Source organism: Alligator mississippiensis, chromosome 8 (assembly GCF_030867095.1).
Source record: "Alligator mississippiensis isolate rAllMis1 chromosome 8, rAllMis1, whole genome shotgun sequence".
Classification (NCBI taxonomy): domain Eukaryota; kingdom Metazoa; phylum Chordata; order Crocodylia; family Alligatoridae; genus Alligator; species Alligator mississippiensis.
The window spans coordinates 3,418,043-3,562,221 of NC_081831.1; the positions used below are offsets into that span (position 1 = coordinate 3,418,043).

The following is a 144,179-nucleotide window of genomic DNA, read 5'->3' on the forward strand; positions in this document are numbered from 1 at the left end:
TAGTAGTGATTTTCCACTACCACTATGGCATTAATAAAGGAAGAAAGAAATCCACATTTTCTGTGAGCCACAAAACAAATTGAAGCTTACAGTTTTTGTCTCATAAAGTTTCTGGGCACTGCTGAGCCTGTATCTATTTCTACCTATTTAACACTAGCCTAAAATAAATATATGTCATGAGGAAAAGACCTGAGGAAAGTGGTTATAAATCACTATGTTTCAGCTGAATTGCATCCATTTGCACCCACCCTGAGTACAGTCCAAAAGATCTACATGTGAAAATGCCTCCATAAAACTCACGCTGGTAAAAATTTTATGGGAACTCATCAGACCTCCTTTATTGTTACTGTACTCCTTTCAAAAATAGATTGTTTTTAAGCTCTGAGAGACTTGTTCTATATGATGAAAATAAATTGCCAAAAATAATAGGAGAGGAACTGTTAATAGATTTTAAATACTGGTGGTCTTGAATGGTGCCAACTTGAATGATAATGATAATTTATTTATGTAACACCTTTCAGACCAGCACCTATTACAAAGTGACATGCAAATTATTTCAAGAGCAAAGCAGCCAGCTTGTAGGTGAAATATAGCAATTATTTAAGAGCATACAGCAATTCCATATAGCATTTCAGGATGGGTTTCCAGTTGAAACTGCTGGAGGAGTTTCTGGAGGCAGAATGTATTTGCTGAAATTGGAATTTGGCCAGGTTCCTAGGATTTATTCATCTACTCTTATGCAGCCTACTGTGAACCTTTAAAGATCATAAATGGCTGGGGTAACCCAGTGTACTGCTTTTCTAGTGCTTCTAGTATAATCCAAGTTGAGTGTCAAAAATAGCACACTAAAGATGATACTTTTAGTAACCAAAACTAGCAGAATATTAATAGACAGCAAAAGTCACTACAGTCATGAAACCACTAAAAGCATGTTTTCAATTGCAAGGTTTTTTTAAGTGGTTTTACACTCGATGGCTTGTTTATACAATGGGAACTTTTTAGATGGTCCTGCAAGGCAGTCTGGAGCTACTGGTCATCTCTTCCATTTCGTTAAAAAGGAGGAGAAGATGCCAACATGGGTATTTGCATCCAGGTTTCTCATGTTTTCCTTTCAAAGCTTTACACGGAAATGCAAGCTTCCTGACCGCGTTGCATATGCATCGGCTTCAAGGGGAACAATGACACGAAACATCCTCAACTGTCACTCTTTAACTATTCCCGTATTGGCCATCTTCCAGATAAAGACTAGCAACCATTGCACGTGTTTCACTGGCTCCGGTCCACTAACGTTGAGGCTGAGATCACGAGCCTTGAACTTCTTTCTCCTGAAGTAGCTAAGTAAAGGCCTGCTTGTTCATCTCCTCTGCTGGGAGTGACACAACTCACCCTTCAGGCCCTTCGTTTTTTAGACGTCTTTACAGCACTTACCCGTTGTGTGCTGAAATCAGAGAGAGGAGAGTAAGATATGAAGCAAACAGACTTGTTTTCACTCCTATCTACCTTGGCCATTGTGGTTATCTCAGGTTAAAAACTTAAGCCGTGTGATCTCAGTCCCTGATCAAATACACTCAAAAGCATTCTGTTTACCCCTGTTTAATTTACCATATGATTGGAAGAGGAAAGAATACATGGGAGTAGGTTGCATTCTTGTAAGGACAGTGCTATTTCTTCTTTTCCACCCAGTGGGACCATTGATGCATGACGCCTTGGCCCTGGTTCTGGATGCTTTACCCTTGGTTTGTTTCCATTTAAAAATGGGTTAGCATTTATTTTTCCTGAAAAAAGCAACACATTCGAGACCCAAATGCATTGCTTTTTACGTCTTTTGGAAGCAATGAAAATTGAGTAAGCTGATAGGGTGACTTCTTGAGGAAGGGGAGTACATTTGAGAGAGAGGCACTCAGAGCAACAGCAATGTATTGGTCTTTCCCCAATTCTTCCCTTGAATCCATGTGTCAGCCTATGCAAGTCATTCAATCTATGCCACCATATATTCACCTTTTAAGTATGTAGCTAAAACCAAAATAGGTATTCCACACATATTCCACAGTAAGAGGGCTTTTATACTTCAGATTCACAGCCTAGTTTCTTTTTTCAGTAGATGGGATTTTAAGGTACATGAAACAATACTATTAATAGTGGAGGCATTGGGGGGGGCTTTATATTTCAAGGGAGATTTCAATTTGAATTTCTTCTGCTCTAGAACAGCAGATGCATACAAACCTCAAAAAATAAAATGAAAATTTCCAAAAGAAACAAAATTCAGAAAAGAGACATTGCCTTGAGTCAGCTAAAATATTTTGCTTTGACAACACCATGTTTTGCTCCCATTTCAAATGTGTCTTTCACTCCATGCATCTTTGATAAACTCAACTAAAAAATTGTGACACGAAAAGTTGTTTTTTCCTAAATGGAATATGAAAACATTCCAGTCTGAAAAGGTCAAACTTGAGCATTTAATCCTTATCCAAGTGCTTTCTTCCCATTTTTGTTTCAAAATGAACTGCTGCCAAAGGGAACAGGACCCGTTTCCATGAAACATTTTCTTTTTGACCAAACCGCCTGTTCTTGCAGAATAGTGTGTCATCCAAAAAAAAAAAAAATGCCCACCAATACTGTAGCATCTCATGGGGCATCTCATAGGGCACACGTGAGATTTGGTGAACAAGTGCTTATAAAGAGCTCAGAGACTGCAAGAAGAAAGGTGCAATAAGTATTACTTTATTAAATTAAGAACCTCACTGAAAGGACTAAAATGTTATATTTTTAAGTCAAAGTAAAGCTTTCTACATAACGGCTATTAGGTTACAAATGGGCCTGAGGGGTTGAAGAATAGGGATGGTATTAGCTCTTAGCTGAAGTCAATCAACATATTTCCAAGTCCGGTTTATCCCCCCGTTCCTGGCTTGAACTATACAGCTCCATCCTGCTCTTCTTAAAGAAGGGATGAAAAAGTGACACAAAGTGTAACACAGAGACAGGACCTTCCTAGGACTCTAATCCTCCTCCGGCAGCATTGGGTAGTGATGTGGCATTCCTGTTTATTTTTACAGGCTCTTATCTCCATGAACAACTCAGTTAATGACCTCACTCTCCCAAAGGACGGCAGTGACATCACCAAGTGGCCGAAGCGCTTCCTGATCATTTTAACCCCTGCCATAACCAGTTATAAATACTCCATAAAGCGCTTGTGGATTTCTCTCGAGCCTTCTGAGACGCTTTCACTTTTCTGTGACTGCCAGCCCGGGTTGGACATCGGGCCGTTGTTTTAAATGCAGCTGTTTCTCTCGAGTTGTGGAGCTTGCAGTTACAGAGCAAAATTATTCTCCCTTTTACGGTCTGGGGATGCAGCCCAGTTTGAAACCATCCCGCCGGACCGTTTGTTGTGTTTGTATTAATACCTGATCACTTTCTCGCCATGTGCACATCTGTGATATTACCATCGTAGCCTTCATTTATTGCTGCTAACCCTGTTGTCCTGGTTAAATTCCAACTTGTGCAATAATATTTTGCCTGCCAAAATTCTCCCTGTAGCTCCAAATGGATGCAATAACCTTTATTCCCCATTCTAAACTTTGTATAGTGTTACTATACACTGCTAAACCACTGTTACGCCAGACCCTGGGCTGTTACAAATTGTCAGAGTCCCATCAAACTCAGTGAAGCTAGCTTTTTTACATCTGCTGAAAAGTTGCCTTGTTTTGTTTCACCTTAAAAGTGCCTTTATGTCAGGGGTGCCTGATGTGAGCTGTAAAATGCATTGGGATAAATGATGCTGTGTATAAATATTTGTCTGTTCTGTCTAGTTACATTACGTTCTTTGGATCAGAGACCATCTTTCATTCTGCTTTTGCTCAGAAGTAGCCCATCAGGGCCCTGATCTCTGGGTGCTCTGTACTTAGTAAAGAAATAGCCCTGTTTCAAGTTTTTCTGCTATTTTTAAGCCTTTTTGGAAGAGATGTCCAAACGGCACACCAGACACTCATTATAAATGTCAAATTATACTTCTTCCCTTCTGGGAGGAGGGTTTCAGATTTAAAAATCCAAAGGGCCTTGAACAAAATGAGTTAGTGTCAGCTTGGAGAAGGCTTTTCGGATCTTTTTTGGTTTTCGTTATACCACTAACTTACCAACGTAAAATATACAGAATACTGGCAAATGAAAAACATGCTGAGGATTTCACTGGCTAAATGCATTTGAAAAGTCTGGCACCTTGGAAAGACTGAAATGCATAGACCCACCTTGATACTGAATGTATTTAGAGACTGATGTTGATCCAGTAACACTAGTATATTGCTGCTATAGACCTACCACTGTTTGAGAACTAGGGATCATGACTTGGAAATCTTCCAGTTTCTGGATACACCACTCCCAGCCCCAATAGCTTGGCAGGAGTTTCAGTGTTGAAGAGATGCCTGCAAGTTTTGATGGAACAGCAATCATATCTAGTAGACATAATATGGGCCCTTCATTCCCAGGTTGGCTATGGGGTACTGGCGCAGACTGTTTGATAATATTTTGCATAATTCATGTCTTATCCTTGTTAAACTCGTGCTGTAGAATGAGATCATGGGACTTAATGTGCAAAAAAAGACACGCTAGTTTTGCGCGATTAGATTCATTTTAGAAATTCCAGGCCTGTGTTGTTGTGCCAGTTTTTCTCTTCGCATCATCTTCAGAGGCCCCCCAAAATATAAGCGATGGATTTTCCCCCTTCTCACAAGAGAGTTCCCAACTAATTTTTCCAAATGTAAGCTTTGCTCTACATGTATTCTACTTAAGGAATAATAATTGGAGTCTGTGATACCGGGTGGCTGCCAGGCAGAAAAAGAATAATGATAAAATTGAATGTATAGAGCCAATGAACCCGACGACATCAAGCCCATATTCTATATAATCTCGTTTTGCTTTGTTACTCTTGTGGTAATTGCATCCCTCCTGGTACAATTTCATTATCTCAGTGCAATTAAGCCAGAGATAGATTTGTTCCTTTGTAATTCAAATGGATTATCTTTACCATGAATGGTAAGACTCAATAAGGTACTGACATCACCAGAGACTGATTTGCACTCATCAATCACCCACCACTCCTGAATTTGCTAATTTGCAGGTATACCAACTTGTACCTTCCCTCGCCTGGTGCAAACTCCTATGCATACCCTACCATTTGCAGACCCCTTCTAAATAACCTATTCAGAAGCAATGGTTAACATTTGCCACCAGTAAATTCAATGCAACTCATGCATTTCCAGGTCCACATGCTGACACCTGCGTGCACAAACATGTGAAAAAATTGCAAGGGGCTTAAAACACTTATAGTTGTGGCCAGTGTCTGCAGGCATAAATCACAGAAATACGTGGATGCATGAGCATTTTTGCCAACATGTAAATGGAAGCAGCAAAAGGCCTCATTTAGAGAAGTCTACATACATACTTTTGCTCTTACAGATGTCTGAAAATCTCTACCTTTGCCTTCTTAAAAATATAACAAACTGTCAAATTCAACTATATGGTAAAAAAACCGAAAAACCTAATATGAAGAAGGTACAAACTGAATCTGGACTGGATTAATACCTACCGCCTTCTGTGACTGCAACCCACGTTCTGTAATGACACATGGGAAGGGGATCAGCCACAGAAGTGGGACATCCAAGGATAATATAAGTTTCTCAGTTCTTACAAACATATGGCCTGAGTTTCTGAGTTAAATGTTTATTACTCACCAAGGAAAACTTTTCATAGGATTTGCAGATAAAACTTATTCAGAAATGCCATGATCAAAAATACTGGCTTGTGGTTAGAAACTATGACCAGGGGTCCAGCAGAGTGTATGGTGTTAGTCATTCATAAGTGTGCAACAGTGACACAAGTTCATTGCAAAGAGCACTTGGCACAGGAATATCAAGTGTTAGCACAACTGACTGCAGCTGAGAGTCATTATTTCCAGTGGCAGTGGAAAACCATTGAGAGATCTCATGGGAAATTGTGCAAAATGTTGTGGCAGGTTTAATATTAACCCTTGCCACTGCTCTATCTGAAATTTCCGGTAAAGGACAACCTTTACTGGGGAATGCCTGTAAGTCTTGGAAAGTGGACTTTTGGTTGTTGTTTTTTTTTTTCACCAGAAGTATGTATTGCACAGAAAAGAAAGAAGAAAATCCTATACAAGTCTATTCCCCTCTCAGCCCATATGCCTCTGATTTCTAGGTAATATAAATGTCAGCGTCCATGCTCCTGCAGTGGAGGAAAAATAGTGGCTGCCCAGCTGGAAAGGCAGGACACAGGCTGGAAAGCATTTTAACCACAAAAAAAATAAAATAAAATAAAATAAAATAAAAAAAATGGTGGGGGGGGTTTGGGTAGTAAGATGCCCATTCTCAGAAGGATTTTATCACATGCTCTGTACACCATCATATAACAGTTTGAGTTCCCTGTAACTAAAGCACAGCAGAGATGCTATCAGGTTTTTCAAAGCAGCTGGCCATGTGAATCAGGTGTTGTGTTGACCCCATCTCCGTCCCTTCCCCAAAGGACATCTCTGTTGGCCTTTCTTTCCTATTTCTGCCACCGCAGGGGGCTAGAAACCGACTTGTTTTATGCAAACCTCTGCTGCTCATGAGGCATTTGCTAATGGGGGGAAAGGAGAGGGTGAAAACAGACGTGTATGGAAATGAATCCCAGGAAGACTGGGACAAAGTGGTAAAAAACAAGGAGAAAAAAAGTCAGGATGCTAATATATCACTTAGGTGGTCTAAAAGGATGAACCTTGTGCTCCTTTCCAGAAAACTAAAAAGGGACTGGAAGGTCTTTCGTACATGACAGATCAGACCACTTCTTTGGGTGCCTGTATATGAAGCTTAAATTACAGATTTGGATCTCAGCCTTGCACAAACTTCACCCCCTGGGGCACCTGTGCAAAGATGTGGAGGCCTTTGTGACATGGTTAAAATTCAGAGGAGGGAACGTCACCCTGAGATTCAGACAAGCCTGTCTATACAACTGATTCATTGCCCGGTCTATGCAGATAATCCCCCATCCTGTAGAAGCATAAACAGAACAAAATTTAATAAACAGTCCCTTTGAAAATTCATTCAATAGACATTTCATTGACAGAATCTGTAAAGAAATGTTATGAAAACCTCTCCAACTATTAAAATGTTGGCATTGAGAATCACCTAGAAAACATTTCACTCTTTGCAAAATCAACTCGGGGGTAGAAATGTTCATTTCTAAAAAGAAAAAAAACCCAAAACAACCCATGAATTTAGGTCTGCAAACTGACCTTCTTTTATTCCTTTTTTAAATGCGATTACTGCATTAATAGATTTCAAGGCAAGCTACAGTTACTGTATAGAAATAAAAAACCTTTATAAGCCTTCAATTTTGCTATCACTAATCAAGCCAAAAGGGAGAGGTGGGGCCACATATGGTGTCAATACACTTTAATTAAGTGTAATAATTCCCCTCTTCCTGAGGTAGACGTGCTAAGACAGATTTCTCTTTGGAGATTTATGTCTCCCTACTCTGCTTCTCAGCTCCCGAGTCTGGTTCATCTATGAAACACCAGTGCCCTCTTTGGGCGGACAAGGATGCCGCAACGGTAGCCAAAGATGCAGGTCATGTGTTTCTATTTGTCTGTTCCTTTTTAAATCATTTATGCAGGATGCCGTTCCCATACGAGCAAGTGCATTCAGGATTACAAACTATATTCAAGTCTTCTATGGAGCTGGTACGATTCCAGTTGAAGTCAGTTTTCATAACAGGGGACAGATTTCTCCTGTTCTTTGATATCGTCCATACTTGTGTATGCATAGCTGTGACCAGAACATCCCAAGGGCAAATGGATGCTTGTAAATAGTCAGTTTGACCTCTAGCCTTTTTCAGGCTTCTTGGCCTTCAGCAACACACATTCTTCAGGATGTGACAATCCCATGCTGCAATGATGCATTTTAGTCCTAACTCGTCCTGCCTATTGCCAGCCCACGTGGCACAAGAGAGGGAACATGTTATCCCAGGAAAACACATCTCAGAAATTCCTGAATGCATTTAAGATGGGATTTTCCAGAAGGGGCCTTAGGTGCCCAACTCCCCTGATGGGTACAAGCATTTTACATCTTCATGCTCTTCAGAAAATCCCAGTCCAATGACACAACTGGGGGTTTCAAGGATATCCGGCAGATTTCAGAAAAGGATCATTAAAAAGTACTGGATGGCTAGTTTAGGTTGCAACACAAAGCTCACTGCATCGGTGGGTTGTGATTTTCAAGCATGCAGCTTGGCTGCATCGGATGCTGGGATGCAATGGTGCAGGGGTTTAGGTTGTAGGGATGCAATGGTGACAGCCAACCTGGATTTGACCGTGTTTGCTTCTGCAGCTGAATTGATTGTTCCCACAATGTGCAGGCCCAAGTCCTCCAGCTTTGAAAATCAAGGTGGGATCAAACAGTGGGCAATGACAGTGTGACTTTATCTGATTTGGGGTTAGACCCGAGAAAGGGAGAGAGAGAACTGGAGAGGGTGCATGCATACATGAGTCTGATTGCCTCAAGACACGCACAGGGAAAGGAAGAGATCCACAAGTACACAGCGTCTTCCTGGAGGTTGTAAAAAGTGATCAGAAAGGGAGAGAGAAGCACAAAGCTCTCGGTTAAAAAGACTATCGGTTTCTGGGGCCACTTTGCATCCTGATACAAAATACTTGCCTGCTTTCAGCTCCAACAAAAAACCCCGAGCTCCCATTGACCATCTGTTTTAGCAATCTCTTCAAAAACAAAACAATATTCCCCCAGTGATGGTGGTATATCAACACAACCCCCTCCCCTCCCGCCTGATACTGGGAAATGCCCCGCTGTGCTGTAAACCTTGCCCTGTGTTCATTCGATGTATTGCTCCCATACAAGTCAGGGGGCTCTCTCACTTACATATTAAAAGCTCTGAAAAGATTCGCTTGGGACTCTTGACTGAGCAATTTTGCTGAAGTGAGGAAGCCTACAGGAAGGTACTAAGCCGAGAAGCCCGGAAGAAACGGACCTTAGAAGACTTTTTGTTTTCTAAGGCACTAGATGCATCATATAAGGAGAGAACTATTTAGCCTGCTTTAGTGACAGACTGGGATTGACCCAGCTGGGCAAATTTTAAACCAAATTATTGCATATTGTTTATGTAATTCTTTGGGAGTCCCATGCCTTGGAGGAATCCCTCCATGGTGCCATGCACAGCAGAACAACCAATTAACATGGCTCCTTAATTGACAGTCCATCCTATGTGGAGATGAGTCGCACTAACAAAATATCATACTCATCTATGCAGGCCGAATGATTACAATGGCCATGAGAAGGAAGGGGTGAACATGGTAAAATCTCAGTTGTACCCTCTGTGCAATGTGTCTATTGAATGCTGACATACTTTGCATGGCAGTAATAGCTGTGTGTCCATTCATGCAGGAAGCAGGCCCACATTTCGAAGGCTGGTATCACCGAAACCTTGCTGCGTAACAATGCAATGGCATAAGATTAAACAAAAAAGCAGCCCCGATATTGTTTCTGTAAGGTCATCATGATGGGAAAGAATGCAGCCCAGTATCCCTGCGTCGCTCCAGATGAATGCTGTCAAATCTCTGACCAGGGAGCCTCTTGTGGAAGTACAAATTTGTATGGAGTCAGTGGGTTGGAAAGACTACACAGAGCCTTCCTCGGCTACATCGTTCAATCTATTGAGCAACACAACCAACTAATTTGAGCGGGAATCCAAATAAAAATTAGAACAAGATGCCCCTAATGAATGCAAACCACTGACCCCAGGGGGCTGTGGATCAGTTGTAGACTGTAGGTCTGAGATGCAATTAAAAAAAAAAAGAAGTATGCAAGTATGCATATATTATATTACTTTTTCCATTTAGAGCAATAAACAGCACCCAGACATGGACAGTGAATGCCCCGATAGTTATGTAAAATGATAACAGCAAATACAATTCAACTAGGTCATTCCTTCAACCAAGCAACAATCAAAACCAAAGGCCATAAAAGACCCTTGTCAGCCCATATCTCGATTCCCCCACACCTGTCCCAAAGGCTACATGAAAAAAAATATATTTAGCAAAAACATTTAAGCACAAGACCAATAGGTTATTTTGGAATTGAACCCCCGCAAGCGGCTGTCTGTTATATCTAGAGATACCTGGTTTATTTTTATGATGTTACCCTTGCTGTGCTTAGCAAGACACATTTTTATTCTTGATTGCCTCTGTTAGGAAGTAGCAGGTGGTTACTCGGATCTATATTGGCTGCTACATGTGATCTGCTACAGCTGTTGCCATTGGGAAACTGGTCAATATTTAAATCTTTGTCTGAAGTTTTCATGCAATGTTCGACTAAGCAAACAGAAATTGCCAGTGCTTAGGTCCTCCCGAAACCATTTTGTTCCCATTTAGATACCCAAACCTACAGATAGGAGGCTAATTTTAGTTACTTGGATACTGAATATTCTTTGGTCTGATAGCATAAAATTAAATAATGAGACATGGTAATTATTGTGGTCGGTATACATCTGGTACTTCCTGCATCAGGAAAATCTTGTCTATCAGACGTGGTCTGCACCACCATCATAGAACGGCATTTTCCAAAATACCTTGGGGATTAAGGAATAAAATACTTCATTTGACTTTCAAAAGGATGTGGGCTCCTAAATCATTTAGGACCTTTGGATTTTTTTGTCCCATTATCAGTGTTGGACTACAAATATGTGTCTTTAATTTGTCCCAGGATTTAGATTATTACTCCTGTCCTCTGGCTCATTGAAAGGTAGATACAGACACACACACACTTATATATTACATATGTATTACATACATATATACACCCACACACACACATATCTGTGTGAACTGTAGTTGAATTGTATATATGTGTGTGTATGTATGTATGTAATACATATGTAATATATAAGTAGATGTATGGATATGTATATATAGATATATAATATATATTATGATATATAATATGTAATATATATATACACACATAGCCTATGCATTATTCAGACAAAAAAGATTCATATTTCAAAAGCCCCTTGCAAATGTCCAGTACATTTCTTACACCATTATACCAATGTGAGTGTCATATAAGATGAAAAATGTTCTGTCACCTAGTAAAAACATGAAGTAATTCAAGAACTAGTAGCTTGATACAACCAGATATGCTGTAGTGTGACAGATGTGACAAATGCTTTAGCTAGTTAGGTTACCTGTCCCCTCGGGCGAACCGATGCCCGAGCACAACTGATATCGGGCATTTGTGGAAACCTTAACTACAAAAAGAGGATTAATTCTCAAGGCGGATCCCACCCAACACCCACAAATCCAAACGTCCTGGTTTTAGGGGAAGTTCATCTTTGAGTTAGTGCCTAGATATAAGAGTGACGGGCGCTACATAAATGTTTAAGATACCTTTGCCTTTTGCATGTCTGCCATTTTCAAGTCTGAGCCATGCAGGGTTATGTTTCAGTCCACAAAATATTGAGCATTACAAGTCTTTGTATCCTTTCCTTTCACTATAGGGAGGGCCCATCTCCCTGAACTGAAGAATGCCCTCAGGTTTGACAGCATTGAACATGCTCATGCTGCAAAGGCCCTGCGAAGCTGGGCTGAGGTTGAGGTTGAGTCTGGGATGATCCTCTATGGCACATTATACATCTCATTTCACTATCCCATGCTTTTCTTTCCCTTGCCTTGTCTTTTTTCTCTACTTCATTGCAGCCTCTCTGCACCAACGACTGCACTAGGAGTCCGTGCATACCTGACACCTGTAACAAAGGAGGCTCTGACCTCACTCGGACCTGCTAGTACGACTGGGATGGACATAATAAATCATAACACCTCTGTGACATTTTGAGCATGGCTCTCTTCACAGCAAGACAAGATCATTGGAGGATTACCTGGCATTTTTGTTTCATGAAAGCGGAGGGAGCGAGTAGAAGAAGACTATACCTGCAAAGAGCTAGGGTTAAAATGGCCTTTGAGAAATCACCCTGAACTACCCAGACTTCTATCCTTGAAAAAGAAGGCAACAATAATCAAGAACCTAGACAAGTATGATTCAGATTGTAATATTTTCCTGCTGTTAATCTCACCACAAACCCATTTTACACCCACCTACATACACACTTTTTTCTCCCCTGAAGCTGTATTTCAAGGTCACATCTGTTCAGGGCACATAATGGTTTGTATGACAATTTTCCAGAGGACTGGAAAATGAGTGTGCAAGGGGAACTGTGGGTAGACAGATCCTTGGATGGTGATTTCCTCCACCTTGAAAAAGAGTAGAGAATTTGGCCCCCAACTAAAACCACATGAGCTGCTCACAAGCAATCAAGAACTGACCTGTCATCTAACGGACCCCCAAAACTGGAGGCCAGACCTCCACTGTGAGTGTAGAAAAGCAGAGAATATGCAATAATAGATTAAACTTCAGAGCTGCATAGATTAATCTTTTGTTCCCAAATCTGACCAAGTACCTTAAACGTATAAAAGGAGAAGAACATAATAAATGCATTTTTTTGAAGATAGCATTATTTTTTTAAGCCAAAAGAAACCACTCTCATTGCAAAGTATTACTTCTGGAATGACACTTGCTATGGAATAGCGCCCGCTGACTCCTGCAGTATTTTGGGGAGAGATCGGTTCTTCTGCTTGCCTCCAATATGGTTTTGCTGTCAGGAGTTTTGTCTGTATTATCAAGATATTCAGGGAATAAATCGAAATGCTTCCAGCCCCTCTTCAGCTGAACGTCCTCCCGAACCCACAGAATGACATTCCAGTGACTTCATGCAATTCATCATCACACAGCTGTGAGGTCATAGGGTTGGCCAGGGCGTCATTTAATGAGTCCAGCACCAGCAGTGGAAACCAAAACCAGCAAGAAGAGGCGGGTTACATATAGAGTTGCTGTTTATGCAATTGGCAGGGCAATCCATCAAGAGTGGTGATAATGCGGGGAGAGAGAAAAAAGAAAAACGGAAAGAGAAACAGCGAGCGGTGCGCTTGAGAGCCCTATTCACGAGATTGGGATCCAAAAGCGCCTGGCTCATACTGTATCTTTGGTTCAGACGCTCACAGAAGTTAAATGAGTCGGCTGACTTCTCCGTAGTTTCTTCCTTAATGACCTCACATCATGGAGGGTTTGAGTGTTAGTAAGTTCATGGGCTTGATCCCTGATCTCATCTAGAGAAGTGGTGGAGTCTCCATCCTTGGAAGTTTTTAAAGGCCAGCTCGATATAACCCTGGCTGGGATGATGTAGTTGAGGCTGGTCCTGCTTTGATCAGGGGGTTGGACTAGATGTGACCTCCTGAAGTCCTGTCTAACCCTATTCTATTTCTACGATCCAATCTGACCGATGCAAATGATGTTTTTTGGTGCCAATGGCAGTTGGCCTGTTCAGGGATATTTCCACTGTGGGAGAAGGCAAGTACTTGCATTGGGGATGCTACTGGTGGAGGACTCTCTTATTACAGAGGCTGATGAGGGGAGGCACCCAGCTAATTATACCCCACATCTGTAGTGTGCTGTATGCTACCAAGACTCATACGCTGGGCACTGGGCACTTTTTTCAGTCCCTTTGACCACCAAGTTCCATGCATGGCTTGTAATTCCCATAGCTGATAATGGTTTACAAGGATAAATTAAGAATATTTTTTAAAGACATACAATAAAAATATGAAGTAATCAGCCCAGAATTCTCCGTTCTGGTATGCCGATCCAGCCCCATTCATATCCAGTTGAACTGGAGCTATACACATTATAACGGGACCTGTGGGGTTTTCATTTGAAATTTGCTTTCTTTGGGTTAGATTATTGCTTTTCTATTTTTTTACACCTTAAAAATAGTGATTATTCTGTTTTCAGTGTTTCCTATATTATTCTAGAAGCTGTCATAGTCCACTGTTTGTGGAAACTGAGGCAAAGAGAAGTTAAGTAACTCTCTCAAGGCCATGCAAAGAAGTCAGTGACAGGCACAGGATCTCCCTTTCCTATACTAACACTTAATAAACTGCACCATGCTTCCTCCCTGAATTATAAAATGCCTATGGTATTAACAGTTGCAGCAAATATTTATGACAAGAAGGTTTTAAGAAACTGATATAGTAATTTTCTCCCCCTTCGTGCTTGGGGAAAGCAAACATCCTATTTTCTTTTTTAGCAAATAGATCTTAAAGTTATTTAGAGGCTTTGCTACAAATATAACCTCCACTGTCACAAATGCTTCAAACTAGACACAGATTTTGGAAGTCACAATAATATGAGTGCCTTTCCCTAAACATAATTGGTACGTCGGTCATGTATTGCATGTTCACACTGTAGTGTAGTGAACATATTTTAACAGATCCATGCTAATCTAGACTGTTGAACTCAGGGGGTGCATCTACATGTAACATTAATGCAACACAATAAACTTAAGCATAGTTTATGCTAGAGTTTATTGCTCCTGGGTGCAGCATTTACACATGCACCCAGGACCGTGCCAGCCCCACACTGTAACACCCTCGTGCTTGAGCCAGCCCTTGTCACCATTTACATGTGCATTGTGGCAGAGTAAATAACTCCACTGTAGGCTAGTACTTGTGTTGGGCAGTACTATCCTATGGCAGAGTTAATTAGTTTACCCTGGCCTAATAGCACTACTCATGTAGACAGTGACACTTTACTGTGGCGCTAATTAGGCAACTCCGCAAGTAAGTGTCTCGTGCAGAGGCACCCAGTGTTTCTAATAATGCAGGACTTTTTTAATTATCCAGGAACCCAACTAAATCAATGATTTAAATCATAAATGCAAAATTATGTGTTTAATCCACAATATGCATTAAGGAAACATGGTAATATTATAAGATATTTAAAGAAACTGTGCTTTTTAAGGAACAGTTGAAAACTCTGTTGGAAAAGTTTTGCATATACACACTTATCTGTCCTTTTCCTTCAGGGCACTTGACATTTGCAGATATACCGGTATCTTAGACATTATGGGCAGCATCTGAGCCCAGCTGAAGGTGAGGGAAGTGTTACTGATGACTTCAAAAGAGTCAGGATGTTATCCAACCTGCTTCTTCTTCCCAGTCATCACCACCCCTACATTGGAAGGAGTGTGGTCTCGTAGATAAGACACGGGATCCATTCCTGATTCACTTGTGAGTGGCTATGTGGTTCGGGGAGAATAGAGACAAGAATCCAAGTCTTTCCTCTCTTAGCACCAGGCTGAAAGCCAGGATCCCCCTTGCATGTTCTCCTTCCGTCCCCAAGACATTTGTAGTCATTTCTTTGCAGTGGCGTAGCTTTAAGAAGGCAAGTGGAAGGTTTAGTTTGTAGCCTGTTTTAAGGAGGGCATGCTCCTGGGATGTGGAAAGTTGTTGGCTTGAACTGGAAGATGTAGGTGGTCTTTTTCAGTTAATGCTTCAAAATTTGCTACAACTGTTGTTAGGGATGGTCAGAATATCATGAAACAGTGGAAGAAAATTGTGGTTAAGAAGTTAGCGTTAGAGACACAGTTGCTGTGCTGCTGAAAAATCCTTAATAACATGCAGAAAAACTTAGACCTCTTTCTGCATCGCCTGGTGCCCTTTCCAGTCGTTTACTAGAATAAATCACCTTCATTTGAGAATGGTAACATTTTAATCTTACTTTTCAGCGGTAGAAGTGACGGCACAAAGTGCAAAGCACTGAATATTCAGGTTATCTTTGTCTCAGATGAGGAAGGAAAGGGTCAAATTGTAGGAGAGCTGATTCAAATTAAGGCAGCTGACTTCTGGCAGTTATACTAGTAGCTGCACCATTCATTTTCAGCGTCCTGCGGGTGCATTTTTCAATTGATATCCCTTAAATAACCTTAATTTTGTGTATGTTAAAATGCCTAGTATAGTAGGGAAAATTGAGGAAGACACTTATTAAAAAGAGGCACCAGCACATGTGGTATTATTTTTACAGTCATTCTGTGTGTTGATATAAAGTATTACATTTGAGTCAAACCTCATTTGCCTGAGTAGTTAAAGTGAAAGCCGATCTGTCTTTGCATTGTGGCTCAAATGACTGTCCAATTAGCAGAATGATTAGCCAGGCTAATATCAACAGACCCACTCCTGTGTCACTTTGACAGTTACATCACTGCACAGGTTTGAGCCCTTCCCGAGGGCTTCTGAATCAGACCCAAGCAGACGGCAGCCCCGCAAAAATACCCCGATGGAAAAGGTGGATTTCGCAAGCTTCGTTTCAGAAAAGCCAAAAAGCGATTTCTCACGGAGGCCAAATATTTGTGTTGACATTTTTTCACCGTTTTCCAATGTTTGTCCTAAACATATGAGCTGTTGTTTTCAGGCTCCCCTTCTGGAAACGTGGCTGAAAATGTGTTTGTTTTTGCCGGGAATGTATTTGACCCTGAATGTAGAGTATTGCTCGGACTACCGACTAGTGAGTGGTCTGCCCTGCTGATATACTTGCAGAAAATCACCAAAGGGTAGTTTTAAAGCTACACAGAACGATTGATTTGCTTGATTTAAAAAGTGGCTAAAATCTCAGCTCGTTAGCAGAAGATGCTGTCTACTCAGGCAAAAAAAATCACAAACAAATGCAATTAAAGAAATACAATCGCACCTTCCCTTCTTTACTTACTGTGTTTGGAATTGTTTCTCTTTTTCTCTCCTTTTCTTCATCTTCACTTCTTTGGCTTCTGACACACTTCTATCTATCTAAATACTTCGGGTCAAATTAAATTACTGCTTCTTTTTTTGCCTTTGCTGAAGATATTAAGGTTGCTTCTGGGTTCCTGACATCATCTACAAACAGTTTAAGCCCACGCCTAAATTTAACAGTTTAAGCCCACGCCTGATTGTTGAAATCAATGGGAAAAAAACCCCCTTCAATCAGTCTTTAAGTCTCTAAAAGACCCATCTAATCCATTTGGACAAGGTTTGCAAAATCAGAAATACTTAGGAGCTGTTAAGTGAGTCTCGTTTTCAGGAAGTGCTGAGAACCATGCTCTGAAAATCATATGACTTTGGTTTTCAAATGCCTGAACTGAGACACTTTAAAATGCATGAAGTCGCTAGTTCTTTTGACGATGTTGGCCCCAGTTGGATCCTTCTGAGCTCTTATGATATTATATATATGTTTACTGTGTTTATAATAAAATATATATATTATTATAATATATATAATATATAGTATGTCATATTATATATATGTTTATTGTGTTTATATATGTAGTTTATGGTATGTGTAGACATGGAAAGAAGTTGTAACCATCTCTGAAATTAAAATGCACTACGTACAGAACCATATTCTCTAACATGGATTTTGCGCTCTCATCACTAACAAATGATTAAATAACCTAGGCCTGTGAGTTCTAGAAAAAGTCCATAACGAAGATTCAGGATCTACTCAGTTTGTATTCAAGAACAGGTTTGTAATCATCTAAAGATCGCATCTCATGCCATTATGTCCTAAGATCTGAAACCCATCTGGGGGTGTTATTTATATGTTCTTCACTTTGTCTCTCAAGATTAAACGCAGTCAGAACAGCGGTGGCATGTGGAAGATGAAGCTCGCCAAAGTAAACCGGTGCAGATGTATCATTACGAATTTTAGAAATTCCACCCGTTCCTGGGAATTCAGCGTGGAAGGAAATTGTAGCCTTTGAAAATGACTGAGCAATGTCATGTGGTAACTGCTCTCTCCAAAGTGGACAGGTTGCAGATAGCTTTCTGTTTGCCTAGACAGATTGTAGACTATTCTGTTTCAGGGAAAGCCAATGTGTGAATTAAAGTATATCTCCTGTGATTTCAACCCAGCTTCTAGAGAACCCACAGAACTGATGCCAGTTGAAGTATATTCTGCTGAGACCTGGAGAGGCCAATCAGAAAGCGCAGAACAGCAAACTTACAGTGTTTTATTAATTTCAAAATTACTCTCAGTCAGCTTGAATTCTCCCCAGATGCCTTAAAAAACACCACGTCCTTCAGGAACCGAATCGCAAACAAACCAGATGCAACACACAACTCTCCGCAGTAGCTTCTTGACAGTCTCTCCAAGGAGGCAGACAACTCCCGGTGGGAATGGTGACTGGGAGAAAAGAAATCAATGAGAGATTAATTGTGTTCTGTAATTGTTTCTAATGGATACTGTTGGGAAATGTTAAAGACATCCTTGGGTAGTTGAGCTTATTTTGTCCGCTAAAAAATGGTTAACCATCTAAAGGGCGGAAAGAAATTTCTTTACCGAAGCCCACTACATTGTCCATTTTTGAACAAGCTCACCTGTGTGGACCCTACAAATCCCTTGACGGCGGGTACACAGTTCATGAGCTGAGATTGCAGCTTGAGAGGATGTCTTCCCTGCTCATCCTGTTATCCCATTTCATGCATTTGTCCTATTCAACTACTAGACCTTGTTAGAGCTTGCTGTTCTTCTTCAATGTCAAGCTTTCAGTTGAAATTCCTCATTAAACATTAAATTCTGGCAGAAAAAGACCAAAATATGTTAACAAAAATTCTTGAGAACTTTTTAGGGGTTCTTAATATACCAACGGGTGCAGCTTCAAGAAGAAAGATTGAGGGAAATTCGCTGAAGAATACCCAATAAAAGGGAAGGATGGGATTTCAGCTCCTGCTCCAAATTCAACTGAATGCAATGTGAGAAATCACCTTCCACCTCCCTAATGATTCTCCTAAGAACAGACTAAGTTATTGGTGCTACTGGCCACAGGACTGGCCTTCCTTGCTATCTTTGGCATGAAACCTGGCTATTCTCTGAGATTACTTTGAGAGGAGGTAGACAGGGAAGCACCTAGTTTGAGAATCCAGAGCAAGACTTCAGTTTTGAACGGCTCAGTGGTGGAAAGACTTAGACAATTTTACATGTGTTCACCAGCAGAAACGTAGGTCTTTATGGATCTAAGGCAGCAGCTGAAAAGCAGGGAAAAGGGCAATGCCTACATAGATTAGGAACCAAAGTCCCATCAAAAACAAAGACAATCAGGTATCTAACTTGCTTAGATACTCAGTCGCAGTACCTGCATGCATCTTCAATCATGCACCCTAAAAGAAGGTATACGTATTTATCCCAAATAATGGAAGAGGATAAATGGTGCCAGGAAAATGGATATGATGTTATAGGCACTGGCTTATAATAAACTTTTCCACAGTACCCTGAAAGATTTTCAATAAATGATTGCTGCTCTAGAAAGAGATGTCACTTCTATGATTTTTTTTTAGAGCAGACTTTAGGAATGTCTAGACTCACATGAGTATCAGTAAGGATGTCTGGAATTCGTTCCATGATAATTTCCTTCCAGTCTTCCTGTCAGGGCCCATTTTGACTTTTATAATGTTAGATTTGGAAAGGTCTGCTTGACAATATTATACTGTCATTTCATTTTTTCCTTGGCCACGATCTGGGGCCAGTAGCCTTGTTGTGGTGGTAGTTACATCATTTCCATTCACCTTGAATGTGCAAAGTAAAGCCAAGGAGGCATTTCTGACCTCCTCTTCCACAGTGTAAAAGGAGAGGATGAGTTCCTATTCAAAACCAAACCAGTATAATTTGACGATCGGCATTCTGGACATAGGTTGCTCCATTAGTCGAGTCCCTTTTCATATGGCTTCATCTATTTCTACATGCAATAGATCCAAAAAAAAAAAATTAAATACATGCAAATTGCCTTTGAACCATATTTTTCACCATAATATTCTTAACTGCAACCGCTCCAACAGGATGACTTCATATTTGTGGCCTTTCCTTTGATAGGAAGCTGAGAGCACACACTGAGGTCGGAACATGGAACAGAAAATGGCTCATAAGTCACGAGCTGAGTCTTGTTTAGAAAGTCGCTAAATGTGTTTTGTTGTCAGGCAACAAGCTCCATTATGCTAGAAATGCCTATAAGCCATGTTCTTTCTCGTTCCCCCTCCTCCCTCCAAACTGACATGGACTAAAATCTTTCCATTAGGGGAGTTTATAACAAGCAGAATTAGGCTGTTGCTTTTAGTTCAAACACATACCCCTTCATTTCCTCTAATTTTATACAATGTAAATAAATACTCGGAGGGACTGGGGAGGCTACTGGAAAGCAATGAATGCTGATCATGTGTTCTAAATAAGGCACTCCCAAAAAAAGCAATGCCTTTGGGCTGAGGAAGGTAATTGTCAGTTGTCAAGCCAAAAGGTCGAGGGGAGCAAGTGGGCTTTTTTCCTTTATTTGTCCGAAAGAATAAACACAAGGGGAGAAAATGCTCTGCGAGAATAAAACAAAGCTTCCAACAAAGCTAAAATATGAGGGAAATGGATGACTCTGCTGTTAGGATTTGAAAGGTCTATTTAAACTTAACTTCTCTGTGAAATGAACATTTTTCAGGCAGTAACACAGTGTATGGGCTTCTCACCAACAGCACTTTTAGATCTTTCTGGGCTGATAATGGATGCCTAAATATGCAGTTGCTGCTCATGGCACCTTTTAATAGCCTAAAAATTGAAGTACAAGCTAGCAGCATTTCCACTCTTCACATATTCAAGCCCATTTTGTTCCTTTACAGGACTGAACAATATTGAGATCTATGTCTTACAGAGGTTGTCCCTAAAAATCTTCAGCCCCCTTCAGACTGAGTAGATTTAGGCTCGGTGCAGACATTCAAAAAGCCCAAGGTAAAGCTGATCTAAATGATGTAGTTTTCTGCGAGTGGCGTAGTTTAGATCGGCAGTGAACAGAAACCACGTTCACCCATGAGGGGTACAAATCTTACACCGTCTTCCTCCATTTTTAAACCAGTCTGTGTGTGCCAAACTTTTGTCCTGTTATGGATATAGACCAGTTTTCAATCTCTTATACTGCTAAAGGTGCCATGTCTGTGCTTGGCCTTAGGGTTTTATGGCACAACTAGTATTTGATGGAAAAGCTGGTCCCAAGCAGTTGGTTCAGTTATAAAACTTAAAGCCAAGGAGAGGAGGGTGATTTCATATATATATATATATATATATATATATATATATATATGCGTGTGTGTGTGTGTGTGTGTGTGTGTGTGTGTGTGTGTGTACCTGCACATGCACATACATATATACATACACACAAAATAGGCAATTTTAATAGTTCTTTTTGAGATTGCCTCTTTGGAGAGCAAAACACCCAGTCACCCTTCAGCCATGGTGCAGGATGGGTCCATTGGTGGATATGATATAGATAATTAAGGGTGCTGCCTATAAATTAGGACTTCCCAGGCCTTTGGCTGCTGGACAGTAAGGAAAGTGGAGCAAGGACAGATCAGCCTGTATTGGCCCTGTTTATATCCTCATCCCCTTAGCACCCATTGTTTGGCACTGTGACATACTGTGTGACATGGATGTGTGTTCTTAACTAATGTGGTACTTCATATGTTCTTAACTGCAGGAAATCCAGGTGTTGCAAGGCTGGGGTTTAGACCTGGAAGTCCTCTCTTCCCTTTGTGATGAGTTTGAAAATGCAGACTAGAGGTAGTTTGGATACCCAGAGTGTCATGTGGCCATGTGGTTGCTAATTCAATCTTATCACTAATTACTTAGATATAACAATTGTTTTGGCACACATGTTTTGGATGCTTTATAAACTCCTGTGATTAGGATCTCCTGTTTATCCACAGAAATAAAACATACACTGTGGCAATGAAACCTTGAGTTTGCTATTTTAATGAGCTGGAATTCTTCATAGGGGGACTGGTTTTAAGAAAGAGGGAAGCGCTCGCTTTCCATTTAATCTTAGATCTATGACCAGAAGCTCTTGACAAAGTTGCATATTGGGAGGTGACAACCCTGCGAGCTTACACATGCTTAACCTTACAACTCTAAGTACTCACATTTGTTCCATTTTGCAGGGGGGGAAAGTTATTATAAAGCTAGACTCTTAGGTAATAAGTCCTACATGCACACTTTAGCTAAGATCTGTTATATGGAAGTGCTAGGCAGTCATCATGTCACCCCAAGTTCATGGGACCTACAGGGACCTACAGATCAAGTCATAGCTCTTGTACTTATCTATATATAGTGCATATACCACTATATTAATAAAAGCAATGCTGGCTCATGAAAAGCTTGCCAGTTGCAAATAAAGTCCCATAAGTTGGAAAAAAACAAAATTTAAAATCATTAAAGAAATTCATAAGCGTCGAGCTAAAGCAGCAGCTTAAACCCAACAGTGTTATGTCTGTATTCTATTCCCATTTGTTTTCTGAATTATATAATGCTAGGCACAGTCTTCTTTTAATTTTAGTTTTTTTGGCCCAGTCTAAGAATTTTAAAGAGATCATAATGATCCTTAAATCACAGATAACTGAACCCATAAAACGCAAACTCTGGTCTCCTCATAATGTCATCCCTTGCCAGCTCTCTGTCGGGAATGATTTTCAGTCAATTTGATCTTCAATAAATAATAGCCTAGGTAAACAGGTGAACTCACAGTAGGCAAACTAATCCTCTTAACCATTCCCTAATGCAGATATCTCAGAGGGCCAGCAGAAGGGACAGTTATGAGATTGGCAGGACATACAGTTGCATCTACTATACTTTTTCAAGGACTTAAATAGCCCTCAAGTGTGATTTTATACTCTAAAACATCCTAAAATATGACCACATCCTAAATGCATTAAAGATTGTTCCAAGGCCCCTGCAGTTAAATGGAAGAACCAATATCCTTTAGCAGGACTAAAGGTAGAAAAGAGAAAACTACTTTGAATGTATTATGGAGTCGCACCACAGAATTGTTTCACCTACTGGAAGTCCCAAGTGCAGTTTGGACCTGATTACAGCATCTCTATTAGCTCTTCTAAGTGTCCTCTAAGTGTCTATTAGCTCCTCTAAGTGTCCTCATTGGGAGACATCTACACATCTCTGGAGTGCAATCCTGTTCCTATAATGGAGGTACTTACGTGCCCAGAGGGCATAACAGAAGTGACTCCCAGGCTTTAGATGGGCAACAGACTAAGTCTGAAATGGGACTTTGGTCATCCACCAGGTGAAAAAGAAACTTCCCTGAGAATACGTATGTTTTACTGCGGGCTGGAGAAAGAATGATGAACCATGTATTTGGCCGTGGTTTGGGACTGAAGATGCTTAATTAAGTCTGGATCGAACAGGATCAGAAACAAAATAAATTTGGGGTCACTCCAAAAAGAGAAGGTTGCGAAACGGGAAATGTCAAACTAGCTTTTCAAATAGACCCTGAAAGTACATCACATTAGACTTTCTCTTGTCTCAGAAACTGATTCCACTGTGACATGAACGATCTGTGATTTCCTGAGAGTAACACATTTATTTTATCCTAGTAGCTGACACCTTCTTAAAATTGACCTCTGCTTCAAGATCAGCCCTCAACTTACCAGCATAGGGGGTTTCTTCCTCAGATGGTGGAGGCTGATCCATAGAGCAGCTGCATCCAGATGAAAGCCTGACAAATACAGGAGCTGGTTCTACATCCACATTTTTCTTATTGCATTTTTGCCTTTTTCCCCTCAAATGAGGGCATGTAACTGAGACTTAAGTTGTTTGAGCAGCAGTAAAGGAAACTCATGAGGTATGTCAAAACCCATACACAAGCTATGGCCTCCAGGCACGATGGTTAGCATTCCTTTGGAATAAACCAGGGGTAAAACCTCGGGACCATTTTGCAAAAGTTTACTTCTAACAGAAAAGAAGAGAAAAGATGTTGTTTCTCTCGGTGGAATCTATCCATACAGTTGATGTTTAAGATATATAAAACTACTTATAAGTTTCTCCTAGACTTCTGCCCTGTAGAGTATTAATTGATATGACTGGGTATTTTAAAACACATTTGACCGTACAAATCAGGAAAACCAGGGAAAGCCTACAAGGTGGCAAACCAGTCCACTCTCCATCTAGATGTGGCCAACGTCAGATTATCAAGCCTTTTAGTCTATTGAACTCTGATGAAGAGCTGACTGAAAACAGCTGTGTTCATAACTCATTCAGCGTTTCGTGAGTGCAGCAGGTAGGTGCCCATTATCAGCTAACCTGAAAAGCCTATGCTGACTTTTCTTTATCATAAAATTGCAAGGAATGGGTTTGATGAATAAAGTTACACTGCTTTGTTCTTGGCATTTGTGAGATTTAAGCCATGATCCACTTGGCTTTCCACCTCGTAGTCTTTGATGACTTTTCCCTTTCAAGTTTATGGCACAGAAATTTGCCTAGAGAGCCCAAAAGTAAGGATACAACTGTTCTACATTATGATTGGCATAGAAACAGATAGGGTAACAGAATTGTGTGTCCAGATGAGCGCAGATGTTTGGTCCCCCGGGGACAAAGAGCTGCTGCGCACCTTGCACAGCAGCTTCTTGTGCCCTGGGAACGCCCATGCCAGGCGCACTTTGGCGTCCAGCAAGTTTCCCCAGGGCAAGTAGGGGAGGCTGGGGCCAGCTCTCGGGGGGGGTCTCACTCTGGCTCTGGAAACATAGTTTTCACCTTTGCAGCTCTTGTTACAAAGGTCTTCCAAATGTACCCAAACACAGATAAGCAACAGGTCATTTGAGTGAGGCAGTCCCAGCCAAGCTCACAAATATGATATTAACTGTGACAGTCCCATGGACGACAGCAAACTGAATCAGTACAAATGAGGTAAAGTTAATTAAGCTGATCAAACAAGATTGGACTTTGGGGAGGGGGGGGGCATTTTGTTTCTTTTTCTGCCCCAAACTTGTGCAATTTGCCATTATTTGCCCACTTCTAAGATGTGAATTTACTGCTGTCACTCTTGATACTGTTAATTTAGCTTCCCTGACATGTAACATGAATTTTCACCTGTCACTGGGCTTCCTACTCCTGCTCTCAACAGTGTGGCCATGTCCTTGTATGTTTTGCTTGTCCAATGGGAAAGCAGAAAGTCCAGCCAACATTTGAAAGCATTTCCCACCTTAGTAAATATATCAGGAAAACCCCGGTAAGAGGGACCACAAGCTTAATTTAGCAAAACACTACATTAAAATCCTCCCCTAAATGAAGTAAAACTTCAGTCAAAGTTAATTGACTTCAGTGGTCTTTGCATCAGGGTGGTAATACCTGTGCTTAATATTTAACAAGTGGTTAGAAAGTCTTGGCATGTATAATGTTATGCCTCAGACCTAGAGAAACACAGTGTTTAGCAGGCAAGCTGTTATGGGAAAATCCTAGGAAATTTAAAATCCTACTGAATTTAATTGGGATTAGATGAGCCATAGGTTCTCTAGAAATTACTCTAGTGGGCTATAGAATATAATGACTTAGAGTTGTAAATGGTTTGAAAACCTATAGCAAAGAGGAAGAGATACTTATCTTGAAATATTTAATAGGCTTTCCTATTATAAATTAGGAAACCCTTTAATAGGCTTTCCTACTCATCCTTATGAGTAGGAAAGCCTATTAAAAGGTCTCTATTTCCTCTCAAATAGCATTTTTCCAAAAGGAAACACAGTCCTCATTTCCTCAAGGCTTTTTATTACTGAATGTCAATGATTGCTGCTGTTCAGGCTAAAAAGAGGAAATCTTGGCAGTAGACAGAAAATGGAAATGCGTGGGGCGGGGGCAGATTCTGGCCAACTGCAATCGAGAGCGAGTCCCTTGGAACCAATGGAGTTGCGTCGGTGGTACAGAAGAATCAATTGTAGCAAGCTCCTGCCATGTACACACTGGGGCCCATACCTATTTAGCTGATTAATAGAGAAAATGAAAGAAAGATTATGTCCCCTGGAGTAAATTTTTCCCTGTAGTTCACAATAAAGCATCTTCTCCATCTGCTTTCCCTTTTGTTCACATATTAGTTACACTATTTCCTGGATCCTGCCTCCTTCCTTTGCCACTATGTGGCCAGTATAATGTATTATAATGAAGTATAGGTAGAAAGGGACATAAACTTGAGCTGGGGTGAAGCTTGCCAAAAGTTATCTCCTGGAAAAGCTGATGAGATACCAGGGAGGTCTAGCATATTGGTAGGTGGCACGATACATATAACACCATGTTGGCCACTGTAAATAGAATAAATGCAAATGATTGAATAATCTGGTGTTATTCTTATTCATACCTCCTATGCAGTCTAAAAGAAAGTCATTGTTAGGACCAAGGCAGGATTGTAACAGATAAGGAATATAATAATTTGCTAACAGATACTTTATCAAGTTAAAAAATAATTGTATTTTTTATATTATTATTCCAGTAATGTCTTTGCTCCCTGTTGCTCCACAGCCTGGCTCCTTCCAATGAAGAGAAATATTATCACCAAATGTTTCTTAGTTGCTTGCCATAGCTATGAGCCTTGAGCCAAACTCCTACTGAGGTTTGCTGAGTATTTCAACAGCACGGTGACACTAAGTAATGTCAGCTTTCGTTTTTAAGTAATTGCAGCTAGAAAGTCCAGACGAAGGACAGATGAAGATTATTTACCAGTAAATGGCAGAGTGACAAAAAACAGAACTTTATTAAATCCTCCTGTCTTGCTTAGTCTTTTATAAAGGGTCTCACCTCCATACCTTCTACAACTCCCTTGGTGTCAACGTCCACAACGAACTGCAGTTCATGTCACGCGCATTTGTCATGGGCACAAAACTTGTGTGAGATTGAGAGGTGCTTTTCTTTTCTTTTCTTTTTTTCCTTCTGATTGAATTTAAATAGTCAGATGAGTAGGCTGATTTCATATTCTGTTCAACACCACATAGTCCTGGCCTCCGGGAAATGTATATGGCCAAACTGCAGCAGACTGGCAATGTATGACCAGTGTAGATCTGTTTAGGAACCATAAAGTTAGACCCATTAAGGAACTGCAGCCTAAGGCCTGCTTTAAAGCTGTAATATGGCACAACATCCCTAGTTGCACCTCTACCCTCTAGGTAGATCAAGCCAAGTTTTGGTGCATAGGAGACTCGAACCCTCGTTGTGCACCTCTCTGGACAGAGAGCAAAGCAGGGATCTTGTGAATCATTCAGTGCCCCCCCATGACAGTTACATTATTCTTTATGAGTTCCATCTGGAATAAATAGAAAGAAATAGAATAGAAAGAAAGAAAAGTATTTCTTCATATTGAAAAAGCACAGCCTTTTCTTGACACATGTATCACCATGTTGGCTTCACTTTTTGATTGGAGGTAAAGGAATTGTCTTTCCATAATTAGAAAATAGCTCAACTAGCTTGCCTCAGTTAATTTTAAGCAACCTCTCCTCCTTCTTGCATTATTATCCTCAGGAGATCAGGACTGGATTATTTCAGTCCAATAAATAAAAGTTGTGCAAAATTGTGAGCCCAGGGAACCATTTGCATGATTTTGCCACATTCATTGACTTCTCTAAGGTGTGAATATGATGTGAGCTAAGGAATGAACTAGTATACCAACTGGCCCATTTCCTCATCTGCATTTGCTGGTATACCTCTTGTCCCTCTTCTAACAGCTTGTGTGTTGCTCTGGCCTCACCTGTACAGCTGTCCTTTCCAGCCTTGCTTTGGCTCTAGCATCTGCTTTCCCAATGCATTGCTTCATCTGTCATTGATTGCTTGGGCTTCTCCCAACTGATGTGAAGTTTCAGGGAGCTTCACCCCTGCTCTTTCTTCCTTCCACCCTAAAAGGACTCCATCACCTCCTCATTACCACTTGCATTGTCCAGCAGAGCTCACGTCCTTTCTCTGCATCTCTCTCCTGATTTGTTATGTCACCATGAGTCCTGCTCCACTGTTCAACATCTGGGGAGGGAGATTAGTGGGTATAATGGTTCTAACGCATAGTAAAAAGAACAAATTATTTTATTATCATTACTACTTCCTATAGAATCATAGAAAATTTAGGTTGGAAGGAACCTCAGGAGGTCACATCTAGTCCAACCTCCTGCTCCAAGCAGCTCATACTTCTCTTGTCTCCCTTTTGTCATTATATGTAGTAGAAAGATACCCGAGAGAAGCCCTCAAACTAACTAGCAGCAGAAAGCAGTTGGAGGTGAGTCCTCAAATAAATCAATGACGTAGAGATCCACAATGTTTTTGGGGCATAGAGTGAAAAGAGGCAGCACTTTGTGTTTGAGCCTGTAAAACCAGTACATAATGAATTCTTACTGGTGCAATGGGGCCTTTCAGGATTTGGCATCTTCCTCTTTCCTTTCTCACAATAAGCAACCCTAGAATATGAAATGCTCAGCACACCTAGGGACGAGGCTACACATGCATAATGCACTTTAGTTCATGCTCGTGAAATCTTATACCTCCGTTATTATCTCTCTTACACACATGTGGGGAGCCTGCTCGAACATGCTGGAAATCCATTAATCGAGTCTGGTGGAGCATGTAAACTGACACGCTCAGGCAGCCTCGTGTGTCACGTGTCACAGGGGCGCAACACGCCTCTGCACTGAAGAAAGAGGGGCAGTGGTGCGCTTTGAACTAAAGCACGTTCGATGTGCTTTAGTTCAAAGTGCACCACCGCCATTTTCTCAGTGTGGAGGCATGCTGCGCCACTGATACAAGTCATGCTTGGGCACTTTTAATTAGCACGGCTCACTAATTAAAAACGTCTGGTGCTATTTCAAGAGCGCATGTAAAAATTTGGATACTTGCTAGGATCCTTTGACCCCAGTTGACTTCCTGCTCCTGGGGCAGGGGCCTGGACCCGATGATCTTATGAGGTCCCTTCCAGCCCTAATGTCTATGAAGTGAGGTGCTAGGAAAATGCGCTTCAGCCTCGCTTAATGCACATTAACTAAAGCACATGCTTTTAAGTGATACTTAATGTGCATTATCCTATAGTAAAAAGCGCACCGTTTTTACATGATGCTTTAATGCGCATTAAAACAGGCAAATGCACATTAAAGCACATGTGTATACACGATCTATGTGACTATTGTAGTGCTGGGGGTCACCCTGTTTGGCTATTACAGAATTGCAAAGCACTGTCTCACTTATACACATATTTTAATGCATGTGTGCACGTGTGTACTTCATTCCTTCAACTGTAAGATACTCTTAAATTTAAGGGGCACCCACAGTTTTTGACCCCCAATTTAAGAAACCCCCTCCACCCTCCCCTGGCAAATTAAGTCACATTTACAAGGATACAACCTCTACAGTGCATATAGCAGCTTTTTCCTTTTTTTTTTTTTTTTCTTGAATTGAAGAAGCGGGGCCATTTAAATATAAATAGTTTATTTTAAAAATGTGGCTTACATTATAAGGCATATGGTATGTGGGAGGGTGGATGTGTATAACAATGAAACATTACATTTTCTAACTTCCCTGGGACTTTTTTAAACAACAGTGGGACATGATACAAATTACTATGATATGTTGTTGTCTCTTTCTAGCATTCAGCAGTGGCTGAAAAAGAATCCAAATATTTTGCAAACAGATGAACCACCATTAAGACCCAGCAATAAATCAAGCCAAGAATATAAATTCTCACTGAGAGCAACCCTTAAAAGTCATTACGTTTATTAAGGGCAATATTTACCTCCATGTCTCTACAGTGCCTGAAATTTAAAATCAAAATCCTGACTTATAGGTGCTTCCATGTTACTAATATTAAATAATGCTATTAATATTTTCAGAGGTAATAGCAGGGATCCCTTTGCACCTGGATTAGACTCTCACATTAATTATTCTGGCTCTACATACAACAAACAAGAGATCTGTTCCCTGGCTCCCTGTTCTTCTGGTGAAGTGAGCTCCAGCTCACGAAAGCATATGAATCTCTGATTTGGTTAGTCTCAAGGTGCATCTGTACCCTGACTTCTCCCTAGTCTTCCTTCAGTCAATGAATGGCAGAGTCCATCCAGGACACGATGAACATAATTTCTTGTAGAATTTATTCCACATCATCTTTTTCAGGCCATTCCTGGAAGTCAAGGAAATGAATAAGTGTACACAACATGGGGATAGTTTAAAATGTCTTTTATATGAGCTGTGAAACCAGTGCCGTAGCAAGGGGGGGAGGGCAAGCGGGGTGACCACCCTGGGTGCCGAAGCAAAGGGGCGCCAATAGGCACTGCCCAGCTGGGGTGGGACATGGGGCAGAGCCATGAGTGGCTCATTTTGGGGATGCAGGGACAGGGGAAGGGTGACTGCCACTGCTGCATACACTCCCAGGCAAGCATGGGGAGGCATGTGCCCCCTGGATCTGTGCACAGGGCAAGGCGAGGGCGAGCTGCTACTGCGGGTTTTGCCCCGGGCATCAAACTTTGTTTCTATGGCACTGTGTGAGATAGACTAGGACAGCAGTACATTGCAGATTCTACCACCACTGGAGCAGATTTGGGCCCAATATAATGGACCATCATTAAGAAGGTGTTTTTACCTGGGTCAAAAGAGCCAAGCTATTGAACTACAAACAGAAGCTTAAAATAAATGGCTGTAACTTTCTCCATCCCCTCCATTATTTCTTCCTTATTTCTGCTATTTACCACAGACATTTATAGTCCAACAAGCTGTTACTCCTTCAAGCAACATCGCCTCCTCCTCCTCCCCTACTTGACTCCACTGCAGGGACAACTCATAATATTGAATTTATGACACTGAAATAATTTCCACAGGAGCCCACAGTGGTGCCATAAACACAAGTTCCAGCTGAGGGAGAAAATGATGAGTCTATAAGTGAGCACTTCTTCAGATATGCTGCTTCTACCAGGGGACGACACTAGATTGATGGCTAATGGGTGTTGTTAGCATCTGCAAATTTATTCTCTCTTGCTAGAACTTGACAAATAACAGCACAAGGAGATGTCACAATGCTTAGAGCTTGGCAGACGTATTTTAACAATCCCCAGCTGAATTTCCACTCATAAATTCTCAATGAGCAGATGGCAATTTTCTGAGATGGCGCATTTTTAGAACTGATCCACCAAACAATTTCTGCAACGAGCCCTTGGCGTTTAGCTGGTTTGTGAGCAGTTTTGGTTGAGAATCTAATATTCAATCTGAACTGTTTTGATTGGACACAGAGATCTTGCGGTATATGCTTTTGATCTGTGATTAGGCGAGCACAACTATTTAGGTTCCAGCATGAATATTTGTTGAATATGAATTCAAAATTTCAGTTAATATTAATTTAACTCGACATTTTCTGCTTAAAATGAACTGCTTGGCTTAACGTTCCTGTGAACAGACTCATCTGCTGGAATATTCATGCTTGAAAGCACCGACTCTGGGAAACCATACACATTCATTTACAAATACAAATACTCACAAGACTTTCTGCAGAGTTTTCCCATTCCTTCTGTACGTGAATGTCCCCGAGTGATTAATATCCTTGCCTTCCCTCCATGGTGTTGTATTTTTAAGCCTTCAAGAATCTGAAAATGCAGTCTAACAGGCCATGGTTTCCCCTCTTATCGGTCCTTAAGGGAAAGACCCACTGTTAAACATAGTAGCAATTATGAAAACATATGACCGTGGTTTAAGAAGAGTACTATGTGGGTTTCACTGGCCAGGGTCTTAGATTGCAATATGGCCAGGGCTGGACACAGGCATGGGCAAACCAGATGGCCATTCAGGGCTCGGACAGAAAGGGGGCCCAAAAATGGTCATTTTAAAATTATTATTATCATTATCTCTGGCAAAGAGGAGCCCGATACTAAAAGTTTGTCCAGGGCTGCCAGGAGTCTAGGTACAGTGCTGAACATGGGAGTGTTCTTCAGATATACCATAGCTTGAAGGACAGCATCGTTTTCCCCAGATCCTCTCTGTCATCTGCCCCCCGATCCATCCAGCTATTGTGACTAGATAAAGCGACTTGATTTACCGCTACCCACGGTATACATAGGGCTGTAAAATCTCCATTCCTTATGTTCCCCACTGGTCCAGCCTGATAACAATCTGGAAACATATTGTTTCTGTTTTGTTCGAGTCTCTTAATAGCCATGCAAACCTGCTCAGGATTTGAGTCCTGGAAAGTTGAATATTCAAGGGAGGAGGAACGCGGATAGAAAAGCAGACATAGAAACATAATTGTCTCTAAATTGTTTTGTATGTTATGCAAAGTTTTCCATGAGGCCTCAGCTGTTCTTTAAGAAAATACCTTTGCACTGCCAAGGAGTCAGACATAATACGTTTATTCTTGTATGAAACATAAAGGACTGATCTTCCCCTGGAACAAACTGGTGTAGTAACATTGAAGTCAATGGGACTCTACTGATTTACACCCACAGAGGATTTGGCCCGGAAACCCTAGGCTTTATAGGATGGAAATCTATTATGAACACTTGGCTTTCAATAGGCAAGGGTGACTGGCGCCTACCTCCAAGAGGAACCCCAGGGAAGACCTACTTTGTGTTTCATACTGCCTGTTGAACTGCTGAAAGATGAGGAGAGACATTGGACAAGCATGCCACTTGTAAAGACTCGGGGTGCTGACAGCTTGTATAAGCAGGAGCAGAGAGAAAGACATTTGACTTAATTCTATCTTTTGAACAATATAGTAGTCCTCAGAGTAAAAAACAGATGGACCTAATTGGGATATCCAACCAAAAAGGAGTAGAGGTTTTGAAATTAGAGGCAATTCTGTGACCTGGTTTATTTTTGAAGAGATGTGTACTGAGCTCCTGAGATAGAACGGAGCTGAATGGAACAGCTGTATAATATTGCACAAGGCCATTAGCTAGATTTATGAAAGAAATATGTTGGCAGAGAAATTTTCAACAGAGATGCAATGCTTTCCTCCAAAGTCTGCAAAATATAGGACATACATCAAATGCCATTTTTTTTTGTATGTGGATTTCCTACTATATGTAGATTTTAGTGAGACTGTAGCTGAGTTAGAGCTTAATCGAACTAAAAGGAAGTATTTCAACTTTATCCTCATATGGTTTGATTTTTGCTGATGAGATTTCTGTATCCATTTAAAAAAAAACTGATTGTTTAAGGGAATTAATGAAGTTTACACATGGGTCAGGTACAGACATTACACTTTTACCAGTATAAGAGATTGGAAACTGGTCTATACCCATAACAGAACAGAAGTTGGGAACCCTTAGACCAGGTTCTGCCCTTTTGAAAGCAATCTAAGATTTGCTCCTGCCACCACCAAAGTGCAAACATGTGTTCTGTTTGCTACCGATCTAAACTGTGCTGCTTACAGAAAACCACTTAACTTAGGTCAGTTCTGCCTCAGGCTTTTTGAATGTCTTGCCAGGATGTACAAGACAAAAATAATGCTTGAAAAATGAATATTGGTTCATTTCAAATAAAGACCAAGTGACCCCCCTCAGGTTCACACCTTCTAGGCATGTCTACACATGCATTTACGCCTGCTTAAATTTACTGTGCAGTAAGTGGGAGTACGCCAGCACTTATACATGCAGGCATTAAAGTGCATTAACACTGTGTGTGGACAGACTTGGGACAAAAGTTAGTCCTAAGTCCATCCACACACACAGTGTTACTACGCAGTAAGACGTCTATGAGTGTGTTACTGCACACTAACTAATCGGGCGTAAATTTGATACCTGCATAATGAAGGTATCAAATTTACGCTCAAGTTGGCATAAGTCACCATATTTACTGTGCAATGTGGGCATGCATGTATAGATGTATGCCCGTACTGCACAGTAATTGCAGTTACTGCGCAGTAAATGTGCATGTGTAGACACGCCGTCTGTGTCAGATAATTTACACAGCTCAGGTGTCCAGAGATGTTAGTCTCTGCAAAGACTGGTCCTGTGTGAAGGTGCTGGAGCATTCAGGCAAATGAAAAGATTCCCAGCTTATAACTAGAATTTTTTGTTCTCAACACAGCAGCCCCTCAATCAAGCGACCAGAGTTCATCAGACTGAACGTATCTTTGCTAAGAGATGTTTTGCTTGAATGTCTACAATTTTTTTCTGTCACTGCCAAACTTGTGAGAAATGCACAACTACACTGTAATGTTCTGCTAGACCCGAGTAGGCGAAACAGCAGGAATGTGAACCTGCGTTCCAGATTCAGTGGGTTTTGTCTGTTTGTTAATTAAATGGTACTCTTTCCATCCATGCTGACCCCAGGACAAACTATTTCTCACCTCTTTATTTGTTGTGCAGTTCTAGCATCTCCCCTAGCTACAGAAGGAAATTCAGTGACACTGTCATTAATCATCAGTCAAGCTTTCTAAATCAGTAGAAAAGAAAATCCACTTTTTGGATGTCAGATCAAGTTGTATCAGTAACATCAGGAGTGCCTTGAGAATGCTGTTTCCTGGCTTCCTTCCATTTCCAAGCTCAGTTAGTTTGAAAATATTAGATTCAATTTTACCCTTGGAAATACAAGGGTCTCCTGGACCTTGGCTATTCTGTTCCCCAAGTCAGAAGGAACTGCGAGCATGTATTTGAGGGCAAAATTGAGCCACTGGAATGTAACGACACTGAATATGGTTTAGTTTATACTGTCAGATCCTGGTACAAAGAAAATGATTTCTTGCTGTTGATTCAAGACAGGAGACACCAGCATGTGTTTCCATGCACTTCATGCGTTACGTTTTGTTACCTATGCACCCACCGGCTCCATGCATCTCAATAGATATTATTGCCAACTGCACTCAACCCAGAGCTGTTATTGCGAGTGGCATTCCATTAAATGCTTTTGACCTCAATGTCAAGTGAGATTAAAACAAAAGCACCATTATAAATTTCAATGCTGTAAAAAAGAAAAAAAGACACCAAATCTATTTAAACAAACTCCCACAGAATGCTCATAAACTAAACAGCTGTGTGGAAACTATGCACATCTTTAAGGTAAGCTCCAGTCCTAATTCAAGGGCGGGGGGGGAAGGGAAGAGATCTTGCCAGCTTCTCTTCTACAGGAATTTTATTGGCCACCAGACTTCCTATTAATTAGCAGAAACATCCGTGATCTTGTAGATTGCCCCTGATTTCAGAGGTGTTGCACACTCACCCCTCACTTGCAGGGTCTCCCGGTGCTAAAAAGCTGACCTCAGGCTTTGGGGATTCAATAAATCTGTTACCACATTCCTCTGATAAATATTTTCTCAGGCTGTTTAGTCGAACTGAACAGCAAAGGGAACTGCGGGTTGCCAGAGTAGCCAAATAAACATTCACATTAGTGAGTTGATTTTCCAGCAGCGTTGGTGCTACTGGAGCCGGCCACCATGGGATGCAGCCTGCTTCTAGCCACGCGTGTGCTTAGTTATGCCATTAAAGGTACATCGACATTGCCGAGATCAAAGGGGACCTAGGCAAACTCATTGGAAGTTTCTCTATGCAACAGGGGAATTGCCAGACTGGCTCAAGCTGGGGGGTCAACTAACCCAGTATCCTGCTTCCAACCGTGGCCAGCAGTAGTTGTCTCAGAGGAAGGGTCTAGAGACCTTACAGTATAGAAAAACCAGACACCAGGACTATATCCGTACAACCCTGATTCAGTCGAGTTGGTCTAATAAAAGATATCAGATTTACCCAAAGAACCTAGTCTGCCTATGTCCTTAGACCAACACGGCTACAACCTACATCCCTGATTCATTATAAAGTAAACTCAGGCATTGACAGGAGCTTATCCCTTCCAAATCTTAGTTGTATTGTTTTTCATAGATAGTCTTTAAAACTAGTGCTTTTTGATTTTCCATATAAATATCCAATACTTTCTGGTCTCCTTCTATAATCCTGGCTTCAGAGATCCCTTGTGGTGAGGAGTAACTGTGCCTCTCATGAAAAAGTCCACATCCATTGTAAACGTGTTGTCTGAATGCCCACTGGTTATCATGCAAAGAAAAAAGAGAAATAAGGTTGGATGTGCTCTTGAAGAATTAGCATTTCAATTCAACCCTTTCCCCCCTGAAAATTACCATCTGTCTCAAATTAAATTTCATTTCATAAGTTGATCCACATTCACTTAAAATGGATACCCCAAAAATCCCAGCTGAAATTGCACTTGAAAATATGGCCATATGTAAGCCAACATGCAGCTTATTTTCTGCAAAGTGCACGTAATAATGATTGCATATCTGATAAATTCCCCTGAAGCCAAATAATGAAAGAAGGTCAATAAAGTGTTCACAGCTTCCTATATTCCCATTTGAAAATGTAGCTGCAGAAGCCATTTTTATCTCTTGTGCTACATTTGCCAAAATACTATCTGGGAAATGGATGGTGCTATTCTTCTTCGCTGACTTCAAAGACACCGCTCCTCTCACAAACTGGGTTTGGATCCAGATGGTGACCCTCTTTTGGTTCAGGGAGGTTTGCTCCTGGTATTTTGGTTTGGATCAAAATGTTCAGCTACTATTTTGTGTAATGTTGTATCATGTTTTCAGGTTTGATCCTGCAAATACACACTGAAAAGCCTGTTATGTTTTGTGCCAACATCTTTCTAACCTTGACTGTGTGATGGCATGTCAGTGGAATCAGGAATGGGCTATTATCAGGGAGATAAAACTAATTTTTAAATGTTTCCTCATGCTTATACTATATTTCATCTCCTGCCATCCAAAAGTATCCATTAGAATAATATAAGAATGGAGGAAGAAAGGGAAAAGAAAATGGGTGTGGGGGGGAGGTTTAATAACCATAAATGGTAAACAACGAAAACACCAAAATATAGCTCCCAAAACAAATGAAACAACACTTAGGTTGTAGTAAAATGAATACTGTTTTTTTGTTGTGTTTTGTTTGAAACATTCCAAGGAAAGGTTAAAGATTGATGCCAAAAAAGTTGAGAACAACTCTTTCACATATTTTTATGGGATATATTTTGTATTTACAGCCAGATATATCTACAATCTTTTCATTAAATAGCACTGAAAATCCATGCATCTAAAATGCTGCTATATGGTCTCTGGTTAGTAACCACAGCTATGCTCTATAATTAGTTATTGCTATGACTGTAGTAGTTAGGCTGATTCAATCAATCAACATGCTTTTTATCTTTCTTAGCAGCGTCCCCCCCCCTGTCTCTTTTCCTTCTATAGACGTTATTTTATTTCTGCCAGTCCATTCATGACTTCTATGTGATGTGTTTCCCAGGGAAAAGTAGCAGCATAGGAGACTGGTAGAGGAGGCATGGGGGGGCACATGCCCCCCCAGACAGGGCCGTCCCCACCACCACTGGCAGTTTCTATGGGTGCTCACCAGTCCCATCCTCACCAAAGCTGGCAGCAGTTTCTGCAGGTGCCACCCAGACACAGGAGGCACCAGTTGCCCATGAGTAGCAGTGGCACACCTCCTACAACCCGCCTGCTGTACCACATACTGCTTGTCTGTGCTTGTCTGGATGCACCCTGGGCTGCTACCCTGCCCTACCTCCTGCCAATTAATTATGATTTAATTGTTAGACCTGGTAGCATGGATCTTGAGTTTTGCTTCTGGTATTGCAAGTGAGCTGCCATTCTGCTGGGAGTTATGAATAAGTATAACGAGAGCAAATACAGTCCATCTCATTGTAGTGGAGTGAGGTTTTATTACTAATCCCTGTGAAGAGTCTTGAGACTCAGCTGAGAGGCACTGACACTGCAAAGAATCATCACAAAATATATATTACAAAGGGAAAGGTTTCAAATTGTCATGGATATTGGCTTCTTCTAGTTCTGCTTTCCTTGAAAACCTTGCTAAAGAGAAGGCTGGCAAAGAAAGAAGCTGATAAATTGGACATAGATATATAGCGAGCAAAGGAGCCAAAGACCAATACCTCCAAGACATATGTCTTTATTTACTCAAATATAAATCAAACAGACCAGGAACTTGTGCAAGTAAATCGGATTCCATTTGTATGTTTTTCCTGACACATAAATCTGGCTGTGAGCAGAACGGCATGAATAATAGAGGGACCGAACTCCCACAGCGACTAATCTTTCACTGACGCTGAACTGATAACTTAGCCTGCAAAGATGGAGTTTGGCACTGCTCTGGTGAGTTTGAGGAGCACAAGAAGTAACTTCCATGTGTGTGCAAATGTATCTGGTTTTTGAAAATAGGGGGTCAAAGCTTGCTTGTATGTCTGATACTGTAATAATGACCATAATACAGGAAACCTAGAAAGGAAACTGGCTACTTGTAGTTTGAGAAGTCAAGCCCACCGCAGATGGGCATGCAGTCCCTGGAAGCAATGCTGGACCATCACTCTGGATGCATAAGCCTCATACGTTGTTTCACAAAATTTCCACTAGCATGAGAACAAGTCTTGGCAAATTTCCCAAAGGTTTCCCTTTCTGGTTTGGGTATAATAGGAGGACATCAACTCTGTTGCTCTACATCTGTTGTCAGTGTGTTGTCGTTGAATGGTCTTGTTAGCCCAGAGCTCTTTGAGGACCTAAGACAAATTAATCTGGCACTGCAGTCTGGATCTTCACCAGGTATGCAGGTGAATAGCTATTATCACGTCAATAGCTATCATCCAACTTACAACATGTCTGGCTGAGAATAGCGGTACTATCACCCAGTATATCTACTTTCAGGTGTAATGGTGATGGGTTTTCACAGCCAGGGTCATAAGGCTGTTCTAACAGAAGAAAAAAAAATCCCTCTTACTTAGTAATGTTTTGCTGTCCAAGCTGCTGAGACTGCAGATTTGACCATCTCATAATTTGAGGAGACCTTAGGTGAATCCAGTCACTCCCAGGCATGTTATCGTTTCAATTTGGCAAACAGAGATTATTTTCATAGAGATTCCTCCTGCTTGAAATAAGATGGAGAAAGATGGAACATAAGAGAGGGTTTTACCCTTTTGGCTGACACAGTCAGCTTTGAATGAAAAAAAAAGGATCATACAAAATATTATTAATGATCAAATCCACAGTTTTTACTAGCCAGAACATTACTCAAGGTCACATCCTCTGAAATCCTCCTTTGACTGATGGAGTGGTTTCTTCCAGTTTAAATGCAGTCACAATATTATCCCTAATGTAAACTGGCAACATAGATGTTTTTGCAGTTGGTGTTGGTAAAGCATTCCCAGGAGCAGAAGATTACTTTCCACCATGGAAAAACAAATTCTGCCCTCCCTGCCATCACCCCCAATTCCATTCACCTTTTCCAAACGGAACATTCGGTAGGAAATCCTGATGGTGTTACAGCTACTCACACTGAAAATCTGGCTACTTTAATTGGTCCTGCTCACTTGATATATGACATTTTCTAAGTTAAAGTTTTCCAATTTTGAGTGTTCATTAACTACGTCTCCAATGAGGCCTTCCTGGTGCTGTATTAAGTCCATTAAACCTATCTTGCAGTAACGGAAAATGAGTAAGCAGGTCCATTAAGAATAACAAAACAAGAATTTCCTCCAGGGTGTATTAAAGATTACATTAATGTAGTAGGACAGGTTGTCAGTCCTGTGGCACTAAACTGCCTTGCAGCTTTGAATGTTTGGATCTGAGAATCGACTTACAAGTAGTTCTTTTGGGAAGCAGGCTGGCGGAGTTATCAGTGGACAGTCACGTACGCTAAGTGAGAGGACGCCGAGTGTATTATAAGTGGGCCAGGCTATACTCAAGTGGCTATATGGAGTGACGAGCCTTTGCTACATTGCAGAGATGGAGAAGGGGTTCTCAGGTACCTACCTTATAAAAAAGGCTGACCTAGAGGAGGGGACCCGAACGGTGTTGTATGGAGAGTGAAGAGTGAGATGAAGGGAACTGTATTTAAATAGGGGTTTCTATTCTATCACCATTGAAGCCAATGGCAAAGATCTCGTTGACTTGAAGGACCTAGATTCAAGGGTGGTATTTTTTAAAGTAATTGTAGCTCATAAAGGAATTTAGAGAAGTATGGTGTTATGCAAATTGATAAAGCTTGCCTATCTATATGGCAGTTACATGTTGTTGCACTGTATATATGATCTTATATAGTGTCCCATGAATGCAGGACGAAGGGGAAAAATAGAGGAGTATTTCTACCAATCAATGGCTGATGGATCTTGTAGTATGATAGAAATGTAAGGTAATATAATAGCTCAGGCTTTGACTTCTGGCAGCCACAACTGATCCCTGAGAAACGCTGTTGGAAGTGAATTCATTTCAGTGGCCTGATTCTGTTTCCATTCAAATAGATTGGCCATATCATGCTACCTTTTTCTGTTTTCTTTTCTTTCTTTTTTCTTTTTTTTTTAAGGACTTGTATTTCAATTTAGTGATGAATTCTGACATAAACAGTTGAATGAAATTAGTTTATTGGTTCTTAATGGAAACCACTCACTTCCCTTGGGGTCAGGATCTGGTCTATGGATGTAAATGTGATTTTTGTTTAAATTTATCAAAGTTATTTCAAAATCTGTTTTGCTCTATTTGTACCTTTTAGGGTAGATGTGATATCTTATATTAGATCAACTAAATAGTTGGGAAAAGGTTCTTTGCAAGGTTTTGGGCACAACACCCTTCTTCAGGCATTGGGAGACTCTTCTGTTGTTCTCAGTTTCCAAGGTAGAAAAGAAGCTAAAGGTATAACAAGAAGTCTTTATGAAGTGAAGTTTGTCTTTGGTGGATTTCCAGTGTGTGTTCATTCTGGTACCTGCACCTCCAGAAATGTAATATATCTCATCCAGTGCAGCAAATGCTCTAATGGGATATATCTAGGAGAAACCAAACAACAATGAATGCATACTGAAAATCCATCAAAGATAAAAATATCCAATTACCTGTGGTCGCCCACTTCTTACTAAACAATCACCCCCTCTCTGATCTCTCAGTTCTGGTCCTCAAAGGGAACTTACAAAACACCTTTCACAGACAAGCCTATGAACTTCACTTCATAAATCTACTGGATAAAAAAAACAACCATGGACTTAATATAGGCATTGGATTTATGACACATTACAACCGGCCTGACATCTGATTCACCAGGTACCTGCCTGAAGCTTACCATTTGCATTCCTTCACACATTTCTCCCCTATCTCTCTCTCCCCTCCTATCTCTACCCATTGTCTTCCAAATGTCCACTCATTTACATTTTCACAGACTTCTTGTTATACTGTTAGCTTCTTTTCTACCTTGGAGGACTCAGAACAACAGCAGTGTCTCCCAGTGCCTCGAGTGTTTGTGCCTGAAAGCTTGTCAAGAACTTTTTTTGAACTATTTACTTGGTCTAATAAAAGACATCACATCTACCCAAAGAACCTTGCCTGCCTGTGTCCTTAGACCAACATGGCTATAACCAAGAACCCTACCACTTTGGATCAGTACTGTGTGCCTTCTCAGAATTCAACCCTAAGTCCCTTAGCTTATAGGAGTGGAGCAAGCCTACCGCTAGGCTTGTCCTTCTCCTTCGCTGTACTCAGTTTCACTTAGGTTCAGATGGCAAGTACTATTATTCATCTGTCATTATAACTGTATTCTTTATCTAAGAAATCATGTACGATGTAAGTGTAAATATTTCAAATGTCTTCAGTAGCTCCTGTTAGAAATGCTTCTACAGATATAAAAGTGATTTTTTTAAAATGATATTTATGGGGAATGATATATATTTCCAGATATCCATCTATCCATCTGTCCATCTTAGTATGTATCTAGCCATCCACCCAGCCATTAAGTGTTTGTTCTGCTCATATCTTGCAGAATCCATCTAGCACCATATACTAAACTGTTTAAAGTTAGCCAATAGTTGTGAAGGACTCTTTATATTTCACTGTCTAGTTATCTGTGTTAACTTAGATAAATTAGGTCAGTCGGGGAATACAGTCCATGTGCTAAAACCATCAGTGAATGATGTCACAGTCTAACCGAGCCCTCTTGTAAGACTTTGAAAGGTAATTGAAAGGTTATTTTTTTTTAAGTTAACTTTACTTTTTCTAATGGGAAGTAAATGAGATTCAGGACAGAAGCAGGCAAACTCAGGATGAAGTCATAGGGTGAAGAGAGGGAAGATGGAGTTGAAGATTAATTTGATTAGGATTTCTTAAGATAATATTTGATTTTATGAGGGGTTTAAAAGCAACAAGATCCTTTTGCTTCAGTCTGAATGCCTCCTTCACCATTTTTTTTCAGCCTTTATTGAAAGGGACAATTTCATTTTGGAGTCTGGTGGCCAGAAAAAGGAGACAAAATTAATTCCAGTTAGAATAAGAATCTGCAAAGTGTTAGGAGACAAAGAAGTGAATTTGATCAATTATAGAGTGGAACGTCATCTGATTCTTAAGAATCCCAATTATAAGTTTCCAACAAACACCTGATTTTTTTTTTTTAGTGGGGTGGTGGTATTCTGTTACATTTTAAGTAAATTGTTAAATTATTATTTTGATTAGCCAATGAAAAGAATATGATACAGCTGTACATTTCTGAGGATATGTCATTGGGATGCAAAACAATGGTCTACAAAAGCCAATTAAAAAGGGAAGAGAAAAGAAATTGATCGTAGCTAGTTGCCATCCATCAACAGTTGTGTTATATTGACTATAATAGGAATAAAAATGGACTCTACATGTGAGTTATGAACTATATTGAAAATGACAAGATTTTATCAGAAACAAACCTTCGCCTTTTAAAACTGTAATCTCATTAAAATAGAAATTAAATCCCTATGCCTTTAGAACTAAAGGAATGGAAGAATAGTGAAGATATCTAGATGTTAAATCACTACCAGAGAGAGAAAGAAATAGAGAGAGGGGGAGATATGTAGAGAGAAAATAGTATAGATGAGCTTACAGTTCTGTGCCTATACCCCGTTTGCTTTGTCACCTAACGATTTACGTTCATTACCATGACTGCCCATTACATACCCATACCATTTCGTGTGGGGCTGAGCAAAATGATAGCCATAAAGTTCCACTACATGAAATATTCTCCAGGTTTCAAATATTATTTCCAATCAGATTCATTCAAGTGGGTCAACTGAAATATATGAATTTTCATTTTAAAAGTGATTTTAAAAATCTTTTAAAAAATCAGATTTCCATTGTTTCCAAGCAAAATAATGTGCACATATTACTTTGATAAAGCTTTTGCCTCCTTTTTTAAAGATAATATATTCATATTTTGCAACTCCCTCTAGGAATTGTTCCAAAACTTTAAGTGTACAAGAGAAAACTTAACGCACTCATTTTTTTAAAAAAAATTAAAACAATATTAAAATACTTCCAAAAACCCAAATACTTTTCTTTTTTTTTTAAGTAAACAGCCAATCTGCCAACCTAACAAAAACCTTACCCAAAATCCCAACCTTGAGAAAATAATATAGATTTTTTGAGGGTTAGGAGAAAGAGCATGATTTTTCTGTTTGCTCAAAGTGAAAAATTAATTATTCACACAGCATTTTCGGTACCTGTCAAAATCTCAACTTCATTTAATAAGAACAAGCATTTCTCCAAAATCTTTAATCTCATTCCAACTTCAAAAAGTTACACTAACTACTCGTGACCCCAAGGAAACCTTTATTTTTTTGTATTCAATACTCTATTCTTTGACTTCTTATTTTTGTATTGATAGAAGTTGTAAATACGAGATGCTCTATTACTTAAAAGATTACAGAAGTTGGGAACTGGGAGATGGTCCTTCAGTTACAGTAGTTAGTTAGTTAGTTAGTTAGTTGTCTACAAAAGGCCTGCTGCTTCAGTTATAGTTAACTGTTTATTGTTTCTCATGTATGCCTGTATTTTATCAAACCTGATAATCACTGCAATCTCTGTGTAGTTTAATTCAAATTTACATTCAGGCAATAGTAATACCCTACTTTTCTATCTGTATTTAGTGCAGTTAGACTTCTTTTTTATGCTAGTTAATTTTAAACAAATGAATAATAAACATATGTTTAATTCTGATTAAGTAGGTAAGTCCATTTAGCTTTAAAGATGTATAAAGTCAGTAACATAGGAGCACAGGGCTGGAAGAAAAGAGTAATTTGAATCCCATCTTTCTGCTATCACAGGCAATTCAACCCCATAGTCCAGTTCCCAAATTTATCAAAATCCCTACTAAAACTGACTTTTTGCTTGTCTCTGTTCTTCCTATGGGAAGAGGGCTGATTTAAAAAAAAACAACCACCCTTCGTCTAATTTCCAGCCTTAATATTTATTCATAGCCAGTTTAAACCTATTTGTACTTAAATTCTGTTTTCTTAGATCTTTATTTGCATTCATACCTATACATTTTCATGTGCACAGTGTTAGGCACTTACATACTTTCTTCACTTGGGGCTATGTCAACATTCACATTGAGTGGCATTGAACCACGATTTGTATTTTTAAGGAAAGTTATTTTGTATTTACTGGTTTGTGCATTATAACATTCTCTGGTTCTTTTATTCAGCAGCCTAGCACATGCAAAGATGTTAACTTTACTTTGTAGAGATAATGATAATATATTTTAAGATGGCCTTATGACTATCATCTGCAGCTGCAAAGTTAAGAATGCCGTTTTAATCATTATTTTTTGGTTGATTTATGTTTGGCAGTTCAAATCTAAACGAAGCTGCAAAAATCATTTGAACAATACTATTGGGGCTGTAGAGAGAAAGGATGAATATTACAAGGTTAATAGATCTATGCAGTAGAACAGCAACACAGTGTCCATAAGCAAATACCCATACTGCTAAGCAAGCAAAACTTGAAATATCAGTGTGATTCTCAATGACATGAATATTTGTGAAGCAAGCAAAAGTCCAATATTTTGCTGTGCATAAAGCGGGGATTATTGACCCTATGTGACAATGGCAATTTGCTGGCATAAAGATAGGGAAGGGGACTAAGTGTCATTGAAATATAGCAAGACCTGAACTGGAGTAGAGGACACAGTCTAATTGTTTTGGTTTTGAGAACATTTGCAAATTTTTTGCTGGATGTCCCAGCTCTGGACAATCCATTAACATTGCCAAAATTACAAGATATGAAGAAAGAGGGGCCAAAAAAGAACCTCTTTCAATTCGCAATTTATGAATATGGCCCCAAAGGTGATAGAGTTATTAAATATCCATCAAGTTCAGTTGTGCCAGCCCATCTACCAAGTTTGTTTTTCCAGGAAGTTTGGAGGGTCCTTCATTCAACTTCTTAAATGTACACACAGGCTGACAGGATGTCTGTTTTCTCCTTAATGCTGAAGTTCATAGCTCTATGCCAAGGGAACTAATGGTAGTTTTAAGAGCCTAATAATTTCCTCTTGCAAGACATAAAGACATATCCCAACCATAGATCTAAGACCTGAGACATGCACAGCAAATTACTGTGACCCACCGCATGGTTTTTGGCAAGGAGCAAGGTCAGTAAACAATGGCAACTTTTACTGTATTAGAAGCACTCGACATTTGAGAATACAGAGCGTTAGCCTTAAGTTCAGAGGAGATCTACCAGAGCCTCTGCCCACTAGTGGCCTATTTACTTCTCACAGCAAAAGAAAGTGCTGAGACCTTTTCATTGGTCAAGATTCTTTTCTTTTCTTTCTTTTTTGAGACCATGCAAACATACGACCAGATTTTTTAAAGTATTTAGCCACCTAAAAATGATAGGCGCAGAAAGCGGGTATGATCAAAAACACATCTGAGACTAATCCCCACTAAAGAGGGATTTGTCATTGAGAGAAAGGCTCTGAACATTTGAAAAATTCCTCTAGGCTTCTGCATCTTCAGAGACTTGAGTAGCTTTGAAAATCTGGCTTTTCTGCCCAGATCTTCATGGGCGAGGCAAAAAAAGTCCCGCTAAAATTTAACAGAGTTAAACCCCTAAGCATCTTTGAAGATCTTATTCTAAGTGATTATGGACGTGTCTACACGAGATGCTTAATGAGCATTAGACTCAAACTAACTCTACTGCACATTAGTGTGTCTGGCAAACACCATGCTAATGCACAGTAGACTAAGTCTAATGCGCATTAAGTGTCACATAAAAAATGTTCATCTGTGCTAATGCACAGTAGTGCCACTTATGATGCATTAAGTTAGTACCTGTTGTTACAGGTACTAATGCACTGCACTTACGGCTCATTAATGAATGCGTAGATGTGCCCTGTAGCCCTTAGCTGTACTGCCACATTTCTCCTCAAAATCTAAGGTTCACACAGCACACAGAACTGAGGAAGTAAAAGAAGGAGGAAGGAACCCTCCATTGCCCAAATACCATTGGAGTTGTTTTGCCTGTGAAATTGTACTTCTCCGGGGTGGACGGGGCATCATGTGACACACAGGAAAATATTTGAAATTCCTGCTACCCATGCATCTCTGCCACTACTTGCCATTGCCTCTCAGGAGGTGTGGGGTAGAGAAGTACATACCACTTGGCTGCTATTCCCAATCCACAAGTCGTAGGAATCCATGCCTCCCTTCGGTGTGAACGCTAGGAGGGAATGGGCTTCCATCACCCACTCTATTCCCATTTCAGTGAATCTGTGCAAAAGGAAGCACCATCTCTTGAAGAGTTCAGCATCTCACGTCTCTAGCTATCAGGTCATTTTGAAAGAACTAGGTCACCGCGGCTGTACTGGTGACTGGGAGAAAGCACTGGATGTCTGCAGGAAGGATTTTTAGCGTGATTTATTTTACTTTAAAAGTGGTGACAACCAGTAAACAGCTAGGATGAAAACTGCATGTCACAAGAACACCAAAGAACAAAAAGATCTTTCTTCCAAGTGTAGTAATTGCCTCTTGTAACTTTTAAGTGGTTTCCTGAATCAACATGGTGAAGATGTTTCAATCAAGTCAGTGTGCAGTGCAAATTTGCAGACAACTTGCGAAGAGGAAAGAAGAAGAGTCCAAGTGAGCCTCCAGGGACCCTTTTTCCCCCCAAAAGACTAGACTGAACCAAAGTCTCAGCATCTGAGAATCTGGGGACAAATTTGAATACTAATCCAAATTTTGGGACTTCCCCTCTCCGACTGTAATGGGCCTCACATTCCTGATTGTAAACAGCCCCAGTTGCAAGGAAATTTTAATCTTGCTTTCAATTAACAACCCACCATTTCAATTTAGGGGGCACAGACGGCTAACCCTCCATTACGTGTACACGCACCCCTAGAGCTCCTTCCAATCTCTTGACATCCTGGTTGCGCATCCCACAGCCAGCCTCAGTGTTGTGAGTAGTATAGGGACCTTTATCGCATTTCAGCTAGGATCAAAGCAGAATGGCAGTGCAGAGTTTTTTGGGTTTTTTTAAACAAGATTTGGACTCCTCCTTTTGCGTGGGACATGTATGAATTGTGAACTTTCCTCTGAATGCATAATAATAATAGTTGACGTCCTTATACTATTTGTATTTCATGTGGAAGTATGGGGGCCATCACAGAGGGCATTCCGACTTTCTGCTACTCTGTCCTCTATTGATACGAAACCCCCAATGCCTTTATGTCCTCTATTTTTCTCTCCAAGAGTCTTTTGAAGTTACTGCTTGCTTAATTTTTTGTCCAAGTGTGCGCTTGAATCTGCTTATTAAGATCTATTGTGTTGCTCTCCTATTTGCGCTCCCCCCTGACTCCCATTAAGTCAGACTGATGAATTCATACAGGAAATTCTAATGGCCCTGCATAGCTACACTGCTAACATTACCTCACTGGCCAGATCGCTCATAATAGCCAGGCTATAATTACATATCAGTATTTATACACGTATTTCCGCTGTTCACATCCATCACAATTCGTATGGCTTCTTATGTATCTGAGATACTCATTCTTTTTAATGTCTTGTGCTCACAACACTTTCTGTGACAGAGAAAATAACAATTCTCCCCATTTTAAAGAAGATGGAGGCACAGTGAAGTCATAGGCCAAACAAGGAATCTTTAGCAGAGCAGGGCATGAACTTAATCCCAGGTAGACCAACAAAGGCACTATCCATCCTGTCCAACTCAGCAGGGTTTGAATTACACTCAGACTCATGGGGGGTCTGCAGCGGTGGCAGCTGGAAGAGGCTGCCGCCCCCACCTGAGCTGCTTAGAAAGGTGCAGGGTGGGTTGGGGCTCTCATCTCTTATGGGGGGAGCTCTCATCTCTTATGGAGAGGCTCAGCCCCTCGAACCCCCACTCCCACTGAATCCCACCCTCGTATTTCAAACCCTGCAACTCAGCATCAATATTAAGACACCGGACTGTACTTCTGACTTGATCCTGGGAAAGGTGAGAAGGGACTAAAGAGATTAATTTAAAGTATATTTTTCTTTAATCCATGACGGTCCAGTAGGCTTGGTCCTAATTTCATTTAGGGATGGGAGGGGAGCACAGGAAAACAAATGGTCTAATCCAAATTCAACAAGGGTGGAAGTCTGTATAATGAACTGAACTGGCCCGAGGATCATTTTGCTCATCCTTACTTTTGTGAAAATATTTGCAGTGTGACTTTCGGGCCAAGTGAGAGCTGCCTCTATTTGTTAAGAACCACAAAGAATGTTTGGAGTAGAATTCTGGAAATGGCTTTGAATAATGTGGATTAGTGGCTGCCTGTGTAACTTAAACTTTGCCATTAATACATGCCACCGGTAATTAAAAATAAAATCCAAATCATGGTTCTTAGGTAATGAGTTTTTCACTATGGCCAAATAACATACTAGAAATCTAACAACGCTAAGAAAACCAGCAATGAAGAGGCTGGCCCTTCTCTTGCAGTGCACAAGGCATAGTTGGTTAAGACGAGGCAAGTATTCCCCCCGTGGGATGGTCAGGAATGGAGAATGCAAAGATACCCGTACCACCAAATCCTTGAACCCAACCCTTAGCTTGGCCATGCCTAACTCCACTTTTGCTACGTAAGCCACTGCCTTGACCCTCCCTTCCTCTCCTTAACACAGAAGAAAAACCCCCATGAATTGTGCTTCTTGAACAGTCCTCTGTGATAGTGTAGGATAAGGTAGGATAGCTCTAAAAAATCAGGGAAGTGAACTAAATTAAAGGGTCTCCTGATGCGTGTTCGTTGCCCATGCCTTTATCTGCAAGCCAGGTAGAGTACAGGCAGCTTCCCCACTTTCCCCTATTTTCTTGCCAGAGCTTTCAGCTCATGGTTGAAGGGACCATGGGGCAGGGACCCCTGTCTACATAAAGCAATGGCAAACAGTTGTGAGCAGCAAATAGTTCATTAAGCATCCATTCCCCACCACCTCACCCTCAACCTACATGTATCCGGAAAGGACAGCAACTGAATATGGGAGGACAGTATGGAAGAGACAGGGTCTGCACTGAGAATACATAGCTATAGCCTTGGTTTATAAAGCAGCACAATGAACGGCAGGGACCAGAGCACAAGGGGATTTGAAAGGGAATCCTGGATCCTTATGGAAAGCAACATGCAAAGCTCTATGACTATAGGGACGGTGTGCCCCAAACTTTATATATTCAAATGTTCAGCATGTGGATTTGTCAAGCTTAAACAACTAGCAGCCCCTGATACCCAAGTCCTTTATCTGCAATCCAGGTAGAGTACAGGCAGCTTCCCCACTTTCCCCTATTTTCTTGCCAGAGCTTTCAGCTCACGGTTGAAGGGACCATGGGGCAGGGATACAACATGATTGGGTCTTTGTGCTGCTTTGGCTCTGTAGCAGAGGCATGCAAATGTGCCAAATGATGTATGGGGATTACTGGAAAGGACACCCTTGCTTACTTCAGACTGAGCACTGAGCAGTTCATGTTGGACCTTTTGTGGGAAACAAGCATCAAGAGGATGGCAGGGATGGATACGCATTTAGTCCACTGGGAGTGCATGCAAGTAAGGGACGCTGATTTTTGGGGCAAGACCTTCTGAGGTTAGAATAAGGAACAGACACTTGGCAATTTGTCACTCCTCCCAGTCCTAAGAAGGAAAAGGAGAAAAGGAAAAGAAAAGAAAAATCTGTGGTTACCAACAAGGAGACTAGAGATGAAAACTAAAAGAGGTGGATCAATGGACACTCTTGCACAGCAGAGTTCATGCAAAGCTTTGCGTTTCAGAAAACACCTAAGTAGGCTACACTCATGCATGTGCTCTAGGAAAAGGAAAACACCCACATGTCATGCCACCTTACTGACTAAGCCACATTTCGTGGCTATTTTACACAAAGGAGCCAGAGTACGCTAGTAGTGATTTAATAAATATCTGTAACTTTTCCCCTATTCTTTTTCTAACTTCTTCTTATTAGTTCCCATTATGAGAGTATCTGACCTCCTCATCTTCAATGTTTCTATCCTCATAACCCCTGTGAGGTGGGGAAGTCTAGTTATCTCCACCTTAAACCCAGGAAACTGAGGGGAAGGGAGCTAGCAACTTGTCAAGGTTGTGCCATAACTCTGTCATAGAGCAGAGAATCAAAACTGAGTCTCCATCATCCCAGGCTTCCAGGTGTGTGCTACTAAGTTCTCTACATTTAGTAGCAATTGAAGTTATTAAAACATCCAGCATTTAAAATTATTCAGTGATCCAGCCACCTTGAACTTCTCTTGAATTATCTCCAAAGAAACTCACCGAGTTACAGCAAACGTAGTGCTGAGATGTAAGCAGAACACCAAGTTCCTGCTCTGCTCATTATTTATTATTCACATTTAGTTCTCTCTTCCAAGTTGCACCCTCAGATACAGGATATTAAATACCCACAGTCTTTCTCAAATCCTTACTGCATTCTAGAAGTGGGTGGTCAAGAGTCATTTGCATCACTGAATACATACATCATGAATATCTTTCGTATTCCCCATGGGCACCACAGAGACCCACACTTATCTGCGAGGTAGCAGAATCGATATGCTCACCCTGAGCCAGAAGGTGTCTGTCTGAAATCTACCTTGCAGCACTTGCATATTTCCCTGATTTCCTACAGACACCAGATCCAGTTAAACGTTTGGTCTTCTCCAAGAAAAAGGAATGCCTTCAATGCTGAAATGTTCATTTTATTTATGACTTATAACACATTTTTGCAATTCCAGGCCATGCCACAAGCCTTTGACTGCAGCCATTTCCAACAACCCATCCAATTCGCCCCTGACCTCAGGACATGCTGGCTCCATCTAGCAAATACCCATTCAATTCATTTTGCAGTTTCTCGGTACCTGTTTGCTCATCCAATGCCTGTGGAAGATCGATGCCTCCCTAAACCGAATACCGTACTCTGTGGAAGCTGAAGGCCAGTAAAATCAACATGTTATTTGTGTTGCTTTCACTGCAAACTGGCACCGATTATCAATGATAAAACTGACCCATCGCACCTTACAGTTTTCCTTTTATAGACTTGTCGTCTGGCTGGACTTGTTTAGAATTATCCCAGGCTAGTTACAAACCAGGTTTTACTTATACCATGAGAAATGCTTAATAGATGGGTAGAGTTCAGTTTTTAAAAGCACCTAAGTGATCCAGGAGCACCTGTGCAACGGGAGTTGTATGTCGGTATAATTGACTTTCCCCTCCCCTGCCCTGACTACATGGCTAAGCCGCCCCCCTGGAAAGCTGTGCGAACAGTAGCAGCTGCTGTCTTCAGCCTGTCCTTATTGCGACCATAGGGAGCATGCACCATTATACAGTGGCCCAGAAACTCCCCAAAGTTAAACCAATGAAACAATAGATGAATATCTTTGAGCCATTGGCCCAAGCTTACATCAATAGGAAGCCTAGGAGAGATGGACAAGTGGGATTTTGTGCACTTATGCACACCAGGAACGCATGTCAGCCATACAGTCCCATGTTCCTCTGCTTACATTTTACACTGATGTAACTCCATCGAATTTTTCCTGGCGTGTTACATTCAATGTAGTTTCAGGACTTGCACTGTTGTGGTTTTTAGGTCTGTTGTTGCTTAAGCAGAGGTGCTGGGTTTTCCTAAATCCTTCTCTGATGGACCTAGGATCACCTTTCCATGGGGCTAGATACCTTCAACACTTGTAGATACCTTCATCACTTAAAAAATCTGACCCTCCAAGATGCTGTACTACATTAGTACATAGGACAGCGTATAGTACAAGGGGCTGTATTAATTTTACCCAAAGTGCCACCTTTTTTTGCAAAAGGTGAAGCTCCACCTTTTTACAAATGACTCTGAGGGCATATGCTAGCAGCAGTGCTGCAGCTTGTGTAGCCATACCTAACCTAGATAGCTCTCATACTGCTCAGAGTAGTATAGAGAGCTTCCAAACCCTCCCTAGAAAATGAATAAATACCTGAACATTAAATAGCTGTCCCGTCCCCCACCCCAAACCTCAATGCCTTTTCGAGCCCTGCATTTCTGCTTGTTAGCAAAAGAGGCAACACCTGGTCATTCCAGAAGCCCCCGATCAACACTGACCGTATCAACCCATTCAGTGATTTCCCCTGTACAATATGCACGTGTGACTTTGCAACTCATTCATGGGGATTTTTTATTCCTCTCAAGCTTGGTGCATGACGCTTCAGGCCATCATTGTTCCAGGGAACAAAAAGGAGGATTTTTTTAAGCAGCTGAGCAATTTACTACCAGCGAGTTGTGGTGTCATCTTAATTTTGGGAAAAACAAAAAAAAAACAAGGAAGGGGAAAAAAAGAAAGAGCGTTAGAGGGAGAGAAAGGAGGTGGAGAAAGGATAGGGAGAAACGAAGAAGAAAAAGAAAGCAATGAATCTTGCATATCGTATGTAAGCTCCAGGGGCACTGACATGCAGTGCCAGGGCCTTATTTGCATGGCTATTTCAAAAGAAAAAATAAACAGAGCAGGCCACAGCTGCCGATTAGTATGCTAAAGCTGTCCGGTTTCTGGCACTGCCTTCGGCACAGCCGACGCGCGGAGCTGCTAAGGCCGCTGATGACTAACAGCTGAATCCTCAAACAGCTGAGTTTATCAAGGAGAGGTGTCATTCATTTAAAGCTCGTTTGCTCTCAAGCGATACAGGTTGATTATAGGGGAGGAGGAAATATGAATATTTTGTTTTCTCACGAAAGGAGCTAATAAAAAGAGTTTGAGCAAATGAGACATTAAGCCCAAAACACACAATGCTTTCTTAGCAGAGTATAATTCAGCAGTGCAGACTCCATTTTTTGGTGTTTTTTTTTTCCAAGGTTTCTACAGCATTATGTCAGAACATGATTTAAATGTAATAACAATTGTTTGGCTTGTGATCCAGAAGGAACATGTGGTACCTTTTTACTGTTTTACTGTTTTTATAAGCTAAACTACATCAGTTTTGTGTTAGCTTAGAGTATCTGTGATTCCAAGGGAGAACTTGGAGTCAAGATTTAGAAGTTGTGTTTTATTTTATGTTTTGGACACATTTTTCCTTTTGATTTTTTTTTTTTTTTAATGGCTTCAATTCTAATGCAAGTCCAAATAAGACCATCCCGGTTTTGTCCCTAGCACTCTCTCTCTCTCTCTACTAACTAGAAATGGGTATTAAATTATTTAATTCAACTGGCTTTTTGCCATTCACTCTAAAACCTCAGAGCCACCCAGGGACACATCACATACAAGATAGCAAACATCCTTTTTAACTGTTGCTTCACTATTGCAAAAGGCAGCCTGTCATAGATGCCCTCCACTTCCACACTTCTGTTGAGTTGCAGATGAACGATGGGAGAAGTGAATTTCAAAGTCACACACACACACATCCATGAAAATCAAATACTGATTTTGCACGTGCAGCCATTTATACCAATACTGCACCGGTAGTCATCCCATTAAGGAAGAGAAACAATGAGATGCAAGTCATCTGACTTATCAAAGCCAACTGATATAGCCTGAATGTTTTACATTAAGGATCAAATACTTGTAGAGAAGGGTGTATATTTATTTTATATTTTATATGAGTATTGTACATATATATTTGCCTAATTAATCAATTCAGGCAAAAGCAGTCTGCTTACAAAGCTTTCACAGAGAAAGCAACTACCCATGTTGGATAAGCATTTTGCCTGATCCTTTCCCTTGGCTCTATTTTTACAAAATAGGAATGCACTCAAGATGGACTCTCAGATTCAAACACCTTCCAATTTCAGGACAAAGGCAAGTCACGTTTGCATTGAAATCACTCAATGGTTTAACTAGGGCCCCTGAAAAGTATCTAACCACCAAAAGATTCACCCATCCTAACAAATACTCTTGTACACAGATAAAGCATTATGACATAATTTGCAAGATGTATCAAATTAGTTATGGTTAACTAGTCTAAATTGGGACTACTCAAACTTAAATATATATATATATACATATTTTGCTCCAGCTGTATTTCAGTGCTAAAGATGGACGCTGCTAGTTAATTAGCCATTATACGGAAAGTATCAAGACCATGAGCACTCAGCAACAGGTTATCTTCAACCTAGATCAGAAGGATGCATTTTAACCTTTTATACTTTTAGGAAAATGCCACAATATCTTTAATGACTACTTCCAGGGTTAGCCCTAAACCTGACTAGCTAATGTCTCCATTAAAGAAAAGTGCCGTTAAACACAGATCATTCCCTAAAAATGGATTTCCTTGATTGCATGTGGCATCAGTGAATGGTTTGCAAAGCAATTGGATTTTCATTTGCTTGTTACTATCGGGTAGCTCTTTTGTCATTGTCTGCAATCATTCCTTTTGATTGCATGATGTATTTTCAGGCATACACTTTCAGGGCTTCTCTATATGGGGAAATTTCTCAGAATAGCTATAGCAGCATAATGATACTGTTCCTTTATGATGAAATTATAAAAACATTTTTGTTGCAAAAATCGGGTTGGTCTAATAAAAGATATCACCTCTACCACGAGCTCTGGTTCCTTTTGCCTCTAGACCAATATGGCTACAACCTGCATACTTGACCGCTGTGATGAGGCACTCTTAACTCCACAACGAGAGTTCACACAGACAATATAACTATAGTGCTACTATCAGTAGTATCCTGATACCTGCAGACACAACTTTAGCCATGCTCTTCTTTTTTCCTTATCCCTGGTCCAAAGCACAGTCCGGTGGGTGGCGAATTGGCTAGAGGGTCATACCCAGAGAGTGGTGGTGGATGGGTTGGTATCAACCTGGAAGAGTGTGGGCAGTGGGATCCCACGTGGCTCGGTCCTTGGACCGATACTCTTCAATGTCTTCATCAGTGACTTGGACGAGGGTGTGAAGTGTACTCTGTCCAAGTCTGTGGATGATACAAAACTGTGGGGAGAAGTGGACACGCCGGAGGGCAGGGAACAGCTGCAGGCAGACCTGGACAGGTTGGACATATGGGCAGAAAACAACAGAATGCAGTTCAACAAGGAGAAATGCAAAGTGCTGCACCTAGGGAGGAAAAATGTCCAGCACACCTACAGCCTAGGGAATGACCTGCTGGGTGGTACGGAAGTGGAAAGGGATCGTGGAGTCCTAGTGGACTCCAAGATGAACATGAGCCGGCAGTGTGACGAAGCCATCAGAAAAGCCAATGGCACTTTATCGTGCATCAGCAGATGCATGACGAATAGGTCCAGGGAGGTGATACTTCCCCTCTATTGGGCGCTGGTCAGACCGCAGTTGGAGTACTGCGTGCAGTTTTGGGCACCGCACTTCAAGAGGGATGTGGATAACCTGGAAGGGTCCAGAGAAGGGCAACTCCTATGGTTAAGGGCTTGCAGACCAAGTCCTATGAGGAGAGACTAGAGAAACTGGACCTCTTCAGCCTCCGCAAAAGAAGGGTGAGAGGCGAACTTGTGGCTGCCTATAAGTTCATCACGGGGGCACAGAAGGGAATTGGTGAAGCTCTACTCACCAAGGCACCCCGGGGGTCACAAGAAATAATGGCCATAAGCTAGCAGAGAGCAGATTTAGACTGGACATTAGGAGGAACATCTTCACAGTTCGAGTGGCCAAGGTCTGGAACGGGCTCCCAAGGGAGGTGGTGCTCTCCCCTACCCTGGGGGTCTTCAAGAGGAGGTTAGATAGGCATCTAGCTGGGGTCATCTGAACCCAGCACTCTTTCCTGCCTATGCAGGGGGTCGGATTCGATGATCTATTGAGGTCTGTTCCGAACCTAACATCTATGAATCTATGAAAGCCTACAAACCTAAGTGGAAAGACCTATCACTTCACAAATGTGTGTTGCATAATTTGCTCTTAGCCCTTATTGTATCAATAGGTTGTCTGTACCCATATCCATGAACCCCTGCAATGTAGCTTATAAGATAGCCACAGCCTTGATTGAACAACAGAGCTTTCCCCTGTATATTGGACTGTAAATTAGTAGTGCATGCTGTGAAACCAGTCTTCAAGCCACACCATGAGGTTTCACGTCTTGAAGATCTAGGACACGGTCTTGTGAGATGAGCCAGCCTCCAAAAAAGTTCACCTGAAGCCCCTCCTTTTTGGTCTACGTATCAAGCTGGAAATCTCATCAGAGCAGGATTTCCTGTGAGATTTCCAGGTCTTGCCGGCATTTGGTCATGCTGGAAATAATACGAAAGTCACTTTATTTAGAGCATCCTATGCTACATTTATTCTCCCTGCCAAAACTGGGTAATTAAGAGATGTGCCACAAATAAACAAAGCGGCTCAAGCTTTTCCCAATGTCTAGAAAACTTTCCGCCCATCCCGTCATCACTTGAGCCGTGACAACCTGATTGATAATTGGCCATTTGTCAGTAGCTCAGACGCATTGGGTATCCTGAGAGGACAGGATTTTTTTCTGCATTGAAAGGAATCGCATCGATTTGCTGCTCTAAGAGGATTCCACACTACTAAACTTTTTTTTTTAGAAATGAAAGAATGAAACCCCAAAGCAAAACAGAAATTAGCTCAGTCTGTTATTAGTGGTTAAAAGGGGAGAAGCTGTAATATTCTGGTCTGATGTGGTTCCACTTGTTTCTAAAGAGGGTTAATTTTTTTTTTTAATAGTAAAATGCAGGGAGCAGCTCTACTTTGGTTCGTACTAGGTGGGTCATAAAGAGCTTTAGTGCCCTCTACAGACACGCAGACTTCATTTATATCCAGAAATAGTGAACTTTGTGTTCCCGTTCTTTCTGTTTCTCAAGTGAGCTGCAATGCATAGTCCTTTAAACGAGCTTTCAACACTGCATTAATCACTGGCCTTAATGGGCAAATTCTGCTTTTTTTCTTGTTAATATATTTGCATGTTCTTTATGTAACAGAATGCTAAAAAGTACAGTCTGTGCAGCTAGAGATGTACAGGGTTATTTCATTTCCAACCAAGCTCTGGAACGTGTGATTTATATAGTGAAAAGGAGAAACAGAAGGAACAGTTTTACTCCAATGGCACTGACACCCTGTCTCCTCTCCACGCAGCCAGCCAACTACAACGGGTTAGATCCCCCATGGCAATGTAAGAGGGCCTGAACTCAATTAATTAATTTGAAGCCTGGTAGATTATTATGAGAGATTTACACAAAACATAACAAGCAAGCGTGCTGCAGGAGGGAAAGCAATATATGTATGAATTCTCTACTCAGCCCATATAACAGCTTTTATGCTGCAGGATCTTAAAGCACTTTCCAAACTGCAGGGCTGATCCAGGTCTCTGATCAAAATAAATCCGTTGCAATTAAAGGCTAAATCTACAAAAGTCGAATCGACCAGTGAAATGCATCCATCTATGCTGAGCAATGGACCATCTATCTGTCCTTGGGTCAGAGTTTTGGGTATTTGACCATGCTCTATGGACAATGTATATAGTTTCCTACCCAAAAGCAGCATCCAAATATGTCCTTAAAATGTGCCTCACCTTTTTTACATTTCAGTGATGGCTTTCACAGTGGGGCACAAACTGTCGTGGCCCACACATCCGGAGAAGTTGGAGCTGCCATCACACCTCTGGCTTACACTGTAGACATGAAGCTTAAATGTCTTCAGTCATGGAAATGAGGAGGTCTATTGGAATAACTTTGCGTGCTCAGTAGAGAGGAATACTTACTGTGGTGGCTGCATTGTAGCAGGCATATTATGTGTCACAAAACACAGCAGTTTGCATAGGACATTCCAAAATCAGCAGCTCCTTCCCATCCCGGAGAAGTATTTGTTACTTAAAAGAGGACTGCAGATACCTTTTCCTAATCAAGAACTGCTATCTTTTTATAATGCCATTTTTTTAAGCAGAAGCTTCTGCAAATGATGCTAAGGAAGAGATATCAAATAAGCGCGATTCTTTTGCTACACTACAAACTCTAATTCCCGGGACAGTGCAAAACAACTCACATCAGAAGACTGTGTCAACGAGCTACCTTCCAGGAGAGTCAGGAAATCAAATTATAGCAGATGCTGCTCAGCTGATGGTTTGCTGTCTGCTTTTTACGTATATGGGAATTATTAACTCACATTACAAAGCTGGTCCAAAACCTTAATGAATCCAATAAGTGTTTCATTTTGACTTCTTGCCCTTTACTTGTTACATGCTATAGTGAAATCACCAATTGCCCAGCTTTTTCTGCAAAAAAGTATTTTTAAAAAATAATTTCAGCTAAAAAATGTTGCACACTCTATGGGAATGTGCTTTTTTTAAACATAATATATTTTGATTAGGAAATGAAACTTTGAACCCCCGCCCAAATTTTTTTTGAACTGCTAACATGATTTTTCTTGTTTCATGTTAAATTAAAATAGCATGTTTTTCAGTTTCTGGAAGATCCAAATAGTTTTATCTTCCGTTTTCAACGTTGAGATTTTCTTGTGTTACTTCCTCTCTTTCTGTTACTGACCCAATCCTCCTTGTCTACCCATAGTTAAGAATAGAAAAGATTTTTAAAGTGTGCACAATTAGGACAATCTGAATTTTCCTATTTTTTCTTCTTGTTAAGTGGAAAAAAAAAAATCAGGTTTTTTTCAGTGATCAAACAGTAAAGAGTTGTGAAAAGCGTGTTCCTCTTTACCATACGGTGGAGAGGAAAAGGGAATGAATAGGTATTTCTAAAAAGAAGGGGAAAAAAATCCAAAAACTGAATGTGGAAAGCTCAGTTTCCTTGGGCTTCTGTAGTTTCACAGGAAATACAACAAAAATGCTATTTATGTCAAAATGAAATTTGAAAAGTTTGCCTCATTTCCAAATGCAACTTGGAAACAACTTTTTTTTTATTTCATATTTTCTGGAGAATAAAAAAGAAAAAAATGTCAAAATCAACATGGGGAACCTCTATTTTAGTGAAACCATGTTTTTCCTAATAGGATTTTTTTTTCAGTCAAAAACTTACATCACATTTTAGAAACAAGGCTCCATCAGCCCAACATCGTATCTAGACTCAGTCCATACCCGATGTTATTGGGGTGTAATGCTGAGGGGTCACATTTTGTTACATTGACCACAAAGCATTTATCATGGCCATTTTTCATTACATTATCATTTACATTTATCATGGCCACTGTCTCTTCTAAGGAGAGAACTTTTGATGGATCGAGATGTTGCTGAAAACCAATAACTAAACTTCCTTCAGGTTATTCACAAGTCCAATTAGCCTTAGAGCAAGGAATTAGACCTGGGAATGAAATCCAGACCCTTGTAAAATATAACAGAGCGCTGTGACCAAGCACCTACAGCTGGTTCAATTCCTCCCCCAGCATAAATATAACTCCTAATGCTCTAAATCAGTGGTTTTTAACCTTTTTTTTTCATTTGTGGACCCCTAAAAAATGTCAAGTGGAGGTACAATTCCTTTGACTTGTAAGTGTGGGTATTCACATACTTTTGATTGATCACAACATCTTTCATGAGCTCCTTAAACAGATATCTGGAGGGTCCGCGGGCCACAGGTTGAAAACCACTGCTCTGAATTCATACAGAGTTAATGCAACTGCCCAGTGTGATGCAGAGCGGGAGTAAGTGCTTTGTGGATGAGCACTTCTGTTACCAAGCAGTTAGGGTACTAGTGCTTTCAGCTGTCCTTGCACTGGCAGCACAACTGTCTGTTTAAGTTTGGGCAAACCATAGTGAGCAAAAAGTCAAAAATAATTTTTTAAAAATCACCCACTTAAAATGCCCTGGGCTCAGAAAATTAGCCACACAAAAGTTCAAGGTAATTCCAGGTGCAAATTAGCACGTGCTCGGTGACGATCCACACTGTGAGGGAGCATCATCCACTACCACACGCACATGGTTTATGACCAAAGATACAAGGGCAACATAACGGATCACAACAGGATAGGATTAGAGAGGGAACCTGGACTCTGCTTAGTGAAAGACAAGCAAAAATCCACAGAAGACAAGTTGAATCCAGTTAGGAAAGACTTTTGTGCCACTCTGTCAATTATAGACTACATTAATCAAGAAACCTATGACAGATAACCACAAACAGTTACAGTAGACATATAGTCTGTTGATCATTAGATTGAAAAGTGTTTCCCCAAATGGAGAAATTAGGGTTTTTGCTTATATTCTACATAGAAATATCCTTGAATGAAAGCAAATAATAAGGTGGATCCAGGCTGTTTTCAGGAAAGGGAACAACACTGGATGATAATCATGAAAGAAGCATGAAATGCTGACCTGATTCAAAGCTGACTTATTTTAATTCCATCTTCCTTTCCCACCTCAATCCTCAGTTTGCTTTTCCTATATATCTATATAGGAATCCTCAGTTTGCTTTTCCTATATATATATATATATATATATATATATATATATATAAAGAGAGGGAGAGAGATATGTATATATGTATATGCATATATATGTGCGTATATATTCCTACATATATAGATAGATGTATCTATCTATATATGTATATATACACACACATCTATCTATCTATCTATCTATCTATCTATCTATCTATCTATATACACACAGATAGATAGATAGATAGATAGATAGATAGATAGATAGATAGATAGATAGATAGGAAGTTTGTAGGAAAAGCATACACAATCACTTTTAGCTCATTCATAAGTATTTCTGCTTGCCTGTTATCTTACAGGTATGGCACCTCTACAATGGCCCCTTCTTTGACAATCTTGCAAATGCTACAGGATCCCTTAGTCCAGTGCTTATGTATAGTTACCATTTGGAGTGGTAGCATGCAACTTCATAGAAAAATTGTGGACAGGAAATGAGGATACTAAACAAGTATAAGAGTTATCTTTTTAAAAATTATTAAGGTTGAAAAGTGGCCTCGGGTTTTTCCCCCACCTCATCTTGTGGAATTGGCCAAGATTGAAACAAGAATTGTATAGAAATTAAAATTACAAAGCCAAAATTAAGGAAGATGTATATAATTACTAAGATTGCATTGAAGTCCTAGTATGATTAGCTCCCTGTTTTGGGTTTGTTTTTTTTAATACTATGACCAGTGTGAAAAACCAATCCAGTTATCAGCCATCCTTATCAGTCCCTGTATCTAACTTCTCATCCTTATTCTGCATATTCTCCTTCCCGCGCATCCCTGTAAGATGTCAGTACTTTCTTTGCTATGGAAAGAATGGATATAGGAAAGAAAATGAGGAAACTTCATCAAATGAAATAGAACAGAGCCCTAATCTTATCCTTAGATGAAGTAGGGAGTATTTCTGTTTTAATAATCAATTAGCTTATCGCGTCACAGATAGCATATTGACGCCATGACTCATGTACTTTCTGCTATTGGCACCAGCTAGGTTTCCTGTCTGTGTCTCCCTAATTATTTTTGTTGTCTTTGAAACTCTTTAACCAAGCTTGACAGTTCAAGGCCAATAATTAATCTTTCAAACAGAGTAGCCAAACCCCCTAATTTACATGCCTCTTCTATATCTGCAGATACCTTCCCAGGGCAGATGAAGGGTCCCCCAAATCAGCAAAAGTTCCTAAAGCAAAGAAGAAGAATATTTTCCTGAAAGGAAAAGAAACGAAAAAAGCCACTCCAACTTCCAACCCTCACCCCAACCCCCCCAAAAGAAGAAAAAAGAAAAAGCACATGTGCAATTTTCCCCCCGCTCACTCCGTTTCCTTTATGCGCGCTGGTTCAGAGCTGCTGGTGGAAGATGGATACATATATTAATTCTCCATGCAGAAAAATAAACAGTGGACTGAGTCCTCTGGGACTCAGACGTCTGGTCTCAGCTGTCCCGGTGGAATCTTCCTCCATTGCCTAATGGTCTTTGACCACAGCAGATCCATTTAAGGGATGCCGTATCATTTTCTAAAGCCTCATTTAGACTCATACATAAAATAACCTCATCCTGTCACACTGAAATGATTTCAAACCCAACCCCCCTTTTGCTTTATTTCTTGTAAGTAATTTAAAACACAGGGATGGATTTTAAATAAAAGGAAAAAGAAAGAGGTAGAGGAAGGAAGGGGGGGGGGGAAAGGAAATGAGACAGGAGCTAACTTTCAAAAATGGCATTAAATGATGAGTTTTCAAAGTCCATTTTCAAGAAAGTTATGTAACATTTATGGACAAAATTCCCCAAGTCAAAGGGGAAAAAAATAACATCTTATTATCTGGTCTAGTAGTTTTCCAAACAATGTAGTCACAATTTCCTCCTCATAGGTTTGTTTGCCACTATGTGCATTTTATTTATTAACATATTTCTTGTATTGCTACTAGACCTTGAAACCCCAACAGAAATTGGGGCAAAACTGTAAAAAAAAAAAAAAAAAAAAAAAAATGCATTAAGGCACAGCCCATGTCTTTGAAGAAGATCCTGGTTGGAAATCCTAAAAATAGGAATTATTATCCAAAATTCCAAAAGTTCATTTATCCCTTCAAGTTGGACAAAAGAAAAGAACATCAAATGACCAGAATTTCTGTGATTTAAATATATCAGTTTGACATTATGGAAATGCTTCCCTGTGGGAAGGTTGACACTTTTTGTTTCAAGAAGCAAAACCATTTCCTTTCACCTTTCCTGTTTCGGTTTGTTAAGTGAGAATAGACGAGAGTCGTTAAGAATATGATTGGGGTGAAATATTTCCATAATGACCGTGGCCATTTGGAGAAAATGGATCTGCTCCTGAGAAACATTTTTATTTATTTGAATTTATTTTTATTTATCATCGGACTCGGTGATCTGTTGAGGTGTCTTCTGACCCTAGCATCTATGAATCTATGAATTAGCATTTCCTTATGGAAAACTGATTCTAGTTCATCCAATGACATTTGCAATTTATATAAATACACCAGACAAAGATGGGAGTGGAAAGAGGCATGGGTGGGATGCTTAACCATCCTCAGCCGCACAGCAGGTCACCGATAGGCATCAAAACAGAGCCCTGTCTCCATGTGTGGGAAAGAGATCCGAAGAAGGGCACCTTGTGCCCAGAAGCTTATCTGCCATCCCTCTCAACTATGTAGTTGATCCAGTAAATGCATTATCAAAAAGATCTTGCTTCTAGAGGTCCAGAAAGATATTCCACTGGTGGTTATTGGAGTCGTTATGAAGTCAACATAGTGATGCAAACAACCGGAACCTGGAGTTTTTAGAAGCACCCAAATTATTAGATGCTTCTCCGAGCCTTAGTGAAATTTCTGGAGCTAAGTTCTTGTTTTGTCCAAAATTAATTCCTTTATACTTAAAAAAATAAAATGTTACATAGTACCTAGTGTTATTGCAGATAAAGGTACAATGCACGTCTTACAGTTGTGAATATGCATGTCCCTAAAATGTATTACTAGTCTAGACTAAACTGCTGCTTCCTAATCATCGGGAAGCACAAAACACTGGTCTGAGCTGGATCCTGTCTTAGGGTACCACTGCCCTCTGCTGTACTCTGCCGTATGAAATCTTCATTTTACAGCCCTGTGTCAGGAACCTGAAAATAGTTGTAGATATTCGATGTTCTCCGTTAGCATGAGTGGCTCATGTTTATCTTCCGAAGCAGCGGGATTTGATTTCTCCCCCTGTAGCCCTCCTTAAATTCGGAGTCAGGCTTTGAAAGGTAGGGACAAACCTAAGGAACTAGGGAGTTGCTATATTACAATGTACCCGTTAGACAAGGTTCTTTGGGTGAATCTGATATCTTTTATTAGACCAACTTAAATAGTTGGAAAAAAAATTTAAGCAAGCTTTCGGGTTTTTAAAAACCCTTAAGTTGGTCAAATAAAAGGTATCAGATTCACCCAAAGAGCCTGGTCTGCCTATGTCCTTAAACCAACACGGCTACACCCTACACCAGTGTACCAGTTAGTGATTCATTGCTAAAGTTCACCGTTGAAGGAGTTCTGCATCCCAAGTTTTTAAATCATCTTGTTAAGATTATATGAGTCTGAGGGTGCCTAGAAATCCCCCTGTTCTTCCCTGCTGGAGTTGAATTTTTTCAGTCTTTCTCAAAGGGCATACAATAAATAAATGAGTTTGTAACTTGGAAGAAAGGTGATGGAAAAACTGACCCTTCCTTACAACCACCTCACATTACCAACTACAGTGCTGAGGTATGTTTCCAATTTCTTTTCCCTCCACAGCTTTTGAAGCAAGATACCCATGACAGCCAACTCCATCTGCCATGAACTTTGATTACATATCGGCCTAGGGTCATTCATCATCCTAATGTCTCTTTAAAGAATCCACAATAATGAAGTCTTAAGTGCATGACAAATGTCTCTATGATCTCAGAAAGATGCAGTTTTATGAAATTCACCTGCGACCAGAAGTTCCCAAAGAAGGCCAAAGCCAATATTTAAGACCTCATTATGCCTTTGGAGTGGTTTTCTCCCTTGTGAGAAATGTCTCTATGGGCTTGAATTTCACTCTTTGTTCTTCACCATCAAATGAGGCTAATATTAATTATTCCTTCACCCCAAACTCAAACTTCCAATGGTGCAAAAGTCTGCCAGCATTACAACATCTATAACTGTTCTCTATAGTGCTACAAAACATTTGGTTGTAGAAGAGATGATTATTCTTTATCTACCTCCTCTTAATATAATTTAGAGGGCAGTTAAATATCCTGCCAGCTATTAACATCAGAAAATTTAAACTAGAAGGAAGGGTTTCCTCTTGGATGCACCAGGTTTATTTTACTCTGTTCTTAGGGTCTGTGCAATTAGTGCTGCTTTTTTTTGCTCAGGATGTGGAGAATTGCAAATTTTAATTTTTTTTTCCTGACACACTGTAATTATTGCAGACATCAACTGTTTTTTGCACACTCCTCCAAAAATACGGTCAATCGTGTTTGCACAGGAAATTCTGGAGTAGAGGGAACGCCCTAGGTCACATCCGTTCCATGCTTGTAACTCAATCTTTTTGAAGATCAGAAAATAGCTGGTTTGTTTGCCTAGTTTGTAAATTGTGTGAAACATCTGAGTTGGGTTCAGACAATGCTTTTTGCCCATGCTGCCTATGCAGTTTTCCAGCCTTATCGAACTAAGCAGCTGCATTCTTGGGTCTTTTTCCTCGGATGCCCTTCTCTCTCTCCTTTTATTCCAGCATTATAGTGCCATTTTGATAGGATGTATCCTCCTCCCTTATGTTTTGTGTGGTGTCTGTCTTATGCAAATCAGCTTGATAGATTTCATAGACATTAGATTTCATAGACATTAGGGCTGGAAGGGACCTCAGAAGATCATCGAGTCCAGCCCCCGACACAAGGGACAGTGAGAAGAGGAGATGCACTTTGGCCTGTTTGCCATTAAGGATGAATGAATGCAGAGCTTGTCCGTATGAGATGCAAATAAAAGGAAATTGCTGGTGTTGTCTAGTGGATAGGGAGTTGGATGGGGTAGTTGGGATATTTGGATTCTCTTCCTTGCTCTACTACTGACCTGCTAAGTTGTGTTGGAAAAGTCACTTTACCTCCCTGCACCTCTAGTTCCCCTCCCACTATTGCTTGTCATGTCTGAATACAAGTACTTTGAGAGAGAGGCTGTCTCCCCACGTGTGGGCACTGGGACCTTTCAGTGCCACCAGAATGCAATTAATTGTAATCACTATCATTCAATTTATGCCATGGTCAATGAGCCACGGTGATTGACTGGACGTGAATACCTTCCAACTGAACGTTAATTGTCAATACTCTATCTGTTAACAGGGTTTGTTGTGTGGCCTTGCAAGGATCTGGTTAATATAAATATCCACTATACGTATGCAGCAGTAGGACCTCTGTATCTAGAGGACTGCATGTGAGACTGGCCACTATCCATGGATCATCAGTAGGAACAAAATCTGTGTCTTTCAGCAGCTAACCGCAGTCCTCTGCCGTGTGTACTTAAGGAGTACTACACCTTGCTGGTAGCAGTAGTAGGTTCTTATCTTGTCCAAAGACCAGCCACTAGAGGAGCATGTACAGCATAGAGCTAACAAGTCATACATGACTAGAGCTGATTAAAAAAAGGTGATATATTTGGGTAGAAAAAATGTGCCATTTCTGTTGGAAAATTTCAGTAGTCTTTTTCTCCCCCCAAGCAGTACATATGGTCCCATAGGGAAACCCCAATAACTTTGAGCAACGGTACAGCAATACTTCCATGAATTCAGAGAGCAATGCAGGTTTAGGAGCCAGTCTCATGAGCTGAGCACCATTTACTGTCTTTGGCCTTCCTAGGATGTTGGAAAGCTCACTTGATCTCACGGTAAAAGTTCATTCCATTGATGAGCTCATAAAATCTCAATGCACAATTTTAAACCATCATTTGAAACCAAGTGCTCTGCCTCTGTAATAACAAGAAACTTAAATTTTCAGAAGAATTCTCAGCACCTTTTTTTCACTATTTACCTAAGGCCTCGTTCAAAAATCGCTGTTGTGAATGTTTCAAGACAAATTGAAACTGTATACCGAGAGAAAACGTATAGACATGCCTCTTTATCTATCAAGATATATTCTTCATCTAACAGAGGACAAATCACAGCAGGGAACATTTCTACAGCTGTGATCCCCAAGGATTGTGAGATATCGCTTGACTGGCTCAGAGTGTCTCTCGGTTGCAGCTGCTGATATCATTATTGGCAAGGGAGGGAGGTAGAAGGAGGAAGCCTTTTTCTCTCAAGTTTCCCCCTGTCCCTTCCTCCACTGATAGACAAAATGATTGCCTTTTAATTAGCAGGCCAGATTCCCAGCAGCACTGAGGCCTACATTTGTTCACAGCTTTAGCTCGTATTTTATTAGGCCTGAAAGATAACTGTAAAAGGAATGGTTTATATTTTTAGTCATGTGAGTGGCTGATAGATAGGACCCCAACAGAAAGTGCTCAAGAGTACGTAGCCTAGTTCCTATGCCGTAGATCCATAGGTTTTGCAGGATCAGTAAAGCTGATTTTTGGGTGGAGGATAAACAGCTTCCCTTGGGCGTGTTTTTTTTAACGTGGGTTCTCAGCCATAACCACTGTGGAAAGGCCTGGTTTTCCATTCTCCCACACCAATGCAAAGAGTGTGCTGAATGCATAAGTAGTGCTAATATTTGCATTTGATCAACTTTCCATGTACTGTGAACTTTGTACTGGCGCTAGTGAGGGCACAGCATGTAACCTGGTTCCAGGGGCGCAGCACTGAGAACTGTATACACTTTCTTCAGTTACACTAAGGGGCAAGAGGGAAAGATGGATGTGACAGTAAGGTTCTTCTTCCCTTTCCTGCAGCCAAATGCATTAGACCCAGATGAAGCACAAACTGTCCATACATAATGAATTAAATAATAACAACAGCTGGATTGAGTACTCCAGCCTTTCACTGGTCAGGGAGGGACATGACACAACGTGGTTCTGTTTTCTAATATCAGCGTGTTTGCTTCATTTTCCCCTGCCTTGGTACTTCCCTTTTTTGTGTCCTTGTGACAAGGTGTTTAGCAGAATTTGCAGATATACATTGAAATCTGACAGGCACCCTGAGTGCTTCTGCTATGGCCTTGAAATTGTGACCTCTGGGCTATCAACCGTGTGTCTTAGCACCCTCGGCACCCCAGCCTCCCTCCTGCTTTGGTTATGTGTCATTATGCACTGGGAAGACGTAAGATAGAGTGAGATGGTTTTGCCAGGTAGCAACGTGGCCTTTCGGGAAGTAGACTGTCAGGAACCAAGGAGGGCAGCTCCCCTGTGGAAGAATGACCGGGCAAACAAAATGGAAACCCCAATGGGTGGAAATTAATTTGCTTTGGTGCCCGGAAGTAGGAATCAAAGTAACCTAATAGGGGCAAACTGGCTTGTAAAAAAGAGACGTGCCTTAGAGGCATGGCTGCATAGGTCTGACTCTTGCTGGCTCTCTCCTGCTTAGATTTGGCTTAGCCATTCTGATCAAGGACTTCATTTGCCGTATTTCAGTTGACCGCTAAATGTCATTGTGCTTGAGAGAGACTTCCTGCTTGATTTCATTCCTTCCCTGAAAGAGGGGAAGTGCCCCATCAGGAGCTGAGCTAACTGGCCATCACTAATGGAGCAGTGGAGAAGCCAAAAGGGAGCTAGGATTCCTAGTACATGGCCATTACAGCCTGTTTGGGTGAAAGCAGGCATAGCATTTAGGGAAATGAAGTGGGGTCCTTGTGCTTCTCTAATACATCACTGGATCTGCTGCCTTGGCTCAGTGGATTAAGGCTAGGATCCATAGTCACTCCCCTTTTAATGCCTCACCTAATGAATAGCATCCCTGTCTGTACAGCACACATCTTATTCCCCCTTCAAGCCAGTACTGTGTATTCATGCAAGGCCTGGACCTGAGCCCGTGGCTTGTTATAAGGCCAGAAGCAAGACTGCTACCAACTGAGCACTTACAGCTTTAGGGTAATAAGGACTGAACTCCAGAGACAAATGAGTACAGTCCTTTCCTCTGCAAACTTTACCAAAGTATCGGATACAGTGTACCAGGAGCTCTTCCAAATTGTTATTTGTACTTCTCATTGGCCCAGACAAAAGAACACTAGCTCCTGAGATGCCAGCTGCATTGAACATATATCTCTTTTATAGCTGCCCATCATTGCAATTGAAGAACATAGACTGGCACTTTGCAAATGTGGACTATGGACACATTTTGGATTTTTTTCCTCTTTATACTTGTTTACCAGGGCATCTAAAAGAATTGGTTTCCATTTACACATATTTATAAAATATACAAGTAAAGGATGCAGTCAGGTAAAGATTAGACTGGATTAATTTGTCTTTAAAATAGTGTGAAACAAAAGGAATTCATAGGGCAATGTGTTTTCTTAACTATGTAGTTGGTCCAGTAAAAGAGATCACCCTAAGAAATCCTTGCCTCTTACATAATGGACCATCACAGTAATAACTTCACTCTAACACTCTCTAAAGTAACAAAACAACTTATAATGTCCTTCAAATAAAAAGGGAATGGACTAATAGATCTAGTTTCAGCAAGTAAATAGCCATTGGATTGCCAAATACTGAAGTGCATTTCATTGCCTCAAGGTTGGAGCGAGTCAGAAATGTTTCAACATAACGTTTTCCCATCATCAAATGTTGATTTGTCCAAGTCAGAGCTTTATGGTGGTTCCATATTGAAAAGAAAATAAATATCCAAGCCTCATGAATCACATTTTGCAAGGAGTCTTATTTCATGCCCAACTCTACTTGTAGGACACAGGTTTTAGTTTTCAGTTCAGTAAGTCAGACCTTGCTGGAAAGACTGAACTCTTCTACCAGGACCTACTTTCTAGGAATGGGCACGCTCAGTGAGACCTACACTGTGATGGGAACAGTGTGAGGTGGAAAGAGTACGTTTATGTGACTGACCAATTGAGTGCCACGCGAAACGGCGGTGTGCTATGCGCACGAGTGCAGGACCGTGTGCACAAGCATATGATTGCTTCTGTCAGTTATTGACAGAGATGGTATGACTGGATTGTATAAAAGGGATCTCATTCCCAAACTTGGTGCCCAAGTAGGATTGAATGGTATGGTATGGTGAGTGTGCTCAAGTCGACTTGAGCTTGAGTGTGTGCTCAAGTCGGCATGAAGGTGTGATCATGCATGTGAGGGTGTGGGACACTAAAGGTCTGTGAGACACTGGTTTGTAAGAAGGTGATGTTTGTTAATTTTTGTGCATGTGGAGCGAGAGCCTGGGAGGCCAAGATTTCCGTCGCATTGTGTGTATGTGGAGTGAGAGTTGGGGGAGGCCAATATCTCCATTGTGTTGTGCATATGTGGAGTGAGGGATGGGGGGGCCAAGATCTCTGTTGTGTTGTGTGTATGTGGAGTGAGAGTTGGGGGAGGCCAATATCTCCATTGTGTTGTGCATATGTGGAGTGAGGGCTGGGGGGCCAAGATCTCTGTTGCGTTGTGTGTATGTGGAGTGAGAGTTGGGGGAGGCCAATATCTCCATTGTGTTGTGCATATGTGGAGTGAGGGCTGGGGGGCGGGGGATACAACATCTTCGTTGTGTTGCACGTATGTGGAGTGAGAACTGGGGGAGGCCAAGATCTCCGTTGTGTTGTGAATATGTGCTGGGGGGGCAGCTCTGTGTACGTGTAAGTGGTGCCTGTGGGAAGGGAGAGTGTGAGATTGCTCTATCACCACCCGTGTCTTGTTATCTTGTGTTAGTTGATTTGTTGGTATACCTTGTATTTGGTATCTTGTATTTGGAAGTGTATCTCGTTGTGTATAGAGTTGAGGAGTTGTTTATTCATATACCATTTCTTTGAACCATAATTGAAGTGTCTGTAGTTATTGGCCCATTCTCCAGTCTTGGGCTGGTTAGAGTTTAGCTACCCACCACCCTTTCAACTAGAGCAGAGGGGCCTGGAGGATTAATGACCCTCCCCTGTACCCACATGTGGGGTCTCAGGGCCCTCCTTCTACAGACTCACATCCTTTAATGTACCAGTATTTATCCTAAGACCACTTCTGTGGAGCTCTATTAACCCCTATTTTACAGATATTGCATGTGGCACAACAGACCAAGTGGCTCGCCTACGGCCACAGAGAGAATCTCTGATAGATCAGGGAGCTGGATCTTTATATTCAAAGTTTCAAACCAGTACTTTAACCCCTGGACAATCCTTTCACTTCCATCAATATGTCGTGTTCCTTCAGTCTGATTAATTTTACCAGCCTCCTCTTTTCCTCTCTACAGTTTTGTATAGTAGTGCCAAAAATACATACTTTGCATATTTTGTCTTCTCTTTCCATATTCTTGCATTCATGGCATAGATATACGGTATCCCCAACTATCTGATTTTCTCTAGGTGATTACTCAGGATTTCATATTCAGCTGTCCTCAAAAGGAAAAAGTGAGGCCAATAAAAAAAAACAACAAATAAAATTGTGCTCCCACTCATGTATAAGCCTGATGCTGGAATTCATGGGTGAAAATCTGTGGTCTGTGTTATGTAGACTAGATGATTATAATGGTCTCTTCTGGCTTTAAAATCTAAGAATCTATGAAGAGCTGAACGGCACTTAAAGCCACTTGAAGGATTAGAGTTGACACCCACAAGAGCTTTTCTGTCTTCGGTTTGCTATCCAAACATCAAGTGGTCCACGAAGATGTTTGCAGTCTAAAAATGCTGCAGTAAGGAGTACAAGTGGAGTGAGATCCTGCCTCGGTGTAGGCCAGAGAAGCCAAGGGAATTAGGCTGAATTCGACCAGCCAACAATTCTGGCCCAGCACACTGTGTCTACTGCACGAGGTAGACAGCACGCACCTTGGAGAAAGAGACACTCTGTGATAAATTGTTCCTGAGAATGAAAACGGTGTTTAACTTAATCTAGTTTCACGAAAAAGCAACAGCTGATGACAGCCAGCCAGTCAGGGCACATTGCAGATGGTGTTTTTCATGGCTGTAATCTAATGTCATCGTTTTTACAGAAGTGAAATTAAAAATCTTCAATGCTTTGTGGTGAAGACAGACAGATGCCTTCCTGCTTTAATTCCTGAGTGGCCATAACATGTTCGCTGACATTTCAACTTGATGTTTTAATTGGCTTATTTGAATAAAACTCAGACAGGTTATGTTGCTCAGTTTTATTTTGTGTCTCCCAGCCCAGCAGCCAACAAAAAGAAGACAGCAGGACAAGGAGGGGCAGTGACTTTTCACCTTTCCAATTCTCCCAGTGTTTTGTTTAGCTCTTAATGTATTTAAATTCATGCCTTGTTAAATTATAAACTGCATCCTGCTGGGATTAAAGTCAGCCAGGGTGCTCCAGAGAAGGGTCCCCCTACCTTCCTCCCATTTGTCCAGGAAAAATGTTTTCTTTCAGGTTTGGGGGGGGTTGTTTTAATGTAGTTATGCCATTCCTCCACGTTGCACCAAAAGACACCTGAACAACATGCTGCTGTACCTGCCCTGAGAGTCAGCGAAGGTTGTCTCATACTGTTTGTAAAACAGAGGGCCGGTCATGTGCTGGGATGGGGGAACCTCACCTTTAGGTGATATCCCAAACTGGAAAGCATCAACTTCATTACATGCTGCTTAGCTGTACTTTACTGCATATGCAGTGGTTTTACTAGCAAAGGGGTCACTAGTTTATAGCACGGGCCTCATCTGTAGAAGAAATGAAGCCACAACCTGAAGAGCAACGGCTGTGACTTTGGTAGCCCTTGTCACTGAAAATCAACCAGACCCATGTGCGGTTATTTGTCTTGCTGAGCAATGCAACCAAAACCAAGAAGCAAGGTTCAAAAAGTACCATCCCGATGCAGATAATGGGAAAAAAGTGGACTGAAAACCTCTTTCTGTTCTGGTGATGGGATCATTTGGATTAAAAAATGACAGGTTCTCACTTCCAGCTAGTTAACTCAGTTCTCTCCCTTTCTTGTTCCCTATATAGATTCCTCCTTGTATGCTGATAGGATTTGCATCTTTCTCTACAAAATAATGTGTGTATATAGGATAGATGTATCAAAAAGTATATCAACTTCTGTCTTTTTAGCTTTCTCTTACAGTAATGGCAACCTCAGCGATTCCATGTTTTTCTCGTCTTCTCCATCTGCTTAGTGTGCAATGATGTAGCTTTCCCCACGTCTGGATCTCAGCCAACTACAACTGTGTGAGTGTGTATGTGTGTGTGCATGTGTGTTTTTCGGCTCAGTGATACTCACTGTTTGTGATGGTGCATGGAGAAGAGGCCTGGCAAGAGCATACAGTATGCCGTGCCCTGGAGATCTAAGCGGTTGGCAAGTGAAGTGGCAGGTATCTCAGGTACAATGGATCAAGCACTGTCTGAGTGGGAAATGATTTTGCTAGTCCCTGGTTAGTGCTTGGGGTGCAGGTCCACAACACAAAACCGCCACACATAATTAGCACAGCTTGGCATCCATCTCTGTCGAGGGAAAGGTCAGGGCTCACTTAGCATGGAATCTGAATTACCCTTCACCCAAGAGGAATAGGTTCTCTCTGGTTAGGTTAAGGTCACTGGTAGGGCTCCGTACATTGCTACCTTCATAAAAAGAGATTGAAAATCCACCTATCAGACGTGTATAAACACAATTTATTCTGCTTCTTTCCCTTCACATAAAAACTTCTGCTCAGGTGCATAAAGTTAGTCCAAGGTCAGCCATGCTTATCATCAAGGCACAGGGATGTTTGTTCAGTCTATCCAAAATATACCTCAAATCCCAGAAATAATCCAGGCATAATAAGTAAGCGCCAGGTTTTGCTATATGGGTAATTTCAGTGAGTCAAGTTTTCCTCCGGTTGACGTACTAGTAATTCTACTAAAGTCAGTGGAAATACACCAGTCTGAAGCTGTGTAAATCAATTTGTCTCCGATTCTCTTCTCAAGTCCAGGGAGCACATCCTCAGCTGAACAGATCCTCAACTTCACTGTTGCATTTCCAGTGAAGACAATTAATCATTTTATGTTGATAAGCTGAATATCTGGGCTCTACATATTGTTGACCTAGTTTGGATACAGGAAATATGAACTAATTAACTGTGTTAGTCTGTTAGGCAGAAGGCAGGGCAGCGTGGGACCTTATAGACTAACTTATACAGAGAGACATGAGCTTTCATAGGCTACAGCCTACTTCATCAGAATGGATTTGCATAGAGCTGGAGAACTAGACAGAAAGGCCAAGGTGGACCGTGGTCTTTCCATTAGTCTAGATGGACATATGCATTAATGTTATACCGACTCTCTTCATCATGTCAGGCAGGGCTCATATTGAATTATTCATTTACACAACTCATTAGATCCCTTTTGAAAGCTAGGTACTAGTGCTCTGGTTGTCTGGTTTGTCATCAGCTTAAGGTTTCTTTTCTACAAAGTATTGTGTGGTTGCTGATATGCAATGGCATCCTCTTATTAAACTAAGACATGCAAGCATCTTCTCTGTCACCATCGTATTGAGGGACTGCTACCGCCACCACTGCTGTTAACAATTGGTTCATCTAGACCACTTAGTGTCTGAGCATGTCCAGACATTCACTCGTACAGGAGAAATTCTCCTGGAATCGGTTTAACCCTGGTTGTTCCCAGGTTATTTTCCTCCTGGAGCAGCCATTTTTACTCGGTGATAAAGATGCTTATAGTTATAGTTTTTCCTGGGAGAGCAGCGACTCTCCCAGGAGAACCTTAATGTCTGTATGCAGCCTTATTTTGCTCTGAATCACCAGTCCAAGGTTTTATTGCCTTATAGTCTTATTGTTTTAAAAACAGACAATACAAATTACCTAAAATGAAACAGCAAAAGTAAATCAGATGAAGAAAACATGGAAAGAAAAAGCCTATTTTCCCATTTAAAAGGCAAATTCTTAAAGTTTCTAGTTCCCCTCCATGTACATATTCGACTCTCATTGACTTCAGTGAGCAGTTCAGAATTTGCACTTATGCGCTGAGACTGAGCAAAAGAGAGAGCCCCTCATTCTGCTCCTGTGGAGGAGAGGAAATTGTGCTTTACTGTATTGTTTACCCTTGCCTTTTCTTTAATTTACCCTTTGTTTGATATATCAGCAGAAACCATTTATCTGCCTCGATGATCAAATAAGCTGGCTGATAAAACAATGGACATGTGATTCACTGGGAGTGGAAGAATGGTAATATAAAGGTAGGTTGTGAGGATAAAGTTTAAAAATTCAGTAATGTGTGATTTGCTACCTCAAGCTCGCCACAGTGCCTAAGGGAAAATATTGTTTTTTCATACAAAGTAGAGAAGAGAAATATGGGTTATCCTTTAGTACCACTGCCGTGAAAGGGATTCCAGCACTGAAAGCTGATACCATATTACTTAAAAGAACCATATCCAATTCAAGCTGAGATATTTTTGTTTCTTCAACCAAGATAACAGGTAATGAATTCAGTGATCAGTATCTGGTTTTCTTGAAGCAGGGGGAGATAATTTGAAAAGGCAGGTTGCCTGGGTGACAAATAAGCAATTTTAGATCCAGGCATTGAGGGCAAAGTCATGTCACCTGAAAACTGAAATTTCTGTCTTCTGCAGCCACTGATTTGAAGTCAGTGAAAATCATCCCATTAGAGTTCAATGGGATTTTGGATTCATAGGAACACAAGTCACACTTCTCACATCTCAGCAAACTTCCTTGTCGACAAATGATTCCAATAATTGCAGCTTTACATATTACACAGTAATATGAGTTATCAAATTCACTGAAACTAGTAGAGACAGATGAGTTTGTCCAACCAAGGACCAACATCCAGGCCCAAATCCATTATGGAGATTATTACACAATTTAGAAATTTAGACAGCATGTGGATTCTACTGACTGATGAATAAGTTTGAAAAATAATCAATGTTGAGGCAATTTAGGTTGCATTTTCATGCATGTTCTGTTTTTCCCTTTTCTGTGACTTTATTAAGAGAGTCATTTGTAGGAAAAGATCTATTATCTTCCAAGATATCATTTAAGAAAATGCTTCTTCTAAGGAAAAGATTCAGTGGGCGCATCTACACAAGATGCTTAATTCCCATTGGACTAATTCTACTAAATATTAGTGGCTGGCAAAAACGATGCTAATGCAGTAGATTAGTCCAATGGCAATTAAGCGTCACAAAAAATGCATTCATCACTAATGCTCAGTAGTGCTGATTCTGGTACATTAAGTTAGTACATGTTACTACAGATACTAAACTTAATATGCTGTAATTATAATGCATTAATGAACGTGTAGACACACCCAGAATAGTCAAGGAGAAGACTTCCATTACAATGGGCTTTGGACACGAAGGGCAGTGGGGGGCAGTAAGTTTTGTTGCTAAAAAAAGTACTTGTGTTAAGACGCAATTGAAACCATATATTTGGTAATTTCTCAATAATAGTCCAATAAGGCATTTTGCTGGTGACAATAATACAAGAACTCTGTTAGAGTGGTCTCCATGTAGGCATATCATAGACCTTTCCAGAGTAGAAGATGGTTTATTCTCTTTTTTTTTTTTCAGATAGGAGAAGCTGAGACAAAAAAAGGCTAAATGACTTATACAGCTACCCATCAAGACAATGAAAGAATCAAGAGCTGCACCTAGTTTTCCAGACTCCCAAGGCAGCACTCGCGTAATGGATCACATTGCCAATTTAACTGACGTTTGGTCGGGTAGTTGGAGCAGTCCTAATTTTTATTAGTTACTGGAACGGTTTGTGTGAAGAACGGGGCCCCAGAATTCGAATTCTATCCAATATTCCTCATTTCTTTTATTTGATCTTGATCCCTGGAGGAAGATGAGCAGCCAAACAATTCTGGAAGCCAGGATCGTCACAAATGAGTTGACAGATGTGATTGTGAAAAATGCAAAGCAAAATTCTTCCTGTTCTTCCAGATCTATGATCCCTCTTTTAAACATGTCACTTGGAGTTCTTCGAATGGGGTAAGGGCAGATCTGTGTTATGTGATCAACTGGAAAACAGAGAAAAATGGTGAACTTTACTTTGTTTGGCCTTGGATTGCATCTACAAGTTAAAATAACTAAAGAACCCTTCCGGTCCTACACCTTTATGAAACTATGAAACTCCATGAATTTTGTACTTTAATCCTGAATTAACCGAATTAAGAAGAGGAAAGCGTAACGCTGCCACATGCCTTCTGAGGACCAGCCTTCATTTTTCCAGAGCATCTCATTTAACCACAGGAATATTTTTTTCCCTATAAAGTTGTATTTAAATATTTATTTTAAAATAGTGAAGTACTTTCATATAAAGACACGGAAAGTTGTTTTAGTTGGCAGGCCTAAGATCAAATAAAATATCTAAATGTGGTTTAGATATTGACATTTATTATTTTTATGAGAAAAAATGCACCCTAAAAGAGGAACTCAAAATATTTGATTATTTTTCAGGGCTGGATCCTGGGTCAGGAACTGGTGGAGGTGTCTCTTGTTTTTCAAGAAAGAAAGGCTTGAAAGATGAGGTAGATAAGCCTTCTTAAGTATTTTGTGTGTACATCAAAATAGATATGCCTACTGTCTTATGTATTAGATATATTAATTATATAAATGATTTAGAATTCTAATTGCCATACATTATGTTAGGTGTAGTGAGCCGAAGCCTGCCAGGCTCATAACCTGACAACCCCATAGAAATCTATTGCTCATTTTTTAGTGAAACTGGGATTCTGCTCATTTCTACAATCTTTTCAGTAGTGAATCAAACCTGGAATGGCACGTGTCTGTGAACATGAAAAGTGACATGTAGCACCAATCCTGGCAGCAGAACAGAATCACCGAAATAAGTTTAGCACTGTAAAGAGGACTTAGTGGGAACGACTGACTCTAATGGCACTCCCTCTTTCTGCTTCACCATCCATCTTTCTGCTAGAATCTTAAAGAAATAGTACACGCAACTTCTTGTGAGCCAAGAATATGCTGCAAAGCCTTGCAGTCACCAGGAACAGACCTTCCTAATGTGATGTCACTTCATATGCTACTAGCTGATTGGTTTCTCACGAGTTACAGTTGTACCTCAAAATTGAGTTCATTTTTTCACCTTCTGAAATTCCATAACATGTAATAACCCTACAATAGTTATTCTGTTCTCATTTACATCTGTGAGGCCCATAAATAACAACCTGATTTCTTCACTGGCTTCAATCTTGATACCATATACTACAAAGAAGGATCAGAGGTGGGGCTGGTCCTGCTTTGAGCAGGGGTTGGACTAGATGTGACCTCCTGAGGTCCCTTCCAACCCTCATTTTATATGATTCTATGATCATTTCCTAATGATGATTTTTTTCCTTCTTAAAGGCAAAGCTTCACATGGATTTTTGTTGATGCTTCCAGCACTTTGTAACACAGAGCATAATTTTGTCCTGATTCCTACTTGCTGTGATACTAATAACTGCTGCAACACAGTGAAGTGAAAAAGAAACTCAGCTAGTTTAATTACAGTTCATTCTTTTTATTTAGGTCAGTTAAGATGTGTAAGTTGTGTCTGCTCCAGGTCTACTCAGATGTGTAATGTCACTGAGAGTTTGGTTTGGAGAGTAAAGTTTGCACCAACGTCTTTAAGAGGGAATTGTGCCTCCCCTTTGGATAATTTTATCTTTTTTTAATTCATATACATTTCAAAGCACCTTAGTGACTGAGGCCAAGTAAAATTTAGTAAATGTCTAAGTGATTTAGGTATCCTAAGTCTATTTGACTTCCCTTTGGATTTCGGTCCCTATCCTCAGAACTATTGCAGTTCATCATTTTGCAATAGCCTGTCTAATATATTCTTTTCTTCATTAAAAATACATGGAAACATGTATTTCTGCTCCATTGAAATCAGGGGCTAGGGATAGAAATGACCTCTAAACTGGTATAAGTGATTTGAAATTGATTCAGATCTGTAATACAACATAAGTTCAGTGCACATAAACCACTTTCAAAATGGGTAAAACCAGTTTAAGGTAAACCTGGGTGGATACAGTATCAGACTTAACTGATTTAGGTTAAATTGGTCTATTGAACTTCTGTCCCAGATCCCTTTCAGATTCAAGTTAAGGCCCTCTAGACTGAAGTTAACTCCCAGTCCCCCAGCATCCCAGGATGCTTTACACTTCCCCCACAAACCCCACCTCAGTGGGTGGGCAGGTTAGCCTTGGCTTAAATTCCACTGAGTAGGGAGGCATACTCTAGTGCCCCCCGGCTTCTGGCCTGGGCCACTGCAGACAGGTGACTGCATTTCTGGAATCAAAAGTGGATGTCTGTTCACTGGCTTATTGGTTCAACCTACACACTTACACTAACCTGCCAAGTTTGAATCGATTCAACCACAGGCTTTTGGATGGTCAGTACTTAGCCAGGGTGTGAAGTCTTATCTGCAGTTGAAGCTTTCAGGCTCTTTTCTCCTGACACCTTTTGACAAAGAGTGACACTTAAGTGTTTGCAAAGAGGCATGAGCTTTTCCTTGCCAATGCTATGACAAGACTGGTCCTTTCTCTTAGCTGGTGTAAATATTGATTGACTTTGCTGGTTTTATCCCAACAGTTTAGCTCTGATTATCCCAGCACATATTTTTTTAACTGCCCCAAATGTCAATTAGGCTCCACCTTTCTGAAGAGCTTGAAGAGCCACAGCAGCATATTTTTGAAACCGGGTTATGTTTCTAATTCGTTCTGCCTGGTGATTCAATGTTGCTGGTTATGCTTTAAATCATTTACTCCAATAAATGTGACAGCAAATATGGCATAGTGGTAGTGTCCATGATGAGACATAAATTAGATTGTAGGGGGTCTGGCTTGTAGCTATGTCAGAAGTAGGCTGGAAATCAACCTGAACTAACCACCACAGCTTCATTAAAAGCTTGAAAATGCTGTCCTTGTCTGTTAAAACATGTTGCATTTCAGTGTTCAGACAGAAAGGAGATTCATAGTGTTAATCCTGCAGGACTGCAGACTCCTAAAGACTCTGTAGGAGTCTTCGTTCTGGAGGAGACTCATTCTGTCCGGGCTTTCTACATAAATGTTTGTGTGCATCTTTGGGTGACGTTAGGAGTATTGGTCTAACAAGCTAGTTTCAGTATGACAAACGAGTGAGCAGGAGGCCTGAAAAATATCATAGAAAAACTATTTATGTCATTTAAAAGAACATTTTTTTTGCCTGCTTTTTTATTGTATAGAAATTACCTTGAGAAGTGAAACATGGCACCTCAGAATTCAAATGGTATCTTTTTTTTAAGGAAAGACCTAAAAACATTCATCTCTGTACATGTGATAGCATATTTTCAAGCTCCTTTTGCAATATCACACATTTTTAGTGCAAACTATGTAGCTGAATGGTATAGCTAGTGCACCATTCAAGGGAGGCAAATTTATTTATTCATATTTAAAGTTACAGGTGTATAAAAGAGGAGGAGGCAGTTGTAATTCCAAATGCTGTTTAGCCTCTTGTAAGTAGTGCCATTGTCTCAAATTAATTTGTTTTCTTGATCTCTGGAGGAAGTTTGGTAATATGAAAATAAAATAACTAGCTGAAGTGGTGATGCACTATATGGTTTCTTTTAGTCCTGCATATATAGCCATCAATAAGAATCTCTCAAGGGTTTTTGGAATACAAACTCCGGGTCTATATACATTGTGTATGAGCGTGTATATTATTTATCTTTGCATTAGCATCTCTTTTATCCAAGACCACTGAAGTACTGAGTTTTACAGTTTTAAATTGTGAAAGAGATTTCTTTAGAAAATTGGACCAAATTCAGTCACTGTTGTTTGTTTGGGGGTTTTTTGTTTTACTGATCCTAAACTGGTGGTAAAAGAAGAATAAGGAGGAAAAAAGACTTTTCTAAACTGCACAGACCTTTTGAATTTGAGCTTAACAGAATCGAATATCTGTAAAACTCCAGACATACCAGGCACTCACTTAAAATTCAACAGCATGTTGTCACTTCCATGATGAAACGGAAATCTGAGCCTGATGGTTGTACTTCACAGGAGAGGCCACCAAATCAAATGCTAACAATGTCTGACACGCAAAGCAAACACAGCTTCCAACGTGTTTGTTGCAACAAGTGGGGCTCCAAGCCTGGAAGAGGGTTCTGCGCATTGGAAAACTCTAAGCAACGTGCCGTGGCTATGATTAATGAAGAAGTTGACTTGGAACAGTCCAGCTCAGAGGGAGGTGGCAACCCAAGGAATTCATCATAGAAAGCTGTAAAACAGGACGTTAAAACAGACATTGGGTTAAAATATACAACTGAAAAAAAAAAAAGTTAATTTGTTTTCATCTGCTGGTTACATTCCAAAAGGTGAAGTTTGTTTTTTCCTTTTGAACCTGCCCTGGAGAGGAGACACGCACCATATGCCACCAGTGGCCCTTATACAGAGAACTCTAACAAGATGTTTGCCAGAGTTTTGTACTGTGTTCACCAAGCCCTTCCTCCCAGCCCCATTTCAGGCTGGTTAGTTGAAATTAACTTCGGACTGGAGAAAAAAGGTGCTGTATGAATAGGCCTTAAAAATGAAATGGCCATCAATCCACCCAACTGGGAAGGCACAAGGAAAACTACATGATGGCTGCTGCAGCAACTTGCATGGGTTGGGTTATGGTGTTGTGTGTTGTAGTTGACTTGGTTGGATTTGTATTTGATACTCCCCTTCCTCCCCAACACACAGAGGCCACAGCAACATATCTGCTTCTTCATACATGTATATATTTCCAGACCAGAAAGCACCACTGTGATAATATAGCATGACCTCCTGCATAACGCAGGACAGAGACTTTCATCTAGCGATTTCTACAATGAAGGAGAATCGTTCGTCAGTGCCCTGTAAGTGAATGGTGATCCCAGTAAATTGGACTTGAACTACAACACTACATGCATGCTATATGCTATTGGTTATAGAAGTCAACGCCATTTTTAATCTCTCAAGGTCCTTAGCATCATTGCAAATCCAGAAGCTCCAGGAATTCAGCCTTTCAGCTGTTGGCAGAGATGCAGTCAAACTTGTCAAAGGCTGAATACTTGTAAAGGGAGCCAAATTTAATCAGGACAATAATGCAAAGCATAGCGTAGACTTAAGCAGCAAGGTTCAGTCTGTCATTTTCTATTAGTCAATAGCTAAAATAGAATAACTCCCCTATGCCGCTCTGTGCTTTTCAAACATGCCCTGATTGTATCCTTCCAATACAAATAAAATGTCATATTGTGTCAGTTGCTGAGACAAAGTTACAAGAAGACACCCCTCCCCATTCTCTTCCTTCCTCGTTGTTTCGGTTTAGACAAATAAAAAGTTCCATTTGTCCAGTTTGTAGCTCAGTCTTCCGGGTTCTCTCAATAGTTAAATCATCCATGATTAAATTTGCTGGTCCACTGCAAAGTAGTGAATTTCCATATCCAAACTGAAAGAACAGTCCATATCGCTAATTTCTCCATTGGTTTCCACCTTTGCAAAGTAAGCATAAAATGTTGCTTTCCTGACTTGAAAGCCTTTTAAACTTGTTTTTTCCAGCAAGAAGATGACATGAGGCACAAGCCAATCAAACTGGCACATCCAGATGCCTAACTCATTGAGGCTGGGTTTCAGTCTACAATTTGGGGAGAACTAGATTAGGGTGGGTGTCATGTTTGCTGGTTGTGACCCCCTGAGTGGGGATCTTGCGATGCCATCCACTGACAGTCTGTCCAGTCCTAGACTGTGATTGGTTAGTGAGAATTTTGTCATCGTGAAGATGTATAAACTTTCCTGTCTTACCATCAGTCAGTGTTTGCTGAGGCTCTTGTCTCCTCCATGCTCTGAAAAAAGAGCAGAAAGGCACCATATAATTCTTTGAATTCTGGAGACCCTGTTTCTTTTTCTTCTTCTTCTTCTAGACTCAATGAAATGACTTCAGTGGTTTTAGATCAGGTGCCTGTTCTGAAATGAAGATCTGCACTGTTGGCCAAGAAGCCAATGCCTAATCTGAAACATGTTCTTTAAAAAAAAAAGCACATGGCTTAAACAGATGCTTAAGTTCTATTAACCTTAATGGAAAGATCTCATGATTAATAAAGGACACAGCCTGACTCCTTTTGGTTAAAATAAAATGTAAAATGTCACTTTACATATAGAAGTAAAAAGATAGAAGAAAAGGGTTGATAAGACGAAGGAAAGATTGATGGGTACATGGTTGATAGAAAGATAGGCAGATGGGAATAGGTGTAATACTTATGGAGGCAAAATCTGTAGTCCAAACAAAGGCAAAATACCCTTTGGCTACCATGGGAGTTTAACTGTTGAAAGGACAATAGCATCAGAGCTTTAATATGTTAAAATGGGGGTCCTGGCACTCTGTACTCTGGGTGGGCCCAGAGGGTCTGGTATCCATTAGAGTTCAACATTTAGCCGAACCAAAAGATTAATTCTTTTGCAGGAACTTAAGCAAACCAATAGCAGCTGAAAGTTAATCAAGCCATGATCCTCACAATCCTCTTAATCACAGCCAGCTGCTACTTAAAGCCTAGAAGGAGCAACATCCCCAGGGCAACCATCCTAGGGGGTGGGGAAAGCAAGTCCACGAGAGCACCCTCTCTTCTTGAAGGGCATTAAAAAGTTAATAAAATAAAAGTTAATGCCTTCAATCAAGGGAAGTTCTGAAGCTTCCAATATTAATCTCTTCCCGCCTTCCCCAGCTGCATATCCCTGGAAGGCATTTGATTTGTACTAAAATATTTGCTCATAACCCAAGTTTCCTCCATAGTCCATGCAACAGTCGACACTTGGGTGTGTGTCTTTTTTTATTTTTTTGCTTTTGCATTCCAAGTGTCTCTACAATTTTAAAACATAGTCCATGCCAATATAATTTACGTTGGCTGGATATTCTTGTCTTCAGTTTCTTTTAAGTTGCCCATGTCAGTCTCTTGGTATAATATTGCACCTAGTTTGACAAATTTGTTATTCTCTGTTTGAACTGGATTCTTTTTCAGGGTCTTTAGCAGCATAGCTGCCCATTACGAGGCCTTTATAACCTAAGTACATTGCATAGGCCCCATGACAACAACTTTGAGTGCCTTACAATCCCTAGCATGTTAATCGTCACAAGATGCAAAGGAGATAGAGAAATGCTGTTATGGAGGAAACGAAGTCTTGAGAAATTAAATGATTACACATGTCCACAATGGACATCTGTGGCAGAGCAGAGGTTTAAACCTGGGTCTGCAACATCCGTCAGAGATTCTGCAAGGGCCCTCATGCCACCTTTCCACAGATACGTCCTGTGTTTAAGCTGTTGTAATAATGAGATCATCTGTTACAGCTAAGAGCCACTGGGCACGTCTACACGAGACTCTAAAAGCACAGTAGGCTAATTCTACTGCACATGAGCACATTGCAGCAAAAGCTATGCTAATGGGCTAATAAGCAGTAGAATTAGTCTACTGCGCATTATTAGCGTCATGTAAAAATCGTGCACCGGCACTACTGCACAGTAGCCCCAATTTTGGCACTAAACTGAATGTGCTGTAATTAGGGTGCATTGATGCGTGTGTAGACGTGCCTACTGTTTGAAACATAGGGTACTGTGAACACAGAGAAGGTAGAGGACTTCAGTTGTAAGTGTTAGGGGTTCCCTTTAATTAATTGAGAGGTTGCAAACTTATTTATGAAAATGGGATTTAAATCGAGTCATGCCCATAGGGTTTGAGAAAGAATGGGCTGACCAAGCACCAGGAGACACGTCCCTAGCCAGGCATGGCTGAGAGCAGAGGCAGTGACAGCACAGTAACAAAGTGTGTTGTAGGAGTGCTCACACCTGATTAAGCTAAAACCCTGGGGCCAGGGATGGATGTAACATGAGGTACAAATTTGTTCCCCATGTCATTTTTTATATAAAAAGTTACTTGATTCATCATCAGATTCAGGAAGGAGTAGGGGTTTTTTAAATTTCTTTTTCTTACAGAAAAACAGGGATGCCATCAAAGGTACCTCAGTTTTATTCAACTATCTGTCTCATATTTAACAAGTCTGTATATATATATATTTTTTTTAACTACAAGCTACGGTCAGCAGCTTAATGCCACTGTTTATTATCTTTGCCGTGGCAAATACTTTCCTTAATATTTGGTTTTCTAGAGTGTTCCACCATTCACCGCTTAATGTACGTACATTCCTGCATGTAAAAGAGGCAGCAGATTGGACAGGCCACAGACTTTTAATTTTTTTCTTAGTACAGGAAATGTCAAAATTTTAAGCAAATATATTTCCATGAAAGGAAAAACACCCAGGCAATCCCATAAACATGCCGTTATGAAGGTTTCTGCCATACAATTAATGTTTTGAAAATACGCTGGCTCACATTATAAATCAATTGCAAGGTTTTAACTTCATAGATTTAGTGTTACATTTTAAATATGTTTATATCACTTGAAGTTTGTTGGTAAACCACTAGCAAGTAATCTAACTCTTATGCTGGCAAGGACCTAAACTAGAATGACCTAATAGGTTTTTTTCCATCTCTACTAGGATTTTCTGTAATATATTTTGATGGGTTTATCCATGTACTAGGAATTTTCCACTTGAGTAAAGCAGGAACCATTCGAAATGGACACATTAAATTGAAATGTGTAAATGCAGGGCAAAAACCAGAATAAGTGTTCTTTCAAGTTGTTTAGAGAGAGTCATTGGACGCTTCACTTCTTCACATTGTTATTCCTGTTATCCCCCCACACCCTCACCCACAACAGTGGTATACCTCTGTAGGGATCTGCATTCTGAACATCTTCATTCCCAGAGGTGAAACATCTGCAAATGAAATTATGATGCAAAGGTTTCTGGTGCTATGACATCATATTGTTGTATCCAATCTGCTGTCAGGATTCCTCAATTTCTTCATCACATCCTAAAATAAGGGTGCCCAGAAGCTGAAGTTTTAGTAGATCTCCTTAGTGAAATGTTTTAATGTAGTGGACGAAGAGGAGACTTGGGTGCTGTGTAAGATGCATCTTTAATAATGACAGTCGCCTTTGCTTCCTTTACTAAGACTGGTGCAGAAGTGACACGTCCAGAAGTGACCACTGGTCCAGAACAGACATGTCCAGAAGTGATCACTGGTCCAGAAGAGACAGGTGTAGAAGTGACACATCCAGAAGTGACCACTGGATCAGAAGAGACATGTCCAGAAGAGACAGGTGCAAAAGAGACTGGTCCAGAAGTGACCACTGGTCCAGAAGAGAAAGGTGCAGAAGTGACCCATCCAGAAGTGACCACTGGATCAGAAGAGACATGTCCAGAAGAGACAGGTGCAAAAGTAACACATCCAGAAGTGACCACTGGTCCAGAAGAGACATATCCAGAAGAGACTGGTCCAGAAGTGACCACTGCAGCTGTAAAGCTCTATCCTGGCTCTTGCCTGATGTAGAAACCCCTTTAAATCAGGTGCTTGAAAACTTAAACATGGCAATAGCAACATTGACTAAAATATAATTTTAAGGATTTAATGATAAGCACCTGAGCAGTTCTGGGTTACACTTGCACCATACGAAACCTGTGGGATGTTAAACAGTGTTCAGGCTAGAACATGCTGTGAGCAGTTGCCCATCAAGGGCTAATACTGTTTCCTGCCTGAACAGCTTTGACTTGCCCCTAAAAGGCTGGCAAGCAGGGGTCTGGCAAGGAGCCAGGGCACCTGGGGCCTATCCCTGCTGTGGGTGGATGAGCAGGGTGGGGGGTACCTGGGATGCTGGAGGACTTCAAACTGCTTGTGTGATCTCTGTGGAGTAGACTGAAGTTACCCTAACATGAGCTAGGTAGTACAGCCCAGGGTTAACCCTCACCTGAAGTGGCATAATTTGGAAATGCTCAGAAGGTACTTGTAATGTGAATGCCTGCACATTAAAGCTCATGAACTCTTGCTAAGTGCCTTTAGTATGATCTAAATGTAATGCATAACTGTACCTTGAGTCTCTGGATCATAGGCCAGAATAATCTGAAGGCACTGGCCGACGTCATTGCAGAGCCACTGGCGGGAATATTCGAATGCTCGTGGCGCACGGGCCAAGTCCCGGAGGACTGGAAAAGGGCTAACGTGGTCCCCATTTTCAAAAAGGGGAGGAAGGAGGACCCGGGCAACTATAGGCCGGTCAGTCTCACCTCCATCCTTGGTAAAGTATTTGAAAAAATTATCAAGGCTCACATTTGTGAGAGCCCGGCAGGACAAATTATGCTGAGGGGAAACCAGCATGGGTTTGTGGCGGGCAGATCGTGCCTGACCAATCTAGTCTCTTTCTATGACCAGGTTACGAAACGCCTGGACACAGGAGGAGGGGTGGATGTCGTATACTTAGACTTCAGGAAGGCCTTCGATACGGTATCCCACCCCATACTGGTGAACAAATTAAGAGGCTGTGATGTGGATGACTGCACAGTCCGGTGGGTGGCGAATTGGCTAGAGGGTCGCACCCAAAGAGTCGTGGTAGATGGGTCGGTCTCGACCTGGAAGGGTGTGGGCAGTGGGGTCCCGCAGGGTTCGGTCCTTGGACCGATACTCTTTAATGTCTTCATCAGTGACTTGGACGAGGGAGTGACGTGTACTCTGTCCAAGTTTGCAGATGACACAAAGCTATGGGGAGAAGTGGACACGCCGGAGGGCAGGGAACAGCTGCAGGCAGACCTGGATAGGCTGGACAAGTGGGCAGAAAACAACAGGATGCAGTTCAACAAGGAGAAATGCAAAGTGCTGCACCTAGGGAGGAAAAATGTCCAGCACACCTACAGCCTAGGGAATGACCTGCTGGGTGGCACGGAGGTGGAAAGGGATCTTGGAGTCCTAGTGGACTCCAAGTTGAACATGAGCCGGCAGTGTGACGAAGCCATCAGAAAAGCCAATGGCACTTTATCGTGCATCAGCAGATGCATGACAAATAGGTCCAGGGAGGTGATACTTCCCCTCTATTGGGCGTTGGTCAGACCGCAGTTGGAGTACTGCGTGCAATTCTGGGCGCCACACTTCAAGAAGGATGCGGATAACCTGGAGAGGGTACAGCGAAGGGCAACTCGTATGGTCAAGGGCCTGCAGACCAAGCCCTACGAGGAGAGACTAGAGAAACTGGACCTTTTCAGCCTCCGCAAGAGAAGGTTGAGAGGCGACCTTGTGGCTGCCTATAAGTTCATCACGGGGGCACAAAAGGGAATTGGTGAGGATTTATTCACCAAGGCGCCCCCGGGGGTTACAAGAAACAATGGCCACAAGCTAGCAGAGAGCAGATTCAGACTGGACATTAGGAAGAACTTCTTCACAGTTCAAGTGGCCAAGGTCTGGAACGGGCTCCCAAGGGAGGTGGTGCTCTCCCCTACCCTGGGGGTCTTCAAGAGGAGGTTAGACGAGTATCTAGCTGGGGTCATTTAGACCCAGCACTCTTTCCTGCTTATGCAGGGGGTCGGACTTGATGATCTATTGAGGTCCCTTCCGACCCTAACGTCTATGAATCTATGAATCAGTGCCTGGCAGGATCAAACACCTAAGTTAGCTGGTCTTACTGTGGTGCCACAGTGCCAAGTCAGTGAAGAGTTGAGTCTCTTTAGGTGTGTGTACCATGGAAAAAGCCACATTTTCAAATAACTCTATATTATACCCTACCAGAATCTGGAAGGGACCCAGTCTCAAGGAAAATGCCATCAAATCCCTAAAGGATGCCAACAAATTTGATGGAAGGAAACTTGAAAGTCTCATAGCTGAGTCTATAAGAAGTTCATTGCCCATTGCTCTCCTCACTCGTTGCATTTGTATGGATATGCTAGCCTGAAAGGAATGCTTTATATCCCTTGCAGTTAATTAGTCTATTTAATGACTGTTTAGACCAGGCCAGAACTTTACATTATAGGGCTGCTGTAGTCAAGAATAGGGCATCATTAGGCAATGAGCAAACATATAGCACAAAGATGATGCTGAAACTATCCAGGACTTCACTAACCAGTAGCCGATTCCCCAAGCACCCAATCTTGTACTGGAGGGGTGCTTGCTGGAGTTTAGTAAACCATCCCAGTATCCATAGAAGATAACATGGTTGCTCGGTGTAAAAGTTACATGAGATCAGATGGGAAAGTTTGACACTAGTTTTGCAAGGTCCTGGTGCCTATCTTCAGCAGAATAAAAGGGGGGGAGGAGGGGGAGGAAACCAAAGAACATCCTTAAAATGTAAAACATCTTGCTTTTTTAATAATCCCATGCGGTATGTTTTCACTTTAGCAGTAATTGTATTTTCTTTTTGCGTATTTTATTTAACAACATTGCAGGGCCCGGCTAATCTGTTCCATCTGTCGAGAGGGTTAGCAAAGTGCTGAGTAGAGAAACAACTGCCTTTATCGAGCTGCTGTAGCTTGCAGAAGCAATATAACACCCTGAATTATTCACACTGTTGAACCACATGCTAAGGTACCATAGGCCTTGCCATCTCTGGGACCAGCAGTAGCCACACTACAATCCCAAAGAATATGGATTTATGATTGAAACACATTGATATGATAGTAACAGTAGGATGACAGAGAAAGCTTGGGAAGGGGTAAAAATGATTTCTAAAGCTGGTAGGCCCTCAAGGCTTTCAGTGGCTTGATTTTATTGTACATGACAGCTTTCAGATTAAAGAGTCCTGTGTCCAGATTAAGTGACATAGTAATTACCTTGCCTGAACTTCTGTTATGTTCCAGGGTCTTTTAAACTGATGCAGTGTGAAATACAGTATGCTGGATAATACCAGCCCTCTGGACTTCATAATGGCCTATAGCTAATGATCTCAAAGTACACTTTATGAATGTGTAAGGCTACGACTACTAGAATGCTCTAGCTGCTTTATATAATACTGCACAAAGCAGTTGTAAACCAACCACTTCAGCTAAATAAATTATTGCTTTTCTTTGCTAGAGTACTGCAAAAAAGCCCAAGTGTACTGATGAAGCTGATCCTCATAATTAAACCTTGAAATGTTCTTGTGATGTATTGTAAGGTTAAAATGGAATAGTAACGAGTCACTGATGAAATGCAGCCCTATGTGGGGAGGAGCAGGACAGCTGTTTAGCATTGCACAGTAACACAAAGGTGTAGGACAATAAGTGAAGATTAAATCGGGGGCTCCAAAGGTTGCAGAGACAGGAAGAAGGTAAAAAGCCTTGCCAAAATGTGAGCCAGTCATTGGAGTTGATAACTCTACTCTTCATTTAAGTCCGAAAGTAATTTAAACACATACACACATATACACACATATATACACACATATATATATACACACACACATATACATATATATACACGCATACATACAGACACATATACATATATACATATAAATTACCTGGTGCATAACTGAATCTTGACCTCTCTATACCTTGGAAAAGTGATCTTGATTGAGGGAGACATGGAGATTCATAAATGTTCAGGATAAAGAGGAAACATGTATTGTGGCAGTTTGATTTAACAGCAGTAGCCAAAATCTAGCATCCAGTGATTTGCATCTGCTCAGGAGTTGAGGTTATTAAAATAAATCCCTGGGGGAAGGAATTAGGGGGCAAAGGGTCGAATGAACCAGTCAAAGAGGTGTGATAAATCCATGTATAACATTAGTCTGCAATTTATCATATGATTACCATGTCTACATACATGAAAAAAAAGATTTTTTACTGCCATGTCCAGGGTTTGAACATTTTGCTTCTGTAGACGATCCAGTCATCCTGTTACATCTGTATATATTTACAGTGGCATCTTGTTCATATATGTTCAATTATAGACAGGTTGAATGGCAATCAACTGAATTAAAAGAAAAGGAAAAAAATCCTTTGGGTGTGCTTGTAAAAATTCAGGGCCAGATCTTCAGATGATGTCAATCCATGCTGTCCCTTGGACTTTAAGGGAGCTGTGTAGATTGACTCTGGTTGAGGATATGATCTGCAAGGCCCACTTTGTTTGTCCTTTACTGGAATGGATCTCCAATTGGGATCCATCTGGTAAAAGCCCATCCTGGCAGTCCATGGCAAAGAACATTTTAAGAACCAAGCAACAGTAATATGAAGTCATGGACTCTACCAGATGGGTCCCAGAGAGGATTTTTCTTTAGAGAAGTGGTCTGCAGAATGGAAAAGCTGGAGAGCCCCCCTGAAAAATATACTCTGACCGCCTAAAGCAGAATTATTTGGGTGGTGTCCCGGATACTGCTAAGCAACTCCAAAGTGCAGACTAGTGACAGACTAGTCAAGGTGGGCTTGATTGTCTTCCAGTATCTATAAGTGCATCTAAAGGAAGTTAGAAACGGAGAGCAGAGAAGTTGCAGAGACAAGCCAGTTTAAGCTCCTTTAACAGCTCCCGAACTGCGTATCGTCTCCCCGCCAACATTATAAAGTGAGCCTAAGCCCCTTCTCACCTAGCTCCCATGAGAGAAGAAATTGATTTCATATCACATTTCATGCTTCATTTATTCTGCCTCCCCAGAGAGAGGCCCCCATACAGTAACACAAAAGACCTCATTTTTATTTACTGCCCATCTACTTGTCCCTTTGTCGAGTTGCGGGAAAGCGAACCCGTGTGCAAAGCCGCGGATTCAGATTGCTCAACGAAGCTTGCCCGCTGGATGCTAGCACAGTAAATCATGCCTGACAGACTATTGTTGCAGGGGCTTTTGTTTTGTTTCAAGTGGTGTTCATTTTTTGCTTGGGATGGTGGTATAACACTCGGGCAAAAAGGGACGGGGGAGTGAGATGTACATGTGGCACAATGGAGGGACGCACTGGCATTGAGCCCCTCCCCGTGGCAAACTGCATTGAGTCTTCACATCCTTTTTCCCCGATTATCCTGTGCCTCCAGATATGCTAATGAGTTTGGCATCTCCTTAATCATAACCCAGCAGGGCAACAAGTGAAACAGCTTCAGGCTGCATTTCTACTAGGGTTGTAAATGCTGATTAAAAAAAAAAAAATCCATTTAACATGTTGCAATTACAGTGGTTAAATGATTAATTGATATGGCAACCCCTAGCTTGCCCCATGTGGGGCTGCTCCAGCCCACCCTAAGAGGTACCCTGCCTGGCATGGCACTAGCCGGGCCACCCTGCCATACGGCAGAGACGGAGCGGCTCCGTGGCAGGCAGCAGGGGCCTGCCCACAGCCCAAGCTGCTTGTGGCAGGCGGCAGGGAAGCTGCAAGCGGCTGCACCAGGGTTCAAGGAGCTGAGCTATAGGCAGGGCTAGGTTAACCCTTTAGTGGGCCCTAAGCAAACAAACTCATGGGCCCCGGGCCAGTCGAGACCTCCCCACTCCCCACCCTGGTATTGCTGCCCACGGGGAGTGGGGCTTGGAGCTGCCACTGCAGCGGTGGGACCAGCAGAGGGGAGGGGAAGGAAAGGGAGGTGGACGGGGCCATTTGCTCTGCTGTTGCAGAGGGAATGACCAGGGCCCCCTACAGCCCCCTAGTTTGCCTATGCATTAACCTGGCCCTGGCTATAGGTACTCGTCTCCCCTCCCGTCCTCCTTGCCTCCCAGTACCCCGCTGCCTCCCAGTTCCTGCTGGGGCACCGCACGGCTTCCTTTCCCTGCTACACTGTGCCCTGCTTCACGTTAAATGGTAACTGGTAAGCTATAACCGGTTATCACTGGGCTTCCCAGTTAAGCAATTAATAGTATAAAAACAATCGTTTAACTATTCAACTCCCTAATCTCTACCTCATCAGAGGATTTCCCTTCTCACGCAGCCCTGAATAGACATTAGGGCTGGAAGGGACCTCGGAAGATCATCGAGTCCAGCCCCCTGCCCAAAGGGCAGGACGTCAGCTGGGGTCATAGGATCCCAGCAAGATAAGCATCCAGTTTCATTTTAATGAATGTTATCCATTATTCAAGGTCCTTTTCACCTGATTCACAGTCTGCTCCACCTTTCTGTTTTGATTTAGCCTTCCAAGTCAAGTTGTTAAAGCTCATCATTTTAGGCCAAAAGATCCCATTTCCCACTGCTGACTATGAAGGTTTGTATATGATGCTCTTCTTTTCCTGGCAGCCTGGCATGGGGGATTTCTCTAGACCCCAGTGGCATCATTCTTTGCTCATCCAAAGGCTAGAGTCAAAAATAGAGGATAAAAGGAGTTCCCAGGATCTGAAAAGTATGAATCACCACCGCGCTCCAAAATTACTTGTGCTCTCTTTTTCCGAGGAAGGAAAAGGATGGTCTACATACAGTAATAATATCAAACTATTTGGTACCTAGGTTGTAAACATGTTGCATGCCGTGGCTTCTTGGACTTACGCAGCGATGGTGATGGTGGGAAGAAAACTCCCAGCCTCCTCAAAGTGAACAGATCTGTCTTATGTGAGCTGAGGAGCAAACTGTTGACATCTTGTGCCTTTTCATATGCACTTGTGCAGTTCAGATACTGCCCAGGAGGAGGTGTGGTTTGCATGCATATTAGCCTGTTCATTATAATAAGAAAGTTCCAATATAAGAGACTGACAAAATTGCATATATGCAATAAAAAATAGCTTTAAAGAAAAAAAATGCCTTCTCTATACCCATCAACATGATTAGAGTTTGTCTTATGAACACCAAGGTATATCTCCTAGGGTATATATAGTTACTTTCTAAAGTACCCGTTCTTCACCTGGGTTGTTATTTTTGTAATTGTAGAGTTTTTATTTTTATTTTCAAAGAACTTAGTACAACATATTTAGGTCAAAAATATTGTTCATTTTTCCAGACCATAGTACAACATATTTAACATTTAATATTCAACATGGAATGAAAAAGAAAAGTCAAGTGTCAATGTAATAATGACAACTGGGTTGAAAGAAAAGGCAAGTGTCAATATAATAATGACAACTCAGTTGACAAAAAAGGCAAGCGTCAATATAATAATGACAATTGAACTGAACTCACTGCACCCAAAATGGAGCGGTACCAGTTTGTTATCTGAGAAGCAAAGTAATCCCAGTCGCTGGAAGCCCCAAAAAGGGTCAAGTGAAAAATAACCCACCTGTAAGTTTTTGGGGTGGTATTCAGTGATTTTGGAAGGTTTAGAGTAGATAGGACCAGCCATTCTCGAGTTATAAGTGAACAGACAGACAGACAGACATACACTTCATTTTATATAGAATATGGGAGTGCTTAAAGAGGCTACCAGAAAGTTTAAAAAGTGACATCATGGGGCTGACAGTTAAAACATTTCCACCTGCCATAAAAAAAAACCAACTCAGTGAATGTGCAAAAATAATTTCTTGCATATAATATTCATGAAACACTTTTCTGCTGGTTTTGAATGAAATACTTCCATCCAGGAAGAGCACACACCAACTGCTGAAGCTTCCTTAGCCTGACGAAGGGTTTTTGAACCCGAAAGCTTGCTTAGTAACTATTCTCCAACCATTTGGGTTGGTCTAATAAAAGATATCAAATTCACCCAAGGAACCTTGTCTGCCTATGTCCTTAGACCAACACGGCTACAACCTAAACCCCTGCATACTTTGGTTAGTGCGTTCAAAATATATTTTAAGGGTTTTCATAACCTCCAAGTGTTGGTCATACTGAAGTCAATGGGAGTTTTAATAGTGCCGTCCCTGGGGAAAGAGTTAGGGCAATACTGAGCATTTTGGAAGCAGAAACCTGTGGGTGTCAGGATGAAATGAGGGACACCGAATAAACTGAGGATTGTGGCTGTGTGCATCGATATGCACGTGTGCTCTCTCATAGAGCTGAGCCTTGTTCCTTAAATGATTTCAAAATATGCCCTGAGTTGAGGCTGAGAAGTGAGGAAGGCCAGCTGTCAATGGGAAGATATAATGACTTCCCAAATGTGTGGACAGATTTATCCCATGTTTGCCAGGCTATGAATTAAAATTTATAAACTTTGTATGAGTCCAAAATAAACCAGCAGATGCAGATCTTCTTTTTTTGTTATACATAACCCTAACCTGGGATGGACCTAAGTTTTGCAGAGGGCACTTGCCTTTATTAATTAAATTCAAATATTAGCACTGACGGGCTCTAACTTGAGTTACAACTGTAGCCCCTTCCTCTATCGTTAAGGAAGTGAATGCAGGCCCACGGGCCCAGGCGAAGTGCTTGGAAGGTACAACGGGGCAGGAAAGAGATTTCCATCCCACAAGATGTTCTGAGCTTTCAAATATTTGACCTGTCCTGAATCAGGATGAAGTCAAAAGCTCAAATACTGCCACAAAGCAACAATCTGAGAAATGCATTGGATTGAAGCAACTACAAAAAAAAGTTTGTTTCTGTTTAAAACTATTTTAGCTCCTTACTAAACTTTCTAGAAGGGGAACGCTGTTGCGAACCATAAAAGTCAAACCTTTTTTAAAAAATAAAACTTATTTTTGATGGAAAGGGTGGTTGAAAGTGCCCCTTCCTCGTGACTGTCTTCCATTTTAATGAATCATCATTTTCCAACGGGGTGAGGGGACTATTTCATTGGAAAAGTCATGACCTGCCTCAGTTGGGAAGCCTAATTGCAGTATTTCAGGCAGGCCATCAGGGTTTGGGGAAGGGAGGTGTGCCTTATCAGGAGCCTGAATATTTCTTCCCCCTGCCCTCACCCCTGGCCGGCACTATTCACCAACGACATTGAGCAAAGAGAACGCCTAGTAAATGAGACCCGTTGCAGCTGTCATCTAGTGTCACTTCTTTTTATCCTTCAAAATAAGGGCAATTGGTTTTGAGCAGTGAAAATACTGCTGATTTAGAAACAATTATTATGAGGTAATGCCTGGAAACAAAGGAACAGGGTGAGATCCTCCTCGAATTAGTTGTTGAAGTGAATGGCTTCGCTGACCACGCCAGGCTTGGTGGTGGAGGATGCTACAGCAACTGGATGCCACTGATCTTGTAAAAGGGCCAGGTGAGGAATAGGACATGGCACGAACCCCCCACAAAACGAAGGGAGCTGTCGCTTTAAGTGGGAGGCAGAAGGCATGCACCCACGTCCACTTGAGGACGGCATTTGCACAGATGTCTCAGTTTGAAGGGACCCAGATCTTGGCTTTCGTTTTCTACACGCAGATGTTCATCTGTATCCCATCTGATACGAATATTTCTCGTCTGTTTTCTTGGCTTCCATCTCCTTATCTCGGCTGTGTGTCCTTCCTCTAGGCCGGAGGCCAAAGTCACAGATGTGCAAGAAGGGAGAGAAGAAGCAGGGCATGGAGAAGCTTGCTCTCAAATTTATCAACAAGTGCTTGACGTCCCCACGGCGCTGTTTATTTCCCTAAAATCCCACCTGAGTCACTGGACATTTTGCAGCCAAACTGAGTTGGGAAGAAAGCCAAGTTGCTAAGCAGGACGATGCAAGGCGTTTGCACCTTGGATGAGCCACCCGAAGGAGTGGAGCATATAACAGGAGGCTGCTTCTCAATGCAATTGTTTCCTTCCATTTGCTGATCTGTGATGGCAGGTCTTTGTCATTCACCTGGATGATCTGAGGCATCGTGCAAAGTGCATAGCATCCAATGATGCTAAAGAGATAAGCAAAAGAAGCAATGACCAAAATGTATTCGATGGACCTCTCTTCTCATATGTACTTCATGCATATTGAAGGATCAAACAAACGATGAACATGCTGATCCTATGGGTTTATAACATTGCACGCACAAAAGAGGAGGTTGTGTTAAGGCCACACTAAGCTACGGAAATCTTAGAAATGATGACTATAAAAATGAATATCTGTGAAAAATTGAGTAAAAAGCAAAAAGTGTTAAAAAAGTGAAAAGTATTATTAATATACTGTGTATACTAATATAATAGAATACTAAAATAATACATATACTAATATATTCATATACTAATATACAATGTATATACTAATATATTTTTACTTTTTAGCAGGTTTTGCTTTATAGTCAATTTTTCAGATATTCATTTTTATAGTCATCATTTCTACGATTTCTTTTATTTCCAAGTTGCAGCTGGGAGAAATCAACATGTTTCCTTTTTTCCGCCAATTTGAAAAATCATATTTTGTTCCCATTAATCCAGGACTATCTTTCGATTCTCAGCTGATTTTTTTTCCCCCCAACTTTTTGGTTTTCTGACAAAACCAGGTCCATGGAGGAAAAGATAGACAGACTTATCCTCCCTAAGTCTGAACAAATGGATAAAACACCCTGACTCAAAGCTGTAATCCATGCCTGCCTTAGTGATTGTTGGCAAATCACTTCCTTCTCTACAAATTAAAAAATAATGCTTTTATTTCCTGGGAAGCACTTTGAGATCGACAGACAAAACATGTCGTGGAAGAACTAGATTTTGTTATTATAAATTAACATTGTCAAACCTCGAAGAATCAAAACTCTTGCAGTTCTTCCTGGAGGAGAAAAACAAACAAAAGCAAAGCAAAAAACAACCCCTCCCCAAAAAAACCTTGTTGCGTGCAACTACTTTACCCGGGGGACGGGGACGAGAGACGGGACACAAAACATTTGGTACCAATCAATAAGCCCCCTACATTTGCTGTTTCAATTCCTGTGCAGATGTGCAGTGTTGTTATTCTAATAATTTCCTGTGGTGCCCCCTTTTTCGGTAAACCTCTACGCCAATTAAAATGTGATCCATCACCGAATGCTTCTGAAGCAAAGAGGAACGTCCAACTTTCTGATACAGCCATGCAAAATCCCGGTCAGTCTAAAGAAACAAGCAAACAAAAAAAGCAGCAGCATTCACTTCGCCTGAAAAAAGAGAGAGAGCGAGCGTGGCGGAAAATGTTCTTTTGTGTAGTCTTGTGATAGAAACCGAGTGGGGGTTTCTAGGCTATATCCACAGACTTCCGCTCGGTAAAAGGTTGATTAATAAATGCATCCAGCTTCTTGTATTGAAATGACAATGTCTGGATATTTGGCTCTAGGGGGACAGTGTCAGGGATTGGATGGCTCAAGCAGATGCTTCTATGCTTTGGCAAACAGCTAAATCCAGCTTCTAGGCAGCCGAAAGGGAATGCCTGCCTGCCTTTGTTTGAGTGGAGGACAGCCAGGGTTTTTAATTGTGCAGGAGACACAATCATGCTGCCGGTGGAAACGCCAGGCCTTACAGTAAATAAAAGGTGGGCAACTCAGCCGGGGTGTGAAATTTGCAATCTCGTTAAAGGCAGGAGGCTGATTTGTTCCCCCTCCCCGTCTTGGAGGATATGATCTGCTCTGTAATGCAAATCAGCATCACGCGGAGGGCTTCTGTTTGTATGCAGCACACGGCTTTGCCACCGAAGACACTGTGCTTTTCTGGTTTGCATTTCTAGGCAACGTCTCTGCATCGCTGCAGTTAACATTCAGCGCGGAATATTTTGTAGGAGCCTAATCCTCCGTGGCCTGAAGCATCTCCTGGGATGTACTGAGCACTCATGTCCCTGTGAGCGGTTTCAGCACCTGACTGCTGTGTGCTCAGCAGACACGAGTGCCAGCGAGCGCTGGATGGGCACTTAATGACGATTTTTGTCTTTTTTGCCAGAACAGAACAAATGAGTTTAGATGGACCTGTGGCTCTGCAACAGACATTGCATAAACTGCTCTGACCCAAAGCAGTTAAATGTGATACTACATTCAACCAGGTTTATCTTGACCCAGTTTCAGCCATTTGGAAACTGGTTTATATGCACTGAATGTTTGCTCTGTTACAGGTTTAAACCAGTTTCTGATCACTTAAACTCATTTATGTGTAATATCTGTCCTTAGCCTTGCTGGGAAGATGGTGAGCACAGGCCCCAGATCAGCGAGTAACCAGGGCTCAGACTTTAACCTGGTTGTCCCACAGTCCAGGCCCTAACCATTAGGTTGTTCTGGCACCGAGCTTTCAGTGTGGATCCCTGTGCTAGACGTTCAGAGTAAAACAATCAGAGGGAATATAGCACGGTGACATCTTGGAGTGGGTGTGACTGCTTGCAGCTGCACAAATAGTCCAGAGGAGAAGATGGACTTAATTTGGCAATATTTGGAGAATGGGGAGTAACAGGCTCCCGAAACAAGCCCAAGGCAAAAGAAAGAGAGGTCAACACATCACAGCACAATAATGACCAGAGCCACAACTTCACAGAGCTGCAACTTGAAGAAATTAAGGGAGCTGGCCTTGGCCATAGGATTGCTTGGCAACTTCTGACCTTTGCCATATGGACCAGATGGGGCAAGCAGTGGATCGGATTGAATGGTATGGGAAGTCGGGCATCCAAAATTGGAAGCAAAGTACTCAAAGAACTGAAGCAGCAAATGCAAACCAGCAAGTCATGTCTAGGGGAAAAAAAAAAAAACCTCAGCAATGTTTCTTGAGCACAGCAGATAGCAGGAAAGAGGTTTCTGCTGGAACGTCCCAGAACGGCAGGGACTGGAAGGTGCGGGAAATAATCGTTTCACTACAACATTGAGAAAAGATACTTTTGGCCAGTTTCCCCCTAAGGGTTACATGCTGCAGCCTACATAAAGGCCCACGAGGCATCTCGTTTGCTATATGCATGATGCTGCAGACTCTTCTTCCAGTTACACAGGGTCATTTTTGAATCCCCATTTCAAAACCTTGCTGTCAATAATGCTCTCGTTCCCGTGCAGCGTGCTCTGCAAAGGGATTGCTCCGTAGGACATTTTAGATGGGAACGGCACTGTACGCCTGTTTTTGCAATCAGTGCAGAGTCCTGGCTCAGATCCGTCCTGAGGACCATAGCTGATTTCCACAGCTGCCAAAAAGAAGGGAATCATTTTCAGTGCAGTGCTGTAGCAAGCAGATGGACAGTTTTTATATGGTCCAGCATGTCAAACTGGAGGCAGAGCAGGGCAGCAGATTTTATAATAGTCAAATTGTAAAGCTGTTAAGATACAAGAAAAGTGGAGAAAGTGGGGTTGTAGGGAACTGGAAGAAAAGTCCACAGAGCCTAGGGGAACTAGGACAGCATCTGATGGGGCAGAGGCCATTCAAGAGAGAGGAGTTAAAGCCTAAAGAAATCATCAGCCGTGGTGGGGCTGGTGACTGGTCACTGGAGCGGGAGGGAGGGTAGAAAGAAGGTCCAAGTGTGATAAAGCACTAAATCATTTGGACAGCAGAAGCAGATTGAGGAACATATGGAAAATATATGGCAACCCTTGCCTGGGTTGGTAAAACTTTAGTCCCCTCCCTGTTTCCTTCTATCTTTAGGTCAATGGGCGTGTGTAGACAAAACGGGGGCCCTGAATTGAAGCGGTGGGTTTCTTTCTATCTCTAGGTCATTTGATCGGAGTAGGTGGGTGTTACTAGAGTGGTATGTAACGGCACATGATGGAGCTCCTTGTGCAATTCCTAATTTTCCTAGCAAAAGGGTGGCTGCAAGTGGTCTACAACGGACAGTTAAATGTGGGTATAGGAGACACATAGGCAGGCCTTCTTGTTCAACAAGGCCTGCCATTTTACTATCAGATCTTACCGCTAAAAACATGCTCTCTCTGCAACTAGTAGGGTGTGGGCTTCATTTTCCTGTTTAATACACAACCCCGAGCCTAGTGATACGGTAAATTTATAAACCTAAATGGTATCCCTTAGTCAGTCAGCTTCGCTTGCGTGTTTTCATTTCTTATCCTATTCGTTCAAGCCTGGGAGGTAGATTTAAGCCCACTGGCAGGTAACGGGCTGATGCAATTGCACACTGAGGCCCTTTTACACCTTCCTGTGAACATAAAGGAGCCTTTGCAATGGGAATACATTGCAGATTAGTACCATCTCGCTGTCTCCCTCGGCCTGCTGCAGCCTGCGTGCTCTGCTCCCCATTCGGAATAAAGAGAGCCATCAATCTGCAAATGCTTTGCTTTTATGAGAGAGTCCAAAGCGGGGGGACTGGGGCAGGGGCGGTTGCCACAGCAGTTGTGCTCGACGTCCTGCAGGCCTTCAGCTGAGGCAGTTGATTTATTTATTTATTTACTTACTGGCTCCTTTCCCCTCGCTTCCAACCCTAGTTTTAAGGCAAGACCTTGTGCCAAGTCTATTTACAGAGTTCACCTTGGGGGTCGTGGGAATCCCAGCTCACACGCAGCTGACAGTTTTACGCTCCCTCCTTACTTTCACGGAGACCTTCTTCTCCCTTATCTTCGTTGCAACATCATCTGTCTTTTTTGTCTTTATTTCCCAGGTCAAGGTAGGAAGGAAGTGGAAAATGCACGTTCTAGGAAGGGCTAAATGCCGAAAAGGTAGGAAAAGTATATGAAAGAGCAAAGCATTACCACTTATCGTTTATAAATCAAGCCACCTATTGGGTATGACTATACAGCATAAGGTAGTGCAGCCCCAAGCTGTCCAAGCTAGATCTGGACCTGCTAGTTGTAGAAACAGGGGCAGCATACCCATGTCGGTGCAGCGCTCGTGCACGGGGAGAATCCCACTTGCTAACTAGCCCTTCTAGCATCACCATCTCTGGCAAGCACTGCCCTGAGCTTTATAGACTCAAATCAGTCTTCAGCAAACTCAATATTGTGCTCACACGCTATTTCAGGATATCAGCACTGCATGCGTGCCCCATGTGACGATGCAGACTTGGAGCTATATGACTGGTCTTCCTAGCAATTTGCAGACTATTTTATAACAACTGTATCCTGAAGGCAGATAGCTAGATGCGTTTGGCCTCAGTGAGCCAGAGATCGACACAAACTAAGCCCCTGTCTGACAACCAGCTAACGTTGTGGAGGTTTTCTAGTGACCAGCCATAGAAATGAATGGAAACTATAAAGACGTTAACATATTTTCAATCTTGGCTCCCATCTGCCTCTATCAATGTGTACTTCTGGTGCTAGTGGTGCAGCTGGTATAAAACTGCAGCTCTGATGAGCTTAGTGGAGATAAGCCAATTTATGCCATTTGGAGATCGGGCACATTCAGAGTCATCGTTGGCTGTTTTGGGGGGTGAAGGGCCTTTTTGAGTTTCTGTTCAGTGGTAGTAATCAGGAATGACCAGTAAAAAATCAAAGGATTTGCAAAAGTATAACGTGAGTGTGAATCCCATGTTCTCTCTGCAACTGTTAGGGTGTGGGCTTCATTTTCCTGTTTAATGCGCAACCCCGAGCCTAGTGATACGGTGAATTTATAAACCTAAATGGTATCCCTTAGTCAGTCAGCTTTGCTTGGGTGTTTTCATTTCTTATCCTATTCGTTCAAGGCTGGGAGGTAGATTTAAGAAGCTTTGGCTGCCGTGATGTGTCATCATCTACTATGAAAAAACAGGATCCAGTTCATCTGCTACTGATTTGCATTTTGGACAGCAGGGAACATTTAGTGGGAGATTAGTTCACTCCAGGTCACCACCTCATCCCCACTTCCAAACGAAAACCATTTGATGAATGAGGAGACACTGCCTTTTTCTGGCTTTATCCCGCTTTTATTTTATTTTATTTTATTTTTTATTTTATTTTTATTTTTTTGCTTCCCTTGTTGCTGTCACCAGCAATATATTCTACAGCTTGTCATTTTTCCTCCTTTTTCACAGCTTTCAAATCTGGGCAGCAAATTGTAACAGTATTAGACTGAAACGCCTCTTCAAATTACTGGAAGAGGATCCTACTGACTCACGAAGGCAAGTGGCTCATTATCTTGCCAAGCAGACGTGGTGCTACGGGGAGGGAGGGAGGAAGGAGGGGTGCACAGGGAAGGGGCTTTGCTATGTGACTTCTTTCATTCATTTCTTTCTTAATGAATCAAACCCCTGAAAAGGGAACATACCCTTAGTTATAAAACATTTTTTAAAGCTGCATGGGAAAGACAGCTGCTCACAAATGGTGTTAAATGAGGATATTGGGATTGAGATTTAAACCTGGGTCTTCCATAGCCCAAGCCAATGCCCAATGGGTCTTCCATAGCCCAAGCATGCAACACCTCTTCCCAAAGATCAGATACTGGACATGGTAACACCATCCTGTCTTTGCAAACACTTTTTAAAGGTGTTGTTCAGGTTTTTTTTTTCCAGTGTGGAATGAAAACGAATTTTAAAACCTGTCACCAGACAGAAAACCTGCTGTCCTCTGGTTGGTTTGGCCTCTACTAGCACAGAAATCTGCCTGTTCACTTGAAAAAAGAAAAAAAGAAAAGTAAATACAAACCCATTTTTATAGTATGTTAATGTTCTACCTTTGATAAGAAAAGACAAATGATGAGTCTGGTCAGAACTTTAAAAACACACATGTAGCTTCAATTGATATATATGTATATATGCAGATCTATCCACCCATAATATATTCCATATGGAAACAGCATACTGGATTCTCCCATGTATCGTTCAGGAGATAGTTTGTGCAGATGGCAAATTCAAAACACACTGTGTCATGGTGCATGAACACAGAGGTGCTGTCACAGTGCTTGGAAAAACGGCAAGATTGACTGTATAAGAATATGTTATTTCTTCTATTATCCTTCCGCATAAAAATGTCTCCTTCCTTATGAGGGTGCATTCGGTGCTCCTCTACGCTTCATCGTACATGCCACTCCTTTCTCGGAGCAGATTACCAGGTTATATTCCAACCCTTTGCAAATTGGGAAGTTGAGGCACGGAGGAAAAGTCACTTGCCAGTGACAAATGGCATGTCATTTGCAAAGCTAGAAATGGGGACCGGCGTCACAAAAAAAGACAATTGTTCAGCTAGCACTAACTGTCTTCTACATTCCCCCACCCCGAAGGATGGTGTCCCGCAGCGATCACTCCCACAAGAATTAGAGGAGGTGCTGGGGGGCGATAGATTTGGCTAATTTAATCTCACATTTATGGCATGTAATGTAACTAATCCAAGAAAAGGCCTTTCAGAGGATCTATTTACTGAGCTCAGGCGCAATGTGGGGTCAAACTGTAAATTGTTCAGCAGGGTTTGTTTGGCATAACCTTGATGGATCAGCAGTTTCTGACATCTTGTGCAGGGCCCATATTTGCTCAGATGGTTCTGAGCAAGTAAAGAGGCATTTTACCCTTGCAGAGGGGAAGGTTTGCGAGGGGTCCGGTCGCTCGGACGGGTCCGTCCTTCGAGCGGGGAGCTCAGGCGTGTATGTGCCGCCTACCCCAGGAACACCAAGTGAACCTGAAAGCCTCCCAACATCTGGCTCCAGCTTGCTTTTGTTTGCTTTAGGCTTTCCACACAGACGACCACCCTGGCTGAGAGAACAGGGATGAACGGGGCTTCTTCACGCATGGCCGGCGAGATGTGCTGAGTTTGTGTACCAGCGGTGTCTTTGGGGACGGGGAAGGAGACTCTGTTTGGAACTTGTGCTTGGGTTTCGCTCACATTACCTCTTTGAATTGAATTGCCGCAGCAGCAAGTGAGCATTTCTTATTGTATCACATGCCACCGGTGTCTCTATGAGTGCCTGCCTACCCTGGCCACAGCCATGTTCTTCCGATCAGGGACATCCCGCTCTTTCTGCTAGGCACGGTCCTCAAAAGACAGCAGCTGGCACAAGCAGTCCTATAGTCTATCTAACCTTATCAAAACCCATTGGTCATGAACTAAACCTAGGAAATTTGCCAACACAGTCTAACTCTTGTCATGTTTCGACTAGGCCAGACCATGGTGGAAGGACAGATTTTCCTTGTGGAAGTCCTGTGCATCCAATTCTGACCAAAATTGGGAAATACAAAAATACACAGAAATGAGGAGGGAGAAACAGTGTGTGTGCGAGTTTGTGTGTGAGAGAGAAAGAAATCAAACACTAGGCATATTAAAAATTAAAACAGTCACTAGTTTGGTTTGGGATTTTGGGGTCCATTTTGGATGTGATTGATAGTGTGTCCCTAGGCTCCGAAGTCCAGTTATATATGACATTTCCCTAGTACGACCATGACTAAAATAGACCTCGTCTTTCTGCTTTACATCATTTCTTACATCAGAGGATCAAAAGCAAATGAACAACATGAAGAAGCGGATCCTGTTTCCTTGACTCACATAAAACTTCCCATTCTCCTACTGGTGGGTGTCTACGTTGCCTACCACTGTTTTACCTAAGTTCTAGAAAAAAGAAATTGGTCTGAACCCAGGGTTGAATCGAGACCTTTAAAACTCCAGTGCCACGCTATCCATCTTAACTATGTTGTAAAAAAGGCTAACAGTTAGACGAGCTTTCACATAGGCTGACTGACGTATGAGGTACCCAACAGGGAGTCGCAAGCGATGTGCCGATGATTTTGTAGGAAGCCGCATATGTAACTTGTAGTACTTCAGCCAAATAGGCTGTCACAAGAGGGAAACTCTGAGGACGTTCCTGATGTTGTGTGTGGCTGTAACAGCATATCTGAAAGACAGTCGGTGGGTTTAGGGGTGTAGGTTGTAGCTGTGTTGGTCTAAGGACACAGGCAGACAAGGTTCTTTGGGTAAATCCGGTATCTTTTATTAAACCAACTCAAATAATCAGAAAAAAATTCTTCTTTGCAAACTTTTGAGCACAAACGCGCTTCATCAGACTGATACATGGGTTTAGCAGTGCACTTGACTCTCGTTTGTGTAGGTTTGGCTGACACCACCTATTGATCGACTTGGCCATCAAATTTGCAAGTGATATTCCAATTTGTGGGTATACCACAACGATCCCAGTTTTCTTTCTTGAAGTCAAGGATCATTAAATGCCATTGGACTTCTGTCTTCTTTGACATGGCCTTAAATCTGTTATGCCACCTGATGACTTTGTGTTCACTCCTGCGCTTGGATTGAGTCTTCAGCTACTAATGAGAACTCTACAATGAGAAAAGAGTCCTCAACTGCCCCAAACCAACTTCCTGGGTCTTAATTAAGGAAGTAGAAAAAAGAACCTCATTTGTAAGGAAGATGCTTTGCAATAGCTGGAAATAGTCCCGTGCAAACAATGTTCCTAGAGCCAAATGGTTATTGTTTTCCACTTTCCAGTCCATTTCCAATGGAGATCTACATTCCCTGAGCAGTGAATGAAATTACATATATCATCATCCCTGTTATTAGAGCTCCCTCTTCTGGATTCACAAAAAAAATCCTCTTATAAGCCTAGTGTGTATTCAGTGTTTATTATTCAAATATTTCACTCTTGTCCATTGATCTGGAAAGTTCTGAGTCAGTCTCCAAAATCTATAGACAGTCTCATTTTTAAATTTAATATGCCTGATAGTGTTAATATGCTTTTCTCTATTTTGTTCAGATACATTTTGGCTGGTTTTCTTTTGTGGGGGTGGGGGGAGCGGGAGGTAGGAAGAGATGCTCAATCACAGTGTTCCCTTCCAGGAAAAAATAAAAAGAATATTTATTAAAAATGTAGAGAATAAAAGCAAAGCAAAAAACATTTTCCTGGGGTTTCTGCAGCAGGATCTGACTTAGGAAGGTCATTAAATAATGGTGTGAAGTTGCACTGAGTCATATTAGTTTGAAGATCATTTTGTTGGTAACTAAGAGGACCCACACGAGCATTAGCATGTCACCTACCAAGTTCCCTTCATATCAAATGGCCTCTCTAAACAGGACAAGTTTAAGGAGGCAACGTAACAATGGAGAGAACAAGGTCCACTAGAGAAACAAGTCATGCGATTCCTTGGAAAAGAGACCTGGCAGATTGAGGGGGTTGTTTCAAGCAGGCTCTTGTCTTTTTGTGGGTGCTTATGATAGCTTTTTAAATAAAAGCCAGCTTGTTTTTGAATGGGAGGGCCCAGCGAGGCTTTCAAGTCTTCAGCATCTATGACATGGATTTGAGTGCTAGAAAAGAGATGGAAGACATCTTTTGCTATCTTTTGCTCAATTGAAGGTGAGCAGAGACATATATCCAGGATGAAATTGGGAAGGATCACACCAACTTTTTAGAGCTGGACAGGGAATGTTTATGGTGAAGTAGCATTGTGCACCCTAGTATCAGAAGGGAGGAGGGATTTACCCATTCAACCTGCTGACAATGTTGGAAGGAAACATCATCTCCCTACCCCACCATTGAGGAAGGAACCCAGCCATGTTTAAACCTGGTGCTCATATATGTAGGCACATTTATTTGCACAGGAATGGGGGTTAAAACACCCTAAAATGTCACAAGAGGTTTCTACTCTACCTCTAGTATCATCTCTCCCACACAGATCCTTGTTCTCCAATTAAATGTAGCAGCCCTCTCTTCTGCGTATAAAGCTTAGATCTTCCAATCTGAAAAGCGAAATATCCCCATACAACTTAAATGCGTAATAATACACGGTGAATGCTGACTGAAGCTCTCTATTATGATCCATGAAGTAACTCAGAACCTCAAGAAAGTGCCTTCTAGAAATTTAGGAAGAATGAACCCTAAATAAAAATAGGGATTTATGGAAAATAAGCTGAAAATAATAAAAAGGAATGGGATGTGAGAGCCTTTCCTTGGTCTATGCTCCATCGCTGTGATGCTCCGCGCCTCCAACCTTCTGGGCTAGGGTGAAAGAGTTGTTATGGGGTCTTGCCATAGCTCCAGGGCTGTGAGTTCAAGCTTTAGCCTTAACTACTACCCCTGGTTTGACCCAGTAGAAATAGGTACATGCTAAATTAAGCTGGGAAGTCAGGGACTATCCAATATTACGTCCTTGTGTGCTACCAGATAAAGAAAGAGACGTGCATTAACAAGACCATCCTGATGGGCTCTTTAGTTGGAGTAGACGATTGACTTTTTGATAGGATTCAGCTGAATTGACTTTTATTTAACTGCATAGGGCTTTTGTCGGAGGGAAATTCTCACCCCAAGGAGACGGCGATTGCAAGCTTCTCAGGTTGTTTCCATCAAACTCCTCGTGTGGGTGGGGGTGATATCGTAGCTTCCTCTATTATAACTCCCTGCTAATCTATTATTCCATTTAATATTTTGGTTATTCCTTCTGGTTGACGAGGACTCACCACCGCCCTACCCAGACAGTTGCACCCATTCCCATTACCCTGAGGGTTATTTGCAAATGAACTGAAACTCTTCCTCCCAGCACTCCTGGCAGCCCCGGGCAAGCTTTTAATATCAAGTCTCCTTCATTGGAGATAATGGTAATAATAATTTTTAAATGACCATTTTGGGGCCCCCTGTCTGTCCGGGCCCTGGGTGGCCACCCGGTTCACCCATGCCTGTGTCTAGCCCTGCTTCTTCCTATAGAAGCAGAGTGCAATGGAGATCGAGGCTCCATGTCTGCCTATGGGTGTGTGTAGATAAAACGGGGGCCCTAAATTGAAGTGGTGGGTTTTAAAAAACACTGCTTCAATTTAGGGCTGATTAAACCCCTGTGTCACATACACACCTTATAGAACATTAACCACAGTGAGCTTAGGTGAATCCTATCCATAAATTATTGGCATTCTCCTCTCATTGTCTACGCCTGCCAGAGGCACAATAACAGATTGATGTGATCACCCACTGCAAATCTCACCGAAACCGCAAAGGACTTGAAACCTCCCGAGATGAGAAATGGAGTTTGTAGTTCCTCATAAATGTGACAGCGACTGGCTTAACTTTTCTAAAGTGATTTTTGACACTTCAGGTTTTGCCTGCCAGACTGGGAACGCCCTGCAGGGATTTAACCCGGGGGTGCAGGGGGGGATGAAGGTCCTGAGTCCTATTTCCAAATCAGTTTTTTAAGCTATCTCAACTTGTCACCCCGCAAAAAATCACTTGTTCCTGTTCAAATCATGAGAGGGGATGTAGAAATATTCCATTTTGCCACACGATGGCAGCATGCTCTTGTGGCTTGCTTTCAAAATGAAAAGCATTAGCCCACATTTTCCCCTCAGGTGGTGGCTGTCTCTCCTTTTGCAGAACAAGGCATACAGCGAGGAGGTGTTCCCGTCTGGAAAGGGACTCCGAAAAATAGCACCCCCACGATCTCTCTCTATTGCCACTCCAATGCAGTCAGGACTGGAAATCAGCTAGTTCCATTCCTTGTTTTGGGGGGTTTTTGGTTACCAGTCCCCTACACCTGTGTAACCCGTTGCCCTCTTTAACGTAAATCTACTTGTGCAATTCCTCAGCCTTATTAGTAGGTCTTCAGCCAGGTCTGTGTAGATCACTACCATCCACAGTGCTATTTTCCTTGACCCAGAGTTACAAAGGACTTGAGCTTTTTATGACTGATATAAAAAGGAGCTGGTGTTTAGAAAGCAGGTCTTCCCTCGGCCACATAAACACCTAAATTACTGGTTTATTCTTGCCCCTTCTTGTTGATGAATAAATCTTGATGCAGCCTCAACAGGATGAATAGGGACTATACCCTTCCCAATGCCCCCAATACACACACATGCCTCCATGGGGGAAAGGTCCAGGTATAAAACCTTCTTCCTGATGTGTGTGCAAAACCTAGTTCTCTTGCATACAAGGTGAGAGATGCCTGAGCTATTGCACAAAGGGGGGATACAGTCACAGCTCTGTTTGATAGGAAAGGCATGGCCTTGGCTCCATTTTGGCACAAGAGGAGAGTTCAGGGCTGTGAAGACAACTGTGGAAGTCACCTCTTGTTGACGTGACTGGCTTTCCACACTCAGGACTGTGGATTCAATTCTGCAAGTCAAAAGTAATCAGGACTCGTGGGAGAAGCAATAGCTTTTATTAGACCAACTAGATTTTTGCAAAAAAAAAATCTTAAATTGCAAGCTTTCAGGCACAAATACCCTTCATCGGGCATAGGAGAAAAATTGTAAAAGTTCTCCTGGGTGGAAACAAAAGTTCATATTTCATAGGCGAGTCTGTGAGTCAAACACCTAGATGGTGTGGTGCTGGTCTTTGCAACTCTTATACGTGCCTTTGCCAATCCAGCTCTTGAATATAGTGTTCAGAGTTCGTGCTTACCCTTCAGTGATTCCTTCCTTTTACCTTGCTGTCTAATTCATAATTGAAAAGCTTTATAAAATTGCAAAACGATTGTTGCTAGGCCAGACCCCTGCCATGAGCCCTGAATGAGGTCTCATTTTCAGCCAAAGCACCTCATTATAGTTCAGGGGTGTAGGCTGTAGCCGTGTTGCTCTAAGGACATAGGCAGACAAGGTTCTTGGGTAAATGTGATATATTTTATTAGACCAACTATTTGAGTTGGTCTAATAAAAATATCACATTTACCCAAAGAACCTTGTCTAGTATTTTTAAATGGTTACTCACCATTCCTTAATTTCTTTGATGTTAAAGCATATGGCATGAATGCCCTGTTCTCCTTTAGCTCTGGAAATCAGAATAATTAATTATTAATAAGTTTTATAAGATTAATAAGTTTTACAGCTGCCAGGAAGAGCTAAGACTTAGATCCTCAGAAGCCAGCAGGCTTTGCAACACCCAAAGTAACACCCAAAGCTAATGGGGTTGCACCCGAAGAAAGAAAAGGACCTTCCTATTGTTTCGGTCAGGCACTTGGCCAAGGTAAGTCAAAACTTTATGCTTTCCCACAGTGGGGTTTGAACCTCTTGCTTTTGAACCAGGGGGAAGTCTAACCAATTAGCTCAGTACCACCCAGTCAGCTCTAGCCCTCCCTCTGAACCAAGAGAGAAAAAATGTGTGACACCAGGAGGAGACAAACCTGGCAGAGGGAGTGTGGTTTGGGGAGATGGACGGTGTACCAGGTGCACGGCTTGGGTCCCTGCTTCCGGGAGGCTGAAAATGACCCTATCTATTTTATCCAGTGACTCTTGTAGTCAAGAGGCAGTGGTCCAGCTTCAAGAAGAGGGGTGGAGAAGCTGCTGCCCAGTGTCTAGGTCTACAGGAAAGCGGGGGGCAAAGGTTCAAGCCCCTTCTCTAGGAGAGGTGGGAGCAAAGCTTCTCCCCTTCCGTGTGCGTGCCAGGACCGAAGCCAAAAGGCAGGGAGGTTGTTTGCCTCCGTTTCCGTTTCAGCAGGTACAAACACACGTTCTGCAACAAGCAGGGGCAGCATCCAACCTGTGCTTCCATGTAAAAATCACCATAATATAGCTACACGGCTGCCGCATAGACACCCAGGGCTAAATTGTATTTCACCATCCTGTGTTTAAGTGGCTGGCAGGCCTGAGACAAGCTTCTTCCTCTCTGGCGTAGGCACTCTCTGCTCGAGATCCTCAGTTGTGAGCAAAAGATGTCACAATAGTTAATAGCCACGTAGCTAAGACACTCCTATGCGGTACCAGAACTGTGGTTTCCAATTCCTCTCTGGCCTGATTTACGTTATGCACGCAAGCCAACACTTCAAGGGGTTTCTCCAACACCAGACTGACTGCCTGTTGTTCTGGGATGGGTCTCTCCTTTAAGCTTCCCCCCCCCCCCCCCCGTCCTCCTTCACCATCTGTGTTTACCTTCCTTTATCCAGGGCTCAACAGATGAGCAAATGAAAGTCAGCGCAGCAAATGGGATGGGTGCAATTCTTTTCAGAGCCACTTATTTTGCCTTGGGGCCCACAAAAGATTTAGTGTGTACAATCCCACTTTGCCCTGTTGTTCTTTTTTATGCATCAGATGTGTTCTTCTGGGCCAAGCAACAGTGTCATCGTGGTAGGATCCCTTTTATAGATGATAAGTGCTAAATGTCAGTGCACATGAATATAGGGGCTAGTCTGTCTTGCATCAGTTATGTAAGCAACAGTTTGGTTCATGACTGCTGAGTAGAAGTTATTGTTTAAGGAGAAGCAAGGCTGGGATTGCTGTGAAGTGGCAGCAGATTGGGTAAGGCGTCTTGCTGCAAAACTGAAGATGCGAGTGCAAGCCCTGCTCCTGGTGCTGCCAAAGGCAAGCTGAATCGACTGTAAATTGCTCTATGTTAATTTGGTACATGGTGTCAAAGGCATCTTGACATGATGCTAATGACATTAACCTCTTTCTGTGCTGTTTGCTGGAGGCAACAGGGTGCTTTTAACTGCACAAATCCAATAAGCTACCTCTAGGCTTTAGGCACACCCTTAATTATCCTCTAAGCTAGCAAGGACTCCAAGATCCTACTCTTCCCTGCAGCCCCCATGAAAACAAAACTATGTCCTGCCTCTACACCACCAGGTAGGCCATCCCCAATGCCCTTCGCCGGGGTCCGGTGCCCTTGTCAGCTGTCACCCGAGATAAATGGAGACAGCTCTGGAGAAAGGTCACTTTGAAAATATGTCTTCTGGGCTGTTTCCAATGCACAGACTGATCACCTTTTGAAATAAGTTCCCTGGCAAGTGCTTCGCCAGGCTTCGAGGAGTTGAGTTACCTACAGCTTCAGTTGTTCCTCCAAGGACACTGCCAAGCTGAAATGGAGAAAGGCGACCTCAGCTACACGAGGGTTTTATGACGAGTGAGACAGGTGTTAGATGACAGGGAGGACATATTAATACCAATCACACATCCCAGAGCAAGCCTAGTACATGTTGCAACCTGCTTGATTAAGGTTAATGAGTACCTGCCCGATGCAGATCAAGGATTTGCAGGCCCAAAAATACCAAAGTTCTCCTTTACGTCTCATAATAAGCCCTGGCTGGCTGCCATTCGAAAGAGATGTCAGTAGTTCAGTAAGTGAAGTAGACAGATATATACACCAACCAGTTACCTAATGGAAACTAACTAAGAAGAACCTGATCTCTGATTAATACACTCATTAGCTCACAAAAAAAAAAAAAAGAGGATTGTGAGCCAGATAGAGCTAAATTTTGTCCGAACACCATCTGTGCCTTTGTCTGACTTCTTCCTTTGTGGATAATCATTTGAGAAGTACTGTTTAAACACGAGCCATCTACCGGTAAAGCCAATGGCTGTTAACTGTTTGGCCACTGATTTCAGTGGGAGCAGGATGAGACCAGCCTTGTCGGGATCATATTTATGGTAACAAAAAAAAACAGCGTTTGAATGATGTCCGTACGTGCGCGACAAGAGGCTTCTGTCTTGCAAACGTTCTCTGGTATGGTGGGAAGTTGCATGATTATTCTATCTTTATGAAACGAAAACAAATCCAATGAATGATCTAACTAATCTGATTTTCATTTATTTAAAAAAAAACAAACCAAAAAAAACCAAATTGCTAAGATTAAAGCCTTTCTTTAAAAGGCCCTGTTTACAAGAATATACCAGGCATGACAACTGTTGCCTACTTTGTTCAATCAGTGGCCAATATATCAATCAGCTGCAAATATATCCCGTTGCAAGTGTTCCTGTTTAGCGGATAGGCAACTCGTCTGGAATCAGCAGCAAGATCTAGATATAGCCAGAAAAAAGACAGAGGGAGGCACTAGTATTTTAAAATCCTACAGAAAGAAAACAAGGAAATAATTCTTTGGGGGGCACTCATTGTGAACAACATAAAGCAGCAACACCAACAACCTTAAAATGAACCAAATCACTGGATCCTCTTGCCTTTTTATATTAACCAGAATGTCTGACAGATTATAGGCAGACAAGGCTCTTTGGGTAAAGCTGATATTTTTATTAGACCAACTCAAACTTGCAAAGAAGAATTTTTCCAGCTATTTATTATATGCATCCTTCTGGGATATCCATTCATTGTGTCTTGTTTTTTAGGTTAAAAAAAACGTAACCTAGTCCTAGCATTGTAAAAATGTAACCTAGTCCTAGCATTGTAAAAATGTAACCTAGTCCTAGCATTGTAAAAAACGTAACCTAGTCCTGGCACTGTAAAATTTTCTGAATATGCTCGACTTTACACACAGTAAGTCGTCCTGTTGGCTTTGATAGGATTACACGCAGCACATCATTTTAAGCACCCACATAGATATTTGCAGGACTAGAGCTTTAGCTTATAAACATTTTGGAGCAAGGGCCAGGTTTCATTATGTGTTTGTACCAAATCTAACATAATTCATCCCTGATGTCTGACAGGGGTCCATATACATTATGATGATACTGTTACTTTTACTAATAATTACAGGAATAACTAAAAGGCAGTGGATTATCATCAAAAGGAGACTTCCAGTATCCTGGTTGAAAGTGCTTCTAGACTAATAATCCGAATCCAAATAACTTCCCTTTACGATGATGCTTGTGTGCAGACTTTAATTAAACTCTGGATTCAAGGAACCCCTATTAATTAACACCATCTACACTTCAGCATGTTCGGAGCTCAGTTTAAGTCTGGCTGTAAGAGATGGACTCTGTTCCTTCTGCTAGGCTAGGCTAAAAAAATGCAAATTAATCCCAAAGCTTTCCAGATCACTTGAAACTGGTCCATAAAAAAAAAAGGTGCTTTTTCATGGCATTGTGAGTAATGCACTGTACTGATCTTCTGGAAAAGGAGAAGTGTGCCATAAAGCACATTTCAGCTGAGTGCTGAATCCCTTGTATTGACCTTGGAATGAGGGAACTGTGCGTTTTTCCTTGGTTACTTTATTACATTTCTTGATTTGTATCATGAGCATGTGAAAGCAATTGAAAATTATCCTGATTCAAGCCTGTTGTACAAAGAGGATATGTGAATGTCCATTGGGCGAGGAATTTTGAGCGACAGAAAGCTGAGTCACAGTAATAGAAAGTTGTGTTTACAAGGAAAAGAAATACAGAAAATGTCAAAGTTTGGTAGTTTAGAAAGTATATAACAGCTGTATAGGGATGTAGTGGAGGAAACCATTCAGAATTGGTCAGGATAACAGAACCCACTTCTGTGGCTGTGAAATGGGTTCATCAAATAATCGTGCTGGTTTGGCTTATGATATAAATAATATTGGGGTAAAATGACAGAATGGTATGTCACGTTGGTTTATAGAAAGTATAACGGAGAGAATCTCTGGCTTGAGATAGACACGAGCGATCTGCTGGGGAAGATGTCAGCATTATTAGCTCCATTTGCAGTATTATCATCTCCACTATCTCAGTTTTGGAAACTGAGGCAGAGTGAGTGAGACTCGCCCAAAGTCAGATAGCAGGTCTTCTCCATCATGGATCCTCCTACACGTATATGTTTTTTATTTGCAGAAATATATTTCCCTAGATATGTATGTCAGTACACACACACACACACACACACACACACACACATACATATATATATATATACACACACATGCACACACATACATACACACACACATGCATGTACACACATACATATATATATACACACATGCACACACATACATACACACACACGCATGTACACACACATACATATATATATACACACACATACACCCACATGCACATACACACATATACACACACATACACCCACATGCACATATACATATACACACATGCATGTACACACACACGCATACGCACACATGCACATACATACATATACACACATGCATTTACACACACACACACACACATATATTTATATACATATTTCCCATGATATGTATGACCATCCAAAACTCATCATTGCCATTACATCATACACATTCCCATCCCAATTTCCACACCACGCACCCACATACCTGTGGGCTCATGTGACCATCACCAACACCCATGCCCATCACAAGGACACGCAATCTTTCCCTACACCCTATGTTCAAAGGGACATGTAGGCTGGTGCAGAAATCCAGGTGTCCAAACGTAGACAGTTGGCATGAAGATGAGCCTAAGCAAAACCCCCATGTTGACACACTGATGGCTGTGGTGGCAGAGAGGACAACGAAGGTTGTGTAGGTTGTTGTTATCATCCTGAGATGGAGCCAGTAGGTTTGAGCATTACAGGTGGACCCTATTTCCCTGATTAAGCCTTGAAACAAAAGATCCCATAATCTGGAATCTCTTTCTACATCTAAATGTTATGTCTTGTGCCATGTATCTCTGGATGCAGATTCAGCTGCCAATGAATGAATATAAAGCTATTTCTGCAATGTGCAGAGGTGGGCAGAGAGGGGGTAGTGCTAAAAATACAAGCAGGCATTTGTACTTTTGAAAGCAGAATTCTTTGGGCAGTTTCCACTAACTTGGACAATGAAAACCGGCATTGAAGTATTTTTATTTTCAATTTATATAGATAAATTATCTAAAGAGGAAGCGTTTCAGAATTGTGGTGGGCCTTCCCCTCCCTCCACTTTCTCTTCTGTATTTGGAATCCACTTAGCTGGTCCAAATACCTCCAGGAATTTGAATTAAATTATCTAATGATGCAGGCAATATTTTTTTTAAGGCAGCAAAGAAAGGCAGCAACAAAATACAATAGACCAAGTCCACGTTTATCATCTGTATTACAGAGGGAGACGTGGATTGCATTGCAGATCAATATTAATTGAAAATAAGATTCACTTAATAAATTTTGTTGAAAGAGGGCTAAGGGAAACAAAAAACAAGAAATGTTGAGAGACTGGTAATGAAATGATAGAGGGCAATGTTCGAGATCAGAGATTCGTGGTCAAAGTGAAGGGTATTTAACTCCTCAACCCAATGCATGTATGTGAATAACTACTGGGATTTCTAGGTTTCAAGATGCAAAGGACTGAGTGTAGGGGTTTAGGATGTAGCCGTATTGGTCTAAGGACATAGGCAGATAAGGTTCCTTGGGTGAATTTGATATCTTTTATTAGACAAACCCGAATAGTTGGAGAATAGTTATTAAGCAAGCTTTCAGGTTGGGTTTTTGAACCCGAAAGCTTGCTTAATAACTATTCTTCAACTATTCGGGTTGGTCTAATAAAAGATATCAAATTCACCCAAACAACCTTATCTGCCAAGGACTGAGTGTGCCACTGAAGGTGCAATCAGGACTTGTAATACAGATGATACCTTTTATTAGACCAACAAGATTTTTGCAAAACATTTTTGCAAAAAAAATGTGGTTTAATAAACAATATCATCTCTCCTCTGAGTCCTGATTGCCTTTTCCTCTAGACCAATACAGCTACAACCTGGATACCTGACACTGAAAATGCAGCATCCTCCACTGAGATGCCATCTGCTCAGCAGCTCTTCTCTGAATCCTTTCTGCTCCCAGAGACGGTGCGCTGCACTCCTGATTTCCAGAGGGATTGGCAGCATTCCCATTTCCTAACTCTGCTCCATTCTCCTTTACCAAAGCTGAGGAGTGAACTAACACCTCCCAGTGCAGACCTGCCTTCAGCCTATATCCGCGTGCCAGTAGCAGAAGCCATCACCTCTCCCCCCTTGAGAGCTGAATTAAATGTCACCAGACTATAAAAAAAAATCAAATAAAATAAAGTGCCATCTGAACACAGGAAAGCAAATAGTCACAAATCACAACGTGTGTTTTAATTTGCTCAACATTTCCTCGCAAATTGTCTGTACTCACAGTATGCTCTCTTTTAATTGCTTTTATTTTCCTACGCTGGTACATTATGTCTAGATAAAACACATACTGGAATTTCAGAGAGCGAGTGGTGCTTTTCTGGACTCCGCGTGATCCATTATCGCCACAAAAAATAAAATGACGAGTGCCATGAATTGCAAGTGTTTGCTATCATTGGAGCCATTGTGGAGCTCTGTCTTTCATTTGCCTTTCTGCCCATTTTTGCTCTGTGAAGAAGGATTTATCCCTTTGTGCTTTATGGAAATTGTTGAAATTTTACCCCATTTCCATTTCTGGATCTCCGTCTCATTTGTTTTCTCTCCGTCTGCCTTTAGCGCAAACTAATAATAGCAAGGAAGCTGGTGCCCTCTGCAATGCATGCAAAGTTTAAATGAGGAGAGCAGGAGAATGAGAAACTTTTCCACAGCTATGCACATAAAAATGCAATCCTCAGTCATAAAAGTTATTCATAATGATCTGGCTCACTGGCTGTTCCTTTGTCCCGAAGCAAAGAAATCTGGAATATTGGCAAACACTTGTCTTAGAGCAGACGATGGCGTTACTAAGGATGGGCCGTCCTTGATTAAAAGATAATGCCTAAAGGGTTCCAGTTCGATATCATTTTTCAAAGGGTTGCCATAATTTCAGCCTTTGAAAAAAACTACAAAATAAGTAGAGCTGTTAAACTGGAGAATAACCTATCTGACAGCCCATGCCTTTCGGGGGGGGTGTTCATGTGTGTGCGCCCAGGTGTGTGTGCAAATATATACACCCTAGGGCATAGGTTTTAAGAATGGTAGGGCCTTGGCCCTGTACATAGGATTTTATCGGTGTCATAATATTTGGTATTCTTGTCTTTACTCTTGGCTGTCTATTGATTCTGTGTGAAAATCACTCAGCTTTCATTAAAGGAAAACACACACACATACAATTTAGCCTCTGTGGTTTTGAAGAAAAGCTTTCAAACAAGAACTAAGTGCATCTAAATACCCAGAAGCCAGATAACAAATAGAAATACCCCCAAATGGATAACTTTTATAAAACCGTGTGATTTTTAAGCCAATCTTGAGGTATTTTTATTGGCTCTGAATGATTTTTTTTTCTTTTTCTCTCTACCCCCACACTCCTTCTGTCCTCTCTCCCTCTTACTAGATTCCTGTGCAATAAAAATAACAACTCCCCTTTGAGAGAGAAAGCTATTAGACCAGCCTTCTTTAAAGTTTTGCTCCTAAAAGGAGTATCCAGCTCAAAAGAGGTATATTTATGTGTACTGAATTATGTCACCTTGCTCTGAATTGTCTCAAATAAACTGTTCCAACTAGAAAGCTGTATTCTCCAAAGTTAGCACATGAGAAGAAGCTGGCATGAGTGCGTTGCTGTCAGACAGGCAAGACAGAGTGAGTGGAAAGTAGAAGGTTATAGCATGTTAAAGGAAAATCCACTATGGTTTGAACATAGTCCTGAGCATTTGAAGACATCAACAGCCTCCAGCTTGAATGGTACTAATAACACCTGCTATTTTGTTGTGTATAGAGTTTATTTCCATTTGTATTAAAAAGGCACATTGACACATGCTCATGTACTGTGCAGTAACCAAAATGACTGCAGAGTATGAGCACGCATCTACATGTGCATGCCAATACTGTGCAGTATATAAATATTGCAACTTATGCCGACTTGAGCATAAATTTGATACCTGCATCATGCAGGTATCAAATTTATACCTGATTTGTTACTGTGCAGCAATGCACATGTAGATGCCTTACTGTGCAGCAACACTGCGTGTGTGGACTGACTTGGGACTAACTTTAGTCCCAAGTCAGTCCACACACAGCACTGATGCTCTTTAACACCTGCACATGTAGATGCTGGCCTATTTCTACTTACTGCACAATAAATTTAAGCCGGTGTACATGCACGTGCAGACACACCCAAGGAGTATTTAGAAATTGCAGTGTGAAGGAGAGAGGGATATGGGGCCATATTGTGGGCTATAACCTGCTTCTGGGCAAAGCTGTCCCACCTTTATTCTTGCCCCTCTAGTATTGCCTTCTAGTCCTTTCTACTGGGTGTGGAAAACCACGACTCTATATGATCACTCCACAGAAGTCTCACATATGAGCTCTTTCATGGGCGACTAGTGCCACCTTAGTCGGGGGGGCACATGCCCCCCCAGTGACCAGTCAGCAACCGGGGGGGAGGTCCTCCTGTGGCCGATCACACTGACCCAGGGTGGGGGGCGATCCGATAATGCCAACCTGAGATGGGGGAAGTGGCCGCAGCGCTCCCAGAAGTGGCCGCAGTGCTTCTACTCCCTGGCCAGTGCTCACGGGGAGGAGGGCGAGGCGCCAGCACTCCCACCTGCCCCCCCTTCCTGACACCTGAGCAGGGAGTGCAGCCTGTCAGGGGGTGCATAGGCACTCTCAGGGGGTGCACGTGCATCCCCATGCACCCTCTATGTGTCGCCACTGAGCTCTTTGAAGCAAATATGACTTTTCTGTTCTTTTTCGTATCGCACATAGCACAGCAGGTTCTGGTTTCCAGCTGGTTATTACAAATCCACTGGTCTAGGTGCTAGGGAAACACAAAGTAGGGGAATGTCCTTGCCTCTGAAATGTTATCGTTTAAATAAAAGAGTAGTGGAAGGTTCCCACACAGATTTCAGAGATTGCATTCAAGCAATTAGATGGCCCACATCTGGGGTTGCTTTCTCTTCCAGAGCATTAAAGCAGCCGGGAGCAAAGACACTAGTTTCTTTGACTCAGGCAAGAAGGAAGCTAAGGAGGGAACTTTTGTGAGCGGCCTCTGGAAAAATGAAAAGAAAAAGAAAGATAGCAATGAAAAAACTGAAATTTCCAAGGAAGTCTCATAGGTAATGTTCTTCTTGAGAAAAGCATAGACTTGCTTTTTGCATACTCCTAGAAATACAGGCCTGATTTAATCTAGCTAGCACTGCTGGAGAGCTGTTGCAACTCCTTTGCCCTCAGTTAATGGAGTTACTTCTGATTTATTGGTGAAATCCTCTTAATTCCCTGAGACTAGCCTGTGTGACTCACTGTTTGGGAGGTATATAGGGAGCCAACTGGAACTTCGCTGTGAATGGAAGGAGGTCTGCTATCAAGCTAAGAAATATTTACCCCCCCTCTCTCCCACGTCCCTTCCACCCCATCTATGTAGAAACAAATGCCTTTGCTAAGGAAAACATGCCTGCTAGGCTATCATCACCCATTCGAGAGATGGAACTAATCTTCACCCAGTGTCTTTGCTCCATTTTTTAAAGTTTATCACTACAGGAGCATATGAGAAATGAGTAAGTTTAGTTTCAGACCTTCATTACCAGAGATAGATGGTGTTAAAGGTGGTTTGGCACATGGACTGAGCATCCAAGCCTTTTTCTAGGAAGCATGGGGGCATCTATAAGTGGTGACGAGGATTAACCAAATCCTAGGGAAACTTGTCTGAAAACGACAAGAGCTAGTTGAGAAAGTGGAAGTCTGGGTATGGGCTCTCATACTACCTCCCTTGCCAGTAGATGATTCGCCTGCCTCTCTTGAATCCATGTCCCTGGTACAAAATGAGAAAAATACTTATTTAGATACTTCATATGGATACCGAGAGAATGAACTAGTGAATGCAATGCGATTGTGTGACAATGTAAAACCCTAAGAGAGCACATTACCTGCATCATGTGGTGTTAACTGATGACACTTAAAAATAGATTTACTATAAAATCTGTGTTACTGAAACCATTACAGAGGAAGGGAACTGGGGGAAGGTTTCTATACCACCTATATTTAGAAAATAGCATTGTTTGAGGAAATGCTCTTTGTGTTATACAGGCAGACCTCAGAAGAGTTCAGATGTTAGTACTTGCAAAATAGGCTGCCATGCAACAAGAGAAAATGGGGTATAGATTAGCATTTAATTGTACTTCTCTGTTGAAGCCATACAAACACACATAAGGGTAGGTTGGAAATAGCTAGGCTTTTAGGTCTAGCTATGTGTGTACCCCTCATTTTCTTTATAGTGAATGGGGTAATCATAGCACACTTGATTTTATACCCAGGTTATGACCTGACGTCCAGTTCCCGCAAAAGCTTTTTAATGATCTTTTTCCTCCTTCTGCAATGACAGCTTGATCCAAGAGCTGTAGCAAGCAGCGGGGCTCTTTCCATTGACTGTAAGGGTCTCTGAATCAGGTTTAAAAAGGAGAAAAACAGAAACGGTCCCCTAGAGTATTGGTTAAGGCTGATTTCCTCCCTTTTGCACAATCAGCAAAACAAGCCTTCTCGTGCGTTTGTTTGCTTTCTCTTTCACAACTACAATTCAATAGCTATTGTCAAGTTTCTGAGCCAATGGCGCACAATGCACGGGTGAAAATGTGCAGGTGGACACACAGCAGACCTCACTTGAGCACATTTACGGTGAAAACGCGACGGGACTGTATTTTTAGAAGAAACTGAGCTCCGAACCACAGGAAAGCACTCTCAGCTGGATATTCTCCACCGCATTAGAGCAATGTACTCTTAAGCCTCCATTGGGTCTCAATAGACTGCAGCACTGGTTTCTCTCTCACTCTTTCTGGCAGAGGTTTTCTATCTGCTATTCATTCATAGACTAGGTCCCTAGGGCCCAGCTGTCTTAAGCCCTATGACTGATACAGTTTTGCTAGTTTAAGCACACCATTGCTCAGAGCTCCAGTCTTGCAGAAACTCCGGGTTTATAATATATCTAGTCAGGGTCAGTTGAACTTCACCAGCACAGAGATTTAGCTGGACTTCCAAAAACCAATCACTCTTCACTTCAGCTAGCACAAGACACATGCAGGTCTATGGAGAATAATGGCATGCCTCAGTTTCTCCACTACTCTTAAGAATCAGTGTTCCCAAGGGAGTCACACATCCCCATTCCTAAAGGTAGGTTTTCCTCCAAATCACAGAGAGTGCTCTTCTGCTTTCAGATGGCCATTTTTCATCTTTTCTGGCTGGGCCTGTAGTAGTACCACACTCTTCAGCTCTCAAAGTATGTGCGAGGTTCCTGCATCTTTGTGAAATTGGAGCTCCCAGAGACATCCAGGCTGTCACTTTTGAAGTCTCAGAGTTCAACACTTGACCTCTCTATTTTGCATCTGGGGAACTTTCACTTCTTCAGACCTCCTTCTTACAGAAAAGCTTAGCTGAACTGGTATCCCTAGCCTTCAGCCGTCCTATCGAATTAAGTTGCTAGAACTTGAATAGAAGCCATGCTTTCTCATCGGAATGATACATGACATCACCCTGAGAGTATATGTCTGGATCCATATATACCAAGGCTTTCGATTGTACAGTGATTTCACAAAATCACCTGCAATTCATAAGTCAGACAGTTCTCTACAATCTTACAAATCGTGTGTAGCTCTATTTGGGATGGAAATTGAATTTTAAATGTAAATGATCATGGAAACCAAACCCCGTTTGGTATCCAAAATTAAATATTTTGATAGGATTAGAGAGATATTCATAATAGGCACCTAACAGATACAAAGTGTGAAAGGAATTGCTGATCCAAGGTTATCCAGAAGAGGCATCTTTGTGGAACATGGGCCAGCCTAGGATATAAAATAAACCATCCCTTGTACTTCATCCAGAAGGATTGCAAGAGACACAGAGAAGTCACCTGCTGCAGTGTAAGCATTTACTTGCTTAAGCCCAAACACTCCCTTGTTTCTCTTTTGCATCAGTACAAATAATTGAGCATGGGACAAGAAATAGTTCCTCACATTCAACACGCAAAAGTGCACTGGATGAACTCAGGCCTGAGCTAATCTCAATAGGATGAAATGATAAATCTCCTGGAGTGATGGCACTCAGCACTTTCTTTGTTGTGGCAGCTGAACACATGAAAAGCAGAACGAGACAGAAGTAGTAAAGAAAAAAAAGTCCATGGGAATGCGACAGATTCAGTCATTGAGGACATGGAGCCCTTGAATAAGGGGACAGGAGAAAAACCCTCCAATTTGTGGCTTCATTAGATTCATAGATTCATAGATTCATAGATGTTAGGGTCAGAAGGGACCTCAATAGATCATCAAGTCCGACCCCCTGCATAAGCAGGAAAGAGTGCTGGGTCTAAATGACCCCAGCTAGATACTCGTCTAACCTCCTCTTGAAGACCCCCAGGGTAGGGGAGAGCACCACCTCCCTTGGGAGCCCGTTCCAGACCTTGCACCACCTCCCTTGGGAGCCCGTTCCAGACCTTCCACCTCCCTTGGGATCCCGTTCCAGACCTTAAGGTATTTCTCAAGCCAGAAGTAGTGGAAGGGAATATTATCTCCAAAGCGCATTGAATAATTGTAGTTTAGAGCAACAAAGCTCACCACATGTTAAAAATAGCTACTTTACCCTCCCTGTCCGATGGGGTGTTAAGTATTACTATGAAATAGGAATATTTGTCGTTTTGGAGGTTATTTCCCAAAAAGTCAGTCATAAGGCAAACAAAAGCAGCCTGGCGTTTTAACCTTGAGTCTTCAGTTTTAGCCAATAGATGACCCTCTCTCCTAAGTCCATCCTAACTAAGCCTACTCATCCTTACTCTGACAGTAAGTAGACTAATGACAAATCTGCAGTAGGCATCTGCATATAATGTGCCAAAGTAAAATGCAATGCAATATAAAACCACACTGAGGATAGGCTCATACCCTCTGCATAGATAACTGTTGATGCAAAGAGGTCTGAAATAAATGTTAAAAAAATATTCTCATTATCCTGAAATTGGTACGATCTTGCTCAACCAACTAAACACATCTTCCAAACAATTTAGCAGGCCATTTAGTTTATTGTTTCCTTGACAAATAACTAGCTGTTATACCATTGTGTGGGGCTTCATTTTAAGCACTGCTTTACAATTGGGCAGTGACAGCAGAAAAACTCACTAGTGAATCAATTGCAGATCAATAGTCTCAGACAAAGTCAAAAATGCAAGCCATAATTGTTAGCACTGAACACGACAAAGCTGGTGAGAAATTCCAGCTCTTAAAAGCTTCAGAAAGGAAAGATGTTGTCTTGTTAGAGCAGATCTTTAACAAAATCGATTATTCTTATTAAGTAAATCCATGAAATGGCTGTAATTGGGTATAGTATAGCTAAGTATTGGAATAGTTATGAAATAAACTAGGTTAAGTAGTTAAAAGCAAAACGTTCTTCCTTTGAAGCTCATGCTGCTCTGAACCAGTTAGGGCAGGGCGACACCTTAGTGGCAACCCTCTGCCTGACTCTGCGATCCACAAAAACTTTTAAACAATGTTTTTTTCCAGCTGCTCCCTTTCATAACTGTGGAACCATAGACATGGAGGGTTGGAAGGGACCTCAGGAGGTCACGTCTAGTCCAACCCCCTGCTCAAAGCAGGTCCAGCCTCAACTACATCATCCCAGCCAAGGCTTTGTCGAGCCAGGCCTTAAAAACCTCCAAAGAAAGAGACTCTGTCTCCTCTCTGGGTCACCTGTTCCAGTGCTTCACCACCTTCCTAGTGAAAAAGTTTTTCTTAATATCTGACCTAAACCTCCCTTGCTGCAACTGGAGAATAGAATAACAAATTCCCATGAAAATCTCCCAAGCTCAACCTCCCCTCAGCCACAGCTAGCTCTCTCAGATGATACTGAGCTGTTTAAATTACTTTCATTCTTGGATGCATGCTTGTTGATAACTAGATCTATGATTTGCCTGAGAGATTCTGCACTAAAGTATTCCTAGAAGCTCTTCCTATCCTTAGTTCCCAAAGAATGACTGAATGGCAGGTACATTTTACTACTGGGTTTGCTTTGTGGTGGGGGTTGCTTTTGTTTCTGTTTTTTTGCTTCTGGTTCCAATGTCAATATACAGGAACTGCAAACTGTGTCAAAGGACCTAGAGCATAGATCAAACAGCCTTACCGAACGTTATATTAAAATGACTGTATTCAGCAGTGGCTCTTCATTTTTGTTTTCTTTTTTTGGGAGGGGTGGAGGAACAGAAAGTAATGGGAATGTACAACCCCAGCTGAAGTCACTGGATGTTGCAGGTGTCTCCATATGTCACCTAAGAGTGGGGAACCCAAAAACACAAGCCACCTTGAAAAATATTGGACAACCTCGATGTTTACTTTCTCCTTTGCGTAATAAAAACATGTTTTATCCTCACCTATCCTAACCTTTCAGGGATTTCCAAGCTTTCTTGGTTTACGTATTTCCAAAGTTCAGAATCTATCAACTAATCTCAAGTACACTTCTAAACAAAGTTGCATGAAAAAGGAAAAAATGAATAAAACCAAACAAAGGTAGCCAACCGGTTGCATTTTGTTTAAAGGTCAGAGCCCAATCAGACACGCTAACGTATTTACCAGCATGGCACCTGACAAGCATGCAAGGCGTTCACGTCATAATCCCCGTTTACGGTGGCTGGGAACATGCTCCCTCTGAAGTTCATGTTATCGGTATGGATTAGTATGAAATGAGCTGGTTCAGTCCAGTCCAAACTACTGAGAATGCTCTTTGAGGTGTTGACTTCTTTTTCAGCCACTCTTTTTGCTCCTCGTTTGTTCAAAGCATCAGACATGGGTGAATTCCAAAGGCAAGTTATGTCAGATGATGTTGCAATGGTGTGTCAACGGCATGTTAGAGAAGGAACCGTTTCACTCACTCTAATAATCAATTGATGGTAAACTTTGCACAGATTTCATGGAGAAATAGTGCCGTTGAAAAGTGCTAGACTGAGATGTCGGAGACTACTGCTTGTTATTTATACTGCAAGCTGGTAAAGCACAGACAGTGACCATGTATGGTTTCCTAGATACCACCCAGTTGGTATATGTGAATACTGATAAAAAAGGATATGCTACAGCTGAAAGGAAGGAGTTGCTACCTCCAGGGGTTACTCAGTCCTTGGCTGCTTTGCACACAAGGGGTTAATCGGCATGGTGGTGAAACATCTCACGATGTTTTAAGACTTATCTGGTAGTAATGGGACCCACTGATCAGATTGCTATGAGCCAGCAGTGTGCCCTTGTTGCCAAGAAGGCTAACGGCATATTGGGCTGCATTGGTAGGAGCATTGCCAGCAGATCGAGGGCAGTGATTCTTCCCCTGGGGAGGCCACATCTGGAGTCCTGTGTCCAGTTTTGGGCCCCCCACTGCAGAAAGGATGTGAACAAACCAGAGAGAGTCCCGTGTTTGGGGACTGGGGGACATGACTGTTGAGGAGGATGAGAGAACTGGGCTTATTTAACATTAATGGTGTATGGAATTACAACTGCATAAAGGAAGGCATAGGAGCAGTGGTTCCCAAACTGTGGAGGGGCTGCTGAGGAAGTCGAGAGTGAGGGGTCATACTGAGGAAATGAGGTCATAAATGAAGTCATGGTGTGGAAACGTTTGGGAAGCTCTGCATTAGAGCTATCATGTTAACCATGCATATAGGTCATTGAAAACGGGTATACTTTAATGAAGGTGAAGATGCTAATAACAGTGGAATAGTTCCTGGTAAGAAGTCAATAGACTCTTGTTAACTTTAGTGGGCATTGGCTCAGGGTCTGATTTCCAGGAGTTGTCTTCATATCAAACAGTAGTTCAGTACTGTTCAATACAATTTTTATTGCAATTACTAATCTATCATTGCCCCTTTTTGCATTTTAAATAGAGATGTAAATCAGAATCCCAGCTCTCATGTTTCTTTTCAGGAATTATTTATGGTTCTGTTCTCAAATAAATGTCCCAGTGCTTTTGAGAATATATTCCAACCAATAATCTCAGTAATTAATTAAGACTCAATGTGATGGGATTCACAGTGCTTTTGAGCTGCTAAGGAAGAAAAATATTCACTCTTTATATCAAATAGTACCCATGGTATATGCTGGAGGGCTGGTTTAGGTAGAGGAATGTTCAAACAAGCTTCTTGATGTATAATTCTTATTTCCTCTGCGCTGATTTAACCATCTATCAGGGAAACATCAAATCATAAAATAACATGGTATAAAATCTTGCAGAAAAGATTGTTAACCTTTCTGCCTAGCTTTGTCAAATAGGCTCTGTGTGATATCAAATATATTCAGCTTGCATGTTCCAAAGTAAATTAGGAGATTGAAAAAACAACCCCATATACAAAGGACAGGAAATCTTTACAGTCTTTGTTCTGCAACATGTACACTGCTGTGCAACAGAACCCGCGGCACATTTCTTCTGTACGTCTGGATGGGTACGAGAGCTGATATTCTTCTCATGTTACTACACAGGGACTTCTTGCTTTTTGGTATTTAGAGGTGCACACCACCCACGGTGCCAAAAACAATGAAATTGTCAAAATAACCTTCCATTCACCCCAGTTTGGGTTTTTTTTAAATCTTTTTCTTTTTTCTTCTTCTTTTTTTCTTTTTTTTTTTTTTTACCACCCACTTTAGAAAGACCTACAGCTTTATGAATTCATATGCAGCCATTGCCAGCACAGTTGAGAACCTAATGTTCCTGGAACTCTACTGATTCTGACTGTGATTTCTGTTTTGGCTAGTCCTATCAGAGCCGAAGAACTTAACAGAATTGTATAAAATGAAAATGCTTAGAAATGGATAACACTCTCATACCATTAGCAGAGAGATAAATTAGAGTGGCTGTCCACATCCGCTGATTTGGTTCTTTCTGTATTCAAGTATGCAATGCTTTCCCCCCTACTATGCAAAAAAAATATATTATGATTGTGTCAATGTATAGAAAAAGTAGAGAACCATATCAGAACAAGAAAAAGGTTGGAGGTCTCCCTTTTGAAACTCCTCTAGGTATAACCTAAAGACAAGGAGGATGGTGACTATCTCATAGCTCTTTGCAATTCCCAAGATGAGAACTAATCTGACTGAAATTATCAGTAGGTGTGTGTAGAAGAGACAACAGGAAGTACGTTTTTTACACATCATGTACCATAATTAATTAGCTGTAGAATTAATTGCGATAGAAGGTTGTAGAGGCGGATGGTACAACCAGGCTCAAAAATGGATTAGACATATTCATGGAAAACAGTCAATTGGAAGCTATTAACTGGAACAATCAAGGAAGTATCCTCTGATATCTCTAAACCAAGGGAGGTTGGTGCCTGGGAGGAAATCACTCTAGTCATGTCCCATTCATATACTCTTCTTATAAAACATCTACTACTTGCCATTGCCAAAGACTGGTACCAGGATAGATGGACCATTGGTCTGACCTGGTATGGCACGTCTTATGAAACGATTTTTTAATTGGATAAGATATATGACATTTTCAGCTTTCTCAGTTACATGATGTCAAGAGTTAAAAAGCTGCAGCTGCTTATGTCTGTGATTATTTTTCTTCCTTAGCAGCTCAAAAGCACTGTGAATCCCATCATATTGAGTCTTAATTAATTACTGAAATTATTGGTTGGAATACTTTCTCAAAAGCACTGGGACATTTATTTGAGAACAGAACCATAAATAATTCCTGAAAAGAAACATGAGATCTGGGATTCTGACTTAAATCTCTATTTAAAATGCAAATAGGGACAATGATAGATTAGTAATTGCAATAAAAATGACAACTTGGTTTCTACAAAATTGCATACCAAGGACACCAGATTCCCTTAGTGTATCTTGGGAAAGACTGAAAAAGTCAATCTATAAGTAACTTAAGCTCTCATTGACTTCAGGGAAAGACATGGCCTGGTGACGGCTTGGTGGTGGAAAATACTCTTTGTAAGGGTAAGGACCACATTTCAACAACCGATTTTAAACCAAGCTCCTTTCAGCAAAGGTGTAATGTTATAGATATGGGAGCGAGAGAGAAATACATACATAGCAAAGAAGTAATAAATAATAGCACCCGTAATCTGTTTGATCCATTCTTTCTGTCTCAGAAAGGCCTGGTGTAATTTTTTTGCTCGTATCTCAGATTTGCTTCTCCCCTAAGGAGTTTTGTCATTAACCAGTTTGTGATTCCAGGCAAAGGTCAGCAGCGATCTATGAGCTCAGGAAATTTAGGGATGTTGGCCAGGCTCTGATGTCTTTTGTTCACATTCAGCAAATAAAATGTGGGTAGGGTCCTGAGAGGCATTTAAGACTGATTTTAACACTCACCACCTGGATCTTTAAATGTCACCGTGGGGAAAGGTGACATTACAATTTATTACAGAACTTCAATCCAGCTGAGGCCCCAGAGGAGGGCGAAAGGAAAGCTGCCCTTGTGTCCTTTAACTGTCAGACCGCTTGAGCTCTCCCTATCATGCCAACCTTTTTGCAGTTAAAGGCAAACGGAAGGCAAAAGATACAGCAGAAGGGCTGTAGCCCCATATGGAAAATAGAAGGGCACTATCCAATAAATGTTCCTCTATCTGTATTTCCTGGGGAAATTGCTTTCCTAGAAAATTGTATTTATAGTTCTTGTTTGCATTTAGAAAAGCAAGGTATCTGAGTTATTTGCACTGCTGCAAAGGGCAGCAGTGCAAATACTAGGATCTCACATAATTGAGATTCTGTTCTCAGTCGCTTTGAGGCCACCCAGGGTTACTCCACTGCTGAAGTTGGACTCTGGTTGTCCATAGGTCTGAGTAAAATTGGATCCTGCAGGTGGAAGGAGTTTTATTTTATTATTTAGTAGGGCTGTGTGAAGATTCGGTCCCTGATTCGATTCGGTGGAGATTCAGTCTGATTCGGTGGCAAATCTCCGAGTCCGAATCCAATCAGGAGACCCTTTAATCTCTCTGAATCGAATCGGTACCCTCCAAATCATTTTGGAGAGATTAGGAAAGATTCAGTGATTTGGACATAGGCACAGCTTTAAGTGTTTTTTCTACATACCTCAAGGTAGCAGAAGGCTTGCGAGAGCTGTGATAGTGGGGTGCATGGAGTGTCCCACAGGAGCAGGGGGGTCCCCAGCACGCTTGGCAACAGCCCCGGAAGTGGACCAGAAGTACTTCCAGTCCACTTCCTGCTCCACTGGGGACTGTGTGGGGGGATGCCTGCGCCCTCCCCAGCTCAGCGGTTGGTGCCTTCTGGGTCTGGGGGGGCACCCAGGGTCCCCCGTGGCTGATTGCTGAGCCAGGTAGGAGCAGGGGAGGGAGGCAGCACACTCTCCAGTGGACCTGGAAGTGGACCAGAAATACTTCTGGTCCACTTCCAGGTTTACACCAAGCATGCAAGGGGTACCCCCATGCTCCTATGGGACTCTACATCCACCCCAGCATTGCAGCGATCAGGAGGTGCGCCTGGTACCTCAAGGTATGTAGAAAAAACATTAAAAGCTGTGTCTGTATCTGAATTGCCGATTCTCCAAATCAGCATTGAATCCAGATTCAGCCGAATCAAATCAGGGACAGTGATCTGAATCAGTTAATTGAATGACTGTCCCTGATTCGGGCCAAATCTGAATTGAATACAGCCTGTTTCGCACCCCCCTGTTATTTAGCAAATGCAAATCTTTGGAGCCAAGTCCAACTTCACTCCCACACAGCTGGACTTTTGTATAAGCATTTGTTCCTTCTTCTTCAAATGGTATCTTAGATAAAGGGTTACACAAATAGTTATATTTCAATTGGTCATGTCATGCGTGTGTGTGTATATGTGGGTGGGTGGGTGAACAAAACCAAGTTTTAAAATTTTCTGTAAAAGGATCACTATCTTGTTCATGACTCTATTTTCTTCTAGGCCATGATTTAGGAAACATTCCTATTTAAGACAGCACTTACTTAACTCTCTGTAGTAGTACTTTGCTTTTGAAGTGGTAATGGAAGAAATAAAGTAGATTAGGTAGACATACACTATCTAAGCAAAACTTGTCCTTTAAAAGGTTTTGAGAGGCCCAGTCAGAGATCCCCTCCCCCCCTAGATCTGAATAATTTAATGAGGGAAACTCCTCCTTGAAACTTTTTTTTTTAATCAAAATCATCTGTTTGGGTGATTGCTTCCCTCCCTTGCCCCTACTCCTTTAGGGACTTTCCAAGTAAAATTAAACAGAAATGGTCAGGTTATTTCAGCATTTAAAAAACAACTTTCATTGTGTTTGCTTTCAATGCCATTTGTTTTCAGGTTTTGAAAATGATAAACTTTCAATTTTCCAACTTCCTTTATTAGACTTGTTGGGAGGGCAGTTCCCCTCCCCCCCCCCCCCCCGCTTTCCTTTTACTGCCCTTTTTCAATAAGTATAAAACCTACAACACATTCAACACAAGCTGTCTGAACTCAGTACAAGTGCTAAGGTTGTTTTCTCTCTCAAAGTTACTGCATAAAGTGTGTTGGATATAGCAGTATTGATTTTGCTCCATTAGCCAAACATTACTTGCAGCCAATGTGTGATGCCATAATTCAAGAGTTTAGAGAGTTCTTCTTCAACTGTTTCTGGACCTTTCTCCATGCATGCTCAAGATTACATTTCGTTTTCAAGGTTACCACACCAGAACATATTGTATGGCTTGCTGGCATAGTTAAAGGGTACTCCATGCCCTATTAGAGGTACACAGAGCTCCTGTGGGGAAAAAAAATGGGAATGCTTTTCATTAAAATCTTAATGGTAAACACGTCCCTTGTTTTCATGTGACAAGAATTAACTTCCTGATCGAGTCTGATTGCCCTCACATAAACTAGCTTCTAGTGTTTTTAAAATGCATTATTCTCTTAAACCAACAGTAACTAATGTCCTAAGGCAGAGGTTCCCAAACTGTGGTATGCACACACCTGGGGGTATGCAAGACATCTCTGGGGGGTAGACAGGAGAAATTGTGTGATCATGGCTTTAATTTCATTGTAATAATATTTGGCATTTAAGGGTAAAAATATAAAACATACACTGGTAAGGGTACGTGGGCAGCTGCTAAATCTGGAAGGGGGTATGCAATAAGAAAACGTTTGGGAACCTCTGTCCTAGGGCATTGCAAAGTCTATTTAAGTAGTTCTTTAAAAACAGGTTAAGACTCTTGACTCCCTTGTGAACTATGTCTGAGGCCAATAAAATTAACCCCATTTCACATACATAACCTCTCAATTTATAAGTCAGTTAATCAAAGCACATAGCATGCAGGCTTAGCTACGGACCCCTGACTAGGGACAGACAACATGGTGCAGCAAAACCCAGTCCTTCCAAATCTCACTCTTCATGCTTTTTTGCATCTCTGCAACAACATTTTCTGCACCTCTCTTTTGAAGCTCTAAATTCTTCAGTTAAAACTATGTTGTTTTATTGTTTTGCTACCAGCCACAGCAAGATTGACATATTTCTGCTCCCTTTATAGGCAAAGTGCACTTTATCTGCCACTTCTTAAAGCAGGAGATGTAGCAAAGTCAGTGGGTAAATGGTTCATACACTTATTTCCCCCAGGAAAAGACTCCCCCTCCAATAACTCTGGTTCCTTCCCCCTCTCTCTCTGGCATTCTTCAGAGGTGGCGCTTGGAAATCTTGGACCCAGTGTCACTGAGGCAACCTCTTCCTGGATTATTAATGCATTGCCATTCTGAGTTTATGGCTTTAAATGCTAGTTACTGCAAAACAAAAATATACAGTGGAAAATCAGGAAGATGTGTGTTTTGGACACTAATATAACCAGAAATTAAAAACAAAAAACAACCCCCTCCTCCCCCCAAAACAAAAACGCATGTGCTGAATGATGCTTTATTTTCAGATCCAGCAGTTGACCCTGTAGCCAGTATATCTACCCATCTAGGTTTCAATTAAGATCCAGAAATTAGTTTATCATTGGCTTAAGCCTGTAGGAGGACTACTGCCAATGAACAGAATCTGTTTTCCCCTCCTTTTCCAAATGAACCTTCGAACAGGTGAGTTTTGATTCTGCTGAGAGGAGCTTCAGGGAAGAATGGGCTTTATTGGCATTCAAAGAACCTTTTTAGTCTACTGTATGGAAGTGAAGGAATAGGGTACATGGTTTTGAAATGGCTATGTGCATATGCTATTGGTGGGATAAAAAATTCAGATTAGCTTGTAGCACAGAGGAGGGGAGGGAGTGTCAGGGAGTTAACTGCAGCCTTTTGAATCTCAGAAGTTGTTCTCTGAAAGGGATGGAAGGGATGAACCTAACAAAGCTTTCTCCAGTGTGGATTGAACGTGGCATTGCTAGGCACGCGATATGAAAATGCAGGTGGATTAATGTATAAATGCAGTGAAGTTCATGGGAGAATTATACATCAAGCATACTAGGCAGGTTCAAAAAACATATTGTCAGATGCTTATCTAAAGAGCATCTGATTATTAGGGGGTTTAATTCATCTGTAAAGACATATTCAACTTCACTCAAAAGCCAAATTATTTTGATAACATGTGACGCTTTCTCTCGTAATTGAACTATGCAACCGGGTAACATTTAATATAGTTTCCATTGACTTCTCAGAAGACAAGGACTAGGGGAGTGTGTAGTACTAAATATTAGTACATTGTCAAGTTCTGCATAAACAATGTTCACAGTCTGGTAGCCTATTGAAAGTGAAATTAGCTCTCATTGAGGGTGTCTACACATGCATTAATGTGCCATAGTTACTGCTCATTAAGTTTAGTACTTGGGTAACCAAGTACTAAGTCAATGCGCAGTAACTCGTGCTACTGCACAGTAGTGATGATGCATGGGTTTTTAGTGGTGCTTACTATACAGTAGCCTAATACTACTGCGCAGTAGCAGGTTTTGCACAGTTAGCATGGTTTTTGCCCGGCCTGCGGCTGCACAGTGTAATCAGGCTACTGCACTTAGCATCTCCTGTAGACATGCCCACCCTAAAGTAAGCATCTTGCATATCTTGGGGCCAAAAATGTTTAGCTTGAAGTCTTCCTAGCAGCATATATAAAATAGAATTATTATCAATATTTTAGAGATGCAGGTTCTGAGTGTTTCTGTTCTGAGCCACTGTCTTTTGTTAATGCTTTTATTAACATGCCAAGGAGATGAAAAAGATATTTGGTTTACAATTCACTTGGAACCATCGTCTTTCTGGTTGCCAAATCACTTAGCCAGAAATGCATTCATTTCCATCACGGGGACTGAATTTCCAACCAGAAACGCCATAGGGTATTTTTATTTTATATGCTAGAAACTACAGAGGAAAGAGCTGCGGGAAAGAGCAAATATCCATATAAGCTGCCTTCCTTCTTTTTTAATTTAGTCCATATTTTTCCCCCTTTACCTTATATACTTTGCAATTCGTTGATGCAGTGAAAACAGGAGCTAGTGAAATGTTTCATGTTCACAGAAAGCATTTTTGGCTCATGACATTTGGGGGGCCTGACCCATAGCTGGCCCAATAGCCTTATACTCACTGAGAATCTGGCCCCAGGAATCTTCTGACAGTAGCAACCATGAAATGCTTGGGCTGAGCTAATTCCCCTGTGGTATGTATATGGCTCCTACAAAGAGTCAAGTAAGGAGTAAATGGCCCTTTCTGAGAGACTAGCTGCAAACAGCATTGTCTTTATTAGCAATTTAGGAGATGCTAGACTAACCAGCATGATGTCAAATGTGTGTTAATGGCCCATCTATCAGTCAAGAGGAGAAATCTGTTACAGTGCTTCTCATCTGGTGGGGTCTTCCTAAACTACAGGGTGTGGAATTGCTGATATTGTTACAAGAGGATGTAGTGCCTGCAGAGACCAAAGGGCATTCTCCATGGCTGTGTCTATACGAGATGCTTTACTGCACAGCAGACTAATCTACAGCACAGTAAAGCATCACCATCTAAGTGTGCAGATGCTTAATGTGCAGTAAATTAGTCTCCTGCACAGTACATTTACAACCTGCATATGCTAGAATATACCTGCATATGCAGGTAGTAAATTTACTGGTCAGGAGACTAATTTACTGCACAGTAAAGCCAAATAGCATTAATTGCATGTGCGGATGCACCCCGTGGCAACTCTGAGCCAAGTCTTCTCCCCTGTTTAACTAGCCAGGTCCCTTGCCTTGATTCCAGGCACCTTTGCGCCTGTGTGTTCGGTCCCATGCCACAGTGATACTTGCATGTGCTCCTCTTGTATACGGGTGAGAAATGCAGTGACACAGACCAAAGCCTGGCCTTTATTTTGGTAGGAGTGACTCCAAACTGCCACGACAAGACAGGTTAGCCTGAAGAGGGATAGAGGTTATTGAGCGTGTTGTGCCCGAACCTCTCTTTGGGTTCCTGCAACTCCCTATCATCCCTTGCAAGATCCTATCTAGAACTGTCCTAAATATTTTTGTAATGAAATTAAATTGTATGTTGTTCACATGTTTTGGCCACTTCCAAGAAAGAATTTATGTCTGAAGCACTCTATCCACAGGTTTAAAGGAGAGGGTTTGGGGTTTTGCTTCCATTTGGATGACTCGTAATCATGAACAACAGAGAGTTGAATCTGGGTCTCCAGTACCCCAGGCTGAATTTTAAAATGTGAGGGTGCATACATAGATTCATAGATTCATAGATGTTAGGGTCGGAAGGGACCTCAATAGATCATCGAGTCCGACCCCCTGCATAAAGCAGGAAAGAGTGCTGGGTCTAGATGACCCCAGCTAGATACTCGTCTAACCTCCTCTTGAAGACCCCCAGGGTAGGGGAGAGCACCACCTCCCTTGGGAGCCCGTTCCAGACCTTGGCCACTCGAACTGTGAAGAAGTTCTTCCTAATGTCCAGTCTAAATCTGCTCTCTGCTAGCTTGTGGCCATTGTTTCTTGTAACCCCCGGGGGCGCCCTGGTGAATAAATCCTCACCAATTCCCTTCTGTGCCCCCGTGATGAACTTATAGGCAGCCACAAGGTCGCCTCTCAACCTTCTCTTGCGGAGGCTGAAAAGGTCCAGTTTCTCTAGTCTCTCCTCGTAGGGCTTGGTCTGCAGGCCCTTGACCATACAAGTGGCCCTTCTCTGGACCCTCTCCAGGTTATCCGCATCCTTCTTGAAGTGTGGCGCCCAGAATTGCACGCAGTACTCCAACTGCGGTCTGACCAACGCCCTATAGAGGGGAAGTATCACCTCCTTGGACCTATTCGTCATGCATCTGCTGATGCACGATAAAGTGCCATTGGCTTTTCTGATGGCTTCGTCACACTGCTGACTCATGTTCATCTTGGAGTCCACTAGGACTCCGAGATCCCTTTCCACCTCTGTGCCACCCAGCAGGTCATTCCCTAGGCTGTAGGTGTGCTGGACATTTTTCCTCCCTAGGTGCAGCACTTTGCATTTCTCCTTGTTGAACTGCATCCTGTTGTTTTCTGCCCACTTGTCCAACCTATCCAGGTCTGCCTGCAGCTGTTCCCTGCCCTCCGGCGTGTCCACTTCTCCCCATAGCTTTGTGTCATCTGCAAACTTGGACAGAGTACATTTGACTCGCTCGTCCAAGTCGCTGATGAAGACATTAAAGAGTATCGGTCCAAGGACCGAACCCTGCGGGACCCCACTGCCCACACCCTTCCAGGTCGAGACCAACCCATCTACCACGACTCTTTGGGTGCGACCCTCTAGCCAATTCGCCACCCACCGGACTGTGCAGTCATCCAAGTCACAGCCTCTTAACTTGTTCACCAGTATGGGGTGGGATACCGTATCGAAGGCCTTCCTGAAGTCTAAGTATACAACATCCACCCCTCCTCCTGTGTCCAGGCGTTTCGTAACCTGGTCATAGAAAGAGACTAGGTTGGTCAGGCACGATCTGCCCGCCACAAACCCATGCTGGTTTCCCCTCAGCATAATCTGCCCTGCCGGGCTCTCACAAATGTGAGCCTTGATAATTTTTTCAAAGACTTTACCAAGGATGGAGGTGAGACTGACTGGCCTATAGTTGCCCGGGTCCTCCTTCCTCCCCTCCTTGAAAATGGGGACCACGTTAGCCCTTTTCCAGTCCTCCGGGACTTGGCCCGTGTGCCACGAGCGTTCGAATATTCCTGCCAGTGGCTCTGCAATGATGTCGGCCAGTGCCTTCAGTACCCTTGGATGGAGCCCATCCGGGCCTGCCGATTTAAAGGCATCCAGTTCTTCCAAATGACTCTGCACCACCTCAGGATCTACATATGGCAGTCCGGCACCTTGCTGCTGCCTCTACAACCCCAGTGAGAGACTTGTCGTGCCCCTCGCTTAGGAACACTGAGGCAAAGAACTCGTTCAGGAGTTCAGCCTTGTCCCCCCTGTCCAACACCAATTGTTTCTGCCCATTTAGCAGTGGTCCTATTCCTCCCTGAGCAGTGGTCCTATTCCTCCCTGCATACTGCCAGAAGTAGCCAAATGCAGAGGTGGAAGCGAGGGAAACACCTCCGTCCTAAATCAAGGAGCTGATTTTTCGCTCCAAAAAATGGATTAAAATGGCCATTTGCATTTTCATGAAAATATTAAGAAGTTGTATTGTTTTCATTCCAACACAGAGCAAAAAAATGAAACCTCAAAAATTGCAGCAAAACATACTTGTTGTCCTATGGACAGCCCTGCCACAGTCTGGCTGGATGTCCACTAGTAAGAGTGCATACCACCAAAAATGCAGACTATTCTAGAATCGAATAGTATGCGTTTTCAAATAGTAATATTCCTCATCCAGGAAGAGCACACACCAACTGCAGATGCTTCCTCAGCCTGACCACGGGTATTTATACCTGAAAGCTTGCAAAGAAGATTTTTTCCATCTATTTGAGCTGGTCTAATAAAAGATATCAGATTCACCCAAAGAACCTTGTCTGCTTATGTCCTTAGGCTACAACCTCCACCCCTGTACTATTCTAGAAGGCAGCAAGAGGTGGCATTGGTACACATGGACCTCCAAGTTCATTTTCTTAGCAAATATTCCACCTTGGGAAGACACATTTGCTGTTAGCCATTTGGTTATTCAAGGTTGTGCAGAGGCAGCTTCTGGGGGGAGACGTGTGATGAGTAGGAGCGTTTGCCGTCTTCTCTGGTCTCTAATAGAAATTAGTGATGGGGCAGAGTTGCACCACTGGAAACCAGCATTCGTTCTGGATGGTCTGTGTGCTCTTTACAACTGCTTTTGTTCCAAGGCTGGCATTCACATGTAAATAAAACAGGTTATCCTTCAAATACACCCAGGCTCTACTCTATATAGCCTGCAAAGCCTTGGACACCTGCCACTGCTCTGCACTGTGGGAATACTGTCACTGGAAAGCTACAAAATATTTAATTTCTACAGAGGATTGTTCTCCCAAACTGCCCAGCCACACCCCAAAACAGTCCCTAAGCAGATTCTCCAGCAAATTCACTTGACTGGTATTTAAGTCTATAGTAAAATAAATCAGTCTGAGTTCTCTAGTGTTAGCGTGAAGAAATAAAAAAGGGAGTTTTCCACTGGGACCTTTCCAATGTTAACAGCACTGCAGGGCTGGTTACTTTCTTTGAGCGTCTGGATATGAACCGAAGACCTCACTGGCAATAACTCTGTCTAAATCATATTACAAGTTGTTCTGAGGAAGGAGGATTTATCTTACTTTAAGGCAGCTGAATGTATAGACCGTTGCTGCTCAATAGCTAATGCACTGGTTTGAAAAAAAAACTCACCACACAATCGGTTTCTGTGCTCTGTGCTGTCAGTCGGAGACTCACAAATCAACCCAGTTAGTTTTGCTTAGCGTGACACTCTCCGGCTGAGAACAAGACTCACCAACACACCTTTGGAAGAGAGCTGGTTTTGATCTCCCATAAGTGTCTCTCTTTGGAGTGCTGGCATTGTAATAATCATCTCGGACGATTAAAACGGTGCACCCAAGAAGACTGCTATATGCAGAAGTCATTGGCATCTTTCTTTTGGGGTTAACTGTTTGCACTAGGCTCAAATAAGTTTGAGGGCCCTTTGTGCTAGGTCTTGCACGTGCAAATGTGTAACAAGTGGTGTCTTTTTAACCTGCAGTTTTGTAATCAAAAGAGAGAGGACTAAGGCTCGCAAAAGAGTATGTCATGGGGAGGTAACGCGTAGCTAAGGCCAAGTGCATCACACGAAGAAAGGTGAAATGGCTCAAAACATGATATTCCCCCCTGATTTGTGAACTCAGTACCGGATCAGTTTACATGAGGAAGTCCCCCTATTTCTCAAATTGCCCAGATGTCAGTACTTGATTTCAGGATTGTGTATTCTCATAGTAAAAGAATTCCAATTCCACTCCGATGGGTGCAAAACCATTACTTTGCTTTTGGATCCACCCTGATGTACCTCAGCCAATCAATAAAAGTTATCAAGCTCATTAACAGCATTCTCAGTGAACTGGAGTCCTTTTTATAATGCACCAAAATTGAATATATAAAATCTGATCCAGTCCCAGGACTAAGATGGAAAAGGTACAGCACAATTCCAGCGTCAACTCTCTCCAGCTGAAACCCTGCTAAACCTTTTAATACATTAACTGGAGCACTTAAATGAACAGGTGCAGTCAACATTGCTTGATGAATTAATGTTGCCTTTAATTCAGTCAGGTTATATTTATATGATAATAGAGTACATGGCTATTTATTGAGTGTCCTAAAATATCAGAGAGATTATCGGAAATGTTTTCATGTGTTGTATTTATTTACTGGGGCATAGGAAGGCGATAACATGGACTGAAGTGAGTTTTCTGTGGTACATACACAAGGAGGTAAGATTCAGTTGTCGCCCTGTTCCTCAGATTCATTTTGTGGAATTTAATCTATTCTAATTTAGTAGGTTTTCCAATGATCGCTGAAGCCTTGCAAAGAAGTGCAGCGTGACCTTGCTGCCCTTACTTAAGTATGCTTTACACTGATAACAGCTTTCAGCCGAGTATCTCAAATCATGTTGCAAAGAGTGGACTAATTAAGTCTTCTAACACCCCAGTCATCATTTCAGCAAATTAGGCCCCTTCCCTCCTGTCTTGAAGGTCACAAAAATGGTACCATTTACTGTTCTCAGAGCTCTAGCTACATTCACTATTTGAAAGGGAAAGTAATAGGTGTCTCTTAAAGGGTGGTCATAACAGAGTGTACAGGGTTTAGGATGCACATCATATTGTGCACCACCCCCACAATCTTCACGTAGCCATCCTGGCCTCTGTAACTCTAGACTTCTTTCATCTCATTACCACAATGAGACCAATCTCTGCCTGTGCCTAGCATTAGAAAATCCCCCTTCAAGCAATACTTTTTTTTCCAGACAATGGAGACCTGAGAAAAGAATGAGATTATGTTACTCATTTAGGCTAAGTATAGATAGTCAAAAAGCCCAAGGCTGAGTCAATTCAATCTTTGCAGGTTAGTTTAAGCTGCATAGATTGAACCGGTAAGCAAGTGAACAGACATTCACTTTTGATTCTGGAAATACAGCCTGCAGTGGCCCAGGCCAGAAGCTGGGGGGTGCTAGAGTACGCCTCCCTGCTTGGCTGGAGCAGACAGCTTGAGCCAAGCCTAGCACACTCACCCTGTGTGGGGCTTGTAGGAGAGGTGCAAAGCATCCTGGGATGTTGGGAGACTGTGATTTAACTTGAATCTGAATGGAATCTGGCACAGAAGTTCAATAAATCGGTTTAAGCTAAATCAGTTCAGTCCATTCAGGTTTATCTTAAACTGGTTTTGGCAATTGTGAAAGAGGTTTATGCACACTGAACTCCTGTTGTATTACAGATTTCAACCAGTTTCCAATCTCATATACTGGTTTATGTGTAATTTCTGTCCTTAGCCTCAGTGAATTTGGTGCTGCTCAGCAGTAAGGGGAGTTACATCGGATTCATACAGCTGTATGCTGAGCTGGGAGGGAAAGGAGTCGACTGATTTCTCCTTAGTGTGTGAAGGAGAACGGTGCGGAGAGGTTTTCCTTGGCAAAAGGATAGCTCTCCCAGTGCCACCGAGTTCACAAGACCCTATTATATTGGTGTGTCCTGTACTTGCTGCATAACATGCCATCACAGCCCTCCGGAGCCTTTCAAATGACAGATTAGTGCTTGATCCTACAGTGAAATCCTAATGTAGATTCTGGTTCAGGAGTGAGAGCAGCAGTTTGTCCGGCAGTGATGCCATCCCATTCCCAACTCTGACTGCGAGGCACCTCTCTGGGCCTCCTTTTCCTTATGCGATATGATCTCCATCTTTCCCACCTGTTTGAGGTGTTGTGGGGCTTATTTCAAATGTGATGCATTTTGAAAACCTTTGAGGAAAGTTGGTACACCAATGACAGCAGATGATAAAGCCATAAACTCAGGATTACACAACTTTCAGCTGCAGGGTGAGGCTGGGCTATGAGGGAAGTACATTCCTATCCAAGCAGAGATAGCTGAAAGAATAACAAAGGCAACAGAGAGAGTGTTTGGCCAAGTCAGTTCCTTTAAAATATAAATGTTCTCTCCTTTCAATATTGCTGTGCCAAGGTCCTGAACAAAGTGTTCATTAATTTAGAGGTTTTGCCTATATTTTGTTTCAATTTAAATTTTTTTTGGTCTTCAATAAAAGCCACAGATTCCACATTGTATTGTGAATATTGATGGAAGCCAGCGGCCACGTGCAAGGCTGATCCCAGTTCCCGTTCACTCCCAGTTCTTTCTGCTAACTGGGATGGTGAATGGGCTTAACAGTACTCTTCCAAGGACTAGTTGTATTAACTACTGATTTTTAAAGCCAGTCATGGACAAAGTGACTAAATTTCTCCTCTAACTTTCAAGATCATTCAAACTCATTGGTGTTTATGTAACACAGGGATTACACTACAGTCAAATCAAGTATAAACCCCAGAAAGAAAATTATTAGGAAAATAAGAACTAGGAAATAATTGAAAATTGCCAATTAAAAGGCAGTTTGTCCAGTTGGATTTGGTTATATCCCTTTAATACATCCACATAAATTGAGTAAGACATTTTCCATGACAGATTTTTGAAAAAAGATCTACCCTGAAATGATACTCGTTTCTCAGCTCCTTGTCTAAGGACTGGTTTTCCTAATGGAAAACACATGAAAATGTATTTACAGAATGGGCAATGTAAAGTGATAGCCACCAGTGTGCAACACAAATCAGAGAGAAATAGAAAAAAATAATAAAATGCAGAGTGTTTTTGATGCTGTGGAGCAACATCCAATGAACAAAAACAGGTAACTAAAGTGTGTGAAGATGTGAGTGACAAAAACCTTTCCCGCTTGTCTGGATTTGTACTGAAATATCTTTGCCAGGATGAGTTCAGAGACAATTTTTTTTCCTCTTAAACTGTTAGGCAGAGGCTCTACATTGTCAGATTTAAACTAGACACCAGACTGAAATGATCCTGGTATCTCCTTTGCTACGTACTGTCAATTTTTGCAAAACATGCCAGGAACTTGGTTAATTAGCCGGCTGCGAAGGAAATGTGTTTGCTAAGAGAAATTGGAGACAGTTGTAGTAGCTGGCTGCCCAGAATTATATCATCACCATTTGCAATCATTTGGGTTACATTGTGTCAGCTGGACTAAGTTTATAAAGCCTTGGTTTCATGGGGCTCAAGAAAATATATTAATTTTACATTCCTTTTCATACCTGGGGTCTAATCAGACTCCCCATTTATTCAGTCAGAGTCCTTCTGTGGACTGCATTGACTGATATGGCTCCTGATACTTTAATTTGAAGTCCAAGGAAGTAATGAGCACCCAAAGAATACAGAATTGTGCCATTTGAGTGTCAGGACCTACCATTTCCTTTCTAAGACTCAGTGCTGCAAGGCTCAGCCCTCCCTTCATGCCGTGGACATTTAAAGTGATATGAGAGCAACAAATTGGACAAACAGGAGCTGTAGATGCCAAGCACATCTGATGATATGTTTCTTGGCATCAGTGCTCTGACATGGATCCATCTAAGGTCTCCTTTTGAGTTAACAAAGCTTTCAAGCATATACAGGCAATCCCTGCTTAACGCTGTTTCGCTTAGCGCTGTTTTGCTACAACGTTCATTTTAAATCGATACCTGATTTCACTTAGCACTCAGCGAGTTTCGTTATAACACTCACAGTCACCATCTTGGGTCATTAAAAACAATTGCAGTCGCCATTTTGGATCATCAAATACTTTTGGTTTTGCTTCGTTTTGCTTAACGCTCGGTTTTTCAGGAACCAATTAAGAGCGCTAATTGGGGGTTGCATGACCTGTACTCAAGGCTGAGCTCTCAATAAGACTTAAGCATGTGTTTAAAGCTAAGCAAACACTGAATGTGGATCTAGACTCTTTCTGCACTTGGCAGCCAAAACCAAATATCGTCCAACACTGTTGAACTTACTGGGTGTAGTGGTCTATCATTTGCAGAATAGCTGTGAATGTACACCCAGAATCACTCTTCTTCAACTCTTTGTTTCAGGCCTGTTTAGGGTTCAGTCTAAGGTAGCTCAATTGCCTCATTCCCAAAATTTAACACAGCGGGAACAAGAGCAGCAGGATCAGGACATGCCTCCTGGAAATGCTCCTGGATATGGCATGGCCCTTCAAGTCCCACAGCATTTTCTATGCATGCAGGCAATCCTCACTGAATTTAAGACTCGGCATTAGCTACTGTCACCATTTTGACTTGTCAGTCTTTGACAGAGTTCACTCTCCAACTTAGCGACATTATTGGATTTAATCAGATGCCATAAAAGAAACAGAGTTTGCCAGAAATAGGAAAAAGACTTGTAAAGGGGCGAACACATTGAACGTAATCCATCCTATGGAATTTCATCACTGTCAACAGTACTTAAGGGCTGGTTTAGCACCACACAATCCCTGCTCTTGATTTATGGCGTGTACGGTGCTATAAGGCTGCTGTTTCACCGGAAAATATTTGCTCAGACAGGCTTCTCCAAGTAGTAAAGTAAGTAGGATTTGGCCCATTATTTACCAGCCCTTTTTGATTTATACATACTGGAAAAATATACTTTAAGGATGTATTGTAGAGAGCAGAAGGAAAATGAACAAGGTTTGTAACAGTGCCAGTTTTGCTGTGTGCATAATCTGAAAGCACCATAAAAGAAAATAATACTTCATGGCCAGGTTTTACAGCCCTTACAAACACTCATGAGCAGTAGTACTTGTATCATATTAGATGGAAGCATCCTCTAGAATATTGTTGGGACTACGTGAGAAGTTGGGTACTCCTAAATGTGAGACATTGCAATCTAACCTTAATTAAGAAATTTAGACTTTATCCCATATTAGCTTTGGTCAATAAGGATCATTGAACTATAGCAGTAGGGCCTGATACTGTAAACCAGGGGTGGGCAAAATGCGGCCCGCGGGCCGGGTGCGGCCCGCCAGGCCATTCCATCCAGCCCACAGGGCCCCTAAAAAATTTAGAAAATTAATATTTATTTGCCCCTGGCTGCCTGTCATGCGGCCCTTGATGGCTTGCCAAAACTCAGTAAGCGGCCCTCCACCCAAAATAATTGCCCGCCTCTGCTGTAAACTCTTAGTGATGTCAATGGGAGTTTATGAAAGAGAAAGCATTACTCTAGCTCCTGAGCCTGCTCATGGTAGTAAACATCGCTCTGCATAGTAAGTATTTGAGGATCAAAACATAATCTAAATCCAAATAAAACCTAATCCAAATAAAGGTCAAAACAAATATATATTTCAGCTGCCCATTCCTCAACAACCGTTAGGAAAGTGCGGATAGGTAATTTTTTTTTTAATAAGAGGAGGGCTATTTCAGCTTCACATTTTTTGTCAGATAAAAGGAAAAATAAATGTCTGCACTATTTTTCAGTATGTCAAAATATAATTTCCCATTTGCAGACAGCCAGGACAAGTGATGGAAAATGGACTTTGGTGAACTTGCTATGCTCAGAAAAGGAACTGAAGCTGTGCCAAGCAGAATGCCAACGATAGTTTCGCTAAATGTGCTTGAAAGGATGGCCCTCTGCCAACAATGGAAGGCATAATA

At 41.6% G+C, this 144,179-nt stretch overlaps 1 long non-coding RNA gene across 1 annotated transcript; it reads left to right on the forward strand.

The window, feature by feature from the left end:
• Positions 1-39,269: 39,269 nt before the first annotated feature.
• LOC109284837 (uncharacterized) lies at positions 39,270-86,254 on the forward strand. The gene is made up of 3 exons (XR_002092448.2): positions 39,270-39,484; positions 74,449-74,542; positions 75,893-86,254. It is a non-coding gene; the product is annotated as an uncharacterized LOC109284837 (long non-coding RNA).
• The last annotated feature ends 57,925 nt before the right edge of the window (positions 86,255-144,179 follow it).